The sequence below is a fragment of the Salmo salar genome, chromosome 26 (genome assembly GCF_965601325.2).
Source record: "Salmo salar chromosome 26, fSalSal1, whole genome shotgun sequence".
Classification (NCBI taxonomy): Eukaryota; Metazoa; Chordata; class Actinopteri; order Salmoniformes; family Salmonidae; genus Salmo; species Salmo salar.
The window spans coordinates 30999297-31143475 of NC_138316.1; the positions used below are offsets into that span (position 1 = coordinate 30999297).

General features: G+C 42.3%; 7 protein-coding genes across 16 annotated transcripts in view; 4 read left to right on the forward strand and 3 right to left on the reverse strand.

Moving 5' to 3' along the window:
- Nucleotides 1-19944: 19944 nt before the first annotated feature.
- Nucleotides 19945-61357, forward strand: LOC106587604 (solute carrier family 12 member 4). 4 transcript variants are annotated; one of them, XM_045708224.2, is made up of 24 exons: nucleotides 19993-20556; nucleotides 34465-34559; nucleotides 35095-35226; nucleotides 35900-36070; nucleotides 37236-37290; nucleotides 37476-37606; nucleotides 38045-38286; nucleotides 38642-38856; nucleotides 44304-44468; nucleotides 44620-44718; nucleotides 44936-44993; nucleotides 45200-45374; nucleotides 46995-47113; nucleotides 47606-47704; nucleotides 53470-53589; nucleotides 53704-53808; nucleotides 54003-54171; nucleotides 54430-54625; nucleotides 54902-55071; nucleotides 55374-55505; nucleotides 56271-56378; nucleotides 57831-58018; nucleotides 59421-59554; nucleotides 59931-61357. In XM_045708224.2, exons 1-24 carry the CDS (start codon nucleotides 20418-20420, stop codon nucleotides 60020-60022), a joined length of 3309 nt encoding a protein of 1102 aa, XP_045564180.1. In that variant the 5' UTR covers nucleotides 19993-20417; the 3' UTR covers nucleotides 60023-61357. The 4 variants fall into 4 exon arrangements, 3 of the variants coding, with proteins under 3 accessions (XP_045564180.1, XP_045564181.1, XP_014031639.2); XM_045708225.2 differs by having other exon boundaries at nucleotides 19996-20556; nucleotides 35900-36046; XM_014176164.3 differs by lacking the exon at nucleotides 19993-20556 and adding an exon at nucleotides 33125-33266.
- On the reverse strand, nucleotides 61068-82317 carry LOC106587610 (dipeptidase 2). Of its 2 annotated transcripts, XM_082969606.1 has the most exons (12): nucleotides 82151-82282; nucleotides 79684-79867; nucleotides 76386-76531; nucleotides 75864-75990; nucleotides 75516-75645; nucleotides 73567-73708; nucleotides 67958-68027; nucleotides 66970-67146; nucleotides 63492-63576; nucleotides 63238-63313; nucleotides 62908-63043; nucleotides 61068-62579 (listed from the first exon to the last, which is right to left on the reverse strand). In XM_082969606.1, exons 3-12 carry the CDS (start codon nucleotides 76526-76528, stop codon nucleotides 62355-62357), a joined length of 1311 nt encoding a protein of 436 aa, XP_082825732.1. In that variant the 5' UTR covers nucleotides 76529-76531; nucleotides 79684-79867; nucleotides 82151-82282; the 3' UTR covers nucleotides 61068-62354. The 2 variants fall into 2 exon arrangements, with proteins under 2 accessions (XP_082825732.1, XP_014031645.1); XM_014176170.3 differs by lacking the exon at nucleotides 79684-79867 and having other exon boundaries at nucleotides 82151-82317.
- A 2657-nt stretch (nucleotides 82318-84974) lies between these two features.
- LOC106587607 (E3 ubiquitin-protein ligase AMFR) lies at nucleotides 84975-97165 on the reverse strand. 2 transcript variants are annotated; one of them, XM_045708162.2, is made up of 14 exons: nucleotides 97029-97165; nucleotides 96062-96449; nucleotides 95861-95953; nucleotides 95349-95513; nucleotides 94333-94485; nucleotides 93293-93333; nucleotides 88943-89075; nucleotides 87965-88098; nucleotides 87605-87715; nucleotides 87225-87427; nucleotides 86932-87038; nucleotides 86552-86686; nucleotides 86140-86327; nucleotides 84975-85626 (listed from the first exon to the last, which is right to left on the reverse strand). In XM_045708162.2, the coding sequence occupies exons 2-14, from the start codon at nucleotides 96347-96349 to the stop codon at nucleotides 85476-85478; spliced, it is 1902 nt and encodes a 633-aa protein (XP_045564118.1). In that variant the 5' UTR covers nucleotides 96350-96449; nucleotides 97029-97165; the 3' UTR covers nucleotides 84975-85475. The 2 variants fall into 2 exon arrangements, with proteins under 2 accessions (XP_045564118.1, XP_045564117.1); XM_045708161.2 differs by having other exon boundaries at nucleotides 96880-97141.
- Nucleotides 97166-98929: 1764 nt separating this feature from the next.
- On the forward strand, nucleotides 98930-100475 carry LOC106587608 (leukotriene B4 receptor 1-like). Its single transcript, XM_014176168.2, has one exon. The coding sequence runs from the start codon at nucleotides 98950-98952 to the stop codon at nucleotides 100021-100023; it is 1074 nt and encodes a 357-aa protein (XP_014031643.1). The 5' UTR covers nucleotides 98930-98949; the 3' UTR covers nucleotides 100024-100475.
- Nucleotides 100476-100710: 235 nt separating this feature from the next.
- Nucleotides 100711-101928, forward strand: lt4r1 (Leukotriene B4 receptor 1). Its single transcript, NM_001140748.1, has one exon. The coding sequence runs from the start codon at nucleotides 100816-100818 to the stop codon at nucleotides 101872-101874; it is 1059 nt and encodes a 352-aa protein (NP_001134220.1). The 5' UTR covers nucleotides 100711-100815; the 3' UTR covers nucleotides 101875-101928.
- Nucleotides 101929-110914: 8986 nt separating this feature from the next.
- On the forward strand, nucleotides 110915-133052 carry LOC106597484 (epithelial splicing regulatory protein 2). 3 transcript variants are annotated; one of them, XM_082969608.1, is made up of 17 exons: nucleotides 110915-111122; nucleotides 111291-111443; nucleotides 111934-112062; nucleotides 118617-118730; nucleotides 120135-120249; nucleotides 120348-120449; nucleotides 120822-120876; nucleotides 121432-121542; nucleotides 121706-121838; nucleotides 122051-122093; nucleotides 122666-122967; nucleotides 123643-123873; nucleotides 124059-124257; nucleotides 125466-125670; nucleotides 126499-126694; nucleotides 130668-130767; nucleotides 131280-133052. In XM_082969608.1, the coding sequence occupies exons 2-16, from the start codon at nucleotides 111312-111314 to the stop codon at nucleotides 130755-130757; spliced, it is 2157 nt and encodes a 718-aa protein (XP_082825734.1). In that variant the 5' UTR covers nucleotides 110915-111122; nucleotides 111291-111311; the 3' UTR covers nucleotides 130758-130767; nucleotides 131280-133052. The 3 variants fall into 3 exon arrangements, with proteins under 3 accessions (XP_082825734.1, XP_082825735.1, XP_082825733.1); XM_082969607.1 differs by having other exon boundaries at nucleotides 110939-111443; XM_082969609.1 differs by lacking the exon at nucleotides 130668-130767 and having other exon boundaries at nucleotides 110938-111443.
- A 1593-nt stretch (nucleotides 133053-134645) lies between these two features.
- LOC106587624 (nuclear factor of activated T-cells, cytoplasmic 3) overlaps nucleotides 134646-144179 on the reverse strand; it is an 83826-nt gene continuing 74292 nt past the window's right edge. For all 3 annotated transcript variants that reach the window (XM_045708155.2, XM_045708154.2, XM_045708156.2), the window contains exon 10: nucleotides 134646-140850. In XM_045708155.2, coding sequence (XP_045564111.2) covers nucleotides 140792-140850 — 59 coding nt within the window. In that variant the 3' untranslated portion in view covers nucleotides 134646-140791. The remainder of the gene's footprint in view (nucleotides 140851-144179) is intronic.

Genomic DNA, 144179 nt, shown 5'->3' on the forward strand with positions numbered 1-144179 from the left:
TTAATGATGTAGAAGTCCTATTGTTGACCTCTAGGCTTACTGTTAATGATGTAGATATCCTATTGTTGACCTCTAGGATTACTGTTACTGATGTAGAAGTCCTAGTGTTGACCTCTAGGATTACTGTTAATGATGTAGAAGTCCTATTGTTGACCTCTAGGCTTACTGTTAATGATGTAGAAGTCCTATTGTTGACCTCTCGGCTTACTGTTTCTGATGTAGAAGTCCTATTGTTGACCTCTAGGCTTACTGTTAATGATGTAGAAGTCCTAGTGTTGAACTCTAGGCTTACTGTTATAAATGTAGAAGTCCTATTGTTGACCTCTAGGCTTACTGTTAATGATGTAGAAGTCGTAGTGTTGACCTCTAGGCTTACTGTTAAAATGTAGAAGTCCTATTGTTGACCTCTAGGCTTACTGTTAATGATGTAGAAGTCCTATTGTTGACCTCTAGGCTTACTGTTAATGATGTAGAAGTCCTATTGTTGACCTCTATGCTTACTGTTAATGATGTAGAAGTCCTAGTGTTGACCTCTAGGCTTACTGTTAATGATGTAGAAGTCCTATTGTTGACCTCTAGGTTTACTGTTAATGATGTAGAAGTCCTTTTGTTGACCTCTAGGCTTACTGTTAATGATGTAGAAGTCCTATTGTTGACCTCTAGGTTTACTGTTAATGATGTAGAAGTCCTATTGTTGACCTCTAGGCTTACTGTTAATGATGTAGAAGTCCTATTGTTGACCTCTAGGCTTACTGTTAATGATGTAGAAGTCCTAGTGTTGACCTCTAGGCTTACTGTTAATGATGTAGAAGTCCTATTGTTGACCTCTAGGCTTACTGTTACTGATGTAGAAGTCCTAGTGTTGACCTCTAGGATTACTGTTTCTGATGTAGAAGTCCTATTGTTGACCTCTTGGCTTACTGTTAATGATGTAGATATCCTATTGTTGACCTCTAGGCTTACTGTTAATGATGTAGAAGTCCTAGTGTTGACCTCTAGGCTTACTGTTAATGATGTAGAAGTCCTAGTGTTGACCTCTAGGCTTACTGTTAATGATGTAGAAGTCCTATTGTTGACCTCTAGGCTTACTGTTAATGATGTAGAAGTCCTATTGTTGACCTCTAGGCTTACTGTTAATGATGTAGAAGTCCTATTGTTGACCTCTAGGCTTACTGTTAATGATGTAGAAGTCCTATTGTTGACCTCTAGGTTTACTGTTAATGATGTAGAAGTCCTATTGTTGACCTCTAGGCTTACTGTTACTGATGTAGAAGTCCTATTGTTGACCTCTAGGCTTACTGTTAATGATGTAGAAGTCCTATTGTTGACCTCTAGGCTTACTGTTAATGATGTAGATATCCTATTGTTGACCTCTAGGATTACTGTTACTGATGTAGAAGTCCTAGTGTTGACCTCTAGGATTACTGTTAATGATGTAGAAGTCCTATTGTTGACCTCTAGGCTTACTGTTAATGATGTAGAAGTCCTATTGTTGACCTCTCGGCTTACTGTTTCTGATGTAGAAGTCCTATTGTTGACCTCTAGGCTTACTGTTAATGATGTAGATATCCTATTATTGACCTCTAGGCTTACTGTTAATGATGTAGAAGTCCTAGTGTTGACCTCTAGGCTTACTGTTAATGATGTAGAAGTCCTAGTGTTGACCTCTAGGCTTACTGTTAATGATGTAGAAGTCCTATTGTTGACCTCTAGGCTTACTGTTTCTGATGTAGAAGTCCTATTGTTGACCTCTAGGCTTACTGTTAATGATGTAGAAGTCCTAGTGTTGACCTCTAGGCTTACTGTTAATGATGTAGAAGTCCTAGTGTTGACCTCTAGGCTTACTGTTAATGATGTAGAAGTCCTAGTGTTGACCTCTAGGCTTACTGTTAATGATGTAGAAGTCCTAGTGTTGACCTCTAGGCTTACTGTTAATGATGTAGAAGTCCTAGTGTTGACCTCTAGGCTTACTGATAATGATGTAGAAGTCCTATTGTTGACCTCTAGGCTTACTGTTTCTGATGTAGAAGTCCTATTGTTGACCTCTAGGCTTACTGTTAATGATGTAGAAGTCCTAGTGTTGACCTCTAGGCTTACTGTTAATGATGTAGAAGTCCTAGTGTTGACCTCTAGGCTTACTGTTAATGATGTAGAAGTCCTAGTGTTGAACTCTAGGCTTACTGTTATAAATGTAGAAGTCCTATTGTTGACCTCTAGGCTTACTGTTAATGATGTAGAAGTCATAGTGTTGACCTCTAGGCTTACTGTTAATGATGTAGAAGTCCTATTGTTGACCTCTAGGCTTACTGTTAATGATGTAGAAGTCCTATTGTTGACCTCTAGGCTTACTGTTAATGATGTAGAAGTCCTATTTTTGACCTCTATGCTTACTGTTAATGATGTAGAAGTCCTATTGTTGACCTCTAGGCTTACTGTTAATGATGTAGAAGTCCTATTGTTGACCTCTAGGTTTACTGTTAATGATGTAGAAGTCCTATTGTTGTCCTCTAGGCTTACTGTTAATGATGTAGAAGTCCTAGTGTTGACCTCTAGGCTTACTGTTAATGATGTAGAAGTCCTAGTGTTGACCTCTAGGCTTACTGTTAATGATGTAGAAGTCCTAGTGTTGAACTCTAGGCTTACTGTTATAAATGTAGAAGTCCTATTGTTGACCTCTAGGCTTACTGTTAATGATGTAGAAGTCATAGTGTTGACCTCTAGGCTTACTGTTAATGATGTAGAAGTCCTATTGTTGACCTCTAGGTTTACTGTTAATGATGTAGAAGTCCTATTGTTGACCTCTAGGCTTACTGTTACTGATGTAGAAGTCCTATTGTTGACCTCTAGGCTTACTGTTAATGATGTAGAAGTCCTATTGTTGACCTCTAGGCTTACTGTTAATGATGTAGAAGTCCTATTGTTGACCTCTAGGCTTACTGTTAATGATGTAGAAGTCCTATTGTTGACCTCTAGGCTTACTGTTAATGATGTAGAAGTCCTATTGTTGACCTCTAGGCTTACTGTTAATGATGTAGAAGTCCTATTGTTGACCTCTAGGCTTACCGTTAATGATGTAGAAGTCCTAGTGTTGACCTCTAGGCTTACCGTTAATGATGTAGAAGTCCTATTGTTGACCTCTAGGCTTACTGTTAATGATGTAGATATCCTATTGTTGACCTCTAGGATTACTGTTACTGATGTAGAAGTCCTAGTGTTGACCTCTAGGATTACTGTTAATGATGTAGAAGTCCTATTGTTGACCTCTAGGCTTACTGTTAATGATGTAGAAGTCCTATTGTTGACCTCTCGGCTTACTGTTTCTGATGTAGAAGTCCTATTGTTGACCTCTAGGCTTACTGTTAATGATGTAGAAGTCCTAGTGTTGAACTCTAGGCTTACTGTTATAAATGTAGAAGTCCTATTGTTGACCTCTAGGCTTACTGTTAATGATGTAGAAGTCGTAGTGTTGACCTCTAGGCTTACTGTTAAAATGTAGAAGTCCTATTGTTGACCTCTAGGCTTACTGTTAATGATGTAGAAGTCCTATTGTTGACCTCTAGGCTTACTGTTAATGATGTAGAAGTCCTATTGTTGACCTCTATGCTTACTGTTAATGATGTAGAAGTCCTAGTGTTGACCTCTAGGCTTACTGTTAATGATGTAGAAGTCCTATTGTTGACCTCTAGGTTTACTGTTAATGATGTAGAAGTCCTTTTGTTGACCTCTAGGCTTACTGTTAATGATGTAGAAGTCCTATTGTTGACCTCTAGGTTTACTGTTAATGATGTAGAAGTCCTATTGTTGACCTCTAGGCTTACTGTTAATGATGTAGAAGTCCTATTGTTGACCTCTAGGCTTACTGTTAATGATGTAGAAGTCCTAGTGTTGACCTCTAGGCTTACTGTTAATGATGTAGAAGTCCTATTGTTGACCTCTAGGCTTACTGTTACTGATGTAGAAGTCCTAGTGTTGACCTCTAGGATTACTGTTTCTGATGTAGAAGTCCTATTGTTGACCTCTTGGCTTACTGTTAATGATGTAGATATCCTATTGTTGACCTCTAGGCTTACTGTTAATGATGTAGAAGTCCTAGTGTTGACCTCTAGGCTTACTGTTAATGATGTAGAAGTCCTAGTGTTGACCTCTAGGCTTACTGTTAATGATGTAGAAGTCCTATTGTTGACCTCTAGGCTTACTGTTAATGATGTAGAAGTCCTATTGTTGACCTCTAGGCTTACTGTTAATGATGTAGAAGTCCTATTGTTGACCTCTAGGCTTACTGTTAATGATGTAGAAGTCCTATTGTTGACCTCTAGGTTTACTGTTAATGATGTAGAAGTCCTATTGTTGACCTCTAGGCTTACTGTTACTGATGTAGAAGTCCTATTGTTGACCTCTAGGCTTACTGTTAATGATGTAGAAGTCCTATTGTTGACCTCTAGGCTTACTGTTAATGATGTAGATATCCTATTGTTGACCTCTAGGATTACTGTTACTGATGTAGAAGTCCTAGTGTTGACCTCTAGGATTACTGTTAATGATGTAGAAGTCCTATTGTTGACCTCTAGGCTTACTGTTAATGATGTAGAAGTCCTATTGTTGACCTCTCGGCTTACTGTTTCTGATGTAGAAGTCCTATTGTTGACCTCTAGGCTTACTGTTAATGATGTAGATATCCTATTATTGACCTCTAGGCTTACTGTTAATGATGTAGAAGTCCTAGTGTTGACCTCTAGGCTTACTGTTAATGATGTAGAAGTCCTAGTGTTGACCTCTAGGCTTACTGTTAATGATGTAGAAGTCCTATTGTTGACCTCTAGGCTTACTGTTACTGATGTAGAAGTCCTATTGTTGACCTCTAGGCTTACTGTTAATGATGTAGAAGTCCTAGTGTTGACCTCTAGGCTTACTGTTAATGATGTAGAAGTCCTAGTGTTGACCTCTAGGCTTACTGTTAATGATGTAGAAGTCCTAGTGTTGAACTCTAGGCTTACTGTTATAAATGTAGAAGTCCTATTGTTGACCTCTAGGCTTACTGTTAATGATGTAGAAGTCCTATTGTTGACCTCTAGGCTTACTGTTAATGATGTAGATATCCTATTGTTGACCTCTAGGCTTACTGTTAATGATGTAGAAGTCCTAGTGTTGACCTCTAGGCTTACTGTTAATGATGTAGAAGTCCTATTGTTGACCTCTAGGCTTACTGTTAATGATGTAGAAGTCCTATTGTTGACCTCTAGGCTTACTGTTAATGATGTAGAAGTCCTATTGTTGACCTCTAGGCTTACTGTTAATGATGTAGAAGTCCTATTGTTGACCTCTAGGCTTACTGTTAATGATGTAGAAGTCCTAGTGTTGACCTCTAGGCTTACTGTTAATGATGTAGAAGTCCTAGTGTTGACCTCTAGGCTTACTGTTAATGATGTAGAAGTCCTATTGTTGACCTCTAGGCTTACTGTTACTGATGTAGAAGTCCTATTGTTGACCTCTAGGCTTACTGTTAATGATGTAGAAGTCCTAGTGTTGACCTCTAGGCTTACTGTTAATGATGTAGAAGTCCTATTGTTGACCTCTAGGCTTACTGTTAATGATGTAGAAGTCCTATTGTTGACCTCTAGGCTTACTGTTAATGATGTAGAAGTCCTATTGTTGACCTCTAGGCTTACTGTTAATGATGTAGAAGTCCTAGTGTTGACCTCTAGGCTTACTGTTAATGATGTAGAAGTCCTATTGTTGACCTCTAGGCTTACTGTTACTGATGTAGAAGTCCTATTGTTGACCTCTAGGCTTACTGTTAATGATGTAGAAGTCCTAGTGTTGACCTCTAGGCTTACTGTTAATGATGTAGAAGTCCTAGTGTTGACCTCTAGGCTTACTGTTAATGATGTAGAAGTCCTAGTGTTGACCTCTAGGCTTACTGTTAATGATGTAGAAGTCCTATTGTTGACCTCTAGGCTTACTGTTAATGATGTAGAAGTCCTAGTGTTGACCTCTAGGCTTACTGTTAATGATGTAGAAGTCCTATTGTTGACCTCTAGGCTTACTGTTAATGATGTAGAAGTCCTATTGTTGACCTCTAGGCTTACTGTTAATGATGTAGAAGTCCTATTGTTGACCTCTAGGCTTACTGTTAATGATGTAGAAGTCCTAGTGTTGACCTCTAGGCTTACTGTTAATGATGTAGAAGTCCTATTGTTGACCTCTAGGCTTACTGTTAATGATGTAGAAGTCCTATTGTTGACCTCTAGGCTTACTGTTAATGATGTAGAAGTCCTAGTGTTGACCTCTAGGCTTACTGTTAATGATGTAGAAGTCCTAGTGTTGACCTCTAGGCTTACTGTTAATGATGTAGAAGTCCTAGTGTTGACCTCTAGGCTTACTGTTAATGATGTAGAAGTCCTATTGTTGACCTCTAGGCTTACTGTTAATGATGTAGAAGTCCTATTGTTGACCTCTAGGCTTACTGTTAATGATGTAGAAGTCCTATTGTTGACCTCTAGGTTTACTGTTAATGATGTAGAAGTCCTATTGTTGACCTCTAGGCTTACTGTTACTGATGTAGAAGTCCTATTGTTGACCTCTAGGCTTACTGTTAATGATGTAGAAGTCCTATTGTTGACCTCTAGGCTTACTGTTAATGATGTAGAAGTCCTATTGTTGACCTCTAGGCTTACTGTTAATGATGTAGAAGTCCTATTGTTGACCTCTAGGCTTACTGTTAATGATGTAGAAGTCCTATTGTTGACCTCTAGGCTTACTGTTAATGATGTAGAAGTCCTATTGTTGACCTCTAGGCTTACCGTTAATGATGTAGAAGTCCTAGTGTTGACCTCTAGGCTTACCGTTAATGATGTAGAAGTCCTATTGTTGACCTCTAGGCTTACTGTTAATGATGTAGATATCCTATTGTTGACCTCTAGGATTACTGTTACTGATGTAGAAGTCCTAGTGTTGACCTCTAGGATTACTGTTAATGATGTAGAAGTCCTATTGTTGACCTCTAGGCTTACTGTTAATGATGTAGAAGTCCTATTGTTGACCTCTCGGCTTACTGTTTCTGATGTAGAAGTCCTATTGTTGACCTCTAGGCTTACTGTTAATGATGTAGAAGTCCTAGTGTTGAACTCTAGGCTTACTGTTATAAATGTAGAAGTCCTATTGTTGACCTCTAGGCTTACTGTTAATGATGTAGAAGTCGTAGTGTTGACCTCTAGGCTTACTGTTAAAATGTAGAAGTCCTATTGTTGACCTCTAGGCTTACTGTTAATGATGTAGAAGTCCTATTGTTGACCTCTAGGCTTACTGTTAATGATGTAGAAGTCCTATTGTTGACCTCTAGGCTTACTGTTAATGATGTAGAAGTCCTAGTGTTGACCTCTAGGCTTACTGTTAATGATGTAGAAGTCCTATTGTTGACCTCTAGGTTTACTGTTAATGATGTAGAAGTCCTATTGTTGACCTCTAGGCTTACTGTTAATGATGTAGAAGTCCTATTGTTGACCTCTAGGCTTACTGTTAATGATGTAGAAGTCCTATTGTTGACCTCTAGGCTTACTGTTAATGATGTAGAAGTCCTATTGTTGACCTCTAGGCTTACTGTTAATGATGTAGAAGTCCTAGTGTTGACCTCTAGGCTTACTGTTAATGATGTAGAAGTCCTATTGTTGACCTCTAGGCTTACTGTTACTGATGTAGAAGTCCTAGTGTTGACCTCTAGGATTACTGTTTCTGATGTAGAAGTCCTATTGTTGACCTCTTGGCTTACTGTTAATGATGTAGATATCCTATTGTTGACCTCTAGGCTTACTGTTAATGATGTAGAAGTCCTAGTGTTGACCTCTAGGCTTACTGTTAATGATGTAGAAGTCCTAGTGTTGACCTCTAGGCTTACTGTTAATGATGTAGAAGTCCTATTGTTGACCTCTAGGCTTACTGTTAATGATGTAGAAGTCCTATTGTTGACCTCTAGGCTTACTGTTAATGATGTAGAAGTCCTATTGTTGACCTCTAGGCTTACTGTTAATGATGTAGAAGTCCTATTGTTGACCTCTAGGTTTACTGTTAATGATGTAGAAGTCCTATTGTTGACCTCTAGGCTTACTGTTAATGATGTAGAAGTCCTATTGTTGACCTCTAGGCTTACTGTTAATGATGTAGAAGTCCTATTGTTGACCTCTAGGCTTACTGTTAATGATGTAGATATCCTATTGTTGACCTCTAGGATTACTGTTACTGATGTAGAAGTCCTAGTGTTGACCTCTAGGATTACTGTTAATGATGTAGAAGTCCTATTGTTGACCTCTAGGCTTACTGTTAATGATGTAGAAGTCCTATTGTTGACCTCTCGGCTTACTGTTTCTGATGTAGAAGTCCTATTGTTGACCTCTAGGCTTACTGTTAATGATGTAGATATCCTATTGTTGACCTCTAGGCTTACTGTTAATGATGTAGAAGTCCTAGTGTTGACCTCTAGGCTTACTGTTAATGATGTAGAAGTCCTAGTGTTGACCTCTAGGCTTACTGTTAATGATGTAGAAGTCCTATTGTTGACCTCTAGGCTTACTGTTTCTGATGTAGAAGTCCTATTGTTGACCTCTAGGCTTACTGTTAATGATGTAGAAGTCCTAGTGTTGACCTCTAGGCTTACTGTTAATGATGTAGAAGTCCTAGTGTTGACCTCTAGGCTTACTGTTAATGATGTAGAAGTCCTAGTGTTGAACTCTAGGCTTACTGTTATAAATGTAGAAGTCCTATTGTTGACCTCTAGGCTTACTGTTAATGATGTAGAAGTCATAGTGTTGACCTCTAGGCTTACTGTTAATGATGTAGAAGTCCTATTGTTGACCTCTAGGCTTACTGTTAATGATGTAGAAGTCCTATTGTTGACCTCTAGGCTTACTGTTAATGATGTAGAAGTCCTATTTTTGACCTCTATGCTTACTGTTAATGATGTAGAAGTCCTAGTGTTGACCTCTAGGCTTACTGTTAATGATGTAGAAGTCCTATTGTTGACCTCTAGGTTTACTGTTAATGATGTAGAAGTCCTATTGTTGTCCTCTAGGCTTACTGTTAATGATGTAGAAGTCCTAGTGTTGACCTCTAGGCTTACTGTTAATGATGTAGAAGTCCTAGTGTTGACCTCTAGGCTTACTGTTAATGATGTAGAAGTCCTAGTGTTGAACTCTAGGCTTACTGTTATAAATGTAGAAGTCCTATTGTTGACCTCTAGGCTTACTGTTAATGATGTAGAAGTCATAGTGTTGACCTCTAGGCTTACTGTTAATGATGTAGAAGTCCTATTGTTGACCTCTAGGCTTACTGTTAATGATGTAGAAGTCCTATTGTTGACCTCTAGGCTTACTGTTAATGATGTAGAAGTCCTATTGTTGACCTCTAGGCTTACTGTTAATGATGTAGAAGTCCTATTGTTGACCTCTAGGCTTACTGTTAATGATGTAGAAGTCCTATTGTTGACCTCTAGGTTTACTGTTAATGATGTAGAAGTCCTATTGTTGACCTCTAGGCTTACTGTTAATGATGTAGAAGTCCTATTGTTGACCTCTAGGCTTACTGTTAATGATGTAGAAGTCCTAGTGTTGACCTCTAGGCTTACTGTTAATGATGTAGAAGTCCTATTGTTGACCTCTAGGCTTACTGTTACTGATGTAGAAGTCCTAGTGTTGACCTCTAGGCTTACTGTTACTGATGTAGAAGTCCTAGTGTTGACCTCTAGGATTACTGTTTCTGATGTAGAAGTCCTATTGTTGACCTCTTGGCTTACTGTTAATGATGTAGATATCCTATTGTTGACCTCTAGGCTTACTGTTAATTATGTAGAAGTCCTAGTGTTGACCTCTAGGCTTACTGTTAATGATGTAGAAGTCCTAGTGTTGACCTCTAGGCTTACTGTTAATGATGTAGAAGTCCTATTGTTGACCTCTAGGCTTACTGTTAATGATGTAGAAGTCCTATTGTTGACCTCTAGGCTTACTGTTAATGATGTAGAAGTCCTAGTGTTGACCTCTAGGCTTACTGTTAATGATGTAGAAGTCCTATTGTTGACCTCTAGGCTTACTGTTAATGATGTAGAAGTCCTAGTGTTGACCTCTAGGCTTACTGTTAATGATGTAGAAGTCCTATTGTTGACCTCTAGGCTTACTGTTAATGATGTAGAAGTCCTATTGTTGACCTCTAGGCTTACTGTTAATGATGTAGAAGTCCTATTGTTGACCTCTAGGTTTACTGTTAATGATGTAGAAGTCCTATTGTTGACCTCTAGGCTTACTGTTACTGATGTAGAAGTCCTATTGTTGACCTCTAGGCTTACTGTTAATGATGTAGAAGTCCTATTGTTGACCTCTAGGCTTACTGTTAATGATGTAGAAGTCCTATTGTTGACCTCTAGGCTTACTGTTAATGATGTAGAAGTCCTATTGTTGACCTCTAGGCTTACTGTTAATGATGTAGAAGTCCTATTGTTGACCTCTAGGCTTACTGTTAATGATGTAGAAGTCCTATTGTTGACCTCTAGGCTTACCGTTAATGATGTAGAAGTCCTAGTGTTGACCTCTAGGCTTACCGTTAATGATGTAGAAGTCCTATTGTTGACCTCTAGGCTTACTGTTAATGATGTAGATATCCTATTGTTGACCTCTAGGATTACTGTTACTGATGTAGAAGTCCTATTGTTGACCTCTAGGCTTACTGTTAATGATGTAGAAGTCCTATTGTTGACCTCTCGGCTTACTGTTTCTAATGTAGAAGTCCTATTGTTGACCTCTAGGCTTACTGTTAATGATGTAGATATCCTATTGTTGACCTCTAGGCTTACTGTTAATGATGTAGAAGTCCTAGTGTTGACCTCTAGGCTTACTGTTAATGATGTAAAAGTCCTAGTGTTGACCTCTAGGCTTACTGTTAATGATGTAGAAGTCCTAGTGTTGACCTCTAGGCTTACTGTTAATGATGTAGAAGTCCTAGTGTTGACCTCTAGGCTTACTGTTAATGATGTAGAAGTCCTAGTGTTGACCTCTAGGCTTACTGTTAATGATGTAGAAGTCCTATTGTTGACCTCTAGGTTTACTGTTAATGATGTAGAAGTCCTAGTGTTGACCTCTAGGCTTACTGTTAATGATGTAGAAGTCCTAGTGTTGACCCCTAGGCTCACTGTTAATGATGTAGAAGTCCTATTGTTGACCTCTAGGCTTACTGTTAATGATGTAGAAGTCCTATTGTTGACCTCTAGGTTTACTGTTAATGATGTAGAAGTCCTATTGTTGACCTCTAGGCTTACTGTTACTGATGTAGAAGTCCTATTGTTGACCTCTAGGCTTATTGTTAATGATGTAGAAGTACTATTGTTGACCTCTAGGCTTACTGTTAATGATGTAGAAGTCCTATTGTTGACCTCTAGGCTTACTGTTAATGATGTAGAAGTCCTATTGTTGACCTCTAGGCTTACTGTTAATGATGTAGAAGTCCAAGTGTTGACCTCTAGGATTACTGTTAATGATGTAGAAGTCCTATTGTTGACCTCTAGGCTTACTGTTAATGATGTAGAAGTCCTATTGTTGACCTCTAGGCTTACTGTTACTGATGTAGAAGTCCTAGTGTTGACCTCTAGGATTACTGTTTCTGATGTAGAAGTCCTATTGTTGACCTCTAGGCTTACTGTTAATGATGTAGATATCCTATTGTTGACCTCTAGGCTTACTGTTAATGATGTAGAAGTCCTAGTGTTGACCTCTAGGCTTACTGTTAATTATGTAGAAGTCCTAGTGTTGACCTCTAGGCTTACTGTTAATGATGTAGAAGTCCTAGTGTTGACCTCTAGGCTTACTGTTAATGATTTAGAAGTCCTATTGTTGACCTCTAGGCTTACTGTTAATGATGTAGATATCCTATTGTTGACCTCTAGGATTACTGTAACTGATGTAGAAGTCCTAGTGTTGACCTCTAGGATTACTGTTAATGATGTAGAAGTCCTATTGTTGACCTCTAGGCTTACTGTTAATGATGTAGAAGTCCTATTGTTGACCTCTAGGCTTACTGTTACTGATGTAGAATTCCTAGTGTTGACCTCTAGGATTATGTTTCTGATGTAGAAGTCCTGTTGTTGACCTCTAGGCTTACTGTTAATGATGTAGATATCCTATTGTTGACCTCTAGGCTTACTGTTAATGATGTAGAAGTCCTAGTGTTGACCTCTAGGCTTACTGTTAATGATGTAGAAGTCCTATTGTTGACCTCTAGGCTTACTGTTAATGATGTAGAAGTCCTATTGTTGACCTCTAGGCTTACTGTTAATGATGTAGAAGTCCTATTGTTGACCTCTAGGTTTACTGTTAATGATGTAGAAGTCCTATTGTTGACCTCTAGGCTTACTGTTACTGATGTAGAAGTCCTATTGTTGACCTCTAGGCTTACTGTTAATGATGTAGAAGTCCTATTGTTGACCTCTAGGCTTACTGTTAATGATGTAGAAGTCCTATTGTTGACCTCTAGGCTTACTGTTAATGATGTAGAAGTCCTATTGTTGACCTCTAGGCTTACTGTTAATGATGTAGAAGTCCTATTGTTGACCTCTAGGCTTACTGTTAATGATGTAGAAGTCCTATTGTTGACCTCTAGGCTTACCGTTAATGATGTAGAAGTCCTAGTGTTGACCTCTAGGCTTACCGTTAATGATGTAGAAGTCCTATTGTTGACCTCTAGGCTTACTGTTAATGATGTAGATATCCTATTGTTGACCTCTAGGATTACTGTTACTGATGTAGAAGTCCTATTGTTGACCTCTAGGCTTACTGTTAATGATGTAGAAGTCCTATTGTTGACCTCTCGGCTTACTGTTTCTAATGTAGAAGTCCTATTGTTGACCTCTAGGCTTACTGTTAATGATGTAGATATCCTATTGTTGACCTCTAGGCTTACTGTTAATGATGTAGAAGTCCTAGTGTTGACCTCTAGGCTTACTGTTAATGATGTAAAAGTCCTAGTGTTGACCTCTAGGCTTACTGTTAATGATGTAGAAGTCCTAGTGTTGACCTCTAGGCTTACTGTTAATGATGTAGAAGTCCTAGTGTTGACCTCTAGGCTTACTGTTAATGATGTAGAAGTCCTAGTGTTGACCTCTAGGCTTACTGTTAATGATGTAGAAGTCCTATTGTTGACCTCTAGGTTTACTGTTAATGATGTAGAAGTCCTAGTGTTGACCTCTAGGCTTACTGTTAATGATGTAGAAGTCCTAGTGTTGACCCCTAGGCTCACTGTTAATGATGTAGAAGTCCTATTGTTGACCTCTAGGCTTACTGTTAATGATGTAGAAGTCCTATTGTTGACCTCTAGGTTTACTGTTAATGATGTAGAAGTCCTATTGTTGACCTCTAGGCTTACTGTTACTGATGTAGAAGTCCTATTGTTGACCTCTAGGCTTATTGTTAATGATGTAGAAGTACTATTGTTGACCTCTAGGCTTACTGTTAATGATGTAGAAGTCCTATTGTTGACCTCTAGGCTTACTGTTAATGATGTAGAAGTCCTATTGTTGACCTCTAGGCTTACTGTTAATGATGTAGAAGTCCAAGTGTTGACCTCTAGGATTACTGTTAATGATGTAGAAGTCCTATTGTTGACCTCTAGGCTTACTGTTAATGATGTAGAAGTCCTATTGTTGACCTCTAGGCTTACTGTTACTGATGTAGAAGTCCTAGTGTTGACCTCTAGGATTACTGTTTCTGATGTAGAAGTCCTATTGTTGACCTCTAGGCTTACTGTTAATGATGTAGATATCCTATTGTTGACCTCTAGGCTTACTGTTAATGATGTAGAAGTCCTAGTGTTGACCTCTAGGCTTACTGTTAATTATGTAGAAGTCCTAGTGTTGACCTCTAGGCTTACTGTTAATGATGTAGAAGTCCTAGTGTTGACCTCTAGGCTTACTGTTAATGATTTAGAAGTCCTATTGTTGACCTCTAGGCTTACTGTTAATGATGTAGATATCCTATTGTTGACCTCTAGGATTACTGTAACTGATGTAGAAGTCCTAGTGTTGACCTCTAGGATTACTGTTAATGATGTAGAAGTCCTATTGTTGACCTCTAGGCTTACTGTTAATGATGTAGAAGTCCTATTGTTGACCTCTAGGCTTACTGTTAATGATGTAGAAGTCCTAGTGTTGACCTCTAGGCTTACTGTTTCTGATGTAGAAGTCCTATTGTTGACCTCTAGGCTTACTGTTAATGATGTAGATATCCTATTGTTGACCTCTAGGCTTACTGTTAATGATGTAGAAGTCCTAGTGTTGACCTCTAGGCTTACTGTTAATGATGTAGAAGTCCTATTGTTGACCTCTAGGCTTACTGTTAATGATGTAGAAGTCCTATTGTTGACCTCTAGGCTTACTGTTAATGATGTAGAAGTCCTATTGTTGACCTCTAGGTTTACTGTTAATGATGTAGAAGTCCTATTGTTGACCTCTAGGCTTACTGTTACTGATGTAGAAGTCCTATTGTTGACCTCTAGGCTTACTGTTAATGATGTAGAAGTCCTATTGTTGACCTCTAGGCTTACTGTTAATGATGTAGAAGTCCTATTGTTGACCTCTAGGCTTACTGTTAATGATGTAGAAGTCCTATTGTTGACCTCTAGGCTTACTGTTAATGATGTAGAAGTCCTAGTGTTGACCTCTAGGCTTACTGTTAATGATGTAAAAGTCCTAGTGTTGACCTCTAGGCTTACTGTTAATGATGTAGAAGTCCTAGTGTTGACCTCTAGGCTTACTGTTAATGATGTAGAAGTCCTAGTGTTGACCTCTAGGCTTACTGTTAATGATGTAGAAGTCCTAGTGTTGACCTCTAGGCTTACTGTTAATGATGTAGAAGTCCTATTGTTGACCTCTAGGTTTACTGTTAATGATGTAGAAGTCCTAGTGTTGACCTCTAGGCTTACTGTTAATGATGTAGAAGTCCTAGTGTTGACCCCTAGGCTCACTGTTAATGATGTAGAAGTCCTATTGTTGACCTCTAGGCTTACTGTTAATGATGTAGAAGTCCTATTGTTGACCTCTAGGTTTACTGTTAATGATGTAGAAGTCCTATTGTTGACCTCTAGGCTTACTGTTACTGATGTAGAAGTCCTATTGTTGACCTCTAGGCTTATTGTTAATGATGTAGAAGTACTATTGTTGACCTCTAGGCTTACTGTTAATGATGTAGAAGTCCTATTGTTGACCTCTAGGCTTACTGTTAATGATGTAGAAGTCCTATTGTTGACCTCTAGGCTTACTGTTAATGATGTAGAAGTCCAAGTGTTGACCTCTAGGATTACTGTTAATGATGTAGAAGTCCTATTGTTGACCTCTAGGCTTACTGTTAATGATGTAGAAGTCCTATTGTTGACCTCTAGGCTTACTGTTACTGATGTAGAAGTCCTAGTGTTGACCTCTAGGATTACTGTTTCTGATGTAGAAGTCCTATTGTTGACCTCTAGGCTTACTGTTAATGATGTAGATATCCTATTGTTGACCTCTAGGCTTACTGTTAATGATGTAGAAGTCCTAGTGTTGACCTCTAGGCTTACTGTTAATTATGTAGAAGTCCTAGTGTTGACCTCTAGGCTTACTGTTAATGATGTAGAAGTCCTAGTGTTGACCTCTAGGCTTACTGTTAATGATTTAGAAGTCCTATTGTTGACCTCTAGGCTTACTGTTAATGATGTAGATATCCTATTGTTGACCTCTAGGATTACTGTAACTGATGTAGAAGTCCTAGTGTTGACCTCTAGGATTACTGTTAATGATGTAGAAGTCCTATTGTTGACCTCTAGGCTTACTGTTAATGATGTAGAAGTCCTATTGTTGACCTCTAGGCTTACTGTTACTGATGTAGAATTCCTAGTGTTGACCTCTAGGATTATGTTTCTGATGTAGAAGTCCTGTTGTTGACCTCTAGGCTTACTGTTAATGATGTAGATATCCTATTGTTGACCTCTAGGCTTACTGTTAATGATGTAGAAGTCCTAGTGTTGACCTCTAGGCTTACTGTTAATGATGTAGAAGTCCTAGTGTTGACCTCTAGGCTTACTGTTAATGATGTAGAAGTCCTATTGTTGACCTCTAGGCTTACTGTTAATGATTTAGAAGTCCTATTGTTGACCTCTAGGTTTACTGTTAATGATGTAGAAGTCCTATTGTTGACCTCTAGGCTTACTGTTAATGATGTAGAAGTCTTATTGGGGGGAATTTCTCTTGACCACTTTGAATAGATCTGCCCACTGGCTCGTAGACTTGTGTGTTCAGAACAGTTGTTTTTTAGTCTCACCTCATGGTAAACGTTGCTTGAAGTTTACTTCTCAGTTGGTAGTGTCAGTTGTATGACATAATTCCCAGAGTTTGTTTAATCTTGTTAAAGATAAAACAAGCCTTTGTTGTCTAAAAGCAATAGTTTGTTTTAGTATGGGCCTTTCTTTAGACATATCTGTCAAGCACAGAATTCATTCATGATTGTCAAGGTACTGTACTTTGTTATTTATCAAAAAGAGGGTGCTAGAAGATGACACAGACAACTAATCAAGAGCTTTTGGGTTTGCCAAATCAAATGTAGAAAGGTGAAGAGTAAATTGTGTCGAGAGTATGCTTTTGTGTGTGATCAATTATCTCCCACACATGGCTTTGCTGCTTGTTCAAAGCTTCTGTTTGCACTCTAACCATAAGTTTACAGTGGCCTTTATCTAACCCCCTGATCTGCACCACATCACACAGCACACTTTCATAGCTCTGCTCTACCCTGAGGAAATGCCACACTAGGTCTATACAAGAGATAGTGTAGTGGAGAACTATGTCTAGCAGATCCTTTAGTCAAGTCACTTCCTGCTGTGAATGTCTGTACACAAGCTGACCCCTGTTTACAGGAATTCTTTCCCCATGACTGGGTCACTGTGAGTGGGAGAGCTGAGTGTGTCTGTCCCTGGCTGCTTTGCTGCCTAGTGTTCACTTACGCTGTGCCGTACACAGTGTTAACTTCAGCCCACTGTTCACTGTGCCGTACACAGTGAACAGTGGGCTGAAGCTGGGGTTGTGCCTAGGAGCTGGGGCTGGGGCTGGAGCAGAGGCTGGGACTGGGGCTGGAGCAGGGACTGGGGCTGGAGCAGGGGCTGGGGCTGGAGCTGGGGCTGGGACTGGGGCTGGAGCAGGGACTGGGGCTGGAGCAGGGGCTGGGACTGGGGCTGGAGCAGGGACTGGGGCTGGGACTGGGGCTGGAGAAGGGGCTGGGACTGGGGCTGGGGCTTGGGTTAGGGCTTGGCAGGCTGAGGCTGGGCAGTCTGGGGCAAAGCCTTATATGGCCTTTCACTGACATCCCGGTGGCAATTACACTCCAGGACAGGCATGGTAAATGCAACGTAGGCGAGTAGTTAGGAAAAACCTCTCCTCTACTACGTCAAAGGCTTCTGTCAGTGGAGACTGGAGAGAGAGTGAGAGTGTGTGAAGAACTGGGAAATGTTTGATGGGGAGCTGGGGAGACACAGAGGTGACAATTAGTTTAGAGGGCTGGGTAATACTACTGAATGAATTAATTGTGAGTAACTAACTTGTTACCATACTGTTCCATGTAATCACTTTATTCCATGCTGTAAAGTAAAGTGCTACCGAATGTTCTACAAAGGACCACCGCTTTCATTTTTTGTCATTTTTTGTCAATGTATATTTGCAGACCTGGGTTCAAATACATATGTATTTGAGTATCTGGTATTTAAAATATGTTCAAATACACAGCCCAAAACAAGTACTTTTATTTGAGTATTTTAATGGTTACTTGTAAAAACCAAAAAGTCTGCCAAATTGTATTTGACAGGATTTTCAAATACCTGCATGGGAGTATATTTGAATCAGTGTATTTGAGTATTTCAAAAACTTTCCAAGTGTCTTTCCAAGTACATAAACATGTTCAACTTCTTGTCTTTTCAAATAAAATATATCTGAATACTTACTTCAAATGTATGTGAAAGTAATTGAGATATTTGAAATAGTATTTGGACCCAGGTCTGATATTTTGACCCAAAAAGGTCTATTGAAACAGATTCTGTATTACTGAATTGAACTTAAAGACATGATGTACTGTATATTGAACTGTTCTGCTTATTATTGTTACTGTTACAAGGCAGGCCAAAGTACAATATGTGACATTGCCAGCATTGCCTGGATTACACAAGAAAGTCAGACTGTTTCATTTCCAAACACAGTCCATAAACTGTGAACCATAAAGTGAAAACAGTCTGTCAGTTTTGGCTGTTGTGCAATAAGATAAACGGGGGTAAATATGTAAACCCATGACACCCACTACATAGTATAATAATATGTGCCGTTTAGCAGATGTTTTTATTCAAAGTGACTTACAGTATTGAGTGAGCACAAACATTTCCGTACAGGTGAGTCTTGAGTGACCCCAATGAGAATTGAACCCATAACCCTGGTATTGCAACTTGTAAGTGCCATGCTCTACCAACTTTGACACTGTTTTCTACAGAGGCCCCAGAAGTCCAAAGAGAGCAGAAGAGTAGAGCTCAAATGACTTAAAATAGGACGTTTAATGGGCCTCTGTAATTACAGGCCGCTGTAGGCCCTGTGATCTGTCTTCCTGGGGACTTTTCAGCGAAAGAGGGAAGGAAAGAGATTAGGTTATTTAAGGTTAGTTCCCCTTATATCTTAAATAGAAGCCATGAAACTCACAACTAAAATGGCCTCTTCCGGATTATGGGTAAAAATGTATTAGTAGGCTATTTATATTTACAGGAGGCCAACATTCTCTTGCCTATAATTTACATTGATACTTTAATGTCACAGTACCCTACATTTCATTTTAAATGTATGTCAAACAAAAAACAATGATTGCAAAGTTTAACAAACCATACAACTTTATGCACAAGGATGACTTTTAACAATTTCCCAAGAATATTTTACAAAAACACATGTATTTGAAGAACAGTGCAGATGCGAAGTTTAGTAATCATCATTGTTTTTTGTTTGACATACATTTTAAAGTGAAAAATTGGACTCTCAGCATCATTACCGTGGAATTGCCTGTAGGGTAAAGCTTACTACATTCAAGGTAGATTTGGAAAATAAAAGAGGACCTTAGAGAGGAGTGCCAAAGACATAAAAGCACATGAGGTTTTTCTTCAAGCTGCAGTCTATTACTGATGCTTTGAGTTGGGTCGTTGTGGTAAAGACGCTGTAAAGATTCTGTTGTAAAGATTCCGTTCATGTTTATTTTACTGTATACAGTAATTGTACTGTATAATTTTACAGTATTGTATTACAGCTATAATGCCTAAAAGGCCTATACCGTTTAAGAATACAGAGTATGTTGCTGTCTGTTCCTCAGGTCAAAGGCTGATATGACATCAGCATTATGTTGTTTGTAGGAATAGGAGGGGGAGAGTTGGGTAGTTCACTGTGTCATATTTTCCTCTGCTTATGCCAAACACAGGGGCTGTGTTACACACTTTCTCTCTCTCACTCCCTCTCTCTCTCTTGTCTCTCTTTTTCTCTCTCGCTCTCTCTCTCTCTTTCTGTCGTCTCTTCTCTCTCTCTCTCTCTCTCTCTCTCTCGCTCTTTCTCTCTCTTTCTGTCGTCTCTTTCTCTCTCGCTCTCTCTCTCTCTTTCTGTCGTCTCTTTCTCTCTCTCTCTCTCTCTCTCGCTCTTTCTCTCTCTTTCTGTCGTCTCTTTCTCTCTCTCTCTCTCTCTCTCTCTCTCTCTCTCTCTCTCAAACACGTGGTTTATTTGATTATTTTCCAAACTGCCACGTCTCAGAGTTGTGTGTGTGTTTTGGTAAAGACCCACATACACAGAGGACTGTTTGTCTGTCTGACGGTGTGTGTGTGTGTGTGTGTGTGTGTGTGTGTGTGTGTGTGTGTGTGTGTGTGTGTGCGAGAGACAGAGAGACAGAGAGACAGTGTTCAGTGTGGAGAGAGTAAATGAACAACATGGCCATGGAATGGGTCTCCCTGCTGTCTCCCTCTCTCCCCCTCTCTCAGTATATGACCACTGAGTATATGATATGAGTCAGTGGTGCTGACGACAGTGGGACACTGACTGTGTCTCAGAGTCCTCTCCTCCCCTGCCGGACTGAGTATCCCAGGCTACATGACAGGCAGCACCTCTTTTATTCACACAAGCAGCCCAGGAGGCCGGCCTGGTCGGGGCCGGGGCTGGTAGAGGGGGCAGGGCTATGGTATGGTAATGTGCTCAGAGGAAGTGAGCGCAGGGTAGTGGAATGCTGCTGAGATTAGTAGGACTGACTGACTGCCTGGGAGTTGAGCTGGCTGATCAAGGCTGGCAGGACAGCGCTAACCGCTAGCTGCTGAAAGCCTTTCCGGAGATACTGGGGATTATTAGCATCAGGGCCTAACCAGCGGATGAAAACATGCCCCATTTCACAGTGGTACCGGTGGAGGACAGCGCTACGTCCAACTATGACAGTTTGGAAGGAATTAACTGGGTGGACTACAGAGACACAGGACAGGGGGGACACCCTGGACATCTAGACACTGTCAGCTCTGATGGTGAGTCTCTCTCTCTCTCTCTCTCTCGCTCTTTCTCAGACAACAGACAACTGTTCCTCTCAACTCTTTACAAAGTAGTTCAACATAGTTGTCTTGTTAACTAAGAACTGCTTGGAAGAACAGACAGACAACTGAGATGTTTTCTATAGTGTGTTGTTATGAGTGTGACCTGAGGAGAAGTTGTGGGAATGCTTTACATTGTCCTGGGGGCTGGCTGGGACAGAACAGCTGGTTGTATATTTACCATGGCAATCCTCCAACCTACCTGGCAGATTTCCTTTCCCAGGCAGACAGTTTTCCAGCCTATTTTTGACAGCTCAGGGAATTTTCTGTGGGGTGTTATCGTGGGATTTCAGAGATTCAGGACAGACTCAGGGAGATTACCCCATCATGAGCCCCTCATGCCAAATATGTCTGTGGTGACAAAGGGAAAATAATTGGAGGGCGGGGTGGGGGGTGAGGAGGAGGGGGTAGAGGGGGTGGAGAGGCAGGGGGACCAGCCCTGCTTAGGCCTCAAGTGTTCCATCTGACAAAAGATGGAGCACTCTCTGTGCAAAGCGTTTATTTCTTTTCACACACAGGGGTTGAGCAGGCTGTTAAACCAGTGAGAAACAGCTTTTGTCTATCTCGGCTGTATATCTAGCTCTAGTCCCTCTTTCAGTTTCTCAATTCGCTTCTGTATCAAGTACAAGAAAGTGGATAAACCACTCCTAGGCGGAGAGGAGAGGAGTTTGTAGCCGGGGGGCAGGATTATATGAGACTGCTGATTTGCAAGGCTGATATGGGAACCGACCAGGCGTGAGTCTGCTGTATGAGGGAGAGAAAGGAGAGCTTTAATAAAAGGGAGCTGCCTCGTAATGAAGCACCCACACACAACCACAGGCTGGCCGGCCGGGCACACAGACCTACCCCTGCCTGGCCTTCCATCCATTACTGTCAGGGTAATGAATACACCACCATCACAGGCTGGCCGGCCAGGCACACAGACCTACCCCTGCCTGGCCTTCCATCCATTACTGCCAGGGTAATGAATACACCACCATCACAGGCTGGCCAGCCGGGCACACAGACCTACCCCTGCCTGGCCTTCCATCCATTACTGCCAGGGTAATGAATACACCACCATCACAGGCTGGCCAGCCGGGCACACAGACCTACCCCTGCCTGGCCTTCCATCCATTACTGCCAGGGTAATGAATACACCACCATCACATGGTGTGTACACAGTACTGAGTTATAGAGGAAGTGGGTGCTCAATGTTCTGGCCTGGGATTAATTACTATTGTTTCCAAGATAGTTACTATTGGCTGAGCAGTTTTATCTCTCCTGCGGAGAATGCGTGGGCAGGGAGAATGCGTGGGCAGGGAGAATGCGTGGGCAGGGAGAATGCGTGGGCAGGGAGAATGCGTGGGCAGGGAGAATGCGTGGCAGGGAGAATGCGTGGCAGGGAGAATGCGTGGCAGGGAGAATGCCTGGCAGGGAGAATGCGTGGCAGGGAGAATGCGTGGCAGGGAGAATGCGTGTGTGTACGTTCGTGGTACACGTCTTTGTGACTGTGTCCCTGCATGTGGCGGGAAACTGTGCAGTAGAGATATTCTCCACTAGACCACAGGACTGATATCATCATCATAATCTCAAACACCCTGGAATTATGGGACATCTTTGCCTAAAGTCTCCTCTATATTCCTGGAATGTATGGAATTCATTCACGGCTTGTTTTGTTGGATTTTGGCCTGGGAACAAACTGAAATACAAAGTGAAACAAAGCAAATCTACTGTTCACAATCTAGTGTTCACAATCTAGTGTTCACAATCTAGTGTTCACAATCTAGTGTTCACAATCTAGTGTTCACAGGCAACCTCAATTTAACCCAGTTTGCAAAAACACAGCTGTTATGTGTTATCACTGGCAGTTCATGTTTTGCCCATAAGAGGGGCTCCTGAATGAATAAAACAGCTGATGGCATGAAATGACCTGGAATGGTTCTCCAAGCCTGTTGAGCTCTCTCTGCACATGCTTGTTTTGAGATGACTGTGAACTCTCACCTTCTTCTTCCTCTTAATCTCTCTCTCTGTCTTTCTCTCTCAGGCAGTGGGGGTTTCCAGAGAGAGAGATAGAGAGAGAGAGCTATGTCACCATTTCCTACTGACAGGAAGAATAACATCTAGGAAGTGAGATGGAAACAGATGACTAGGAAGGAGTAAAAATGTATATTATTATCTTGGGTGGAGTGTTGCGTATGTGTTTGTAGGAAAAGGAGGAGTGGGAGGTGAGGTGAAGTGAGGGAGGAGATTGTTGAAGTAAAGGAGGCTATCATAGATGGTGTGATGGAGGGAAGAGGTGTGTGGGTCTGGTATGGTTGGTTAGAGAGGGTGGAGGAGAGGAGGGAGACAGCCACAGTCACAGTGCTAACTCTGTTCCAGGCTGATCGCCCTGCTCTCTCCAGAGCTGGTCTGGACTACACACTGTGGCCATTGTACCAGAGAAGCCTTCAACTAGAGTGGTAGCTAGCTAGGAGTCAGTCAGTTCTAGTCAGTCAGCCAGTCAGTTTATCCACTGTACAATATCTGGCAAGGCCGCATTTGCGCATGACCAAATTAGTTGTGAGAATTTGTGTGTGTGAAATAGTGTGTTTGAGTGAATGTGTGTGAGAGAGTGTGTCTGAGTGAATGTCTGCATCAGCATTATCACCATGTCCTACAGTCTTGCTGTAATCTAATCCACTATTGAAGGAATCTTTAGTTTTGTCTTCTATACAGAAAACAGTTGGCCTCATACTGAACTATACAGTACAGAACAGAACAGTAGATTACATAAGGGGAGTATCATTGTTTTCCTTCCTGGGTCTTCCCAGCCTGTCTTCAGGAGAACAGTGTCCATTCCTGTCATTCTGTTCCACATGCTTCATAGATAGGCTTAACCTCATAGAGATAAACACCCACCCTGCAGACAGCTGATTCTGTGTGTGTTGACTGAGTGATGACCGATGGGCTCTAGACAGCTGGACTGCTAATTTGAACCCTGAGACCAGCGACAGAAAAAGAGTCAGTCAGAAGAATTTATCATGAAGGGAAGCTGAAGTGTAAAGGATGGCTTGCAGACCGGTGTCTGTTACTGATTTGTAGTAGAATAAGGATAGCTAGTTGGCTGTGTTGATGAGGGGACTTACCACTGTACATTTTTTCTATACATTCATGCTACATGACAATATTTTCTCACAACCGTTTCTTTCTGTAAATCTGTAGGCAATTTTTTACTTCCTATCACATCAATGCTTCCTTTGATAGAAGTGGTGACTAAGCTCCTTTTATTTAGAACTGTTAAACATATGATTTTAGACTGAGAAAACGACATACACATAATGGGTGTACTCTGCTCTGCTGTCCCAAGTGGCTTACACATTACCCTATGTTCCCCATAGGGCTCTGGTCAAAAGTAGTGTACTATTATAGGGATAGGGTACCATTTTAGGACAGAACCCCACTAGCTACAGCTACAGTTGTCTCCCTGAGAGGCTATAGCATAACACGGCTGGTAGGGTAGGGTTAGCTGTATTATTGTACTAGAGCCCCTGGGGTTAGAGCTATGAGAGACATGTAACAACAACACTGGGTTATTTTAAAGTGGGAGTTGGCAGTCCTTTATGTAGGGAATGACTGTGTGTTTTCCACAGCCTCTAGCTTGCCCGGTAACAATGAATCCCCTCTCTCCTGATTGGGCTACTACAGTGTATTAGATTCTGTTGAAAGACAAACAGTCCTCAAAGACTGTGTCCCAAATGGCACCTTATCCCCTATATAATGAACCCTTTGGGCCCTGATCAAAAGTAGTGCACTATACAGGAAATATGATGCAATTTGGGACTAAGCCTAAGTCTCCAGGAGAGTGTCACTGTATTGTATAATAGCTTGACTTGAGGAATTAACAGCATGTCCAAAAACAACACACGTTCCTAACACAACTCTCTGAAGAAAGTCATGACCCAATGTGCAATTATGTTGTATCTATTTGTCACTTTGCCTTGTTATACCTGTATCCAAAGAATGTTCACTTGTTTCTGTTTCTGTCTGCCCTATTTCTGAATCCACCATTTGTGCCAATTTTGTGTGAATTTGATTTTCCAATTGGTGGCCCCCCTCCTCTGTACAGATGTAGGATCTTAATTTGATCACTCTTTTGTTGCTGAGAATTTTCCTGCACAGCAGGAAATACAAACTTGTAGTGTTTTTTAGTTTTAAAAAGGCTTCTAAAGTTTGTAATTTCCACTTTGAAATTTGCCCTAAAGAAAAATGTATCAACGCCTACAAGAATGTTCACGAATTATAATCCACGTAATAATTCACATTTCCTGTTGCTGCGGGATTATTTTTCTGCTGTAACTGGTGAAAATGAAGATCCTACATCTGTACTGTACAGTGCTCCTCTGCCTCGCACTGTTGTGCTGTAATCACCCTCTACTAACCCTAACCATAACCTACTGTAATCCTAACCACCCACCTTCTACGCCGTTCTCCATCGTTAGCGCACATCAAAGCTAGCACACAGCGCCTCAGCACAGCGGGCTAGCATTCCTCTGCTCTACTGGGCAGCTGCTGTTGTTCATGAAAAACACCACTATAGTTAATGACGGCCTATTGTTGTGGCAGAAAACACTGTTTTTTTTCCAGGAAAAAATAAGATGAGGGTAGATAATTACAACAAAATGGAACAGTCCGTTTAAAGAACTTTCTCCTAGGTAGCTCAAGATGTTTTGAAAAACTTGAAGAAATATAAACTGCGATGAAAAATACTTCAGTCATTCAGAATTCTGAAGAATATTACTAGTGAATTTGGATATAGTTGTCTTTATTTTTTAGATGACAGTAATTGAACAATTTATGTACATATCAAAAATATCCACAATCTCACTTCAGTCCTCTCAATCAGCATATATCTTCATCTTCATAGCAGATTACAAAGGGAAATCCAGATGCGAGCTGCTCAGTGACACGAGCCTACCAGACGAGCTAAATGCCTTTTATACTCACTTCGAGGCAAGGAACACTGAAGCATGCACGAGAGCACCAGCTGTTCTGGATGACTGTGTGATAATGCTCTCAGTAGCCGATGTGAACAAAACCTTTAAACAGGTCAACATTCACAAAGCCGCTGGGCCAGACGGATTACCAGGACGTGTACTCAAAGCATGTGCGGAGCAACTGTCAAGTGTCTTCACTGACATTTTCAACCTCTCCCTGACTGAGTCTGTAATACCACCATGTTTCAAGCAGACCACCATAGTCCCTGTGCCCAAGGAAGCGAAGATAACCTGCCTAAATGATTACCGCCCCGTGGCACTCACGTCAGTAACCATGAAGTGCTTTGAAAGGCTGGTCATGGCTCACATCAACAGCATCCTCCCGGACACCCTAGACCCACTGCAATTCGCATACCGCCCCAACAGATCCACAGTTGACGCAATCTCAATCGCACTCCACACTGCCCTTTCTCACCTGGACAAAAGGAACACCTATGTGAGAATGCTGTTCATTGACTACAGCTCAGCGTTCAACACCATAGTGCCCACGAAGCACATCACTAAGCTAAGGACTCTGGGACTAAACACCTCCCTCTGCAACTGGATCCTGGACTTCCTGATGGGCTGCCCCCAGGTGGTAAGAGTAGGCAACAACACGTCTGCCACGATGATCCTTAACACTGGGGCCTCTCAGGGGTGTGTACTTAGTCCCCTCCTGTATTCCTTGTTCACCCACGACTACGTGGCCAAACACGACTCCAACACCATCATTAAGTTTGCTGACAACACAACAGTGGTAGGCCTGATCACCGACAACGATGAGACGGCCTATAGGGAGGAGGTCAGAAAACTGGCAGTGTGGTGCCAGGACAACAACCTCAACCGCAATGTGAGCAAGACAAAGGAGTTGGTCGTGGACTACAGGAAAAGGCGGCCGAACAGGCCCCCATTAACATTAACGGGGCTGTAGTGGAGCGGGTCGATAGTTTCAAGTTCCTTGGTGTCCACATCAACAACGAACTATCATGGTCCAAACATACCAAGACACTCGTGAAGAGGGCACGACAAAACCTTTTCCCCCTCAGGAGACTGAAAAGATTTGGCATGGGTCCCCAGATCCTCAAAAGGTTCTACAGCTACACCATCGAGAGCATCCAGACCCTTTGCATCACCACCTGCTATGGCAACCGCTCGGCATCTGACCGTAAGGCGCTACAGAGGGTAGTGCGAACGACCCAGTACATCACTGGGGCCAAGCTTCCTGCCATCCAGGACCTATATACTAGGCGGTGTCAGAGGAAAGCCCATAAAATCATCAGAGACTCCAGTCACCCAAGTGAAAGACTGTTGTCTCTGCTACCGCACGGCAAGCAGTACCGGAGCGCCAAGTCTAGGACCAAAAGGCTCCTCAACAGCTTCTACCCCCAAACTATAAGACTGCTGAACAATTAATCAAATCGCCACGGGACAATTTACATTGATCCCCCACCCGCCCTTTTGTACAGTGCTGCTACTCACTGTTTATTATCTATGCATAGTCACTTCACCCCCAGCTACATGTACAAATTACCTCAACTAACCTGTACCCCCGCACACTAACTCGGTACTGGTGCCCCCTGTATATAACCTCATTATTGTTATTCTTATTGTGTTACTTTTTATTATTACTTTTTATTTTAGTCTACTTGGTAAATATTTTCTTAACTCTTCTTGAACTGCACTGTTGGTTAAGGGTTTGTCAGTTAGCATTTCATGGTAAAGTCTACACTTGTTGTATTCGGCGCATGTGACAAATAAAGTTTGATTTGATGTGATTTGAGTGAAAGAGTGGCCAATAGCGTACTTGAAAGACCTACAGAGACTGTATGGCTGTGCTTTGAAATGTATAACCAACCCACTAATAAGCATGTGCAACTTTTAGTTTTAAATTGAATCTCAACTTAATTTCCCCATTAGTGGTAAGGAAGCATTTCATCGTATTGAGTTCATCTGATAAACAATATATCAAACAGAACTGGATCCACAAATTCTTCTTCCTCTTCTTTTCCCCAGTGTCATTAAACACAATCTAACATCTTATCAGTCAGTCATTGTTGTTTGTATGATTATTAACACTGTCCAGACAGTGACTAAGTAGACACATTTCTAACTATGAAATATGAGGTATATATTCACAATGACTTAGTTGAGCACTTTACCATCCTTTATAAATGTGTAAGGACAAGTAAAATCAAAGTTTATTGGTCACATGCGCCTAATACAGCTGGTGTAGACTACAGGAAAATGCTTACTTACGAGGCCATTCCCAACAATACAGAGTTAAAAAGTAAGACAAATATTTGCTAAATAGAAAAGGAAATAGTAACACAATAAAAACAATAACGAGGTTATATACAAGCAGATCATGGATCAGTTCAAATGAGCTAGACAAACTAACACCAAGTTATTATACAATACACAGTATTACAGTATCAAATGTAACTTAACTGCCTAAGGCTCTGGTATAGCTGTGTACCCACCTTAGTGTTGGTTGGTACAGTAGCAGGCTAGCAGCATCTCTGTTGTGGACCCTGGTGTCCGTTGAGAGTCTAACTAGTGTTGACAGCTACTGTAGCTAACTGACTAGTGTTCTTACACACACCCAAATGCTCACTCACATACACACACTCACATTTAGGCATCCTATTTCACGTGCGTTTGAATCTGTGCTTGCATGCACGCGCACACAGTCTTGTTTTTGTGAATTTTCAGGGACTATTTTATTCCCATTCAAAATCCTACTAACTCTTACCCTTAACCTAAACCAAACGCTAACCTTAACCCCTAAACCTAACCCTAACCTTAACCCTAACCTTAACCCTAAACCTAACCCTTAAGCCTAAAATAGCATTTGAACAATACATTTTTTTATCTTGTTTTCCTACCTTGTCAGAACATTCTGGTGAGTTGTCAGGACATTGTGATCCTGATAATGTAGGAAAACATGTACACTTTCTCTCTCTCACACACACACACACATTGCCTTTGAACAGCACTAATCAGAATAGCATCTCTGCCAGCTAACCACACGAGGTAGAGCCATAGAGAGGTCTAAGCTGCATGACTTCTCCGCTGCTTAATAAAGTCTTAAATGTTCATTTAAGGAGAAGTTTAGCAAAGAGGCTTTCATACCGAATGAGCTAATAAGGTGACAAAGTGTTTTTCATGGATAAGCAGCTTTGGTGATTGCTGACATGTTGAAGTTTTCTTGCTTTCTTTTGCATTATTGGTTATATAAATGGTTAGCCACTGAAAAGTCACAACTCCGGAGTCTAGAGCCCAGATTCACAAAACCTTATTAAGAAGAAATGTATTCTTAACTGCAATTTTTTCCTTAAGTTATACTTAATGTGTATTCCTCAATAAAGTTATTGGAAATGTTCTCAAGTTTCTTCCTAAGAAAAAAGTTGCGAAGAAATTTGATTCTTGAAAATAATGTTCTTGGATTTCTTCTTGGAAACATTTTTAATTCCAAGATACCTAAACCCTTGTCTTAAACTCAGGGCAGTGAGAGATTAAGCTAATGAAAGCAATTGAGCATGTTTAATTAATTCACAAACTTCATATGAAACTTTCAGTATTGGTAGTTTTCAACCGAAGAACATGTTTTAGAACAGTAATCTCAGTATGAAATATGCTAGGATGATTGTCATTACTAGCTAGATTGGTTGCCTAGTGGCAATCATCTTAAGAAGATTGTTAAGAAGTTCGCAAGAAGATATTTGAGAAGTCCGTAAGAAAAAAATGAAATCTTAAGATATTGTTAAGGAATTGCACTTACGAACTGTCTTATGAACTTTCTTTCTTTATTAAGAAGCTTCTTAAGTTTTTGTGTTAGAAGTGTTCTGTGAATCTAGGTCCAGAACATCTATTGGATTCTTTTGATGTTGATGCTCACTGTGCCTTTCTTAGAGATGAGAAGATTCTGACTGTTGTCCGGGACCAGCAAGGTCGCAAGTCACCAACTGTGTTGGGTGTGGACACTGGTTCTATGTCAGTCAGTCTCTAGTCTAGGGTATAGTTCTGTGTCAGTCAGTCTCTAGTCTAGGGTATAGTTCTGTGTCAGTCAGACTCTAGTCTAGGGTATAGTTCTGTGTCAGTCAGACTCTAGTCTAGGGTATAGTTCTGTGTCAGTTAGACTAGTCTAGGGTATAGTTCTGTGTCAGTCATACTCTAGTCTAGGGTATACTTCTGTGTCAGTCAGACTCTAGTCTAGGGTATAGTTCTGTCAGTCAGACTCTAGTCTAGGGTATAGTTCTGTGTCAGTCAGACTCTAGTCTAGGATATAGTTCTGTGTCAGTCAGACTCTAGTCTAGGGTATAGTTCTGTGTCAGTCAGACTCTAGTCTAGGGTATAGTTCTGTGTCAGTCAGACTAGTCTAGGGTATAGTTCTGTGTCAGTCAGACTCTAGTCTAGGGTATAGTTCTGTGTCAGTCAGACTCTAGTCTAGGGTATAGTTCTGTGTCAGTCAGACTCTAGTCTAGGGTATAGTTCTGTGTCAGTCAGACTAGTCTAGGGTATAGTTCTGTGTCAGTCAGACTAGTCTAGGGTATAGTTCTGTGTCAGTCAGACTCTAGTCTAAGGTATAGTTCTGTGTCAGTCAGACTCTAGTCTAGGGTATACTTCTGTGTCAGTCAGACTCTAGTCTAGGGTATAGTTCTGTGTCAGTCAGACTCTAGTCTAGGGTATAGTTCTGTGTCAGTCAGACTAGTCTAGGGTATAGTTCTGTGTCAGTCAGTCTCTAGTCTAGGGTATAGTTCTGTGTCAGTCAGACTCTAGTCTAGGGTATACTTCTGTGTCAGTCAGACTCTAGTCTAGGGTATAGTTCTGTGTCAGTCAGACTAGTCTAGGGTATAGTTCTGTGTCAGTCAGACTCTAGTCTAAGGTATAGTTCTGTGTCAGTCAGACTCTAGTCTAGGGTATAGTTCTGTGTCAGTCAGACTCTAGTCTAGGGTATAGTTCTGTGTCAGTCAGACTCTAGTCTAGGGTATAGTTCTGTGTCAGTCAGACTCTAGTCTAGGGTATAGTTCTGTGTCAGTCAGACTCTAGTCTAGGGTATAGTTCTGTGTCAGTCAGTCTCTAGTCTAGGGTATAGTTCTGTGTCAGTCATACTCTAGTCTAGGGTATAGTTCTGTGTCAGTCAGACTAGTCTAGGGTATAGTTCTGTGTCAGTCAGACTCTAGTCTAGGGTATAGTTCTGTGTCAGTCAGACTCTAGTCTAGGATATAGTTCTGTGTCAGTCATACTCTAGTCTAGGGTATAGTTCTGTGTCAGTCAGACTCTAGTCTAGGGTATAGTTCTGTGTCAGTCAGACTCTAGTCTAGGGTATAGTTCTGTGTCAGTCAGACTCTAGTCTAGGGTATAGTTCTGTGTCAGTCAGACTCTAGTCTAGGATATAGTTCTGTGTCAGTCAGACTCTAGTCTAGGATATAGTTCTGTGTCAGTCAGACTCTAGTCTAGGGTATAGTTCTGTGTCAGTCATACTCTAGTCTAGGGTATAGTTCTGTGTCAGTCAGACTCTAGTCTAGGGTATAGTTCTGTGTCAGTCAGACTCTAGTCTAGGATATAGTTCTGTGTCAGTCAGACTCTAGTCTAGGGTATAGTTCTGTGTCAGTCATACTCTAGTCTAGGGTATAGTTCTGTGTCAGTCAGACTAGTCTAGGGTATTGGTTCATTGTATATTTAAATCCAGGAGGAAGAGTGTATTTTAGAGAGCTCCATATCTATCAGGGAGAAGATAATCAAGCAGATACAGCCTGTGTTTACATGAGGTGGACTTCACCGCTCTTTTATTGATTGTTTATTGATTGACAGGTAAGTAACAGGTCAGGAACACTTTGGTCTTAGTGGTTGTTTTTACGGTGGCACACAGCAGCACTGATCATAGGCCTATACACAAAAAGACACAACCTCAATTGGTGCCCCACCCTAGTGCTTACTAGACCATTTGGACTTGCCTTTTCCTGTTTCCTTTGTTTGAATGGGACCACATTGAAAATATGGCAACCAAATGTGTGGTAGTTTTACTGGTGTGTTTGAAGCTTAAAATGAATCTGCAAATATGTTATTTGTTAATATCTTGGCTAATAGTCTCTGCTTTGTATTAATTGTACAAAGACAAAGAAAGAAGCTGATGAAACTAGTAAAGAGAGTAAAGAATGATATGATCTTCCAAAATCCATTCTGCAAATGTAAGTTGGACTGTAACTTCACTACACCAGTGATATTTTGACACTTCCAGTAATAGGCCTAGTTCAAAGACCTCTTCAGTCAAACACATATGAAACAATTTCATTATATGTCTGGATAGCTTTGGAAACTTGGGAAGTCATTTTATTTCTCTCTGTAAAAAGCAAAAGTGAGTGGTGCCAGTAATGTGCTGACTTGTCTAACAGTAACAAGGCTTCAGACTGAGGTGACTGCTCAGTACAGTGGGAGGAGGCGGGAAGCTCGGCAGGGTTGGCAGTCTGTCTCACTTTGTTGGCAGTCGTTTGATCTTGTGGCTCAGAGGCATTTTTGTGGAGGCACCGTTTGTTCGTTGACTTGTTGGGACCTGTCGTTGTAATCCCTGTGTGCTGTTCTTTTCAGCGCAGTGGAACTCAGTGGGGCTCTCTGTGAGTCGTTCATAACAGTTCTGTTAATCTTTAATCTGTTTTAATTAGACATCAAACGTCAGGTCAGGAGAACCCCCTCCGGACCATTCAGCTTTACAAACGGCACCCCGTTCCCATACCCTCCATCCTTTTAATAAGACCGACATGAGGAGGGTGTTGTGGTAGAGAGAGAGACATTTGGAAACATATAAGCGAACAGTACAGACAGAGATAAAGGATTATATGTTGTTTTACAAGTTCAGCATCCTTCGGTCATTGTTTAGAACTGATGCTATGATGGCACGCACTTTGCAATGTAAACACAAACACAGTGACATTCTTCCTGTCTTACAATGTTCTCACATGGCACTAACAGCAAACTGACACTAGAGGGCAGTATTTGAATTGATTTGATCTTGTCTCTTTCCCTGCCCATTTTCAATGACATCATACTAGTGAGTGTTAGGTCTTTACACACGTATTCCTATCTAATCTCAGAAATGGTACGAGGAGTTGACTCTCATCATTAGTGATTAAGTGGGCCATCATTTTGAGTTGCCATTATGCGTTGTTAGCATCCATTGACAATCCATCATGGCCCATAGTAATATCAATGTGCTGTACGTAGTTGTGAAATACTTTAAGATCTTCATATGCTTACTGTGTGTTTGCTCTGGCCTCTGCTCTACAACCCACAGTGTATATGTATTTGTGCATGCTTGTGTGTACTCACTCCTGTGTGTGCACTCCCCCTCCTGTGTGTGTGTGTGTGTGTGTGTGTGTGTGTGTGTGTGTGTGTGTGTGTGTGTGTGTGTGTGTGTGTGTGTGTGTGTGTGTGTGTGTGTGTGTGTGTGTGTGTGTGTGTATGCAGCCTCACGCTGTGTGTTCTGGCCCAAGCCCCTCAGTGAGTGACAGTTTGCCCTGTGTGACAGTGTGTTCTGAATGGCGCCTGACTATGTCCCGAGCCAGAGATCACAGTACACTGCTCTCTGCACACACTGTGGCAGCATGGTCACCCTCAGCAGCACTGAGGTACGGAACACTGTGGTACCGGAGTCAGGTGAGTAGAGAAGCTTGGCACCACAGAACCAGCATGGGTCTAGTTTTAGAATAGATGCCAGAGAGAACTTAGCATTTTTTGTCTGGTGTTCAGCCCTACTTATAGGGTACTGCAGTTGGGTAATTCTCTGGTGTTCAGAATGTTAGTAATGTAACCGGTTGGATTTGGGCTGCAAGCAAATATTGTTTGAAGAGACTCGACGACTTGTCATGCTCTCTGATGATCCAAAGGTCAGGATCCTAATTTCTAGAAATAGATTGGTTTGTGTGTCGTGTATTATCATATTCACACAGATGCTTTGTGTGCACTGCCAGTAGCCCCAGGCTCATGTCCTGCCTCAGCTTGATGTATCAAGAGAAACAGAGAACAGAGTTTAAACCAGAGAGAAATTACTAAGCAACTTTTTTGTCGTCTCTGCTCTATTTAACATTGATTGATTTTAGTTTTGGCCTGGATGATGTTTGGATATGAATTTATCTTTGGGTGAATGCTTTGCTTACTGGTGATGCAAGAGAAGTCACTCAATTGCTCAATCTTGTTTAATGACATCACATTAATCTTGATCAGCAATGCTGGGTTGAAACATTTTGCAATAGAGGGTTTGAGTGAATTCCTTCCTATTTTCTCTGTGCCTGATATGCTAAAGACATTAAAAGCAGTATAATAGTGTAGGACGCAGGTCTCTGGTTACAGTATACCTCACATAGCAGCTGCCGGGGTTGATGACTTTGAACGTGGGAGTGGGACACTGAGACAGACAGTGATGTCATACTGTAGGTTGTAGGCAGACTGTGGGAACTAACTTGGAGATTCATCACAGCTAGCACCATAGACCGTATATACTGTGGTTGACAGGGTTGCATCGTTGCATGGTTTTGATGGCTATTGTACTGTAGTTATTATTAGTCGTCCCTTTTCCTGTAACCTCTACAGATATCGCTAAAGTTTATTTGTCTCAAATGTCATTTTTCGTGTTTTTATATTGCAACGTGTTGGTTGAGATGGAAACAAACAGACTGCTGTTTTACAATAGAGTACCAGCATGCATGAATGGGAACCGATCACAAACTGGCTCTCTCATTATCACACTTCATACTTTCTAATAACCCCTGTTTATCTTACCAAGGTACTGGTTGAAAATGTTATCCTTGCCTACTTTATAAATGTTTTATTTCTCTTCTTCTATCTCTTTTTTCAGGCCATGGAAATCACATGGAGGATAGTCCTTTCCTCAGCAGTGGAGATGCTGACAGGAAGACTGATTTCTATGACAGGAACCTGGCCTTATTTGAGGTCTGTCTTTAAAGTAACAGTCCAGTGTTTCCAGATTTCTAGGAAATATGACCTATAATTAATTACAATTTGAGTGAAATAGTTTTCCTTCCAAAAAAAATGTAATTAAATATGTTAACTGCTTTTTTGTGTTGGAATGGTGGTAGGTGTTTGTTCTCCAAATTATGATTTGGCCACAAATAGGAGCATAAGATGAGTTAACAACATTATTTGGGTGTGAGTTAACAGAATATGGACTTTTAAAAGTGAGACTTTCACTGGACAGTTATTTTAAGAGTGGCTCTCAGTGACACTGATACTAATACATGACATGATTATACACAACATATCACCTTTTAACATCAATATTTGCTAATCTCAACTGCCTAGATTGATCGATCACTAGATAGACCACCACTCCTCCTTCAACCTATACAAATTCAGTTCCTTACACGGCACTATAATACCCTTTTACTGTAGGCTATTACACCCCACAGACACCTCAGGTACCCATCCACCTCTAACTGTTCCCTGTTCTGCTGTCCCTGTCCTGCAGGAGGAGTTGGACATCCGTCCCAAGGTGTCATCCCTCCTCAGCCGGCTGGTCAACTACACCAACATTACCCAGGGGGCCAGGGAGCACGAGGAGGCCGAGAACACAGAGACGTCACGCAGGAAGGCCCCAAAGGTCAGAAGTCACAAAAACTACCTCTCTCTTCTTTTGAGATTCAAACAGGCTTTAGTCTCTCTCTCTCTCTACCCCTCTGTCTCTGCGCATGTTTGGATCTGAGCTTGCATGCGTGTGCTTTGGGTTGTGTTGGTGCCTGTTTGTTACAGGCACTGCCCTGTGGGCTCCCTGATGAGAGTTGATCAATATCTTACCTGATCAATAATTCTGATCAATTAGCTATTTCCTGTGGGTCTATCTGTGCTACATACCATATTCAGAAACACACACAAAAACATAGACACTGAAACACACTACTCACACAAATATTGGAAACTACAGAAGTACTATCATAGTTATCTTGACAACCAAATCACTCACATCTGTTTCCTGTCTTCTTTCTGTCACAATATATGTTTGGTCCTTTTCCCTTCCTGATTGATATTAGATTAAGACTGTAATGATATAAATTATAATTCATGTGAATTTTGTTTTCCTCTCTCCCTCTCTCTGTTCTCTTTTATCTCTCTCTCTCTCTCTCTCTCTCTCTCTCTCTCTCTCTCTCTCTCTCTCTTTCTCTCTTTCATTATTGTAACCCATCTTTCTCTCTCTCTGTTCTGTTTGTTCTCTCTCTCTCCCTCTCTCTCTCTCTCTCTCACTCGCGTTGTCTCACTTCATCTCTCTCTCTCTGCAGTCCCCCAACATGGGTACCCTGATGGGAGTCTACCTGCCCTGTCTACAGAACATCTTTGGTGTCATCCTGTTCCTTCGTCTAACGTGGATCGTGGGCACAGCCGGCATCGTCCAGTCATTCCTCATCGTCCTCATGTGCTGCTCATGTGTTAGTACACAGTGCTGTGAAAAAGTATTTGCCCCCTTCCTGATTTCTTATGTTTTTGCACATTTGTCACACTTAAATGTTTCAGATCATCAAACAAATTTCAATATTTCACAAAGATAACCCAAGTAAACACAAAATACAGTTTTTAAGTGATGATTTTATTTATTAAGGGAAAAAAGCTATCCGAACCTTCAACCCTTTCCAGACTGATAGATGTTAATTACTTTGTTTCTCATCTGTTCCTGGATTTCTTTGGATCGCGGCATGATGTCTTGCTTTTTGAGATCTTTTGGCCTACTTCACTTTGTCAGACAGGTTCTATTTAAGTGATTTCTTGATTCAACAGGTCTGGCAGTAATCAGGCCTGGGTGTGGCTAGTGAAATTGAACTCAGCTTTCCAAAAAATGTGATTAACCACAGTAAATTCATGATTTAACAAGGGGGGCAATTACTTTGTCACATAGGGCCATGAAGGTTCAGATAGCTTTTTTCCCTTAATAAATAAAATTATCACTTAAAAACAGCATTTTGTGTTTACTTGGGTTATCTTTGTGTAATATTTAAATTTGTTTGACGATCTGAAACGTTTAAATGTGACAAATGTGCAAAAAAATAAGAACTCAGGAAAGGGGCAAATAATTTTTCACAGCACTGTACACACATTGTGGATGCACATACAGGCACACTCACATGCATGCACACACACACACACACACACACACACACACACACACACACACACACACACACACACACACACACACACACACACACACACACACACACACACACACACACACACACACACACACTGTCTGGCAATGTTAGAAGACCATTGACACGCTGTTCATGTCCACTTGCCAAACCCCCTGTTAAAACTGGGTCACCAGCCAGTCAGCCAGTTAACATTACCAGGCTGAATAGAACCCACAGCAGTTTCCACATCCTGCTGTTTACTCCAAAGGACATATAATATATTTGTGGTTTATGTCTCAACCTTTCCAATATGATGGATGAATTATGTTCAGTTGTCCAATGACAAGTGATCCCTCTATTGCTAAGTGTGTTTATTATGTGGATAAAGAGCACAGTGTATTGGTTGATGGGCACAACATAAAACATCCAGAACTCTCTCATAAAGACTGACTGGCCTTATTTGATGGTGTTCATATTCTCTCCTGTTTGACAGACAATGCTCACTGCCATATCCATGAGTGCCATAGCTACAAATGGTGTTGTCCCAGGTGAGGGTACAGTACTTTGAAGCTTTGAAGACTGAGAATCCAAACTTACATTTTACACTTAAAACACTTGACATGGCATTAACAAGATAATATCATTTTTTATGACATGACTAACAAATGATCACACCGTCAGTCTATTCTGACCAGTTTCATCCATATTAAGTCTGTTCTGCTCTCTGTTGTAGCCGGAGGGGCGTACTTCATGATCTCTCGTTCCCTGGGTGCTGAGTTTGGGGGGGCTGTAGGAATCTGTTTCTACCTGGGAACAACCTTCGCTGCTGCCATGTACATACTGGGAGCTATAGAGATCTTCCTGGTGAGTTATCATCTGCTCCCAAATGGCACCCTATTCCCTATTTAGTGCACTACTTTTGATCAGGGCCTATAGTAGTGCAATATGTAGGGAATAGGGTGCAATTCGGGGCGCAGCCAATATACCACAGTAAAATAGTTCAATGTACTCAATCATATTGAGATGGAGTAACTTACATGTAAAAATGGGATCCAATAATATTAGCTGAACATACATTTGATCCACATAATGTTGCTGTTGTAGACTAGTATATGACTGATATTCGTATATTCGGAGTACTCAAAATACTTTTAAAGTGAAAGGCTTCTGTTCTGCTCTTACTGTATAGTGAGTTGTAGAAGCCATTATAAGTGCATTATGAATGCACATATAAGGTATTAAATGTGTGTGTCTCACAGAAAGTGTACCTTAATTACTTCTGTTGTCATTGTCCTTTCCCAGAAATACCTGGTTCCCCAGGCAGCCATCTTCCACGCCAGCGACCACCACGGGGGCGACAGTGCCATCCTCAACAACATGAGGGTGTACGGCACCATCTGTCTCAGCCTCATGGCCGTGGTGGTCTTTGTGGGGGTGAAATACGTCAACAAGCTGGCCTCTCTCTTCCTGGCCTGTGTCATCATCTCTATCGTCTCCATCTACGCCGGGGCCATTAAGTCCGTTTTCCAACCGCCCGACTTCTCGTAAGGCACTGGGGATTTTTTTACTTCTTTGTATAAACAGGAAATGGGATAATGGTATAATTGATGTGGATTTAATTTGGTGTTAATGATCAGTTTGTCCCTGACGGAAGCCAAAACACTTTCTGTTCCGCTGGCTGGAATGGTCAAGGGAGATATAATTGAATTTCCATTGTTGAACTTTGTCCTAAAGATCTAGCTACTGTACGCATACTGTAAATGTTTTTCATTGTAGCTATAATATAGCTAATATCTGATCTAAAGTAGAGTGAAAACACAGATATTATCATCACATTATCATGACATGTTATCATCACTCTGTTGATAATCAGAACCATTAATATTCCTCTTTCTCCAGGATCTGTATGTTGGGTAACAGGACATTGGTGAGAGATCAGTTTGACGTGTGTGGTAAGACGGTTCTAGAGGGCAATGTGACTGTACCTAGTCAGCTGTGGAGGAACTTCTGTAGCTCTGGCAACATGAGTAGTCCTCAATGTGACGACTACTTCAACCAGAACAACGTTACAGAGATACAGGGAATACCAGGACTGGCCAGCGGCATCATCAGAGGTAAAGACCAAAGTCAGAGGATGGACCATATTTGTAATGATATGGCTATTACCACACTCCTGGGTCTAGGATACAGATCTAAGATCAGCTTCCCCCTCCCACAGTCCTAACCTAAACCATTAGTGGGGGGAAATGTATAACTGACCCAAGATCAGCGTCTGGGGGCAACTTCACCCTATTACTATAGCCAATGGGGGCCAGCCAGGTAGGGGGCAGCAGAGCCACATCCACTTTTATTTATTTTTATTTATTTCACCTTTATTTAACCAGGTAGGCTTGTTGAGAACAAGTTCTCATTTACAACTGCGACCTGACCAAGATCAAGCAAAGCAGTGCGACACAAACAACAACACAGAGTTACACATGGAATTAACAAACATGCAGTCAATAATACAATAGAAAAGGTCTATATACAGTGTGTGCAAATGAGGTAGGATAAGGGAGGTAAGGCAATAAATAGGCCATAGTGGCGAAATAATTACAATATAGCAATTAAACACTGGAGTGATAGATGTGCAGAAGATGAGTGTGCAAGTAGAGATACTGGGGTGCAAAGGAGCAAAATAATGTCAAAAAATAACAGTATGGGGGATGAGGTAGTTGGATGGGCCATTTACAGATGGGCTATGTACAGGTGAGGTGATCTGTGAACTGCTCTGACAGCTGGTGCTTAAAGTTAGTGAGGGAGATATGAGTTTCCAGCTTCAGTGATTTTTGCAGTTCGTTCCAGTCATTGGCAGCAGAGGACTGGAAGGAAAGGCGGCCAAAGGAGGAATTGGCTTTGGGGGTGACCAGTGAGATATACCTGCTGGAGTGCGTGCTACGTGTGGGTGCTGCTATGGTGACCAGTGAGCTGAGATAAGGCGAGGCTTTACCTAGCAAAGACTTATAGATGACCTGGAGCCAGTAGGTTTGGCAACGAATATGAAGCGAGGGCCAGCCAACGAGAGCATACAGGTCGCAGTGGTGGGTAGTATATGGGGCTTTGGTGACAAAACGGATGGCACTGTGATAGACTGCATCCAATTTGCTGAGTGGAGTGTTGGAGGCTATTTTGTAAATTACATCGCCGAAGACAAGGATCAGTAGGATAGTCCGTTTTACGAGGGTATGTTTGGCAGCATGAGTGAAGGTGTCACGATTCTCTAAAGCTGAACCCAGAAGCGGACCAGGACAAGGTGAGTAAAATGAAGGTGAGTATTTATTTACAGACTCGTGGTGAAAATAGAATAATCCAGGAGACGGAGCAGCAGCGGAGGTGAGTTGATGAGAGTGAATAGGCAGATCCAATGATGTCACTGAAAACACCGACGACCGGGCAAGGGGGTTGAATATTCCGGGAGGATGATGTTCATTGCTAACGATCCGGCAGGGAATGGATGTCAGGTCAGAGCTTATGAAGAGAAGAGGTGATGATCAGGACCAGGTGTGCAGATGGCTGATGAGATGCAGGTGTGGTTAATCAAGAGATCTCCCGCCTAGCTTCGTCACCTGGCAACCAGACAGGGTGTGTTCAGAACCCTCAGGAAACCACTCCAAAACAGAAAACAGGCAGCTCAGGTAGAAAACAGACTCAGGAAGCGGGATTCATGACAGAAGGATGCTTTGTTGCGAAATAGGAAGCCGATTCTACATTTCATTTTGGATTGGAGATGTTTAATGTGAGTCTGGAAGGAGAGTTTACAGTCTAACCAGACACCTAGGTATTTGTAGTTGTCCACATATTCTAAGTCAAAACCGACCAGAGTAGTGATGCTGGACGGGCAGGCAGGTGTGGGCAGCGATCGGTTGAAGAGCATGCATTTAGTTTTACTTGCATTTAAGAGTAGTTGGAGGCCACGGAACGAGAGTTGTATTGCAATGAAGCTTGTCTGTAGGTTAGTTAACACAGAGTCCAAAGAAGGGCCTGAAGTATCCAAAATGGTGTCGCCTGCGTAGAGGTGGATCAGAGAATCACCAGCAGCAAGAGCGAGGTCATTAATGTATACAGAGAAGAGAGTTGGCCCGAGAATTGAACCCTGTTGCACCCCCATAGAGACTGCCAGAGGTCCAGACAACAGGCCCTCCGATTTGACACACTGAACTCTGTCTGAGAAGTAGTTTTAGAAACCAAGGGTGTTGAGTCTGCCGATAAGAATGTGGTGATTGACAGAGTCGAAAGCCTTGGCCAGGTTGATGAATACAGCTGCACAATATTGTCTCTTATTGATGGCGGTTATGATATCGTTTAGGACCTTGAGCGTGGCAGAGGTGCACCCATGACCAGCTCGGAAACCAGATTGCATAGCAGAGAAGGTACGGTGGTATTCGAAATGGTCGGTGATCTTTTTGTTAACTTGGCTTTCGAAGACCTTAGAAAGGCAGGGTAGGATAGATATAGGTCTGTAGCAATTTGGGTCTAAAGCTTTCCAATCTTTGGGGATCTCAGACGATACGAAAGAGAGGTTGAACAGGCTAGTAATAGGGGTAGCAACAATTTCGGCAGATAATTTTAGAAAGAGAGGGTCCAGATTGTCTAGCCCGGCTGATTTGCAGGGGTTCAGATTTTGCAGCTCTTTCAGAACATCAGCTATCTGGATTTGGGTGAAAGAGAAATGGGGGAGGCTTGGGCAAGTTGCTGTGGGGGGTGCAGGGCTGTTGACCGGGGTAGGGGTAGCCAGGTGGAAAACAAGGCCAGCCGTAGAAAAATGCTTATTGAAATGTTCAATTATCATGGATTTATCGGTGGTGACAGTGTTTCCTAGCCTCAGTGCAGTTGGGAGGTGGTGCTCTTATTCTCTAGTGTCCCAGAACTTTTTGGAGTTAGTGCTACAGGATGCAAATTTCTGTTTGATAAAGCTAGCCTTTGCTTTCCTAACTGCCTGTGTATATTGGTTCCTAACTTCCCTGAAAAGTTGCATATCGCGGGGGCTATTCGATGCTAATGCAATACGGCACATGATGTTTTTGTGCTGGTCAAGGGCAGTCAGGTCTGGAGTGAACCAAGGGCTATATCTGTTCCTGGTTCTAACATTTTTGAATGGGGCATGCTTATTTAAGATGGTGAGGAAAGCACTTTTAAAGAATAACCAGGCATCCTCTACTGTCGGAATGAGGTCAATATCCTTCCAGGATCCCCGGGCCAGGTTGATTAGAAAGGCCTGCGCGCTGAAGTGTTTTAGGGAGCGTTTGACAGTGATGAGGGGTGGTCGTTTGACCGCAGACCCATTACGGACGCAGGCAATGAGGCAATGATCGCTGAGATCCAGCAGAGGACAGCAGAGGTGTATTTGGAGGGCAGGTTGGTTAGGATGATATTTATGAGGGTTCCCATGTTTACGAATTTGGGGTTGTACCTGGTAGGTTCATTGATAATTTGTGTGAGATTGAGGGTATCAAGCTTAGATTGTAGGATGGCCGGGGTGTTAAGCATGTCCCAGTTTAGGTCACCTAACAGCACGAGCTCTGAAGATAGATGGGGCAATCAATTCACATATGGTGTCCAGGGCACAGCTGGGGGCAGAAGGTGGTCTATAGCAAGTGGCAATGGTGAGACTTGTTTCTGGAAAGGTGGATTTTTAAAAGTAGAAGCTCAAATTGTTTGGGCACAGACCTGGATAGTAAAACAGATCTCTGCAGGTTATCTCTGCGGTAGATTGCAACTCCTCCCCCTTTGGCAGTGCTATCTTGTTGGAAAATGTTATAGTTAGGGATGGAAATTTCAGGGTTTTTGGTGGTCTTCCTAAGCCAGGATTCAGACACGGCAGAGTGTGCTAAAGCAGTGAATAAAACAAACTTAGGGAGGAGGCTTCTAATGTTAACCATGCATGAAACCAGGGCTTTTACGGTTACAGAAGTCAACAAATGAGAGCGCCTGGGGAATGGGAGTGGAGCTAGGCACTGCAGGGCCTGTGTTAACCTCTACATCACCAGAGGAGGAGTAGGATAAGGGTACGGCTATAAGAACTGGTCGTCTAGTACATTCGGAACAGAGAGTAAATGGAGAAGGTTTCTGGGCACGGTAGAATAGATTGTACAGACAAAGGTATGGTAGGATGTGAATACAGTGGATGTAAACCTATGCATTGAGTGACGATGAGAGAGATATTGTCTCTAGAAACATAATTTAAACCAGGTGAGGTCACTGCATGTGTGGGAGGTGGAACTAAAGGGCTAGCTAAGGCGTATTGAGCAGGGCTTGAGGCTCTACACTGAAATAAGGCAATAATTACTAACCAAAACAGCAATGGACAAGGCATATTGACATTAAGGAGAGGCATGCGTAGCCGAGTGATCATTGGGTCCAGTGAGTAGCTGGGTGGGCTGGAAACATGGCGATTCAGACAGCTAGCGGGCCGGGGCTAGCAGGCTAGCAGAAAGGCCTTAGAGGGACGTTGTGACGGAAGAAGTCAGTTGTTGCTCCTTCTTGTGGTTACGTCGGCAGATCAGTCGTGATGGATCAGCAGGGCTCCGTGTAGAAAAGGGTCCAGGTCAATTGGCATAGTAGCCCAAAAAAAATTGGCTGATGGACTTCTTCAGCTAACAGTCCGGTGTGCTCTAGACAGCTAGCAGGCCGCAGCTAGCAGGCTAGCAGATGGGCATTCAGGGGACGTCGCGACGGGGGAGCCAGTTGAAAAAACCCCTCGGCAGATTGCGTCAGTAGTCCTGTCGTGAAGGATCGGCGGGGATCCGTATCGACAATAAAAGGAGTCCAGGCCAACTGGCAAAATAGGTATTGTAGCCCAAGGAGTGACTGATGGACCTCTTCTGCTAGCCGGGAGATGGGCCTAGCATAGGCTATCTCCAGGCTAATTGGGGCTTGCTTCGGGACAGAGACGTTAGCCAGGAGAAGCCAATCGGATAGCCGCAAGCTAGCTGCGATGATCCAGGTGAAGAGGTTCAGAGCTTGCGGTAGGAATCTGGGGATATGGAGAATAAGAAGTCTAATACGCTCTGTGTTGAATCACGTTGTGCAGACTGGCAGGAGTTGTCCGGGCTAAAGGTTAGCTGATGACCGCTAGCAGTGGCTAGCTGACTACTAGCTAGTAGCTAGTTAGCTGGCTAGCTTCTGTTGGGGGTTCCGGTTCTGAAGTAAAGAAAATAGCAGATCCTTACCACATTGGGTGAGGCGGGTTGCAGGAGAGTATGTTGAAGTTGGGGTTAAGAAAAATATAAAAAATATATGCGAAGAAAAAAGATATAAAAAGACTGACAAGACACGGCAAGACGAAGACAAAAGACGCCTGACTGCTATGCCATTTTACAATAGTGATGACATGTAATTACAGTACAACATGTTTGTAGTGATTTAGCTATCTAAAAAGTGAATATATATACTTTGTAAAACATTTTCTGTTATTATAACAATAATTTGTGATGCTGTAGAGCTTTGGTAGGTGTTGTCGTGCCGTTAGGTGGATGCCATTACGTTGCATTTCTATAAACTTGGTTCCTGATGTATGTTTTAGATAACATGTGGGGAGACTACCTGGAGAAGGGTCAGATCTTGGAGAAGGCAGGTCTGCCCTCAGTAGACGTCCACGGGGCTGTGGAGAGCTTCGGCCTGTACGTCTCAGCTGACATCGCTACCTCCTTCACCCTCCTGGTGGGAATCTTCTTTCCCTCCGCCACAGGTGAGACCTGGCAACCCAGACCATGAACTGTCAACACCAGACCAATAAACCAGCTGGCAACCCAGAGACATTTTTGTTCACTGATTGGTTGAGTCAACATTCTGAGAGTTGTCAGTAACTGATGTGTGTCCTTCATGTCCCTGTACTGTAGGTATCATGGCAGGCTCCAACAGATCAGGAGATCTGAAGGATGCTCAGAAGTCCATCCCTATTGGAACCATCTTGGCTATAACCACTACTACCCTTGTCTGTATCCTTTCATGGAGTCAATAGTAAAATCAAATCAACATTTATTTGTCACGTGCACAGGATACAGCAGATGTAAACGCTACAGTGAAATGCCGACTTGCAAGCTCTTCCTCATCCATATCAATAGGCAGTGTTCTCCCCAAGTTGTTCAATGTCTAGATACATCTGTCTTCCATACTGCATGTGTTTCTGTGTGTTCCTTAACATCCTGCCGTCAGATTTCAGCTCTGTGGTTCTGTTTGGGGCCTGTATTGAAGGAGCGGTCCTAAGGGACAAGTAAGTGAACTTGTCTGTAGCATTAGGCCACATCTTTGACATCACAAGATACATTCAAGTTCAGACAATGGCCTGTCTACTTCTCAACAACATACAGTACAAGCTTGTAATTATATTTGTTGATATGTCAAAGGACTTCAGATGCTGTGTTTGTTGGTATTGATAATGGCCCCGCTAACAGGTCCATGTCCTCTCCTGTCCTGTAGGTTTGGGGATGCAGTCAGTAAGAACCTGGTTGTGGGGACTCTGTCCTGGCCCTCCCCCTGGGTCATCGTGATTGGCTCCTTCTTCTCCACCGTGGGGGCGGGACTACAGTCCCTGACCGGCGCCCCTCGTCTCCTACAGGCCATCGCCAAGGACAACATCATCCCCTTCCTCAGGGTAGGACTAGCCACCTTGTCAGGTAGCCTAGCGGTTAAGAGCATTGGGACAGTAACCAAAAGGTTGCTGGTTCAAATCCCAGAGCTGACTAGGTAAGAAATATGCTCATGTGCTCTTGAGCAAGGCACTTTCTCTAATTGCTCCTGTAAGTTGCTCTGGATAAGAGTGTCTGCTCAAATGTAAAACAAAATCATACACTGGCTATCAGTGCCCTTCCTTATGTCTTTGTGGGTGGAGCTGTATTGTACATACACACTGTGCAATTTCTATACAATGTAAAGCATCTCGTGGCCTGAAAAACACAGCCATAATTCAAGGTTTCTCTAGCTGCCACCACTGTTTGTACACATTGCTTGATACTTTGCTCAGCTCTATGCCCATGTGTGCTCACAGTGGCCCTACTATTAGATACATTATAATACACAACTAAAGACTACAGTGAACAAGAGAAGAGTTGTGGTTGTCTTTGCTTACTCATTTGAATGAAGCTGAACATATGAGTTCATTTGCATTCCCACATGTAAATTATTGTTGGTAGAAGAGGATTAGCTATATAAAAGAAGGGCATTATGTAACCCTGTTCTAGGATCAGCTTAAGCGACCATCAAAATTCTGGTAAAGAAACTGGCCTAGGACCAGTACTTAGAGGCACAATGCACCCGTTTTTCAATCAATAACAAATCATTTCTCGGTAACAGTTAAGTACCTTACAATAATAGTTTTCCATTAAAATCAACAAAAATTGATTTTTTTAGCTAAAACATTTTTCTCAAGCAAGAATTTAGCCAGGACTGTCTGGGAGTGGTCCAAGTGGGGAGGGGAAAACTGAAAACTAGCTGTTATTGGCAGAGAGGTTGGAACTCTATTTGTTATTGGACTATTAAAGTTGCACTATGCAGAAATCGCTCCGCCATTTCCTCGTTGCAAAAATTCAAATAGTTCACCTAATTTCAGTTTATGTGATAAAACAAGCACACGTATAGTGTAGAGAATCATTGTACCATCTAAACCATTGTGAAATATATTTTCCATAACCAAACATATATTGTATTTTCAGCTGTTTGAAGCTGGTGTACAAAACTGAAAGTAAAAGATGCAAAAACAAAGCTCAAGAAGTGGAAGCATAGAAATAGCGCACATAGAACACATTTACCGCTTGTTAGATTTGCTTTCAATGTGAATGACGGATCTATAACTCACATTTCTATGTGAATTTGGTCAGGTCACCCAAAAAGTTACATATTACAGCTTTAACCAATTTACTGCCTGGTGATGTCACCAGACAAGCCGAAACTCCCGCCCATGCAAACCTGCTGAATAGGAGGTCCTGTGTAGATTGTATTTTCAACCAGTAACTATCAGGAAATAACACTGATCAAATGTTTTCACATACCACCTTTACAGTGTTAGTTTCATCAGCTGTTGTACAATCTGATATGAAACACAGGTAAGAAACAGAATTTTGACTGCACTGGGCCTTTAAGGCCACTCAAACTATAAATGATCGGTCCCCTTAGCTACAATACAACAATCAACCTGAAACAAGACAAATAAAAAACAAACCATCACAAAAAAAAGAATGTATTTATAAAGTGTATATTTTTTTATTTTCTGGTGCAGGTGTTTGGTCATGGCAAGGCCAATGGGGAGCCAACCTGGGCACTGTTACTGACAGGGCTCATCGCTGAGCTGGGCATCCTCATAGCCTCTTTGGACATGGTGGCCCCCATTCTCTCCATGTGAGTCACACACACACACACACACACACATGCACGAAACAGACAAAACACACACATATGCACGCAGACATGTTCGAGTCACACAAATATCACATGAATACACGTTAGACATGGCATAATGTATAGGACTGAAGGAAATAAGCTTTAAACCTGAAAAATATTCTCTACGCCAACAAGAGGGGTGTGAACAGTTTGTGTCATGAACAGTGCTCGTGCCCATAGAAATAGACGTTGCACGCGAGCGGGATGTTCCTCAATGCTGGAAGGGGGGCCTGAGTGAAAAAGTTTGGGAACCCCTGACCTAGTGCACTTTCTAGTGCTTCTGTGTTTTGCCATCAGTTGAGATGTATTTTAGCAGACTACCAGGCCTATACATCCTGCAACAAGTACATAACTGCAAAATTAATATATTGGAATTCCAAATCAATATTTAAATGACTAAATCGGTTTGGACTGAATTACATTTTTTGGTGTGTGATTTTTTTTCTACAGGTTCTTCTTGATGTGCTATCTGTTTGTGAACTTAGCCTGTGCTGTGCAGACTTTACTACGGACACCCAATTGGAGGCCTAGGTTTAAATATTACCACTGGTAAGTACAGTACAGGTGTATGTGCGTGGCTGTGTATCCGTGCATACTGTATGTGAGCAATGTAACACTCATTTGTATATGCGTGGGTGTTGGGTACACTTTCACTCCATTTGAATAATCTACATTGCTTTCTCAGGTGACATATTGGGAAGCTTATCAAAATATTCTGTTGACTGACTGGAGGACTTTATGCAGACTCCAGCTAGAGAGGCATTTTGTTCTCTGGTGTTCTGATGGTAACCTAGAAAGAAGGAACTTCACTGTAATAAGCTTCAGTAGCTGAACAAGTATACCACCTGTCGTGGAAATTCACCACTCAAACTCAATGTAAAGGAATCAATCTTTATTATCACGACCAGAGAGGTTCACATTCTCAATCCAAGTTTGATGAAAACTCTGAAAAGGGCTTTCCCTCTCAGTCCTTTTATAGTGCTATACAAACAAGTCATATAAGCATGATTTACATTATTCATTATTAACATTGGTTCCTGCATGTGACTGACGAGGCTTCTTCTCTCAAAGCTGGGACCTTGAAACTGAGATACTCATTTTGGATCCCAGAACAAGGTTCTGGGCGTTCTGCCAATTGGTCTGAGGAGGAGGTCACAGTTACCTGCACGAACCAAGATGGAGTGAGAGGAGATGCTGTTTACAATTCAATGCTAGCTCTTCAGACAACAACATTTTCCCTCACATTCCCTCCTTTTATCACTTTGTGATAATTATTGTTACATTATAAGGTAAGCATTAGATTATGGCTTAAACTATCAAAGGAGGTTCTATCAAAAAACGTCTATTAAAGTAAGCGGAATCAACACATAAAACCAGACACTAGATCCTTTAAAACCCCTTCACTCTGGGTTGTAAAATCTAAAACACACACACATACACAAGGGATCTGTAGACCCAGAGGTAAATAAATCTCTAAAGGTTTAATCATTGTTTCCATAGCTCTTACCACAATCGGGTTGCATTGACCTGTTCTGTACAAACTGTCCCTGGGACATCAACTACTAAAAATATAAAACCTGTTGTTTAACAAATCTCCTAGGGCCTTCAAAAAGTTGGTGCTGACTTATCAGCTCAATATTCGGTACTTAAACATTTACTTGGATCTACTCCAATTCCAGTGTTCCTCGTAATGGAAAAAGTGTGTTTTAGATGACATTACCTTCTTATTTAAATCACTGGTATATTCAAACTATCAAATTGAGTAATAATAATTAAAAATGGTCAAAAACGTATCTTATTCAATTATTCATACCTCTGCCCCAAATTTTCCCACTGTGTTAGGGTTAGGGTCTGTTTGAGTTTAGTGAGTACCACTCACTGTTACTGCCGGCTTATCTATTGGTTCACAGGAAGCTTATCTTTAACCTAAACACCAGACGGCAGCCTCTAATATAATATCAGTCCCAATGCTCAATCCCCCTGTCAGTCATGTGACCTTGTATTGAAACATTTATTTCTTCAAATTACTAAGATATTGCATTATTAGAGTGCTATTTGAAAGCCACAAATATTACCATTCACATACTGTCAACACTCATTAAATGTGACATCGACTGACAGACCATGAGTACCATGAATCTTTCCATTTTACTATCTTTATGACTGTCTTTATTTACCTATGCTAGTCTCCATATCGGTTTCCTTCAACTAGGACCCCTCTACTCTTCCCAATAGGGAAAACCCTCTCAATCACTACTGCTAATACACACGGATCACTCTCAAACAATTCTCTGCTTTTACCCCTATTGTAAGGTTTAAAACAAACAAAACAAACATGATAACTTTCTCCTTATTGGAAGGCATTGTTTGCATTTTAGTCTACCCTAACAATGTTACTCTATATTTATTACCCATTTCTGTTGGATATTCACTCTCTGCTTCACGCTCATTAAATGTCTATTATTTTGAGAGGAATATGTAATGCGCCGAAATTATAAAATACATCGGCCAATTCAGAAGGGGAGAGACACTTTGGACGGAGCTTCCTTTTTAAGATAGCTCTCGAGACTAGAGTTTATTTCTAGGATCAACAGTTATTATAACTGGGCTAGCACTGCCTATCAGTCCACTGTCATTGGAATGTTCTGACCATAAGGTTTCTGGTACCTGAAACAGAATAGACTGGGAGGCAGTGTCAGATTCCGGGGAGTGGTTCAATTTGCCTGCTTACTCATTGGTTTAATATCTCATCATTTGGGATATCAACAAAAACTCCATTGGGAGTACAATAAATTGTAGCCTTAAGTTTAGTTAACAAGTCTCTACCTAGCAAGTTAAACGGTTGAGTGGGTGAATACAGAAAATCATGTTCAACATTCATTGGTCCTATTGAACAGTGCATGGATTTTGTTTCAGAATGTATTACCGGGGTGGAGGAAATCCCATAAGCATTTATAGTTTTATTGGTTAGGGATAAGTCAAGTCCCGTACCTTTACCAAAAGTGGAGGTAGTAGCACCCGTATCCACCAACATAGGAATTTCTTTCCCTTGTATTTTTACCATAATGTTGCTATACTAAATTGGTATACTTTTCCCTGTGGATATTGCTGTAGATGTTGTTTCCCTGAGGTGGGTCCCTATTGTGGCTGTTTCATTTAAATTAATTCTTAACGAAGCCTTTGATTTAACGTGGCATGATATTTTGCATTGGAAGCTGTTTTAAAAGCATAGAAAATGGACCAGTCTTTGAGGCTTTATTTCCCAGACCCTTAAGACAGTCATACTCATCAGAACACTGAGGCTTTATTTCCCAGACCCTTAAGACAGTCATACTCAACAGAACACTGAGGCTTTATTTCCCAGACCCTTAAGACAGTCATACTCATCAGAACACTGAGGCTTTATTTCCCAGACCCTTAAGACAGTCATACTCATCAGAACACTGAGGCTTTATTTCCCAGACCCTTTAGACAGTCATACTCATCAGAACACTGAGGCTTTATTTCCCAGACCCTTAAGACAGTCATACTCATCAGGCTTTATTTCCCAAACCCTTTAGACAGGCATACTCATCACAACACTGAGGCTTTATTTCCCAGACCCTTAAGACAGTCATACTCATCAGAACACTGAGGCTTTATTTCCCAGACCCTTAAGACAGTCATACTCATCAGAACACTGAGGCTTTATTTTCCAGACCCTTTAGACAGTCATACTCATCAGAACACTGAGGCTTTATTTCCCAGACCCTTAAGACAGTCATACTCAACAGAACACTGAGGCTTTATTTCCCAGACCCTTAAGACAGTCATACTCAACAGAACACTGAGGCTTTATTTCCCAGACCCTTAAGACAGTCATACTCATCAGAACACTGAGGCTTTATTTCCCAGACCCTTTAGATAGTCATACTCATCAGAACACTTGATAGTGGCCATTCCATCAGTCCTCTTGGTTATGAGGGCCCAGAAGGATTCTCCTTCTCCAATGACCATCTACTTCTGGGCCACTACTCCGGGCCTGCATTGGTCCCTTTGGCTCAGGACTCATCTCACCCTCTTCTGCACTACTCCAGGCCTGTGTTGGTCATTTTGGCTCAGGACTCATCTCACCCACTGTCAGGTTTCCACAGTGGAGGTGGTCAGAAGAACTTGGTACGGCACTCTCCAACAGAGGTCCTTCCAACTCTCTCTCCTGAAGTCTTTGACCACCACGAAGTCACCTGCGTTGAAATAGTGCTCAGCTCCACCTGCCAAGTTCGGTAAAGACACCTTCACCCGGGGGAAAAGTCTTTTAAGAAACACTGTTAAGGGTGACACAATTCTAAACCATGTCTTCCTCCATTCCTTGCAGGGACACCCTGTTCTTGGGAAAAGGTGCATTAGTCATCCTCATGGGATGGCCAGTCAGCACCTCGTGTGGAGAGAGACCAGTGACTGTGTGGGATCTGGCTCTCATACTCAGTGCCACTGGAAGCACCTTTACCCATGTCAGGCTTGTTTCACCAATTAGTTTAAACAATTTTGTTTTCAGAGTTTGGTTCAACATTGTTAGTCATGCAAATCAAACATTGTACAACCCCACCACCAGAGAAATGTCCTGCAAGCACAGTAAAACCTACTGTACACCAATATCAGCCCCCCGCACCTCTCTGATTCAGAGGGGTTGGGTTAAATGCAGAAAATACATTTCAGTTGAATGCATTCAGTTGTACAACTGACTAGGTACCCCCCTTTCCCTTATTTATTCATTCATTTACAAGATCCACCATCCCTCTTTTGGCAAGGAATTGGAAAGTACAACGGGGCTTGGCTGGTCTGCTCCACTCATCCAGCCATACACCCAAGGTGTCCTTCTCTGATGCATCAGCCGTTGCCTGCAGAGTCATTAACAGAGAAAGGGTTAGTGGAAGCGGGAACTGCTGCCATGTGAAGGAGCGGGAAACAGAAGAGGAATCGGCAAATTTAGCAGTGCGGTCAGCCTTAGTGTTTCCCAGAGGAATGTTGTCATTAGAGGAAGAATGCGCCTGACACTTGGTTACAGAAACAGAGTGCAGCTGGACTGCCTCTAAGAGAGACGAGCACTTTCCACAGTTTCTAAAACAATCACAACAGCATAACCAACTAACTGATTCCCTTTTTCGTTTCTCTGGGCAGACCCATCTACAAAAAAACTAAAAGTCTGGATTGTCTAATGGGGTGTCTCTCAAGTTCAACCTAGGGCTACAGTCAGCTTCAATAGCTAAATCACAGTCATGGTCTTCACTGGTATCTGCTGCAGGGAGAAGAGTTGAAGGGTTAAGAATGTTCTGATAGTCTAGCAGTCTCGCAGGCATCAAATGAGCCATTTTTGCCTGTTTAATAATTGCCTCCACCACATGGGGCACATGTACGGTTAGAGGAGACATTGCCACAATATCAGAACATCTCACCAGTCCAGACCACAGCTTCACTCGCCTCCATCTTTCTCCCATAAATATAATCCTGCAGCGGTTTAACTTATTAATTGCCTCTGATCTACCAGTGGAGAGGACATAACAGGTTCAGGCAAAGCTTTAATTGCCTCTAATCTATCTTTGGAGAGGGTGCGACCCTCAGAAGTAATGTCATGACCCAAATATTTAACCGGCATAATTGCATCTTACTGGGGGAAACTTTATGACCATTTTCTGCCAAAGAAAATCAACAATGCCTGAGTGTCCTCGTGACACATCTCCTCTGATTGTGAGCAAACCAACAAATGGTCAACATACTGAACCAAAACACTCCCTCCAGGATCAACAAAAGAAGAGAGGAGAAGAGAAGAGAAAAGAAAGAAAGAAAGAAAGAAAGAAAGAAAGAAAGAAAGAAAGAAAGAAAGAAAGAAAGAAAGAAAGAAAGAAAGAAAGAAAGAAAGAAAGAAAGAAAGAAAGAAAGAAAGAAAGAAAGAAAGCATGAGCTAAATCAATTACTAAAAAACAAACTACCTGGAGGCACCTGGGATAAAATGGTAACAGTGTTAGGCACCAGGGGTGCTCTAGCATGTACAGCATCGTTTACTATTCTGTCTGGCACAAAACGATATTCACCAGATGGTTTCCTAACAGGTCAAATTGGTGTGTTACAGGGCAAATTCGGGCAGAGAACCAGAGCGCCTCTTTCAACTAATGCACTATGGGAATGATACCCTTTTTGTCTTCTTTGCTAAGAGGGCACTGAGCTTTGTAAGGTCTGTGGGTGCTTTTTGGAACGACCACAACTGGTGCAGCTCCTTTCATGCGTCCAATAGTATAGTATAAAGAGTACTACAGTATATCTGTGTGTTTCCCCAACAGGGCTCTGTCTTTTCTGGGTATGAGTATGTGTCTGGCTCTGATGTTCATCTCCTCCTGGTATTATGCCATCGTGGCCATGTGCATCGCTGGCATGATCTACAAGTACATTGAGTACCAGGGGTATGTCTGGACTCTTACCGTCTCATATCATAATTGTATATCATTGGGTCACTATATGAGTTAGCTATTTAGGCCAGAGTATATATTCTGATGCTGTCACTCTGTCTCTCTCAGAGCGGAGAAGGAGTGGGGAGATGGGATACGAGGTTTGTCCCTCAGTGCTGCGCGCTACTCTCTGCTACGGCTGGAGCATGGACCACCTCACACTAAAAACTGGAGGTAAACATCCTTCCTCGTCCATAGTCTTAGATATCCGCTATCTCCAACTTCAGATATGCATAGCTACCTCTTCCTCTTCATACATTCTGTACTTTCTCTCACTCTACAGTTTTTACTGTTGTTTTTTTGTTGTTTATTAGTACTTCCAGGTAGATTCTCATGTTCTTTGTCTCTCTTGCCCATCCACTCTCCAGGCCCCAGGTCCTGGTGCTGTTGAAGCTGGATGAGGACCTCCATGTGAAGTATCCCCGTCTGTTGACCTTTGTCTCCCAGCTGAAGGCAGGGAAGGGCCTGACCATAGTGGGCTCTGTCATCCAGGGACAGTTCCTGGACAGCTACGGAGAAACACAGGCCTCTGAACAGGTAGGGATAGAGCTGTAACTTGTTTCTCCGATAGCCTACTGTGTGTACAAGGAAAATACATTTTGCCGTACTGTAGCTATATTGAATCAGTTCAGGATTGTTTGAAGGCTGTTACCTTCATCGCTAGGTCATACAGTCCACTTTATAAAGCTATAAGAAAGAGATCGAATTTCTGTTGTCTCCTCTGTGCCAATAAGAATAAGTGAGTTTATTGCCAGCTTTATGACTACCTGCATTGTCTGCTCTCAACCTCGTCAGGCCGTAAAGAACATGATGGAGATCGAGCGGGTGAAGGGATTCTGCCAGGTGGTTGTGGCGTCCAAGGTGAGGGAGGGCATTGCCCACCTGATCCAGTCATGTGGCCTGGGGGGCATGAAGCACAACACAGTGGTGATGGGATGGCCCTACGGATGGAGGCAAAGTGAAGACCCTCGCGCATGGAAGACATTCATTAGTAAGACTCTGATTTACTGTAAACTAGCCTGGTCCTACACATGGATCTGACCCGTTCCCATAATAATATTCCAAACCATAACCTCATCCCAGTTTCTCCATGAGAGCATTGACCATCTCTATGATTCTGTGGGTTTGGTGCTGTCCTTCAGCCTGTATAGTATTTGAAACATTACGTGCTGACTCTTTAGTTAACTGATAGCATCAGCATTGAACTGTATTACATTACATATTAAACAAAGTAAACATATTTACCTCTCTGTGCCCCTCCCCACAGATACAGTCCGCTGTACCACAGCAGCCCACCTGGCTCTGATGGTGCCCAAGAACGTTTCCTTCTACCCCAGCAACCACGAACGCTTCACAGACGGCACCATCGATGTGTGGTGGATCGTCCATGACGGAGGAATGCTCATGCTGCTACCTTTCCTGCTCAAACAGCACAAGGTAAAGTCCCGCGCACATCAATGCAGAAACTCTGGGAGCATTTACTGTTGGCCACCATGACTTGAGAGAGACTAAAGAAGAATGGATTTGTTGGTCAGAAAAGGATCTACATTTACATTTTAGCAGACGCTCTTATCCAGAGTGACTTATAGGAGCAATTAGGGTTAAGTGCCTTGCTCAAGGGCACATGGGCAGAATTTTCACCTAGTCGGCTCAGGGATTGGAACCAGAGACCTTTCAGTTACTAGCCCAATGCTCTTAACTGCTAGACTACTCCATTCTTACCATGGTGTGTGTTTCAGGTTTGGAGGAAGTGTAAGATGCGTATCTTCACTGTGGCCCAGATGGATGACAACAGTATTCAGATGAAGAAGGACCTGGCTACGTTCCTGTACCAGCTGAGAATAGAGGCAGAGGTGGAGGTGGTGGAAATGGTGTGAGATGTTCCTCCTTAAAGCTAATTATGTAATGATGGTGGAGACGGTGAGAGATGAACCTCCTTAAATCTAATTATGTAATGATGGTGGAGACGGTGAGAGATGAACCTCCTTAAATCTAATTATGTAATGATGGTGGAGACAGTGAGAGATGAACCTCCTTAAATCTAATTATGTAATGATGGTGGAGACAGTGAGAGATGAACCTCCTTAAATCTAATTATGTAATGATGGTGGAGATGGTGAGAGATGAACCTCCTTAAATCTAATTATGTAATGATGGTGGAGACGGTGAGAGATGAACCTCCTTAAATCTAATTATGTAATGATGGTGGAGACGGTGAGAGATGAACCTCCTTAAATCTAATTATGTAATGATGGTGGAGACGGTGAGAGATGAACCTCCTTAAATCTAATTATGTAATGATGGTGGAGACGGTGAGAGATGAACCTCCTTAAATCTAATTAAGTAATGATGGTGGAGATGGTGAGAGATGAACCTCCTTAAATCTAATTAAGTAATGATGGTGGAGATGGTGAGAGATAAACCTCCTTAAATCTAATTATGTAATGATGGTGGAGACGGTGAGAGATGAACCTCCTTAAATCTAATTATGTCATTAAGGTGAGATGGGGAGTAGAGTCCCTCATACCAGGAGTCAAACATGCAATCCAACTAAGAGTTTCCATTTTTAAATCACTTCTCTCCTCTTAGTGTATTCAAAGGTCAGGTATTTACATACACCATGTTAATAATTTCAGCATGACAGCGACATCTCGGCCTACACGTATGAGAGGACTCTGATGATGGAGCAGAGGTCTCAGATGCTCAGACAGATGAGGCTGTCCAGCGCAGAGAGAGAAAGAGAGGTACATATTACACATCAACAAACATCCACAGAATTACACCTGTCAGACCAAACATACATAACAATAGTTGTGGACCACAGTGAAGGACATATTGAGCTGGTTTCCCAGACCCAGATGTCTTCTTCTGTATTTAAGCATGCTCAGTTGTAGAATCTCCATTGAAAGTGTGATTTATCCCAGTAGTAGGTTTAATCTGGGGCTGGGAACCAATACACTACATGACCAAAAGTATGTGGACACCTGCTCGTCAAACATCTCATTGCAAAACCATGGGCGTTAATATGGAGTTGGTCCCCCCTTTGCTACTGTAACAGCCTCCACTCTTCTGGCAAGGCTTTCCACTAGATGATGGAACATTGCTGCAGGGACTTGCTTCCATTCAGCCACGAGCATTAGTTAGGTCGGGCACTGATGTTGGGCGATTAGGCCTGGCTCACAGTCAGCGTTCCAATTCATCCCAAAGGTGTTCGATGGGTTTGAGGTCAGGGCTCTATACAGGCCAGTCAAGTTCTTCCACACCGATCTCAACAAACCATTTCTGTAAGGACCTTGCTTTGTCATGCTGAAACAGGAAAGTGCCTTCCCCAAACTGTTTCCACGAAGTTGGAAGCACAGAATCGTCTAGAATGTCATTGTATGCTGTAGGGCCTTCCCTTCACTGGAACTAAGGGGCCCAGCCCAAACCATGAAAAACAACCCCAGACCATTATTCACCAAACTTTACAGTTGGGGCAGGTAGCATTCTCATTGGCATCCGCCAAACCAAGATTCGTTTGTTGGACTGCCAGATGGTGAAGAGTGATTCATCACTCCAGAGAACGCATTTCCACTGCTCCAGAGTCCAATGGCGGTGAGCTTTACACCACTCCAGCCGATGCTCGACATTGCGCATGGTGATCTTAGGCTTGTGTGCTGCTGCTCGGCCATGGAAACCCATTTCATGAAGCTCCCGACAAATAGTAATTGTGCTGTTGCTTCCAGAAGCAGTTTGGAACTTGGTAGTGAGAGTTGCAACCGAGGACGGCGGTCCCATTCTGTGAGCTTGTGTGACCTACCACTTCGCAGCTGAGTCGTTGTTTCTTCTAGACGTTTCCACTTCACAATAACACCACTTACAGTTGACCGGGGCAGCTCTAGCAGGGCGGATTGACTTGTTGGAAAGGTGGCATCCTATGACGGTGCCACGTTGAAGTCACTGAGCTCTTCAGTAAGGTCATTCTACTGCCAATGTTTGTCTATGGAGATTGCATGTCTGTGTGCTCGATTATACAACTGTCCACAACGGGTGTGGGTGAAATAGCCAAATCCACTAATTTGAAGGGGTGTCCACATACTTGTGTATATTTAGTGTATCTACACTAGCATTAAATGAAGCAATGTATGGCCATGCATTTCAAGTCACTCTAGTATGGACATGAGGACATTGTATCCCCTGCACTCTGCCCCCTATAGGCCCAGCTGGTAAAGGACAGACACTCTCTGATCCGTATGGGCAGCCTGTACTCAGACGAGGAGGATGAGGTGGTGGAGCCTGTAGCTGATAAGATCCAGATGACCTGGACCAAGGAGAAGTACGAGGCAGAGAGGAGGAACAGGAACAACGCACCAGAGAACTTCAGAGAACTCATGAGCCTCAAACCGTGAGTCACTTGTTGTTGGTCTATTGGAAGGCCAGGAGTTTTTCTTGAGACACGTGATCTGACGAGGAAAACCCCCAGGCCTTTCACGTGGTTAGGAAAATCTCCATCCGGCCCCACCTGAGGTATTCCATTCTCGCTAGTCTTCCTTCTTCACTCTCTCCTCCTCATCTCCTCTCTCTCTCTTTTCTGCCTCTGTCATCTTGCCTGTAAATTCCTGTGAGTAATATGTTATTCTGATCACTCTGTCTGTAAATTCCTGTGAGTAATATGTTATTCTGATCACTCTGTCTGTAAATTCCTGTAAATAATATGTTAATCTGATCACTCTGTCTGTAAATTATTTTTAATTATATGTTATTCTGATCACTCTGTCTGTAGATTCCTGGGAGTAATATGTTAATCTGATCACTCTGTCTGCTAATTCCTTTTAATGATATGTTATTCTGATCACTCGGAGTCTGTAAATTCCTGTAAGTAATATGTTAATCTGATCACTCAGTCTGTAAATTCCTGTGAGTAATATGTTAATCTGATCACTCTGTCTGTATATTCCTGTGAGTAATATGTTAATCTGATCACTCTGTAAATTCCTGTGAGTAATATGTTATTCTGATCACTCTGTCTGTAAATTCCTGTAAGTAATATGTTAATCTGATCACTCTGTCTGTAAATTATTTTTAATAATATGTTATTCTGATCACTCTGTCTGTAGATTCCTGTGAGTAATATGTTAATCTGATCACTCTGTCTGTAAATTATTTTTAATGATATGTTATTCTGATCACTCAGAGTCTGTAAATTCCATGCAATGGATTGGATGGAGGGGGGAGTGTGCTTTGTTATGTGGACTGCACTTGATGTCTTTCTGCTTTATGACTGAGTTGGTTCATACTGTCCACTGTTGGATATCTGAACATTATTCCACGGCATTGTTAAAGGGATAGTTCACCCAAATTACAAAATGACATATTGGATTTCTTACCCTGTAAGCAGTCTATGTACAAGGTATGACAGCAATCCATGCTTTGGTATAGTTTCCTTGACACCTTTTCCACATACTAACGTTTTAGCATTTGTGGCACAAATCCCATTAAAATCATGGGACCAATATTCACATTTTTTGCGCAACATGTTCAAAACTTCTATAAGGTACTTTTTTGAGGTTCAAAATCAATTGTAGATACTTTCGGATGATTTGGACACGATGAGTGAAAAATTATAATATCGGTCCCATGACGTGAGCATGTGGAAACAGAGCCAGGGAAACTGGATTGCTGTCATACGTTGTCCATAGACTGCACATGGGGTAAGGAAACCAATGTGTAATTTGGGTGAACTATCCCTTTAAATAATTGAATGTTCTGGATTGCATTTGTAACATCTGTTTGTGGTTGTGTCCCAGGGACCAGTCCAATGTGCGGCGGATGCACACGGCAGTGAAGCTGAACGAGGTGATCGTCAACAAGTCCCATGATGCTCGTCTGGTGCTGCTCAACATGCCGGGGCCGCCACGCAACACAGACGGAGACGAGAACTGTATCCTTCACTAACAGCCGCTCTCATTGTACTGGACAACACTGGTCTTAGAGGTCTGTGTGGTACAATATTTCATTTTTTAGGACAATGTTTTAGGGCTCATTATTTTTTTATTTATCCGTTATTTCCCCTCATTATGGGGTTAGGGAGTGTAATTTGGGGTTGAGTGTAGCATGAGTTGTGTAAAAGGTGAAAGAATGAGTAGGAGTAGATGGCCAGCCAGCATACACGAAAGATTTGGCAATGTGACCCGAGATGAAAGACTACTGGCTTTTAAGCTGAACATCAAATCTGCTGCGTACACATATTTGCAGATGTAATCGCAGGTGCAGTGATGCAGAGTTGCTGGTTATAACAGTGCTTAACTCTGGCCCAGATATGGAGTTTCTGGAGGTGCTGACGGAAGGTCTGGAGAGAGTGCTGCTGGTGAGAGGAGGAGGCCGAGAGGTTATCACTATCTACTCCTGACCTATCAGAAACCACTCGGCTCACAGGTCACGACACTGCCTCGACAGGAGACATTCCACCCCGACCACCGGGGGCACTGCAGCACCGGTAGCAGCATCCAGCCGATCCTCAACATACAGTACATACAAACTGAGCCAATTAATGATGGAATTAAGAGGACTTTTATTGTGGAATTTGAGGACCACAGAAAGCAATAATAATTTGCCTGGCATTTCTGCGGAATGTATTGCCTTCCATGAGGACAGTAACCTTTAAAGATGACATGCTATAATTCCCTCATGAATCCCTTATTGCCAAGGCAACTAAAGCTTGGGTCATTCACAAACCTATTTCTGCAATAGGAGACCATTAACAACTGCTACTTTTACACATACATCCATGGAACATGAATTTTCTATGTCGACTGAGTCAGTATTTTTGTATTGTTTGCAGCAAAGAAATGATGGTGGGCTTTCCCTCATCAAGGATTAGCTTTCCAGATAGCACAGTCTTGGGTGGTCCGTATGAAGGCCTCTGTGTTGAGTGCCAATTTGAGTTATTTTTTCACAACCTTTTTATGGTTGGTGGAATAATAACTTTTGTATTTATTTTCTTATTTATTTTCAGAACCTTCCCCCGATGAGGATAAGATTTTTCGGATTGTAGATAATGAAATGCTAGTTGGGGTATTTCAACAGATGGCGCAGAGAGTGCTTGTACATGTGGATGCCAGAGATTGTATTGAAACATTATTTTACTGGATTATGATTTGTAATTGTTGAAAGAGAAGAGGTTTTAAATCATTGACAATTATACATTACATGTAATCTGCTCTTTCTGTACAAAAGTCATTATTATAGGCATGAAGACTACTTTCAGGGCCACCTGAACAGAGTAGCATATGCACGCATTTCCTTTTCTTTAATGTAGACTGCAAGAGCTTTAAAGGCGAAGAGTATTTTTCTGAACTTAGCAATAAAATCATGATTAATTTCCCTATTCAACCAGAATTGAACTATCTTGACTTCAGATATATCAATGTGTTCATAAAATAAGATGGTAGAAATACAGAAACCTCAAAGCATTATTTACTTAAGAGAAAGGCAAAATAAAAACGATATAACCTATGAATACAGAATACAACATTCCTGAGATGACTGTAGGAGGCATTACAGTATATTAACATGTTACATACTGTTTCACTGTATACACTTGTGAGGAAATGTTACATTAATGTTAATTTTAAGATGAAATCGTCACTTTCTATGAAATAGTTTCATTGTGAAACTCAAGTTTGTGTGATGGACATCAAGGTCTGTGTCCTCAGAAAAATAAAGATAGTTTGTAAATGCCTCAGTATGACCTTGATTGTATCATTAAACAAACATAACACAGAGATATTTTTATAATGAGATATGTGAAAAGAGTTAAAAGTGATTGTTATGTTAAACTCAATGTAATATAGTATAAAGTGCGTGCAGAGCATTGTGTAATATACAACTCCTTCAAGGTCAAAATGACCAAAACTAAAAATTAGGTAAAGTTCTTTGTAGGGAAGATCACATGTAAGCAAGTGACACAGTAAACACGTTAAAGCTAGGCTTGTCACTGTCGGAGAAACATTTTTGTAGTGGATAGTTTATTGTAATACAACACTAGTAGTACTACTAAATAGGTTCCGGTACTCATTTTGGGTGCAAGTACTGTTTATATTTAGGTGCAGGAGCTCCACTATACTTTTGAGCTAATATTCTATAAGAGTAAAAAGAGCTCAAGCAGTAGAGAATTTGAGGTGCCGGTACTCAGCTCCAGTGGGCTCCTGTGCAAGTCAAGCACTGCTAGTTTAGTAACACTAAGGGTTAAATTCTTATCAGATCCCTGCTAGTCGACATCTGGTTGTTTTGGCAGTGTTGAAGGTGGAAGTGCGTTAGAGCTGCTCCTTACGGTACATTATCGCGGACACTGTCATTGGATGCAATGAAACCACACCGACTTCTAACGCGGCTGCATGGGATTTGTCTGATGTAGCCACATTACAAGTTCAAACACTCTAATGCGTAATGGTCTATTGTCTACATAGACTGATAAATCCCCCCATCCAAATTCAAATGAAAACATGCATTTCATAATATCTATTGTCGATAGAGCCTGCACTTTCTTTTGTCGTTTTGAACATCTAATGCGTAGGGATAATAAGGAAGGGAGTGGTTGGTGACACAAAAGAGCAGCCACACACTTATTTGTCAGCTCACACTACAGCGACACCTCCAATACTGCCAAAACATCCACTATGCAGATATCAGTCAACGCAGGTTAACGCTGGATCTGATTGAATCGAGGCCATATTAAACTCTTAATGGTCCATCAGGACACAGAGGCAGGAGATTAGTATAACCATGGTCCAGACCAGACTCCTGGGGACCACCAGTTCACTGTGGCCCTTGGAGTACATCTGTTCCATCTTTGTCGTCTGGTGGTCAGGTCGCCTGAGTACCAGTCTGCAGGGGTTCTGAACCTCAGCCAAGTCTATCTGCACTTCACTGGGGAGAGTTCCTTTTGCTTTCTGCCTGTCACGCTCCTGGGGAAGGGATAGAGGGGAGGGAGGGAGAGAGAGAGAAGTTTACACTGTGTTATGATGCTGTGACAGTGACTCTACTGAACAAGAAAAAACAAGTGGGATTTTCCATGCACTATACAAGGCTATTTTTCCAGTTCTCAGTTCCCTTCATACCACAAAGTACTCAGATGGACATTCAGTCCCAGACAGAGATGCCTTTCATTCCTGTCATTCCTTTGATGTTACTACTGCAGGTGTTTGTGATGGGCTTTGATTGCATTACTCATACTGCAGCATTGAGTCTTTATAATAGGCAAAAACACAGCGCTTTTGTTCCTTTAGCACTCACTTTCTCGACCTCCTTGAATACACGTAGGAAGTTGTGTCTGAGGACCCCGGACAACTCGTTCTCTGTCCAGTGTCTCTTCAGCAGCTCCTGAATCAGAGCGGGATACTTGGACACATCCTCTAATCCAAGAGGGAACCTTCAGACAGTAGAACATAACAGGCTATGTATTACTCAAACCCTCAGGACACTTAAAATGCAGCTGCTATCTGTTACCAGCCTGCTTACAAAAAAGTGAGTAATTCTGATAGCATTCAAGCTGGAGCATAATGTGGCTGTATTAATGAACTAACGCTGAATGTGCTGCTGTTACTCTGAGGTAAAAGGTCTTACTTAGAAGCTCCATCAAAGTCCCCTCCTATTCCTATTGACTCAGATCCAACCACCTTCCTAATGTGGGTAAAATGGTCTGCAAAAAGTAAGAGGAATATCAGAAGATAAGATAATGATAAGATAAATCATGTGTACACATGTTATTGATGTTCTTGATACTGGTCTTCTAAACAGGTCTTGATTGATAACAAGGCAGTCAATTTTGCGCTTAATTGTTTGATGCCAATAAACACTAATCAAAGGCAACTGCTCACCAGCCACGATGGAGACATTGGCTTGGCCATGGCAAGCCACAAACCCACTGTGCAGATTAACCATGATGAGTCCTCCGTTCTCCTTCTGAAACAACAACACACCCAGAATAGAACATAAAAAAACATTCCACACTTCCAGTGACCTTCCAGCCATGTAGATACAGTGCCTTCCGAACGTATTCACACCCCTTGACTGTTTCCGCATTGTTGTGTTACAGCCCAAATTTAAAATTGATTAAATTGAGATTTTGTTTCACTGGCCTACACACAATACCCCATAATGTCAAAGTGGAATTATGTTTTTAGACATTTTTACAAATTAATAAAAAATTACAAGCTGAAATGTCTTGAGTCAATAAGTATTCAACCCTTTTATTATGGCAAGCCTAAATAATTTCAGGAGTAAAAATGTGCTTAATAAGTCACATTATGAGTTGCATGGACTCACTCGGATTTGCAAAAATTGTGTTTAGCATTATTTTTGAATGACTATTTCATCTCTGTACAACACATACAATTATCTGTAAGGTCCCTCAGCCGAGCGGTGAATTTCGAACACAGATTCAACCACAAAGCCTCGCAAAGAAGAGCATCTATTGGTAGATAGGTTTTTTAAAAAGGCAGACATTAAATAGCCCTTTGAGCATGCTGAAGTTATTAATTACACGTTGGATGGTGTATCAATACACACAGTCACTACAAAGATACAGGCGTCCTTCCTAACTCAGTTGCCGGAGAGGAAGGAAACCACTCAGGGATTTCACCATGAGGCCAATGGTCACTTTAAAACAGTTACAGAGCTGAATGGTTGTGATAGGAGAAAACTGAGGATGGATCAACAACATTGTAGTTACTCCACAATACTAACCTATGTGACAGAGTGAAAAGAAGGAAGCATGTACCGAATAAAAATATTCCAAAACATGCATCCTGTTTGCAATAAGGCACTAAAGTAAAACAGAAAAAAATGTGGCAAAGAATACAAAGCATTTTGTTTGGGGCAAATCCAAATCAACACATCACTTAGTACCACTCTTCACATTTTCAAGCATGGTGGTAGCTGCATCATGTTATGGGTATGCTTGTCATCGGCAAGGACTAGGGAGTTTTTTTTAATAAAAAGAAACGGAATAGAGCTAAGCACAGGCAAAGTCCTAGAGGAAACCTCGGTTCAGTCGGCTTTCCAACAGACATTGGGAGACAAATTCACCTTTCAGCAGGACAATAACCTAAAACACAAGGCCAAAATATACACTGGAGTTTCTTACCAAGACGACATTGAGTGTTCCTGAGTAGCCTGGTTACAGTGTTGACTTAAATCGGCTTGAAAATCTATGGCAAGACTTGAAAAGGGCTGTCTAGCAATGATCAACAACCAACTTGACAGAGTTGGAAGAATTTTTAAAAATAATAATGTGCAAATATTTTACAATCCAGGTGTGCAAAGCTCTTACCGAGAAAGACTTGCTTCTCTAATCGCTGCCAAAGGTGATTCAAAAATATATTGATTCAGGAGTGTAAATACTTTTGTAAATTAGATATTTCTGGATTTCAGTTTCAATAAATTAGCAAACATTTCTAAAAACATGTTTTTCACTTTGTCGTTATGGGGTATCGTGTGTAGATGGAAAAAATATACAGTACCAGTCAAGAGTTTTGACACCTACTCATTCAAGGGTTTTTCTTTATTTTTACTATTTTCTACATTGTGGAATAATAGTTAAGACATCAAAACTATGAAAAAATCATGTAGTAACCAAAAAAGTGTTAAACAAATCCACCCTTTGCCTTGATGACAGCTTTGCACACTCTTGGCATTCTCTCAACCAGCTTCATCTGGAATGCTTTTCCAACCGTCTTGAAGGAGTTCCCACATATGCTGAACACTTGTTGGCTGCTTTTCCTTCCCTTTGCGGTCCAACTCATCCCATACCATCTCAATTGGGTTGAGGTCGGATGATTGTGGAGGCCAGGTCATCTGATGCTGCATTCCATCACTCTCCTTACACAGCCAGGAGGTGTGTTGGGTCGTTGTCCTGTTGAAAAACAAATTATAGTCCCACTAAGAGCAAACCAGATGGGATAGCGTGTCGCTGCAGAATGTTGTGGTAGCCATGCTGGTTAAGTGTGCCTTGAATTCTAAATAAATCACTGACAGTGTCACCAGCAAAGCACCCCTACACCATCACACCTCCTCCTCCATGCTTCACGGGGGGAACCACACATGTAGAGATTATCCGTTCACCTACTCTGCGTCTCACAACGACACGGCAGTTGGAACCAAAAATCTCAAATTTGGACTCATCAGACCAAAGGACAGATTTCCACCGGTCTAAAGTCCATTGATCGTGTTTCTTGGCCTAAGCAAGTCTCTTCTTCTTATTGGTGTCCTTTATTAGTGGTTTCTTTGCAGAAATTTGACCATGAAGGCCTGATTCACGCAGTCTCCTCTGAACAGTTGATGTTGAGATGTGTATGTTACTTGAACTCTGTGAAGAATTTATTTGGGCTGCAATTTCTGAGGCTGGTAACTCTAATGAACTTATCCTCTGCAGCAGAGGTAACTCTGGGTCTTCCTTTCCTGTGGCAGTCCTCATGAGAGCCAGTTTCATCATAGCCCTTGATGGATTTTGCGATTGCACTTGAAGAAACTTTCGAAGTTTTTGACATTTTCCGTATTGACTGACCTTCATGTTTTAAATTAATGATGGGCTGTTGTTTCTCTTTGCTTATTTGAGCTGTTTTTGCCATAATACGGACTTGTTCTTTTACCAAATAGGCCTATCTTTCTTAAACCACCCCTACCTTGTCACAACACAACTGATTTGCTCAAATGCATTAAGAATGAAGAAATTCCAGAAATGTACTTTCAACAAGGCACACCAGTTAATTTAAATGCATTCCAGGTGACTACCTCATGAAGCTGGTTGAGAGAATGCCAAGAGTGTGCAAAGCTGTCATCAAGGCAAAGGTTGGCTTCTTTGAAGAATCTCAAATATTAAATATATTTTGATTTGTTTAACACTTTTTTGGTTACTACATGATTCCATATGTGTTATTTCATAGTTTTGATGTAATCACTATTATTCTACAATGTAGAAAATAGTAAAAATAAAGAAAACCCCTGGAATGAGTAGGTGTGTGCAAACTTTTGACTGGTACTGTATATTTAATCCATTTGAATTCAGGCTGTAACACAACAAAATGTGGAATAATTCAAGGGGTAGGAATACTTTCTGAAGGCACTGTAAAACAGGAAATGCACATAAAGGACAAGTGGATTAAAGAAACATTGCAGAAAGGAGACATCGTAAAAATATAATTCCAAAAGACTCTCCTGATAAGGAGTAAACACAGGCCACCCACAATGAGTGACCGTGCCGATGGTGGTTGAAAGGGAGGAGGGATGGAGGAGTGTTAGAGAGAGAAAGAGAGAGAGAGACAGACAGAGAGAGAGAGTTCTTGCCAGGGGTCTCACCAGTTCGCGGAGCAGGTCATCAGGAACATTGCGGCTGTGGTTACAAATGGCATGGGCTGAGGAGTGGCTGAAAATAACTGGAGCCTTAGAGATCTGCAGTACTGCCCTGGCTGTGGCCCAGGAACTATGGGACAGGTCTACTATCATCCCCAATCTGTTCATCTCCTTCACCACATCCTGAGAGAAAGACAGAGAGAGAGGGAGAGAGAAAGACAGAGTGAGAGAGAGAGAGAGAGAGAGAGAGAGAGAACAGGAAAAGCATGTTACCACTTGCTGTGAGGTTTCCCAGTAATTATATATTATGTGCTCTATGTACGTCATTGTACATATCTGCTGACAGTAAACAACATACAACACTTTGCGCCACTTATCTACAAACAGTAAACACTTCAAACAGTAAAACGCTCAGTTGCGACTGGGGATCACATCAGTCTTACACAATCGTCAAGGATCAAGAATGTTTGTGTACAACTCCTAGAGACTGTGAAGGAAAATGTTATGTTTGTGGATCAAATAAATGCTGCTTTTCTAATAACCATTTGGATGGGTCCATGCAGGTGACTGGCTGATCCTCTCTATCACTGATAAGCAACTTGGCAGTACGCCCAGAACATTGCTCTGGGTGTTTCAGTTATTTCAGGTATTTCAGTTTCAAGGTCTCAACTTGGTGAGAGGAAGCCTCATGAGGTATTGGTCCATCACATGCAGGAGCCAATGATGAATAATAAATCATGTAAATCATGCAAATATAACTCATCTGTGTAGCAGTATATAAGAGGACTGAAGGGACTGCCCCGGCGGAGCTTCTGATCAACCTGCACTGACTGTACAAAGTTTGTTGTAACCTCTCCAGCTTGTAGACTTCAGGTGTCCCTGAAGACGTAAGTGTGCCGAAATGTCATTACGCTCCAGTATGACGCCTGAAGTGACCAGCGTAGGCTACAAGTATTGGCTTGAACGCAGACTTAGTGTTAAAGGTTCACCTTACCTTACCGAAGTCTGTTAGGCTGTCATTTTCTCTTTGATAGACATCATAAATTGTTGAGGAGGACTCAGCCCTGAAGTAATAAAAAAACTACTGTGTTATAGCCCAGTAGCAAGAACCTAAGATGTCAAACCAAAATATAACAAATATTGTGCATGAGTCTGTAAGTTTTAATATCACATGCACAAGTACAGTGAAATGCCTTTCTTGCAAACTCAAAACCCAACTATGAAATAATCAATAACAATGTATTACAACAACAATAAAACACAAGAAATAAGAATAAGAAATACGAAACACACTATAAAGTAAATAAGTAAGCATACTACATACTGTACAAAAAAATACTTAAAAAGTCATATCCAATACCATATTTCCATGTGCAGGGATACTGGAGTGATGGAGGTAGATATGTATAGGGGTAAGGGAGCTAGGCAACAGGATATAAGATAAACAGAGAAGCAGCTGCATTCATGTGAGTGAGTGTGCAGGTGTGTAGAGTCAGTATATACAGTTGAAGTTGGAAGTTTACATACACCTTAGCCAAATACATTTAAACTCAGTTTTCCACAATTCCTGACATTTAATCCTAGTAAAAATTCCCTGTCTTAGGTATGTTAGGATCACCACTTTATTTTAAGAATGTGAAATGTCAGAATAATAGCAGAGAGAATGTTTTATTTCAGCTTTTATTTATTTCATCACATTCCCAGTGGGTCAGAAGTTTACATACACTCAATTAGTATTTGGTAGCGTTGCCTTTAAATTGTTTAACTTGGGTCAAACGTTTTGGGTAGCCTTCCACAAGCTTCCCACAATAAGTTGGGTGAATTTTGGCCCATTCCTCCTGACAGAGCTGGTGTAACGGAGTCACGTTTGTAGGCCTCCTTGCTCACACACTTTTTCAGTTCTGCCCACAAATGTTCTATGGGACTGAGTTCAGGACTTTGTGATGGCCACTCCAATACCTTGACTTTGTTGTCCTTAAGCTATTTTGCCACAACTTTGGAAGTATGCTTGGGGTCACTGTCCATTTTGATGACCCATTTGCGACCAAGCTTTAACTTCCTGACTGATGTCTTGAGATGTTGCTTCAATATATCCACATCATTTTCCTCCCTCGTGATGCCATGTATTTTGTGAAGTGCACCAGTCCCTCCTGCAGCAAAGCACCCCCACAACATGATGCTGCCATCCCCGTGCTTCACGGTTGGGATGGTGTTCTTCGGCTTGCAAGCCTCCCCCTTTTTCCTCCAAACATAACCATGGTCATTATGGCCAAACAGTTCTATTTTTGTTTCATCAGACCAGAGGACATTTTTCCAAAAAGTACAATCTTTTGCCCATGTGCAGTTGTAAACCGTAGTCTTGCTTTTTTATGGCAGTTTTAGAGCAGTGGCTTTTTCCTTGGTGAGCGGCCTTTCAGGTTACGTCGATATAGGACTATTTTACTGTGGATATAGATACTTTTGTACCTGTTTTCTCCAGCATCTTCACAAGGTCCTTTGCTGTTGTTCTGGGACTGATTTGCACTTTTCGCACCAAAGTACGTTCATCTCTAGAAGACAGAACGTGTCTACTTCCTGAGTGGTATGACGTCTTCGTGGTCCCATGGTGTTTATACTTGCATACTATTGTTTGTACAGATGGACGTGGTACTTTCAGGCATTGGGAAATTGCTCCCAAGGATGAACCAGACTTGTGGAGGGCTAAAAAAAAAATTCTGAGGTCTTGAATGATTTCTTTAGATTTTCCCATGATGTCAAGCAAAGAGGCACTGAGTTTGAAGGTAGGCCTTAAAATATATCCACAGGTACACCTCCAATTGACTCAAATGATGTCAATTAGCCTATCAGAAGCTTCTAAAGCCATGACATCATTTTCTGGAATTTTCCAAGCTGTTTAAAGGCACACTCAACTTAGTGTATGTAAACTTCTGACCCACAGGAATTGTGATACAGTGAAATAATCTGTCTGTAAACAATTGTTGGAAAACTGACTTGTGTCATGCACAAAGTAGATGTCCTAACCGACTTGCCAAAACTATTGTTTGTTAACAAGAAATTTGTGGAGTGGTTGAAAAACCAATAATGACTCTAACCTAAGTGTATGTAAACTTCCGACTTCAACTGTATGTATGTGTTAGTGAGCAAATTATGGAGTGAGTGTTTGTGTGTGTGTTGGAGTGACAGTGTGTGTGAGTGTGTAGGGCTCTGTGAGTGGGAAAATATTGAAATTAAAGGTAAATACAGATACAAGGTAAACTCAGTGCGTGTAGCTATTTATCAGTTGTATCGCTTGGGGATAGAAGCTGTACAAGAGCCTGTTGGTGTCAGACTTTATGCACCGGTACCTCTTGCCATGCGGCAGCAGAGAAAATAGCCTGGGTGGTTGGGGTCTTAGACGATTTTCTGGGTCTTCTTTTCATACTGCCTGAAATAGAGGTCCTGGATGGCAGGGAGCTCGGCCCCAGTGATGTACTGGGCTTTCCGCATAAACCCTCTGTAGCGCCATGCAATCGAGGGCGGTGCTATTGCCACACCAAGCAGTGATGCAGCTAGTCAATATGCTCTCAATGGTAGAGCTGTAGAACCTTTCAGGATTTGAGAGCCCATGCCAAACCTTTTCAACCTCCTGAGGGGGAAAAGGCAATGTCGCACCTTCTTCACGACTGTGTGTGTGTGTTTGGACCATTTTAAGACTTTAGTGATCTGGACACTGTCATGACGTTGCCCTCTTTGGACACAGCGAGCACCATCCCCCTACCTCTGCACCATCTCTCTCTGTCTCCTACACCCAGGCTGCTGTGGTCAGAGAGGCCGTAAATTCCTGGAGGAGACTATCTCCTCATGGCCACAGTATAGAGAGAGAGTGAGTTTTCATAGAAAGAACAAAGGAATTTCTTCCACCTCACAGAACTGGAGGCCTGAACAATATTTATGTTCTGGAGAATGTATGAAAGATCGGTGAAGAATCCAGCTACGAACTGGTCCGTTTGGTACAATTTTGTGAAACTCATGAGAGACAATACGGCCACATTACCATAACGCTGTTTATACAACAGCCTCAGTTATGAGGCTTACATCTAATTGTTGTACAAAATGAATGAGTAAAGATGATACTATTTGTGAAATGGCAGATGCTATGTAATGATGTTAATGTGAGAGAATTGTATTTCTGTTTAAAGTTTCACTAAGTCATTGGCACGCCCCCAGAGGTACAGACAGGACCTGGCGCCATGAGACAGCCCTTTTCCATGTTCCGAATAAAACCCCCACCTGGGTTTTCTATCACCAGACCGACCTTACCTCAATTACGAGATGGCTAAAGGTGGCAGACCAGCTTACCACGAGAAGGCCAAGGTTTGAGTAGAGACCATAAACCTGAGTATAAGCTAAGGTTTGAGTAGATGGCTGAATCTTTTAACCATACCACGTGGTTAAACTCTTAGACTATCGATACCGACAGAATAAGAACAAGTCTTTGATATTAATTACTAGTCTGCAGCTTGGAATTCGGTATCATTGAATGCGAAGACCGACAACCGCCGAAACATCTATTCTATAACGACATGAATGAATGTCACTCTGAACTATCCATTCTAACCACGAGAGAGAGAGAGAGAGAGAGAGAGAGAGAGAGAGAGAGAGAGAGAGAGAGAGAGAGAGAGAGAGGAGAGAGAGAGAGAGAGAGAGAGAGAGAGAGAGAGAGAGAGAGAGAGAGAGAGCGGACAAACTCTCCAACAGAAACAAACTTTTCAACAGAGATCCCGACGACACACTGAGCGTAAATATATATATATTGATTGCAATTATTCCTGAATGAGTGAGCGTTCAGGTGCAAAGGATTAGCATTTCAATTGTTATAATTATCAACTCTGTAGAGCCTTCTCAGCTGACCCCCACTCCCCTTTTGTCTAACAAGCCGCCATACCGGTTTAGCCCACTAGGGCACATTCTCCTATCATTTCTTTGTAACCATATCTACTATGCATTTCTGTGAGTACTTAGTTAGTAAATAAATTATTTTAAGACAATTGATGTATGGATGACTCATAGTGAAGACTGGGTTCGTGCAGATAACCAACAATTTACGATGTTTGGAATGAGACTAACGTGAGGTAAAGAATAATTCATTAATCAGAAGACTAAGTCATAAGATATTCAAATATCTGAAACTTATATTAGGAAAATTATAACTTTTGTAATCTGAATATTTTCCTTGGTGCCCCAACTTCCTAGTTAATTACAGTTACATGATTAAGTAGTTTAATCACGTAATAATAATTACAAAGACTTTTTGATAAAGATTCATCTTCAGTTTAATGATGCCAAAGACACGACAACACTAAGGAACTTCAAGCTGTCTACCTGCTCCACTGCCGGAACGTTGATGTGGATGGCGGCGTGCTCACCCCCGGTTTCCTGCAGTCCACAATCAGCTCCTTAGTCTTGCTGGCGTTGAGGGAGAGGTTGTTGCTCTGGCACCACACTGCCAGGTCACTGACCTCCTCCCTGTAGGCTGACTCATCATCGCCGGTGATCAGGTCTACTACCGTTGTGTTGGAGTCGTGTGTAGCCACACAGTTGTGGGTGAACAGGAAGCAAAGGAGGGGACTAAGCACACACCCCTGTGGGGCCCCTGTGTTGAGGGTCAGCGTGGTGGAAGTGATGTTGTCTACCCTCACCAACTGGGGTCGGCCCGTCAGGAAGTCCAGGCTCCAGTTGCAAAAGGAGGTTTTCAGACCCAGAGTCCTATGTTTGGTGGCGAGATTGGAGGGGATAATGGTGTTGAACGCTGAGCTGTAGTCAATGAACAGCATTCTCACATAGGTATTCCTCTTATCTAGGTAGGTGAGGGCAGTGTGGAGAGCAATAGAAATTGCGTCGTCTATGGATTTGTTTGGGCGGTATGCAAATTGGAGTGGGTCTAGGGTGGCTGGGATGGTAGAGATAATGTGTGCCATAAACAGTCTCTCAAAGCACTTCATGGTTACAGAAGTGAGTGCTACAAGGCGGTAATCATTGTGGCATGAAGCCTTAGAGTTCTTAGGTACAGGAATGATTGTGGTCATCTTAAAACGTGGGGATTACAGACTGGGACAAGGAGAGTTTGGAAATTACTATGAATATGCCTGCCAGCTGGTCTGCACATGCTCTGAGAACGCGCCCTGGAATACCATCGAGGTGCGTGGCCTTGTGGGTGTTGACCTGATTAAAGACTCTTCTCACGTCGGCCTAGGAGAGTGAGATCACCCAGTCCTCTGGGTCGGTGACGGCCCTCACACCCGGCTCGATGTTGTTGCTGACAAAGCGCGCATAAAATGCATTGAGTTTGTCTGGTAGAAAGGCATCGTTGGGCAGATCACGGTTGGTCTTCCTTTGTAATCCGTAATGGACTGTAGCCCCTGCCACATGCGGCAGGCTTCGGAGCCTGTTTAATAAGATTCCACCATAGTCCTATATTGTCCTTTGGCTCGTTTGATGACTGTGAGGAGGTCATAAGTGTGTGTGTGTGTGTGTGTGTGTGTGTGTGTGTGTGTGTGTGTGTGTGTGTGTGTGTGTGTGTGTGTGTGTGCGTGCGTGCGTGCGTGCGTGCGTGCGTGCGCTCACCAAGGCGTGTTGCAGGTGTGTGTGAGGGCCATGGAGCGAACCCCCAGCTGGTAAAACATACGCAGGGTTGGCAGGCTGCTGTCTATAGAATGACCTCCCTCAATGCTGATCAGACATGCTATCCTCTTAGTGTCATTTAGTCCTGTTGAATACACACACATGATACACACACACACATCATCATCATCATTATCATCATACTACTGTAAATTGGGCAGAAATATGTTTTTACTAGGCATCAACCCACTTAGACACCCACGCATTTCCATATATTGGTGGAAAGATCAATTTGGAAAACCCATCAAATTACTTCAGAGAGCGTAAATTACAGGCCAGAAGACCAGCTGGCAAGTGTCTCCTTGCCCAGTCTGTAAGTCCAACATGTTTGAAGCTGCCCACCATTGTTCCTGTTCCTAAGAACTCCACGGTAACCTGCCTAAATGACTATCGTCCATTAGCACTCGCATCTGTAATTATGAAGTGCATTGAAAGGCCATAACACACATCAACACCATCGTCCCAGACATCCTGGACCCACTCCAACAGATGATGCAATTTCAATTAAACTTCACACTGCTCTCTCCCACCTGGACAAGAGGGGAAATAACTATGAGAGAATACTATTCATAGACTACAGCTCAGCGTTCAACACCATAGTCCCCTCCAAGCTCATCACAAAGCCCGGGACCCTGGGACTGAACACATCCCTCTGCAACTGGATCCTGGACTTCCTGACAGGCCGCCCCCCAGGTGGTGAGGGTAGGAAACAACACCTCCGCCATGCTGACCCTCAACACAGGGGCCCCTCAGGGTTGTGTGATTAGTCCCCTCCTGTACTACCTGTTCACTCACGACTGCGTGGCTACACACGACTCTAAAACCATCATCAAGTTTGCTGACAACGCGACGGTGGTAGGCCTGATTACCAACGGAAATGAGACAGCCTACTGGGAGGAGATCAGAGACAACAGCCTCTCCCTCAATGTCAGTAAGGAACTGATCGTGGACTACAGGAAAAAGGGGGAGAGCACGCCCCCATCCACATCGATGGGGCTGTAGTGGAGCAGGTCGGGAGCTTCAAGTTCCTTGGCATCCACATCACTATGAACTTAACATGGTCCACAAACTCACACACCTCTTCCCCCTCAGGAGGCTGAAAAGATTTGACATGTGCCCTCGGATCCTCAAAAAGTTCTACAGCTGCACCATTGAGAGCATCTTGACTGGCTGAATCATCACTTGGTATGGCAAAGGCAAAGCGCCACAGAGGGTGGTGCGGACGGCCCAGTACATCACTTGGCCCGAGCTGACTGCCATCCAGGACCTCTATATCAGGCGGTGTCAGAGGAAGGCCCAAGAAATTGCCAAAGACTTTAGCCACCCAAGCCATAGACTGTTTTCTCTACCACCGCCCCGCAAACGGTACCGGAGCATCTGCTCTCAGAACAACAGGCTACAGAACAGCTTCTACCCCCATAAGGCTGCTAAATAGTTAATTAAATGGTTACCCCGGACTATCTGTATTGACCCTATCTTGCACTGACTCTATACACACTCGCTAGACTATATACTGTATACACTATGGACAGCATACACTCACACACACTACACTGACATTCGCACACGAAACCACACACATTCACATACACTTTTAGTTTTTTAGGGGGAACAAATACTAAAATCACCAGGAATTCAGAAAAAATATATATAATAACTTAAGAAATCTGTTCCCAAGTATTCCCACAAGTAAAAAAAGAAACATGATCATGTCTCAATGTAATCAAAGTATGAAACTATTGTTATTTTCAAATGCTATCTCTTATTGGGCTTATTTGTGGTCAATTTGCAGTGTACAAATTATTATAATTATGTTACGGCCAACGACCATTCTCACCGAAAAAAAATCGGCCCGCGGCTGAATCTACTTGCCTACCCCTGGTATATTGTACCTTTGGCAGATGTAACTAGCTCCAGTCCCGGGTTCTCTGTACACATACGGTTGATCACGTCTATCTGTTCCAGTGTGAGCCTCACAGCATCCTTCGCCTGGGCGCCACACAACACGTAGGCTGCAAACACCTGATCAGAGCATGGGATGGGGCAGAGACAAAGCAGGGGGTCAGAGAGCAACACTTGAGTTAGAAGGGTATTATGGCTTTAGTACAACTCAGTGTGCACATGCACGGACACACATACACACTCACACACTCACACAAACATGCACACGCATACACACGCACACACAAACACACACACACACACACACACAGGCTACTATTAACCATATATTAACCTACCTGAGCGCCGACATGTCCCGTTGTGAGTCTGTTGATGTCCGTGGCCACTTTGCTGATGTTGTGCAGGTCAACCTGACTTAGTCTGTTGTCGTGGAGAATCCTCAGCATCAAAGCTAGGTCATTATGTCTAGGAGAGAAAGGGATGAGGCAGTCAGATGTAATAGAGGCGAGGGACTCAAGGTGTAGCAGGAGAGAGACATTTTTATATATCAAATTTCAAAAGCGTAAGCTCCATACAGTACCACGTGTGTGTGGGCGAGAATTACTCAGTATGGGATGGTAATTATTTGTATTTGGAACCACACTTGTTGTGGATACTTGGTGGTGAAGTTCCAAAAGTTTACTGTTGAAAATCCATGAGCTATTAATATTTTAGGCTGCATATGGTATGGCAAAAAATGTCTATGTATCTCTGCACAGACAAATATATCATCAACCAATAATAAGGGATACTGTAGGATAAACTTGGCTCTATTTTAGGAAAACCAAAATAACTAAGACAACTTTCCTCTGTTTACTTACCCATCAATCAAAGGATATTTTGTCATCAAGCCAAATGCACTTCCTGTTGTAGGATCTCCCGATGTCATCCCACAGAGAAAACACAGCATCAAGTTCGTCCCCAGGTTAAGAAAATCACCTCTATGGAGTATCCGCGATATCATATTCTATAAATAAAATAATTTTAAGACGTGGTAACTTCAATTAGTCCAGTACTTTTAAGTTTTGGTACCACTTTAAACAAACTACAATGTATAAACGCGTTATCAAATCAAATCAAATCAAATTGTATTAGTCACATGTGCCGAATACAACAGGTACTGCACATTTTGACTGGTACTGCACATGTAGGTAAACAATGTCGCTTTATATGTTTCATACCCTACATTACTCATCTCATATGTACATACTGTACCCTTACCATCTACTGCATCTTGCCTATGCCGTTCGGCCATCACTCATTTATATATTTTTATGTACATATTCGTATTCATTCCTTTACACTTGTGTGTATAAGGTAGTTGTTGTGGAATTGTTAGGTTATATTACTTGTTAGATATTACTGCATGGTCGTAACTAGAAGCACAAGCATTTCGCTACACTTGCATTAACATCTGCTAACCATGTGTATGTGACAAATAAATTTGATTTGAAAGTGACTATGTATAAATAACAAACAGAGAGTAGCAGCAGCGTAAAAATGCAAATAGTCCGGGTAGCCATTTGATTAGCTGTTCAGGAGTCTTATGGCTTGGGGGTGGAAGCTGTTAAGAAGTCTTTTGGACCTAGACTTGGTGCTCCTGTACTGCTTGTCGTGCGGTTGCAGAGAGAAGAGTCTATGACTTGGGTGGCTGGAGTCTTTGGCAATTTTTAGGGCCTTACTCTGACACTACCTGGTATAGAGGTCATGGATGGCAGAAAGCTTGGCCCCAGTGATGTACTGGGCCGTACCCACTACCCTCTGTAGTGCCTTGCAGTCGGAGGCAGAGCAGTTGCCATACCAGGCAGTGATGTAACCAGTCAGGATGCTCTCGATGGTGCAGCTGTAGAATCTTTTGAGGATATTTTCATTCTCCTGAGGGGGAATAGGCGTTGTCGTGCCCTCTTCACGACTGTCTTGGTGTGTTTGGACCATGATGTGGACACCAAGGAACTTGAATCTCTCAACCTGCTCCACTACAACCCCGTCAATGAGAATGGGGGTGTGCTCAGCCCTCCTTTTCCTGTAGTCCACAACCATCTCCTTTGTCTTGATCACGTTGAGGGAGAGGTTGTTATCCTGGCACCACACTCCCAGGTCTCTGACCTCCTCCCTATAAGATGTCTCATCATTGTTGGTGATCAGGCCCACCACTGTTGTGTCGTTGGCAAACTTAATGATGGTGTTGGAGTCGTGCTTGGCCATGCAGTCATGCGTGAACAGGGAGAGGAGGAGGGGACTGAGCAAACACCCTTGTGGGGCCCAGTGTTGAGGATCAGCGTGGTAGATGTGTTGTTACCTACCCTTACCACCTGAGGGCGGCCCATCAGGAAGTCCAGGATCCAGTTGCAGAGGAAGGTGTTTAGTCCCAGGGTCCTTAGCTTAGTGATGAGCTTTGAGGGCACTATGGTGTTGAATGCTGAGCTGTAGTCAATTAATAGCATTCTCACGTAGGTGTTCCTTTTGTCCAGGTGGGAAAGGGCAGTGTGGAGAGCAATAGAGATTGCGTCATCTGTGGATCTGTTGGGGTGGTAGGCAAATTGGAGTGGGTCTAGGGATTCTGGGATAGTGGTGTTCATGTGATCCATGACCAGCCTTTCAAAGCACTTCATGGCTACAGACTTGAGTGCTACGGGTCGGTGGTCATTTAAGTAGGTTACCTTTGTGTTCTTGGGCACAGGGACTATGGGGGTCTCCTTGAAACATGTTGGTTTTACAGACTCGGTCACGGAAAGGTTGAAAATGTCAGTGAAGACACTTGCCAGTTCGTCAGTGCATGCTCTGAGTACACGTCCGGGTAATCTGTCTGGCCCTGCGGCCTTGTGAATGTTGACCTGTTTAAAGGTCTTACTCACATCGGCTCCCGAGAGCGTGATCCCACAGTCGTCCGGAACAGCTGGTGCTCTCATGCATGATTCAGTGTTGCTTGCCTCGAAGCAAGCATAGAAGTCATTTAGCTCATCTGGTAGGCTTGTGTCACTGGGAAGCTCGCGGCTGTGCTTCCCTTTGTAGTCCGTAATAGTTTGCAAGCCCTGCCACATTCGACGAGTGACGGAGACGGTGTAGTACAATTCAATCTTAGTCCTGAATTGACGCTTTGCTTGTTTGATGGTTCGTCAGAGAGCATAGCGGGATTTCATATAAGTCCCGCTAGAGTCCCGTTAGAGTCCCGCTCCTTGAAAGCGGCAGCTCAGTGCGGATGTTCCTGTAATCCATGGCTTCTGGTTGGGGTATGTACAAATGGTCACTGTTGGGACGACATCATCGATGCACTTATTGATGAATCCAGTGACTGATGTTGTGTACTCCTCAATGCCATCGGAAGAATCCCGGAACATATTTCATTCTGTCCTAGCAAAACAGTCCTGTAGCTTAGCATCTACGTCATCTGACAACTTCCGTATTGAGTGAGTCACTGGTAGTTCCTGCTTTCATTTTTGCTTGTAAGCAGGAATCAGGAGGATAGAGTTATGGTCAGATTTGCCAAATGGAAGGTGAGGGAGAGCTATGTACGCATCCTTGTGTGTGGAGTAAAGGTGGTCTAGAGTTTTTTTTCCTGTGGTTGCACATGTAACATGCTGTTAGAAATGTTGTAAAAACGGATTTAAGTTTCCCTGCATTAAAGTCCCTGACCACTAGGAGCGCCACCTCTGGATGAGAATTGTCTTGTTTTATTTTGGCCTTATACAGCTCGTTGAGTGTGGTCTTAGTGTCAGCATCAGTTTGTGGTGGTAGATAGACAGCTACGAAAAATATAGATGAAAACTCTCTTGGTAAATAGTGTGGTCTACAGCTTATCATGAGATACTCTACCTCAGGCGAGCAAAATCTCAAGACTTCCTTAATATTAGATTTCGTGCACCAGCTGTTATTTACATATTGACACAGACCGTCACCCCTTGTCTTACCGGAGGCAGCTGTTCTATCTTGCCGATGCATGGAAAACCCAGCCAGCTGTATGTTATCCATGTCATCATTCAGCCACAACTCGATGAAACATAAGATATTACAGTTTTTAACGTCCCATTGGTAGGTTAGTCTTGATCGGAGCTCATCCATTTTATTATCTTATGATTGCACGTTGGCTAATATGACTGATGGTAGAGGCGGATTACCCACTTGCAGTCGAATCCTTACAAGGCACCACGACCTACGTCACCGATATCTCTGTCTCTTCTTCATGCGAATGATGGGGATTTGGGCCTTGTCCGGTGTCTGAAGTAAATCACTGGCGTCCGACTCCTTAAAGAAAAAATCTTCGTCCAGTCGAGGTGAGTAATCGCTGTCCTGATATCCAGAAGCTCTTTTCGGGGGTCATAAAAGACAGTGGCAGAAATATTATGTACAAAATAAGTTACAAATAACGCAAAAAAACACACACAATAGCGCAATTGGTTAGAAGCCCATAAAATAGCAACCATCTCCTCTGGCGCAATTCTGCTTATATGGCATCCATAAAGCCTTAATAAGCCTTAATAAGCACGACATCATTTATAAACAAAGTAATACTGTATAACGTGTGATATGAAAGGTCTCGGCCTATATATATATCCAGGGCTTTGGCAAATGTGATCCTTTGCCACTAATTATAAAGTATGAAATTTGCTTAAAGGGGCAATCAGCAGATGCTACATACATTTTATTTTTACAAATTAAGGATATCTGTAAAAAGGCCGTCCTGCTCCTCTCCTCTCTACCTAACTTCACCGCACAGTCCCTTCAGCTTCCCTTCAGTCCCGTTAGTTTGGCTGCTCAGCCTACCTTTGTTATCCCTCACTCATCACAGCCCTGCCATTCCCAACCAATCAGAGAGCTTGGAAATGCGCATCTGGACTCTGAACACCGTACCACCCAATCAGGTCAGAATGTTATCATCATCCGAAGGGAGAAGACGCATGTTTCTGAGAACTTTGTATTGTCGACGGCAACAGGAATGTCTGAATGTTGTGCCAAGTAATTGGTTTCTCTCTCTCTCCAAGAGGTGAATGTTTAAGTTTATGTTTATATTGATGCTGTGTTTATAGCCCTTTATAGACATGTTGTAAGTGTAATGCCATTTCCATTTATTTATGTACATATAGGTATATTGTATAGTTATAACCCTTAACTAATACTGTTTACATGTGTGGAAATCTTTGTCTTATAGAACCACAACAATAAGATTCCACATCAATCAGATGACCAAAACCATATAAACCTCTTCAAATGGAAACAGCTGTGTCTGCGTGTGTGTGTATGGTGGTGACTGTCAAGAGTACTGTGATGGGCTTCAACATCAGGTTCTAACTGGACAGCACTATAGAGGACAGAACCAAACCAATCTGTTGGGTGAGGGCATTCACAGCCGACCGCTCAGACGGGTGAGGGCATACCAGTCAACCGTTTTTACTTGGTCCTTCGAGACAGATTTTTATTTTTTTATGTAACCTTTATTCAACTAGGCAAGTCAGTTAAGAACAAATTCTTATTTACAATGATGGCCTACACCGGCCAAACCCGAACGACGCTTGGCCAATTGTGTGCCGCTCCCTATGGGACTCCCAATCACGGCCGGTTGTGATACGGCCTGGAATCAAACCAGGGTCTGTAGTGACGCCTCTAGCACTGAGATGCAGTGCCTTAGACCGCTACTCGGGAGCCCATTATGGATTTAGTGACCAACAGTTTTTTACATGGTCTGTAATTTCTCCGGATTTAGCGAACAATAGATTTTACAATATGTACACATTGATTCTTGAAGAATATAATCTATAGAATGCCTCATGAGTTTAGTTCAACTGTCGTACCCCATCAGAATCCAAAATATAAGCCTGTTTTACTCCAATGTTTGTAAATAGAGTAAATGTAAACAAACACTATATAGCCTCAAAACATGATTAAAACTACATGATAAACTGGGTGGTTCGAGCCCTGAATGCTGATTGGCTGACAGCCGTGCTATATCAGACATGGGTATGACAAAACACTTATTTTTACTGCTCTAATTACGGTGATAACCAGTTTATAATATCAATAAGGCACCTCAGGGTTTGTGGTATATGGCCAATACACCACGGCACTCTGCATTATCCAGGCACTCTGCATTGCCTTGTGCTTAAAAACAGCCCTTCCCCTCGTGCCTTATTGTTTAAGCATAATGTTGATATCATGGATGGTCAGTCCTTGCATACATAGCTCTGTCTATGAATAAGAGAGTGGCTACATTTCTCCAGCTGTATCCCTCAGCTTTTTACTGCAACATAGGCGGGATGACGGTTTAGTAAATTATTTATTCTGCTGACTTTCGCTTTAGGAATGGTTTCTTAAGCATCTATAGGCCTATTGGCTTTATAAAGGGTTTATGAAGGCTTCATTAATCCTTAAAAATTGTAGTTCGTTTAAAGTTTAACATAACATTTAAAGTAACTTTTACAGTTAATGAATGGTTCAACAGTTTTAACGAGTGAACCAAAACATTACGCAACTATAAATATTATGCAAATAGGCCTACAAATAACGGAAATTCTATTAAAAAAAACATAATTCAGTAAATCTAGGCAACATAATTATTTAAACAGTAAAGTATTTTTAGCAAAACAAAGCTCACTGTGCAAGTTGTCCGATCAGCTGGTGGGTTTTTTTTTACAACGAAATCCGAACGTCACAATTCAATAATGCGAACTTTCTAGCTCCCTCCGCCCAGATGTAGGCTACGTGAGTAACTGAAATACATTGTACTGTAACGCATAGAACAGATCGTGTACATTGCGCAGTGTGGTCATAGAGATGGGATTACTGCCATCTACTGTCCAATCTAACTAATAACACTATGGGCCAGTTTCCCAGAGACAGATTAGCCTAAACCTAGAAATAAAAATGATTTAAATGGAAATCCCCATTGGTCATGTTTTTTAGTCCAGCTGTGTCCAGGAAGCCAGCCCTTTAAAGGGGCAATCTGCAGTTGCCACATACATTTTTGGATATATAAATGAATATGTACCCATTGACTTTTTAAATAATATATAATTTATGCTTCATTTATGCTTAATTCAACTGTCATATCCCATCAGAACCCCAAATATAAGCTTGCTTTACTCCAATGTTTGTAAACATTGTAAATGTAAACAAACACTGTATAGCCTCAAAACATGATTAAAACTATAATTTTCATATATTGCATCCACAGCTCTGTCTATGCATTTGAGAGTGGTTACATTTATCTAGGCCCATCCTTGAGCTTTTTACCGGAACAGTGGGGCGACCGCTTTGTTATTGTTTCAACTAAGGATTGCCCCCTTAAGTATTGTACTCATAGCCTAATCTCAGAAATCCCAAACCTAGCTGTGTATGCTGGAACACTGAGGGTATTTGATTAATGCCCTGGGACTGCGCCGGGTAAACCGGGTTAGCGTTGATTGCATTTGTTTTGGAACTGGCTGCCTCCCGGGCGTGAGCCAGGTACTCCATTTTGGCCGACGGTAGAGTCAGCTCAAAACAAAAGTGGCCATAGGTTAAGCATGTGGAGTAAATTTTAGGACTCTGTTTTCACATGCTAAAAGTATTGCTTTTGATAAAAACACTATCTGCATTCCCAATGAAAAAGTTAGAAAATGCAAAAAAAATTGGTTAAAGAGGATGTAGGTTTCTGAACGATGCATCATCCTGCCTTGTTGACAACATGACCGAGGGGTGCAGCTTACTGTTCCATTTGAGAAGGGTGCTCCTCCCTCCCTACATAGCCCGGTGCACTGCGGTTCAGCTGAATCAAACTCCCTCAGTGGTAACATTGTGGGAGGAAACCCATCTGTCTAGAAAGAGATTACTCAATGTCTATAGCAGTGGTTCCCAACCTGGGATATTAGGACCCCTAGGGGTACTTGGCCTATCGACAGGAGGAAAAGAAAAGCTAGTTTGTTAAAAGGCTGTAGAGAAGCTCTGTTTATTATTGATATTTTGTTCATGTTACTTGAGCAGTTCTTACAAAAACTACATTATTTACACAATCAAACCATATAACTATTCTTGATTTAGGCACAAAATATGAGGAAAGCTCAGTCCAAAAGATTAATTAATGTTTTTGATTAGATCGAATATACAATGGTTACAAAAATAACCCCTTATGAATATGAAAATATGACATGGATATGAAAATATGAGTTGATCAATAGCTTGAGTCAATGAAAAACTGACGAGTGTATTTTGTTTTTGACAAAAGGTGCATCTCTGAAACACAGTTAGTAGGAACTTCTTACAATCCCACAGATGAAACAAGCTGAAAGAGAGAAATCTTTTGCATCAACCAAACACACAAAAATATGCACATCTCAAAGAAAGACATCTGCATCATGTGGAAGTTCATGGGATCAATGTTCTTTGGGGTAAATGTAAACTAAAGCATTCCATTGTGATTCACGCACAACACCCACTCAACATTAAAAAGCCTTTAGAGTTATCAAAGACATCCAACACATAGGCCTACATACCGTCTGCAAGAATCCAACACATAGGCCTACATATCATCTGCAAGAATCCAACACATAGGCCTACATACCGTCTGCAAGAATCCAACACATAGGCCTACATACCGTCTGCAAGAATCCAACACATAGGCCTACATATCGTCTGCAAGAATCCAACACATAGGCCTACATATCGTCTGCAAGAATCCAACACATAGGCCTACATATCGTCTGCAAGAATCCAACACATAGGCCTACATATCGTCTGCAAGAATAAGCCTACCAGTACATGGAGTGTAGGAATGGAGTGTGAGTGAGTGAATCAGATAGGTTCATCAGTATTCAAACCTCAACCCAACTCCTCTGAGCCCATACAGTCTTCTGTACATGTATCAATGGATGTTTAATACAGTGTAGGTATGCTTTGGGAAGTTTTCGAGGTATACACACCGCAGATAGAAACCACTGGCTGACCTAGAGGTCAGGGAGCCAGTCTTCTATAACTCTGTACTGGTGAGAGTTTAACTGTCTGGAGACAAAACTATTCCGTCTTCCTATTTAGATAGTGTTCTTTCTCAGGTGGATATGTGACATTTAACACATTATTAACAACCAGGTCTCCACAACGGCCAGAATTTAAACTCTTCTACTCTCTCTGCAGCATTATGTGGATAAAGTACATTCATATTTCAAAGAGGCTGTAATACTAAAGTGACATTCTCTTAAATAAAATTAAAAAAAAGCTTCAATGTTTTAATCTATTAAACCTACTCTTAATTCACAGTTTTCACTCCATTTTTATAAAATAACATCAGTATGTTATCAACCCAACAAATGATATCAATATCAATCTCAGCCCATTACAACACAAATATTTTTGTTGTTGAATAAAACCAATACAAACTATGTCCCACTCCATTACACTATGAGCTGTATGTAGCAACAGCACCTTAACAAACCCTAACTAACCTCAGCAGAATCCTCAGACTATGACGCCATGCTCTTTCCTTCCCCATCATGGCCAGTAAAGAGAATGACAGGTAAGTCTAGTGAAGCTGGGGGCTAGAGCTATGTGATGACAGGTGTGCGAGGTGGCGTTTTACTGTGCATTTCAGAAACTCGACAGACACCCACCACTTCTTTAAAACACTGGTGATCCATGTCCAATTAAGCCTCTGGTGCCTGGTGAAAGTTCAAGGAAGGCTGGTACCATTCCCAAGGCCCAGTTCTCATATCTCACTAGGGCAGCCTAAAACAGCAGAGCCCCTGCGCAGCCAAAGCCCAGGCTTCGTATAACACTTTGTAATGTAATGAATTTATTTAGGTAATTCCATTGATCATATAACGTAAAGAGCTCTTTCGGTGGTAGTGCCTCTTAGGTGGGACGTGAGGAGTTTGGTGGACACTCCAAGGGCATTCGGTGTGGGTTCGAGGTGAGACTGTCCAGGTGGGAGTTTACAGTCCAGTATAGTCTCAGGGAGCAGGGTCTGGTTGGCTCTGCATGCGTCTCTCTGCAGCTGCTGCCATGGTCCTGCGTCTCAGCATGGTCACGTCTGAGACAGGGGCGTCTTCCTCCAGAGTGGGCAGGTCCTCCTCGTCCTCTGGGCTCTTTCTCAAGTATCTCCTGTGGGGAAATGAATGGAAGTCAATGTGGGTTGTGTTCAGCAGACACGAAACGGAAGGAAATGCTCAGAAACAGAGAGTAGCAGGGAGAAAGTGTCTGAACCAGTCCAATAAGAAACTTTCATTTTGCTAAACTTTTGCTATGGTGTGTCCTTATAAACATGACGGTGATCTCAGTCATTTAGTTACAATAGATCTATTTTGCTACTGTAGTTACTCAGTAAAAGAGCCAGTGACTGAACCCTGACCGAACAGACAAGAAACTACCACCAAGACAGCAACAGGAGTTTGCTCTTATCTAAGTAGACTGTCAGCTGAGGCCTGTTCAGGATGCCTGGTCACGTTGCAAAACATTCAGACAGAAATTGATTGCGTAATAAGATATGATTGTCTGCCAAGTTGAATAGGGTTAGCTATATTTCTATCTGCAAAGCTGGGAAGGTTTCCCCTAACTGAATACACCCGTTTCGTTTGACAGACAGGTCTAGTATTGCCGGTGGTGACAGTACAGTACCTGCGTGCCTGTTGCAGCAGCTCATCCTTCCTCTGCAGCAGCATCTTCTGTCTCTCCTCTGCAGACTTGGAGAAACGGCTCCCTCTGACCTCCATGTTGTTCAGCTCGCTGGGAGCAGTCTCCACCCCCCCACTGGCTCCTGCCCCCTCTGGGCCTGGGTTCACCTGCACGGGGGAACGCTCAGCCGCCTGGAGGGGGAGAGGCAAGACATCTTTAATCAACACCAGTTAACACCACAGTATACACCTTTAAACACATTTGACTAGATCCTGAACTCAATCGCTCTCTTTTTCTACCTAACCCTCAGAAAGAGGCAGTACAATCACACACAAGGGGAAAGTGTAGGCCTTCTGGGGTCTATATGTGGATCACCATGGTCAAAATAACCAATGAACTGAACTGGAGGACCTACCAGAGCAGGGAAGGGCACCACGATGCGTCCCTCCAGGATGTTGTCGGTGGTGACCTCCACTGAGCGAGTCAACTGCAGGTCCTGCAGCACCAAGTGGTAGGGAACCTGAGGAAACATCTCCTGGATCTGATGGGCCTGTGGGGAGTAGAACACTATGTCACCCAGCAGCCACCTCCATTCTAGTCAAGTCATATTGCTGCAATGAATACATTGAAAACAAAGCTGTTGATGAAAAGCAGGTGTAAAAACAATCTTCAAAGCTCAGATGATGCTTGCGAGACCTCTTGGAAGGATTAAACCTAGTCCAGGACTAAAGAAACATGCTGAAAGGAGAATCCCCTGGTGTCCAGGGAGGGGATTAGAGTAAGGCTGTGACTCACCATGGTGTTGAGCTGAGAGTTGTTGGCCTGCTGAGCGATAGCCAGGATGTTAGTGGTGTGCATCACCTCTACTGAGAAACTAGGCAGCCAGCTGGCGATGCGGGAGCCTGGGAGGAGACATTACAATAATCACTACCTGAAATGTGCACTATAAGAAATGTCTCTAACAGTGTGATGTCTGTCGATGTGACTATCAACATGTTATATGCCAGAACTCATAATCATCAACCATACTCAATATAGTCCATTCAGTGAGATCACCTGTGTTGTAAAACAAGTCTGTATGGCCTTACCATCAAAGTGGAAGAAGTGATTGTGTTGGTTGAGGTGTTGTCTGGCGTCTGCAGCGGGGCCCCCAGGGCCCAGGTTGTTCTCCAGTGGGAGGCCAGCCCCCTGCTGCTGGCCTCTGGCCGGGCCTCCATCACCACTGATGTTCAGGGACATCCTGCATGTTGGACATGACGTGTCCTGCTCCAGCCACGACCGCAGGCATGAACTGAAGAATAGCAAACAGGAACGTTAATGTACACAGATACGCAGCAAACACAGGTACAGACACAACACTTAGTGTCAATCAAAACATCACCCACATAATGCCACATTCAATCAAGTGTGAGGAAATAATGACTCATGGGATTTTAGAGGTGCCAAGGTGGCTGGGTCAGTCTCTTACTTGTGGAAGAGGTGTCCGCAGGGCAGTTTACGTGCTGTCTGCATGGTGTCCCAGCAGATGGCACAGTCATCGCTGTTGGCTACCAGCTCCTCGGCTGTGGCCACTGCAAACCTGAGAGGCACAGAGCATAACAAATCTAGATCAACAACTGCACTAGTCTCATGAATAGCTAAATAGCTAACAGCGAGATAGCCCGTCATAAGAAAGCAGAGAGACTAGATTCACACACACTGCTACAGCTTCATACACTGAGTCTCAGCTAAGAGTGAAAGAACACCACCCATCACCTAATAAGTAACAGTAGGGATGTAGTATATACAAGACAGTGAGAGCCATCAGCAGGCTGGTCAGTAGACAGACCTGGCCTCCATGTTGTTGATGACACGGAGGTAGTTCTTGTGGCGTCGGATGCGGCGCTGCACCTCATGGAACAGATACCTCAGCTGCATGAAGATCACCAGACTGGCCATGGACAGCCAGATATTACCAAAGAGCTGAAGGGAGACATGAGTCAAACATTAAACCCAGCTCTAAGATATTACTAAAGAGCTGAGGGGAGACTGGGAAGTCAAACATTAAACCCAGCTCTAAGATATTACTAAAGAGCTGAGGGGAGACTGGGAAGTCAAACATTAAACCCAGTTCTAAGAGATTACTAAAGAGCTGAGGGGAGACTGGGAAGTCAAACATTAAACCCAGCTCTAAGATATTACTAAAGAGCTGAGGGGAGACTGGGAAGTCAAACATTAAACCCAGCTCTAAGATATTACTAAAGAGCTGAGGGGAGACTGGGAAGTCAAACATTAAACCCAGCTCTAAGATATTACTAAAGAGCTGAGGGGAGACTGGGAAGTCAAACATTAAACCCAGTTCTAAGAGATTACTAAAGAGCTGAGGGGAGACTGGGAAGTCAAACATTAAACCCAGCTCTAAGATATTACTAAAGAGCTGAGGGGAGACTGGGAAGTCAAACATTAAACCCAGCTCTAAGAGATTACTAAAGAGCTGAGGGGAGACGGGAGTGAAACGTTAAACACAGCTCTAAGGTCAAACTCAACTCTCATCTAACTGAATACTGTGGTTCTCTCTCAATTCATCTTTCCTCGATTACTCTCATCATCTGAGAGGAGACACCATGGACCTTCTCCACCAATACAGTTGAGGTGGCGAGGAGATAGAATGCAAGGAATTGAAGAAAGACAAATTGAGATAGAGCCCTTATTTTAAATTCAGGCTAGTTCAGTCAGCCATCTTGTGGGCCTCTCGGTGGTTCTCTTACCCATTCAGTTAGTTCCCTTACTAATACCAGCCCGTAGTGCTCCCGGCTCTGTCACTCACCAGCATGTGGATGTGGTGCATAAGGTCCAGGGACAGCATAGACAGCTCCATGATGAAGTCAGTGTAATAGACATAGGAACCCTTACTCTCCCAGGTGCCTGGGTGGTTCAGATCCCACAGGTGGATGGTGTACCTGCAGAGAAACAGACTTAGTCAGAACCCTGCCCTGGTCCCAATAATGCCTTTTTATTTGAACATTTTAGCACTTATGCTTTTGAATTGTACACACCACAAATCAATCAAATGTATTTATAAAGGCCTTTTTACATAAGTAGCTGTCACTAAGTGCTTATACAGAAACCCAGCCTAAAACCCCAAAGAGCAAGCAATGCCGATACAGAAGCACAGTGGCTAGAAAAAACTCCCTAGAAAGGCAGGAACCTAGGAAAAAACCTACAGGTGGCAAGAAAAAGTATTTGAACCCTTTGGAAATACCTGGATTTCCACATAAATTGGTAATAGAATTTGATCTGATCTTCATCTAGGTCACAACAATAGACAAACACAGTCTGCCTAAACTAATAGCACACAAACAATTACACGTTTTCATGTCTTTATTGAACACACTGTGTAAACATTCACAGTACAGGGTGGAAAAGTATGTGAACCCTTGGATTTAATAACTGGTTGACCCGCCTTTGGCAGCAATAACCTCAACCAAATGTTTTCTGCAGCTGCGGATCAGACCTGCACAACGGTCAGGAGGAATTTTGTTCAGCAATATTGTTGGGATGTCTGGTAGAGGTCGACCGATTATGATTTTTCAACGCCAAAACCGATTATTGGAGGACCAAAAAAATCCGGTGCCGATTAATCGGCCGATTTATTTATTTATATACATATAATGACAATTACAACAATACTGAATGAACAATGAACACTTATTTTAACTTAATATAATACATCAATAAAATCAATTTAGTCTCAAATAATGAAACATGTTCAATTTGGTTAAAATAATGCAAAAACAAAGTTTTGGAGAAGAAAGTAAAAGTGCAATATGTGCCATGTATAAAAGCTAACGTTTAAGTTCCTTGCTCAGAACATGAGAACATAAGAAAGCTGGTGGTTCCTTTTAACATGAGTCTTCAATATTCCCAAGTAATGAGTTTTAGGTTGTAGTTATTATAGGACTATTTCTCTCTATACCATTTGTATTTCATATACCTTTGACTATTGGATGTTCTAATAGGTACTTTAGTATTGCCAGACTAATCTCGGGAGTTGACAGGCTTGAAGTCATAAACAGCGCAATGCTTGAAGCATTGCGAAGAGCTGCTGGCAAACGCAGTAAAGTGCTGTTTGAATGAATGCTTACGAGCCTGCTGCTGCCTACCACAGCTGTCAGACTGCTCTATCAAATATCAAATCAGACATAATTATAACATAATAACACACAGAAACACGAGCCTTAGATCATTAATATGGTCAAATCCGGAAACTATCATTTCGAAAATAAAACGTTTATTCTTTCAGTAAAATACGGAACAGTTCCTTATTTTATCTAACGGGTGGCATCAATAAGTCTAAATATTCCTGTTACATTGCACAACGTTCAATGTTATGTCATAATTACGTAAAATTCTGGCAAATTAGTTCGCAACGAGCCAGGCGGCCCAAACTGTTGCATATACCCAACTCTGCGTGCAATGAACGCAAGAGAAGTGACACAATTTCCCTAGTTTAATATTGCCTGCTAACATGAATTTCTTTTAACTAAATACGCAGGTTTAAAAATATACCTCTGTGTATTGATTTTAAGAAAGGCATTGATGTTTATGGTTAGGTACAGTCGTGCAGCGATTGTGCTTTTTTCGCAAATGCGCTTTTGTTAAATCATCCCCCGTTTGTTAGGAAGAAATAGTCTTCACAGTTCGCAACGAGCCAGGCGGCCCAAACTACTGGATATACCCTGACTCTGTTGCACGGAACACAAGAGAAGTGACAATTTCCCTAGTTAAATGAAATTCATCTTAGCAGGCAATATTAAGTAAATATGCAGGTTTAAAAATATATACTTGTGTATTGATTTTAAGAAAGACGTTGATGTTTATGGTTAGGTACACATTGGTGCAACAAGTGCTTTTTTCGCGAATGCGCTTGTTAAATCACCTGTTTGGCAAAGTAGGCTATGATTCAATGATAAATTAACAGGCACCGACCGCATCGATTATATGCAACGCAGGACAAGCTAGATTAACTAGTAATATCAACCATGTGTAGTTAACTAGTGATTATGTTAAGATTGATTGTTTTTTATAAGATACGTTTAATGCTAGCTAGCACCTTACCTTGGCTCCTTGCTGCACTCGCGTAACAGGTAGTCAGCCTGCCACGCAGTCTCCTCGTGGAGTGCAATGTAATAGGCCATGATCGGTGTCCAAAAATGCAGATTACCGATTGTTATGAAAACTTTCAAAATCGGCCCTAATTAAATCGGCCATTCCGATTAATCGGTCAACCTCAAATGTCTGGTGTGAACTGCTCTCGAGGTCATGCCACAGCATCTCAATGGGGTTGAGGTCAGGACTGACTGGGCCACTCCAGAAGGCCTATTTTCTTCTGTTGAAGCCATTCCATTGTTGATTTACTTCTGTGTTTTTGGTCGTTGTCCTGTTGCATCACCCAACTTCTGTTGAGCTTCAATTGGCAGACAGATAGCCTAACATTCTCCTGCAAAATGTCTTGATAAACTTGGGAATTCATTTTTCCGTCGATGATAGAAAGCTGTCCAGGCCCTGAGGCAGCCCCAAACCATGATGCTCCTTCCAACATACTTTACAGTTTGGATGAGGTTGATGTGCCCTTTTTTTTTGTGTGTGTTTTTTTTTTAAAAACACACACATAGTGTTCCTTCCAAACAACTCAACTGTAGTTTCATCTGTCCACAGAATATTCTGCCAGTAGCGCTGTGGAACATCCAGGTGCACTTTTGCAAACTTCAGACGTGCAGCAATGTTTTTTTTTAACAGCAGTGGCTTCTTCCGTGGTGTCCTCCCATGAACACCATTTTTGTTAATTGTTTTACGTATCGTAGACTCGTCAACAGAGATGTTAGCATGATCCAGAGATTTCTGTAAGTCTTTAGCTGACACTCTATGATTCTTCTTTACCTCACTGAGCATTATGCGCTGTGCTTTTGCAGTCATCTTTGCAGGACGGCCACTCCTCGGGAGAGTAGCAACAGTGCTGAACTTTCTCCATTTCTAGACAATTTGTCTTACCGTGCTGATGAACATCAAGGCTTCTAGAAATACTTTTGTAACCCTTCCCAGCTTTATGCAAGTCAACAATTCTTAATCTTAGGTCTTCTGAGATCTCTTTTGTTAGAGGCATGGTTCACATCAGGCAATGGTTCTTGTGAATAGCAAACTCAAATTTTGTGTTTTTTTAATAGGTCAAGGAAGTTCTAACCAACATCTCCAATCTCGTCTCATTGATTGGACTCCAGGTTAGCTGACTCCTGACTCCAATTAGCTTTTGGAGAAGTCATTAGCCTTGGGGTTCACATACTTTTTCCAACCTACACTGTGAATGTTTAAATGATGTATTCAATATAGACAAGAAAAATACAAAAATGTGTATGTTATTAGTTTAAGCACACGATGTTTGTCTATTGTTGTGACTTGTATGATGACTATTGTTGTGACTTATATGATGACCAATTTATGCAGAAATCCAGGTAATTCCAAAGAGTTCACATACATTCTTGCCACTGTCGAGAGGAACCAGACTCTGTAGGGTGACCAGTCCTCTTCTGACTGGAGATAAGAGTACATAGTCTTTAAGGCCAGACCAGCATCAACTTATTTTTGCTTGCGCTAATCAATAGTTGTAGATCATCACTTAGCTTAACTCTCACTGGGCCAGGCCGAACGCGCACCTCCCCAAAATTCCCAACCAACTCAGCTCTGCGCACGCGTTCCTCTATTCATTTTAATGTGTTGACAGTTGGAGAAATTGTTTGAGCCGTGCTGAGAATTCAAAAAGTACGAAAGCCAACGGTCCAACATTCTAGAACACTGTGCGTACACGTTTTGGACTCTGATAGGCGCTTAATGCTATGGGTGTCCAGACAACTCAAAGCAATGCAACAACTCATACACTTGGCTACTGTTGACAGGGTTTTTGTATAATGTTTTAGCATAACTAATTAATGAACCACTCCAATAAATACAGCTGCCTGCAAGTCATCATGATCACCCTCTGTAGCACAAAGCAGTCTTTCAACGGGTGCTCATGGTAACACATCTAATAGTATGCTAATATTAGAACTGGTTCATTCTAGATCTGCTATGTCATCTGTGTTGCAGTGCAAGAGGTTCTGCATTCTGCAAGGAAGGGTCTTACCTCATGATGACATGTCCAGTCCGCACAGTGACCAGCAGACACTGAAAGACAGAGAAAGACATATGAATTATACATAAGTATTTTATACATCCTTTTTTTTGTGGGAAACAAATGTTTATTTTTTTATTTCACATTTATTTAACCAGGTAGGCAAGTTGAGAACAAGTTCTCATTTACAATTGCGACCTGGCCAAGATAAAGCAAAGCAGCTCGACACATCAACAACATAGAGTTACACATGGAGTAAAACAAACATACAGTCAATAATACAGTAGAAAAATAAGTCTATATACAATGTGAGCAAATGAGGTGAGATAAGGGAGGTTAAGGCAATAAAGGCCATGGTGGCAAAGTAAATACAATATAGCAAGTAAAACACTGGAATGGTAGATTTGCAGTGGAAGAAAGTGCATCAATAAATGTAACTGATGACAATGACGTAATACTAATTTGTGACTGATAAAACCTCCTTGTTACTGTAATTTACAATAAAACAGCTAGAACAAACTCCTGCAGGATGGTAGTCCCAACTCCCCAGGAGGTTTAGCCAGCCCTGCTCTAGTCTACACCAATGGGTGTGCCTATAGAAATACTCTCCGCCCAATAGAGAGCAATAGTAAGGGGGTCTTTTTGTAGGCACTAACTCTGCCATGGTTCGTTGGACAAAGTCTATGGAGAAATTAACCGTTTTTGTAGGGTTTTTAGATAAACGGCGAAAATAAGGTCTGTGGTAAACACAGGCTTAGGAGATCTGAAACGTTTTGTTCTATAAGAATCTTCATCAGCTAACGTCACTTTTTGTGAATTTTGAAACATTTATGTAATCTGAAAGGCTTCATAAATCATAAAGGTGATGTTAACTGACTGATATTCTCTCATAGAACAAAACGTATAACATATCCTAAGTCTGTGTTAACCTCAGACCTTATTTTCGGTGTCCATTCCAAAACCCTATTCTTTCCCCATAGGAATTGCTGAATGAACTCATTTCTGTTTATTAGGACTACAAGCTGGTGAACTCTTTAGGGTCAGGTCCTCACCTCGGCAGCCATGAAGGAGAGGGTGTGCATGCCATGGGCAGCGCCCAGCAGACCACAGACCACAGCCAGACCACAGCAGCCCAGCAGCAGGGACACCAGTAGGGTAAGGACACGCACATGGCTGTTCATAGAAGTAGTGGGGGAGAAGGACAGCTGCAAGGGGGAACAGGTACACATTAACCTACTGTATACATTCATTCAGAAAGAGAGATTACTAAACACACACACAGATGTAGACGGACATGCTTACATATACATATAACTTGTACTTTCATAAAAAGAGCGACCGACACACAGAATAACAATTTAGGAGTGGTTGCAGACTTCATGGCTACTCTTTCAATAGACTGGTGTGATGTTCTGTTTTCCTATAGCTACAGCACACTACCTAAATGTTCATCTTAGTTTTTTTTGTACTCCCCCCACTCTGTAGTTGGAGTCTATGAAGCGACTGAAACATTAGCTAAACCTAAGACCCTGGCCTACATACATACAGCAAGAACTAGGCTTATTAATAGGTCTGGCCTGGACCTGAAAGAGACCCGGTCTATGGCATTCACTGTGACTGAATGTATCGCCAACAGCGTCATATCACTGGCATCTAACATAGGTATATATGTTTACAGTGTAAACAAGTCAATAAGGTCACTCTCCCTACAGGACAGTGGGTGGGCCCATCTACATTTTGTAATTTCCTTATTTCAGTTTTTTATTCAGTACTCTAATAAGTTGTCATGCATACTGTGTAATAGCACTTGTTACCCAATATAACTAGTTTTATAACATAAAAAAAAATGGAATTGAACCTTTATATCATGCCGTTATTCATAATTATTTAAAACTACTTATGACAAATGTTGTTATATAGCTGTTATAAAGGTTAATGAATGCATTCATAAAGACACCAACAGTAAAGTGTTAAGCTATCTTAAGATGAATGCACCAATGTAAGTCGCTCTGGATAAGAGCGTCTGCTAAATGACTAAAATGTACTGTTAGAGGTTGATGAGACGTACATATTCAAAGCGGTCCTTGCACAGCTGGACCATGAGGTGGAGGAAGACCAGGGCAGAGAACCACAGACACCACATGACCACCTCCTCCACCATCTGAACGTTCAGCACCCCGAAGATAAAGATGAACTTATAGAAGATGAAGTTCCAGAACTTGTCCTTAAGGTGCTGAGGAGAGAGAGGAGTGGAGTAGAGAGGAGATGGGAAGAGAGAGGGGTGGAGAGAGGAGAGGTCAAGACATTAGAACATGGATGGAGTGGTCAGAGTACACTAATAGACTCAAACCACCAGTGTGGATTTCAATGATAAGATCTTGTTTTGCAGACTATTTGTGGAGGACATTTGTACTATAGTTTACATAAACACAGATGCCTAACCTTCAATAAGGTGACATGCCAAAAAGCAAACACTTGAGAAAACATGCAAGTACCATGTTGACATGTGAGTACACACAGGGCTTATCAAATTATCCCAAATATCAGTTATTAGGTTACCACCAGAACTCCAAGCCTCACCTGCTTCTCACTGACTCGGAGGGGCCCAAAAACCATGCACTGGATCATCTTAGCAATTAACATCAGAGAACAGCAAGCTGTATTCACCAACACCTGAGTAGAAGAGAAGAGCAGACCACTTAGCAACCATGTAACAACTAAGTAACGTAACAACAATATTGGCTGCTTGGCTGAGTTGAGCCTAACTTGAATAAGACTTACCCATACAAAGAGACTGTCAGTGACCAGGTACCACATAACAGTGGTCGCCAATTCTGTATCTGCACCAACAACATCATCGCTAGTCACATGTTCTAGGCCTAGGCCGCCTCTATTATCCCCTTCTAAGGGTGCAGGTGGAGGAGGCTCGTCCATGTCTGGAACCCCAAACCCCTGTTCTGTCACAGTAGTGTAGGCACTGAAGATGCTTCCAGCCAGCAGAACCACACTCAGCGCTGTGTAGGTCTGCAGACTGGGCCAGGGAAACCTCTCCAGGAATAGCAGAGGCATTGGAATGTTAATGTTGGAGGTCTCTCACACACAAGACTTGTGAAGTTAGGCCTAATAGGCTTGACGCTGATTTCCACCACACCTTAGCTCTGTCAACAACCTGCAGGGAAGGAAAACAAATCAGTAAAGCTACTGTAGGTAATGGTAATGCATGGAACTAGCTAGCTAGTGTAACGGTAGTAAGCCTGAGCAACAAGCCCTCTCTGTCTAGTAATAGTTTCTAGTGTTGTTTCACTGGCCAGAGAGTTGTAGAGGGCTAGCTGAGCAGCTAAACTTGCTAGTTAAGTTCATATTGTTATTAGCTAACTAACTAGCTACCGCTATCAAAACAACGCCCATTTTGGTCCAGCTAGCTAGTGAGTGCTAGACTAATGTTAGCATGGAAGCTAACTAGCTGTTAGCTACAAGTTTGTATAGTTCAAATAAAACAATAAACTCCTATAGAGGACCTGATATTGCTTATAAATTAGCACTTTAGCTTGCTAGCTGTTGAGTTAAATAGTCCAAACTCTCTAGCTAGCTAACGTTACCTGTCCCAGAGTCTATCTGATGTTTCCGTACTCGGCAGAGGTTGCTAACTAGCTAGCATTAGCAACTAGCTAGTTAGCTAGCTGGTGATTATGAAATACACCGAACCAGTCTGGTTAAAATTTGAGCAAAGACATTTCACTCAACTTACAAATTAATCAATTTGACATTAACTAGCTAACTTCATATCCAATTTCCTCTTGTTGAGGTTGACAGTAGACTACGTTAAAATTCCCCGATCCGTGGTTTTTGCTGCGTTCACACACTAGTCGGAACTAGGAAACTCGGAAATTTCCATTTTTGATAAGTCGTTGAACGCGACACGTGATTAACTTCAACCAGTTAGCAAGTCGGACATTTCCGAGTTTCCTAGTTCCGTCTAGTGTATGAACGCGGCATGTGTTGACGACATCTTGTTTATTTCTCTCTGGCTGGAGATATACAATCTATGCTGGAGACCCAGGACATGAAATTCTGAGCGTCATCACAACAACTTTCAAAATAAACGTCTATCAAGCGCAATGTTGTCCAGTAAAATCAGGGTTGGGGTGTAACTGACTACACGTAATCAACTACATGTCTAATTAGGAAAAACAATTACCTGTAATCACTTACTTTACCAGCTACAAATATTGCAATCAGATTACAGATACTTTTGAAAAACTAGATGATTACTTCTTGGATTACTTTTTTATCCAGAAAGGATGTTTGCAAAAAATAAATTCTGAAATCTCTGTTTTCTCAATGACTTTCAATTCAACATTAAAAAAAAGGTGCACGTTTTAGTTTGTTCAAGTCAGAAACTTGTATGAAGACACACCAAATGAGTTTGATGGATCCTTTTTATCTTTTTTCTAATGACTCTTAAGGAAAAAGTAATCCAAAAGTAATGTAACTAGGATTACAGTTTTGGACAGTTTTGGACAGGTAACTGTGAAAGTAATCAGATTATGTTACTGAGTTTGTGTTATCCTAGTTATATTACTGATGACAAGTTTGTAATAGGTTACATTTAGAACGTAACCTACCCATCCAAAAAATCGAATACATTTGTTTAATTAATTCATGACAAACCCTGTTTACAGCAGGTATAAAAGGTGCAGTCAAATGCTTATGCACTAGCTTCCTCAACAATGCAGTAGAGTAATCAATAATAACAATGAAAAGAGTCAACCCTATGTCAAATAAAATGCTATTTTTCACATGCGCCAAATACAACAGGTGTAGACTTTACCGTGAAATGCTTACTTGCAACAATGCAGTAAAAAAGTAAGAAAAAAAATGTGCTAAAGAAAAATAGTAACACAATAAATTAACAATAACGAGGCTACAGTATATACAAGGAGTACCGGTACCGAGTCAATGTGCAGGGGTACAAGGTTGTTGAGGTAATATGTACATGTAAGTAGGGGTAAAAATGACTAGGCAATCAGGATCAATAATAAACAGAGTAGCAACAGTGCATGTGAAGAGAGTGAAAAAGTGTGAAAGTGTGTCTATGTGTGAGTGTGTGGTGTCAATATGCATGTGTGTGTTTGTGTGTTTTGTGTGTGTGAGCGTATGTAGTGTGTGTGTGTGTGTGTGTGTGTGTGTGTGTGTGTGTGTGTGTGTGTGTGTGTGTGTGTGTGTGTGTGTGTGTGTGTGTGTGTGTGTTGGAGTGTCAGTGTAGTATGTGTGGGTAGAGTCTACTGAGTGTGCGTAGAGCCAGTGCAAGAGAGTCAGTGGGAAAAAAGGGGGGGTGGAGGGGGGTTAATGTAAAATGCACCCAACACAATGCATTCACACACTAAAAATAATTATTGTAAAAACTGTAATGGGGAAGGCATACATAATCTACTGTAAAAAATAAATACAATAAAAAATACATCAAATATTTAACAACCTGTTCATTTTTCTTTGTCACATCTAGCTAACCACATTACTTTCCTGTCACACTCAGACAGAAACCCTTGTTTGTTTTATTACAGAAGTAAAGTGACCGTTACTGCTTTTGAGGCCAAGGGTGATATAAGGAAGTACTCCCCAGACAAAATCATTATTTCTTAGGAAACATCAGTTGACTGCAGTGCAAAATGAAGAGCTCGGGCTCCTCCATCTCAGACGATGATGATGCATTGTTTAATGAAATGTCAACCGTAGGGCGATCAGTAGTCTGTGTGATCCTGGGCCTGTCGTTCCTGGTGGGGGTCCCGGGGAACCTGCTGGTGATCTGGACCATCCTGAGGCACGTCCAGCAGCGCTCCCACACCGTGGTGCTCATCCTCCACCTGGCTGCTGCAGACCTGCTGGTGCTCATCACCCTGCCCCTGTGGATCTACTCCCTGACCCGCTCCTGGGTGTTCGGGGGGGCATCCTGTAAGGCCATGGTGTACGTCATCAACACCTGCATGTACAGCAGCGTCTTCCTCATCACCCTCATGAGCGTCGAGCGCTTCCTTGTCATCCGGTACCCATTCAAGATGTTGCGCTGGAAGACCAAGGCCATTATGGACAATGCTCTAGTGGCTATCTGGGCTCTGGCTTTCCTTTTTGGGATCCCATCCATTCTTACCCGCTCAATCGATGAGATCAATAGGACTAAGCAGTGTTTTTTCAGCGAGTACAGCTCAGTGGCCCAAGAGGTGGTGTTCTTATGCCTGGAGACCTTGGTGGGCTTCGTGGTCCCCTTCTCCACTCTGGCTGTCTGTTACTGTCTAGTAGCAACACACCTGAGGACAATGCATTTCGGCAGCAGCAAACAGAAGTCGACAGTTCTGATCAGTAGTGTGGTGGTAGCCTTCGTTCTCTGCTGGCTTCCTCACCATGTCCTCAACACTGTAGACCTAGTCAGCATCCTGACAGAGGATCCAGATGATGCTGTGCCTGTTTCAGTGGCCCAGACTGCAATAGTGTTTATCTCTGGAGCGCTGGCCTTCATTAGTAGCTCTGTGAACCCTGTGTTCTATTCCTTCGCTGCAAGGAACTTCCAGAGCAGTCTCCAGGAGTCCCGCATGGTCAGGCTGTTCCAGGAACTCTCCTCACACACCTCCTCCAAGCTAAGGGGATCTGGCAACACAATAGGATCTGGCAACACAATAGGACCGGAAAACACAATGTCCTCAGTAAGGCCAGACTGCAACAATACCACAGACATAACTACCGTGTAGGACTACAGAGATGGTCGCGCTGGATGAGAGCATTCTGGATAAGAGCGCCTGCTAAATGACTAAAATGTCAAATGAAAACTGTGACCTGATCATTGATTCAGATGTCAGCATTGATGAGAAATAAATATGGATGGAATCTAGAAGTTTGATTATAAGTTGTATTTTTATGATCATGGTACAAAATGTAGATATTGTTGTGGCGCTTGTGATATACGGTGAGAAAAGCTTACACAAGTAATTCAATTGTGACCATTTCAACACAATAAAGCTATTGCATTTGCTCATAAAGTGGTATAATTTAAATAACATTTATTCATGATCATGTTACAATTCCTTGAATATTATTTTATTTATTTTATTTAACCTTCATTTTCTCTTGAAATTCATGTTACATAAAATATCACACTGCCTTACTCTATTTGATCACAATAAAAAAAAAGATCTGATCTCAAGTTCATATCACTTCAATAAAAGTTATTTGTGGTCAATACAATTGTTTGAACTCTTAAAATATCTCAGAAGATATATTTTTCCAGACAGTGCCATAATAAGGACCCACTGGATGACTCAGTGCTATGTCTCTCACAGAATGATGGCTCTGTGAAAAACCAACCTCTTTCCTGTTCTCCTCCGCAAAGTTAAAGGGAAGTGAAAGCTTGCTGGTGCAGCACTTTTTTTCTGTCTGAGTATGTACACCAGATAGAAGGCACGTAAAGCGAGGTGAGGCAAGGCGATCGGCAGCATCAACCAGAACCGTTCGATCATCAGCTGTCTTCAGCTTCAGAGTCCACCATGGCTCTTGATGAGTTTGCTGGCGGGACAGTGGTGGCGTGTGTGATCCTGGGCCTGTCGTTCCTGGTGGGGGTCCCGGGGAACCTGCTGGTGATCTGGACCATCCTGAGGCACGTCCAGCAGCGCTCCCACACCATGGTGCTCATCCTCCACCTGGCTGCTGCAGACCTGCTGGTGCTCATCACCCTGCCCCTGTGGATCTACTCCCTGGCCCACTCCTGGGTGTTCGGGGAGGCATCCTGTAAGGCCATGGTGTACGTCATCAACACCTGCATGTACAGCAGCGTCTTCCTCATCACCCTCATGAGCGTCGAGCGCTTTGTCGCTGTGCGACACCCCTTTGCCTCAGCCGGCTGGAGGAGGAAGAAGGCCTTGAATAAAGTTCTTCTTGTTCTGTGGGCTGCTGCGTTCCTATTCAGCACCCCGGTCTTTCCCACCCAGGTGGTGGAGGGGGACCCTGGGGAGGAGCATTGCCTGTACAGGGACTACACCTCAGACGGCCAGGAGGCAGTCTGTGTTCTACTGGAGACGCTGGTGGGCTTTGCTGTCCCCTTTTGCATTCTTGTGGTCTGCTACAGCTGTCTCTACAGCCGCATCGCACAGATTACCTTTAAGTCCAAGCGTAAGTCCATGGGGTTGATTGCAAGCATGGTAGTGGTGTTCGCATTATGCTGGACCCCTCACCACGTCGGCAACGTGCTCTCCCTCGTCATCCTCACCATCAAGGGTTCCCACCGCGAGGCCGCAGCGCGTATAGAGAGCGTCAGAACCACCATGACTTTCATCGCTGGAGCGCTCGTGTTCATCAGTAGTTCGGTCAACCCTTTGCTCTATGTGTTTGTGGCGCGTACGTTCCGGAGTTCCCTGAGGGAGACAGGCATTCAGAAATTGTTCCGGCACATCTCAAGCACGGCTCCCGGAGAGGGGACTAAAGAACTGTCCTTTGTGACCAAGAGACCAAGCATCTCTCAGACACAGAGCCACAGCTCCCAGTGTGTCACAGAGACTAAGGAACAAATGGATGTAATTATAAATATATGTGAAAATGTTTCTTCCTGAGACTGAAAACGATGTTTATCATATGTTTTTGATAAAGATTTTTGTGTGTAAATTACAAAGTTTGATTTGTCACATTGTTTCTAAATGTTAATTAACTTAAAATGTAGAAGAGCAATTGTTAGTAATGTTTATGTCAAACATAATGCATATAAAAACATTAAAATAGGTTCTGTATATCATTTTACCTGTAGTGAATTTGAATTAACATTTGAAATACTTTTTAACATATACACATTTTTCTATGTAGGCCCCACTGTGTTAGACACATTTTTCAGTTGTGGTATAATGCTCATTTCATGCTCAAATGTTTTTATATTCCACGTGCCACAGAAGAAAGAGCTTCATAGAAAAAAAGAACATAGTGTCACTGTATATGTTTGTCTGAAGCTATATGATATGAGTATAATGACTGAGTGTACTGTATGTATTCAGCTGCTTATCTTGAGGCCTTGCCTCACTACATTTATTTTAGACCCTCCTGATCTGGATAGAATATATTTCACCCACAGCTTTAGCCTTCATGATAATGGCAACCACAGATAATATCCTCTTCCTGTCATACTGAGTTTTCCAACTGTCTTCATACTGATCATTTCATTGTTATAGATGAAGTCAATGAACATGTGTATGTACCCCATGCCATATTTATTTATATTTTTTATTTAACCTTTATTTAACTAGGTAAGTCAGTTAAGAACAAATTCTTGTTTACAATGACGGCCTACCCCGGCCAAACCCGGACGACGCTGGGCCAATTGTGCACCGCCCTATGGGACTCCCAATCAATGCCCGGATGTGATACAGCCTGGATTCGAACCAGGGACTCTAGTGATGCCTCTTGCACTGAGATGCAGTGCCTTAGACCGCTGCACCACTCGGGAGCCATTTATGCGTTTATTAAATAAAATAATACTTATTTAAAAAGAAATATCACTTAAAGAAATGTGTTCAAAGTGTTTCAAAGACCATTATAAACTGTGTGGTTCAAGCCCTGATTGCTGATTGGCTGACAGCCATGGTATATCAGATCGTATACCACGGGTATGAAAAAACATCTATTTTTACTGCTCTAATTACGTTGGTTACCAGTTTATAATAACAATACGACACCTCGGGGATTTGTGATACATGGCCAATATACCACGCTTAAGGGCTGTGTCCAGGCACTCCGCAAAGCGTTGTGCTTATATATTCGCCATATACTACACCTCCTCGTGCATTATTGCTTAATTAAAAGTGTTACAAAAATGTTTTTGCAGTCAGAAAGTATAAATCTGCTAGTTCTGTTTTTCCGGTCTACACGAAACATCTGTTCTGCGACAGCACGAGTCATGCTTTCAACTTCCCTCTCATCTACGGAGATTGCAACATGAAAATCTGCCTTGTGTCCCCTTTGACCATTGACGAAATGAGGAATTGTGTACTACTCTTTGGCACAGTCATATTGGAGAGAAAACCATATTGTTTTTGTTGGGCTAGGAGGTTTCCTATGTCAGCTAAATCTAGTTAAACATTTTATTCAAATAGGATACATTTTATTTTCATCAATATCATACTATTGATTGTAAGTGATGATCCATCAGTCCTTATAGTCCAATTGGTGGTAGTGTACCTATTTTCCAATGACTGTGGAATTCTGACACATTCAAAAGTCATTGCCCTCTCTCTCCATTTAATAGCACAGTTTCTATATAACTTTTATATCAACTGTAAATGAACCCGCCTAAAAGACGTACGCTAAGGTGTAATTTCACTATATATTAGGTAAGATGTGAGTAGCTTTATTACTGTGTTGACCATCAAGAGGCTCCACAGTGTCTCCGTATGTATTCATCTGAAGGAGTGAGTCACACAGCGTTTGGCTGGGAGTCAGACGGGGCTCTGTCTCATCCTGCTCCAGTAAGCTTGGCTCTATTCAATGTGTCACGCTGTCACTCAGACACACGTACACACACACACACACACACACTGAATGGAATAATTACTGCAGGAGACTACTCCAGGGCTGGGCAGGGCAGCTTGTGTCAACACAACCCAATTACAGGACAACACTGCCTAAATTGTTTTTCACCTGCTCCTGTAGTGTGTACAATATTAATGTAAGGGGTGATCTCCTTTACCCTCTGTATATTTGTGAAAATGTATACTGTGACATTGTCTCCAGTAATCACAGCTGTGTGTGTGGTGGTGCTGGCTGCAGCCCTAGCAGGTGCTCCTGTCTTGTCTGAACCTAAGCCTAACCAATAAATGTGAATGTTTCAGCCAGCCTGGTCAGTCTATGTGAGGATGAGCCTGTGGTTCCTGTGGAGTTCACAGTTTCACTTCTGGTCTTCATCACTGCTCTGGGACCTGGGCTGCTGACTAAAATCCACTGGTGTCACACTGACAGAGGCCGAAACAGCCTGAGGCTTACCTACATCATATGACTGTCAACTAACCAATGGCCTTGGGTCATGTCTTGCTTCACTGATGTTGCTTGCATGTGGTGTAATAGGCTACACTCAACTGCACACTGAAAAGGTTTGACACTGAAAAAGGTTTGACACTGATTATCATCTCCTCTTTGACTTTCTGTGAGTCACAGTTATCAGTGGGACAATGTAATTATGGAAAATTACAGTGGGTAAATGGTGTGAGGTGAGTTATATGTGCTGAGCACATCAGCCAAGCTCTGAACGTGTGGTGCAAAATGAGGAAACAACCGTCAGTGTGTGAGAAAAAGTTAGCAGGGTGTCAAACACATGTAAACCATTGGTCACAGATTGTCAGAGTAGGATTGTCTCTCTAGTCTTGAGAGAAAGGATAAGTTCATTCAGAATTGAATTTTTTTTTTTTTTAATTTTATTTCACCTTTATTTAACCAGGTAGGCAAGTTGAGAACAAGTTCTCATTTACAATTGCGACCTGGCAAAGATAAAGCAAAGCAGTTTGACACATACAACAACACAGAGTTACACATGGAGTAAAACAAACATACAGTCAATAATACAGTAGAAAAATAAGTCTATATATAATGTGAGCAAATGAGGTGAGATAAGGGAGGTAAAGACAAAAAAGGCCATGGTGGCAAAGTAAATACAATAATAGCAAGTAAAACACTGGAATGGTAGATTTGCAGTGGAAGAAAGTGCAAAGTAGAAATAGAAATAATGGGGTGCAAAGGAGCAAAATAAATAAATACAGTAGGGGAAGAGGTAGTTGTTTGGGCTAAATTATAGATGGGCTATGTACAGGTGCAGTGATCTGTGAGCTGCTCTGACAGCTGGTGCTTAAAGCTAGTGAGGGAGATAAGTGTTTCCAGTTTCAGAGATTTTTGTAGTTCGTTCCAGAACTGGAAGGAGAGACGGCCAAAGGAGGAATTGGCTTTGGGGGTGACCAGAGAGATATACCTACTGGAGCGCGTGCTACAGGTGGGTGCTGCTATGGTGACCAGTGAGCAGAGATAAGGGGGGACTTTACCTAGCAGGGTCTTGTAGATGACCTGGAGCCAGTGGGTTTGGCGACGAGTATGAAGCGAGGGCCAGCCAACAAGAGTGTACAGGTCGCAGTGGTGGGTAGTATATGGGGCTTTGGTGACAAAACGGATGGCACTGTGATAGACTGCATCCAGTTTATTGAGTAGGGTATTGGAGGCTATTTTGTAAATGATATCGCCGAAGTCGAGGATTGGTAGTATGGTCAGTTTTACGAGGGTATGTTTGGCAGCATGAGTGAAGTTTCTCACCATTAACACTCACTGAAGGAAACACAAAACATAGAGACCGACTACTTTATGGCAATTCCCTTTATGTGTAGATAGAAACACGTGGGAAATACATGCCAGTCCCATCATACATCACAGTCCCATCATACATCACAGTCCATCATACATGACAGTCCCATCATACATCACAGTCCATCATACATCACAGTCCCATCATACATCACAGTCCCATCATACATCACAGTCCCATCATACATCACAGTCCATCATACATCACAGTCCATCATACATCACAGTCCCATCATACATCACAGTCCCATCATACATCACAGTCCCATCATACATCACAGTCCCATCATACATCACAGTCCCATCATACATCACAGTCCCATCATACATCACAGTCCATCATACATCACAGTCCCAGCATACATCACAGTCCCAGCATACATCACAGTCCCATCATACATCACAGTCCCATCATACATCACAGTCCCATCATACATCACAGTCCCATCATACATCACAGTCCATCATACATCACAGTCCCATCATACATCACAGTCCCATCATACATCACAGTCCATCATACATCACAGTCCCATCATACATCACAGTCCCATCATACATCACAGTCCATCATACATCACAGTCCCATCATACATCACAGTCCCATCATACATCACAGTCCCATCATACATGACAGTCCCATCATGCATCACAGTCCCAGCATACATCACAGTCCCATCATACATCACAGTCCATCATACATCACAGTCCCATCATACATCACAGTCCCATCATACATCACAGTCCCATCATACATCACAGTCCAGCATACATCACAGTCCCATCATACATCACAGTCCATCATACATCACAGTCCCATCATACATCACAGTCCCATCATACATCACAGTCCATCATACATCACAGTCCCATCATACATCACAGTCCCATCATACATCACAGTCCTATCATACATCACAGTCCCATCATACATCACAGTCCCATCATACATCACAGTCCCATCATACATCACAGACCCATCATACATCACAGTCCCATCATACATCACAGTCCCATCATCCACCACTGGTTTGTTGTATGTATAGGCCTTAGGAAAAATAATGCATTTTATGAGACATCATACATCACAGTCCCATCATACATCATAGTCCCTGTAATATAGGAAACCACCAACAATATAATGTCTTAAACACACTTTCTCTGACACAGCAGGACTTAAAAGCTTTCATCTGAGTTTCATACACTCAGTGGGAGTGAGGCTGAGAGAGAGAGAGAGTGAGAGAAAGAGAGAGAGAGAGAGCGAGAGTGAGAGAAAGACCTTCACCAGAAGAATTTCAATGTGAAGGGATCCACCACTCCAGAGGCTTGGGGAAACAATAGGGTGAAAAGAGGTGATGAGACAAAAGTCCTTTCCTTTGTATTGTCTACAGCCCATAGTTACCTAAAGTACAGAAGGAATGGGCCTAGAGAGCAACAAAACACACTATCCTGGGAACCAGGCCATGGATTAACAATTCACAGGGCTCCCGAGAGGCAGCAGACGTGTGCCATGTGCCTGGACAAGTACCTGCAGGAATGTACAGATGTTTTTTTCTTGTAGCCTAGCTATGAGATATGTATAGGCCTTAGGAAAAATAATGCATGCAACACCTCATACTGTATGTTGCAGTGGTGTAAAGTACTTAAGTAAACATACTTGAAAGTACTATTTAAGTAGTTTTTGGGGGTAACTGTACTTTACTATTTTTATTTTCTGACAACTTTTAATTTTACTTCACTACATTCCTAAAGAAAATAATGTTATTTTTACTCCATACATTTTCTATAATGAAGTATATTTTAGCAATTACATTTACTTTTGATACTTACATATATTTAAAACCAAATACTTTTAGACATTTACTCAAGTAGTATTTTACTGGGTCACTTTCTCTTTTACTTGAGTAATTTTCTATTAAGGTATGTTTATTTTTACTAAAGTATGACAATTGGGTACTTTTTCCACCACTGGTATGTTGTATGTATAAGCAATAGGAAATATAACGCATTTTATGAGACATTTTCCCAAGACTTACCATTGAGTTATTTTATGTCCTTCCACACAGGTGTGCTGTCACTCACACAACCAGTTTCTCTGAACAGCTTCGACCCCCAAGCCATAAGACTGTTGAACAGTTAATCAAATGGCTACCCTGACTATTTGCATTGACATCCTTTTTATTTGCACTGACTCTGTGCACACTCACTGGAATCTACCCACACACTTACACATACTACACTGACACACATAGACTACCGTACATACGACAACATGCACACACACACACACACACACACACACACACACACACACACACACACACACACACACACACACACACACACACACACACACACACACACACACACACACACACACACACACACACTGCTGTTACTCTGTTTATTATCTATCCTGATTGCCTAGTCACTTTTACCCCTACCTACATGTACAGTTGAAGTCGAAAGTTTACATACAGTTAGGTTGGAGTCATTAAAACTCGTTTTTCAACCACTCCACAAATTTCTTGTTAACAAACTATAGATTTGGCAAGTCGGTTAGGACATCTACTTTGTGCATGACACAAGTATTTTTTCCAACAATTATTTACAGACAGATTATTTAACTTCGAATTCACTGTATCACAATTCCAGTGGGTCAGAAGTTTACATGCACTAAGTTGACTGTGCCTTTAAACAGCTTGGAAAATTCCAGAAAATGATGTCATGGATTTAGAAGCTTCTGATAGGCTAATTGACATCATTTGAGTCATTTGGAGGTGTACCTGTGGATGTATTTCAAGGCCTACTTTCAAACTCAGTGCCTCTTTGCTTGACATCATGGGAAACTCAAAAGAAATCAGCCAAGACCTCAGAAAAATAATTGTAGACCTCCACAAGTCTGGTTCATCCTTGGGAGCAATTTCCCAACGCCTGAAGGTACCACATTCATCTGTACAAACAATAGTACGCAAGTACTATTGGTGTGAAAAGTGCAAATTAGTCCCAGAACAACAACAAAGGACCTTGTGAAGATGCTGGAGGAAATGGGTATAAAAGTATCTATATCCACAGTAAAACGAGTCCTATATCGACATAACCTGAAAGGCTACTCAGCAAGGAAGAAGCCACTGCTCCAAAACCACCATAAAAAAGCCAGACTACGGTTTGCACCTGCACATGGGGACAAAGATCGTACTTTTGGAGAAATGTCCTCTGGTCTGATGAAACAAAAATAGAACTGTTTGGCCATAATGACCATCGTTATGTTTGGAGGAAAAAGGGGGAGGCTTGCAAGCCGAAGAACACCATCCCAACCGTGAAGCAAAGGGGTGGCAGCATCATGTTGTGGGGGTGCTTTGCTGCAGGAGGGACTGGTGCACTTCACAAAATAGATGGCATCATGAGGGAGGAAAATTATGTGTATATATTGAAGCAACATCTCAAGACATCAGTCAGGAAGTTAAAGCTTGGTCGCAAATGGGTCTTCCAAATGGACAATGACACCAAGCATACTTCCAAAGTTGTAGCAAAATGGCTTAAGGACAACAAAGTCAAGGTATTGGAGTGGCCATCACAAAGTCCTGAACTCAACCCCATAGAACATTTGTGGGCAGAACTGAAAAAGTGTGTGAGCAAGGAGGCCTACAAACGTGACTCTGTTACACTAGCTCTGTCAGGAGGAATGGGCCAAAATTCACCCAACTTATTGTGGGAAGATTGTGGAAGGCTACCTGAAATGTTTGACCCAAGTTAAACAATTGAAAGGCAATGCTACCAAATACTAATTGAGCGTATGTAAACTTCTGACCCACTGGGAATGTGACGAAAGAAATAAAAGCTGAAATCATTCTCTCTACTATTATTCTGACATTTCACATTCTTAAAATAAAGTTGTGATCTTAACTGACCTAAGAAGGGAATTCTTACTAGGATTAAATGTCAGGAATTGTGAAAAACTAAGTTTAAATGTATTTGGCTAAGGTGTATGTAAACTTCCGACTTCAACTGTACATATTACCTCAACTACCTCGTACCCCTGCACATTGACTCGGTACTGGTACTCCTTGTATTCAGTCTCATTATTGCTATTTTATCTTGTTACTATTTCCTTAAAAAAAACTTTGTCTTACTTTTTTTTTTAAAAGGGCTCGTAAGTAAGGATTTCACAGTAAAGTCTACACCTGTTGTATTCGGCGCATGTGACAAATACAATGTTATTTGATTCTGTAGCAAATAAATAGGAGCTTGACAAACCTGGCGATGGTTAGTCATTACCAGCCAGGGACATACATGTATTTTCTGTATTAGGTGGTGCAACAGAGTTTCACTTTCAAACTTGGCACAAGAGAAGCTAAAATTCCTATATTCTTTGAAAAACATGGACTGACACCATCATTGCATCAATGCTGGGTAATACATTCTGCAGTTAAACTTGTTCATTATGTAATCCATAATTTTTACTGGATATGTGTTTAACAAAATTTAAACATTGCCATTTTGCTACTATTTCTGTTAAGTCTACACATACAATTTGATGCATACCTTGGATATATCACACTTATGCACCACACAGAATGCATTGCAACTGCCTGTGCAAAGCAATGCTGCAAGGCAAACACAGTGTTCTCTCATCTACCCTACTGCAAGTGGTACTGATGCACAAAGTCTGGAACCAACAGGACCCTGAACAGCTTCTACCCCAATACCATAAGACTGCTAAATAGTAACCAAATAACTACCCAGGCTATCTGCATTGACCCCCTTTGAGAGACTGCATTTGACTCATCACATATGCTGCTGCTATTGTTTATTCTATTTTTCTAGTCACTTTATCCCTACCTATAAGCACATATCTATCTCAATTACCTCGTGCCCCTGCACATCGACTCGGAACTGGTACCCCATGTATATAGACAAGTTATCATTACTCATTGTTTATGTATTCCTCCTGTTATTATTTTTGTTTTTCTCTACATTGTTGGGAAGGGAGCGTAAGTAAGCATTTCAATGTTAGTCTACAGCTGTTGTTTGCCAAGCATGTGACAAATAACGTTTGATTTGATCTTGATTTGAATGTAGCCTTACTTCTGGTGTGCCAAGTCGCAAGAACACTGTCGGTGTGATCGAGGCGTTAGATGCTGTGCTACTTCAAAGGTGTGTGAACAGCCGGATTCTTATTTGCTACTACTTCCGCCAAACATGCTAAACCAATCAGGTTAGGTTACATAGGTATTGATGCGCTATGTCCCGCCCTCACCTTTGCCAAGCGGCCAATAGGCCAACTTCCCTGGGAGCTTGACTGAAAGTAAGCGGCTGAATCTTACACAGGTAACTCAGGAAAATAGCGAGACAGAAAAAAAATAATTCTGGGTTTATGGAGTTCGCGTGAAAGAAAACAGGGATTTTTTTCTCCAATTTTCTTTACCAGTTAAACCAGTATCTCTGGATAGAACACGCTCAAGTACTTGATCAGGTAGAGTCTTTGGTCGAAATCTATTTCGTGTCCTCTTGAAAATAATCTTTCCCCCTATTCGTTTACTTGACTTCAATTGCATTTCCAGACCTTTTGTTTGTTTCTCTTATCACTGGAAAAAGGTGGACCCTCGTGTTATTTTTATTTCATCTTTGCTTTTAATTGTAGTTTTTACCCTTGTGGTCCCTGATGGCTTCGCACAGTGATACTCTGGTGGTGTTCTTTGGGGCAACAGCTGGTGCAAATGGGGGTAAACTGGGTTCGGATGAGAGGGAAATAATTCTCTTGGTGTGGCAAATTGTGGATCTACATAAGAAAAAGGTACGGACTTTCTCACCCGTTGTAAAGGTTTCTTCTGGACTTTTTAGTGTTTTGTGTCTAAGTAGTGGATTCATGTTTTAATTTGACAGCAGACATATTAATCAACAAAGGTACGCGTTCTGTAATTATTTGTGGGTCACAGTTTTAAAAGAAAAGTGCGCATGGGCCTCAACTAATCCAACCGATATGCTCATGGGTGTGTAGTCTAGACCTGTCAGATTTAACTTCAGTGAAATGCTTTAAATAGAGGATGAAAGAAAGCATACCTTTTAGTTATATGTCAACGCCTTGACATTGGCAACTGTGCGTTGACAATTAACTGCTTTGTTTGACAATTGACTGCTTGTTTGATGGTCTGAGTTCATAAAATTGGCCTGTCATGTTTAGTGCTGACTTGGGAAATTAGTTGCGTTTTCACCAAGCTGTACTCTGCAGTTTATAACTAGGATGGGTGGCACATGCCGTGGTGAAACACCGATTCCGTTCACAGGTTGGGAAACTTCAGAGACGTCTTGTGAAGCCCGACTCTTTGGAGTTGACAGACCAGAGTAAAGAGGAGACTGGGCTGTCTGTGGACGAACTCTACAAGGCTGAACCTCTGGACAAAGTTCTGCAACAGGTGAGACTGATTAGGCTACTGGTGAAGATTCCTGTTCAGGCCCTAAAACATTTTAGGACTCAAATCTGGAGTCTTGTCCTTTGCTTTCCTGCATTCTCAGACTTAAATATTTTAAAACTGACTCCAAAGAGAAGCTTAAGATGCTGAACAAAGCATTTAACCTCTATGATAATGGCTTAACTTTAACTGGCAAAAACATCCATTCATGGTAAGACTGACAGCATTCAAATGGTCTTTGTCGCCATCCACCTGGAGGGACATAACAGGACATAACAAGCTTGATGATGAAGCTTTAGGTAAATGTCAAGGTGTGTCGATTTTTCTCAACAAATAGAACCCCCTGAAAGGTATCTGACTTTTATAAATTCTTCCACTTGGTTTGGCTGCTGTTAGGCCTATTAAACTCTTTGACAGGCAGTGAGTAGTTGCATCCAAAATGTACCCTATTCCCTATAGTGCACTACTTTTGACCAGAGCACTATGAGAATAGGGTGCCATTTGGGACCGGCTCAGTGTAGTTGCTGGTTTGAGTAGGCTTGCTTGGCTAAGCAGCGACTGCCGTGGGGTTGAGGGAGGGACGGGGAGGCAAGCAGGTCTAGTCTTGTCCCAGACTGATGCAAGCTGCTGACATCTGGAAGACAATGTTTAGCTGGGAATGCAAAGAAATACCCGTCCTGGGTAGAGGGGACAGAGAGAGAGAAGTGGGGGAGTGACAGAGACCCCTGGCCATAGCCCAGCACCGGTTTTCTCAGGCCAGGTAGTTGGGTAGAGAGGACGGAGAGAGAGAAAGTGGCCATAGCCCAGCACCTGTTTTCTCAGGCCAGGTAGTTGGGTAGAGAGGACGGAGAGAGAGAAAGTGGCCATAGCCCAGCACCTGTTTTCTCAGGCCAGGTAGTTGGGTAGAGAGGACGGAGAGAGAGAAAGTGGCCATAGCCCAGCACCTGTTTTCTCAGGCCAGGTAGTTGGGTAGAGAGGACAGAGAGAGAGAAAGTGGCCATAGCCCAGCACCTGTTTTCTCAGGCCAGGTAGTTGGGTAGAGAGGACGGAGAGAGAGAAAGTGGCCATAGCCCAGCACCTGTTTTCTCAGGCCAGGTAGTTGGGTAGAGAGGACGGAGAGAGAGAAAGTGGCCATAGCCCAGCACCTGTTTTCTCAGGCCAGGTAGTTGTGAGATAAGGCAATCTGTTCATGATGATCAGGATGTAAGTGTTTTCAGGTTCCACCTCCCCTGACAAAAGAAGGGCTTATGTTGCCAAACGTGTTTCACAAGCGCTCTGTCTGCCTGCAGTGTTGAGAGTATTTGTATGCACTCTGTAGGTAGGTAGTTACACCAAATCCCATCCCCGCCCCCAGCAGTATTTCAATAATTAAAAATCCTATATTACCAGGCTCTACGTGTGATTTAGGCTTATGATTAGAGACGCTGTCTGACTCACTGCTGTGGTCCTCTCCCATGCAACAAGCAGCTTTGTTGAAGTGACCAGTCCTTCCTCAACAACAACGTTTTGCAATAAGGCCCCTGAGGTTGACAGTGCTCTTGCTGTTGTGACACTATATAGATTTAGAGTAGATCCGTACTGCAGGATGCTCTCTCACTGCTGATTTCTGATTGCTGAAATCATCTGTAGTTTGAGTTTCTATACCAGCAAGCCGTCCCAATTCATTTGTTTTGTGAGTCTGCGGACCCTTTAAAGATTAACTAGAACAATCCATTTTTTACTGGCTTACCTCTGTCTGCTAGGTCACTTTCTCTTGCCATTGGTCAGGTTTAGTTTATTTGTCTCTATTGATTTAAGCCAGGCAGTCAGTGGAGGAATGGAGATAAAGCTACATTCAGCTAATGTGAGTCATAGGAGAGACTGCCTTTGGGGTTGTAGGTAGGAATAGCTAACTAACCTAGCAGAGACCATATCTCAGTGGACCTGTCAATGTCATAAGGCCAGAGTAGCCAAGCCAAGGACGCAGATTTGTTTTCTTTGGTGAAAGATTTATTCAGTCTGAGAAAAATGGCGATAGAGATTAGAACTGGGCTGTACCCTTTCCATGGGGGGGGGGGGGGGGGAGTAGAGACTTACTGTTCCTTGTGTGCTTGTAGCCTGCCTTCCATTCATATCAACAAGTTTCTTTCCCTAAGATTGAGTTTATAAAAATAAAAAGTCAGAATCCTGTTGTAGTTTCTCTAACTGTTCTCAGATCAATGGGTTTGTCTGGAAGACATTTGGGGTTTGGACTCATTGCACCCCAGTCAGTCTTAGGCCCTCGCTTATTAGGGCCAGTATTGAGTGTGAAGAGCCTCAGATCAGTGCAGTGATAGTACACAGGCTCTGACTTGCTCTGTGCCAGGGACCCCGGAGCAAAGCGTGTTCTGCTCTCTGTGCTGCTAAGTCTCTCTCATAGGTGGGGCAGCGTCACCCTGTTCCAGGTTGTGAAGGCACTGGGGCAGGTGCACAGCAGAAGCAGATAATGAAAGATAAAGTGCCAGCAGCAATAAAACACTCCCTCGGTCTTCTCCATTCCTGCTCTCCAACAGTATTGTGCCTTGTAGAGAACAAGCCAGAGGATCCTGTACAGAGCCAGGATTGTCAACATCTAATCTCCACAGTCCAGTCATAAAGTGACTAAAGTTTGGGACAGTGGTGTGACTGTAACACTGGTACTCTCTACTCCCTTATCGTGAGCCTCATCACCACCCCTGCTCTACTCCTCTCCATGGGTCCAGCCTCAACACCATGCAAACACACCAGCTATAGCTTATACCACAGAGCAAACACAGATGGGGCCAGGTTTAAGGGTAAACTCCTACCTCATACTCACCCATGGCACAGTGCAGCAGAGAACCACCCACCCTCCCAATGGGGAAAATGAAACCAATGGTAATCAATAAATGGTTTGGCTGGCCAGGTTAGTTATATTACAGTGACCGTCTATGCACGTTCTCATTTGTTGCATGTTGACATTTCCTATTCTGACAGCCTTGCTGCTAGTGTTGGCATATTTATCAATACCTGTTTCCTTTGTTAGGCCTGTCCTGTTGGACATGTTTGCTCTAATAGTATGCTGGTTTGGCAGAGAGGATAGAGTAAAGGGTGGGTCGCTTAGTTCCTTGAAACCATTTGTTTCTATTCCTAATCCTGCTGGTTGTACAAGGTGAGGCTGCATAGATGTGAAAACAGCCGTGAGCTAACAAACACCACACCTCACCCACCATGCATTAGTCTGAACACAACTACCTTCACATCCTGGTCTGTTCCTGCTTGTACATGTGTGTGGAGAGGGTTCTTGGTAACTAAACGCATGTGATAGATATTTGCATGTCAGTGTCTGAGGTGACAGAAGAATGTTTAATATCCGATGGCTTCTGAGAATGATGCTCTACCCACCGAAACAGAGGAATAATTTTCAATTCCACAACCTGTTTGGTCTGTTTTGTTCCTCTCTTTGTCACATACTCAACTGTGTCGGTCGAGACTTTCCTTGACTAATATTTGTTCTATTATCTATGGGGCTACTTAAATGAATGAAATTACTATAAATACCAGAGATGTTACCAGATACATTACAGTATCTGTTGATACTATGACATACACTTAAATGACTATAAATACCATAGATGTTACCAGATACATATGTTGATACTATGACATACACTGTGTATCATCTGTCATGGCTCCCAGATGATGACTCTTGACCTCTGGATCCTTGGCAGCCAGTCTTTTCAGAGAAAGCCTGTCAGTAGTCTTAGGGGCCTATCTGACTGGCCCACCTCAGCCAATGAGCTTCCTGTGTGTATCAGTCCTTCCCTAACCCAGATGTTATCACACTATGGGGAAATGTAGCGTACCAGGCCCTGAAGTGGCATGGGATCCCACAGCTCCACGTGGCAAGACAGACCTGTCCAACAATAACCCAGCATCCTGGTCCCGGTCACCACGAGGACTCAAACATCTCATCCCTTTTAGGGTGTGATAGGTTCAGGATAGCTGTAGACAATAGATGCAATGAAGGGTTCAACAAAACTCTCTTTTGAAGTCTCAATACAATGCATATGATCATGGTATGGGGTCTAGTGTTGTTTTGCCCTGTGTGATGGTGTTTGTGGGTAACGGCAAGTGTGTTGAAATAAGAGCCCGTCATTAACATAATTATTTCCCTCAAGTTGAACTCCCAAGTGGCGCAGTGGTCTAAGTCACTCCATCTCAGTGCAAGAGGTGTCACTACAGTCCCTGGTTCGAATCCAGGCTGTATCACATTCGGCCATGATTGGCAGTCCCATAGGGCGGCGCATAATTGGCCCAGCGTCGTCCGGGTTTGGCCGGGATAGGCCGCCATTGTAAAAAAATTATTTTGTTCTTAACTGACTTGCCTAGTTAAATAAATCTCCTCGTGTAGATTAGTGAGAGCCAGGCGGGTGGTCATGTTTAGTAGGGCGAAGACATTTTGAAACTGGGAGGTACTGCTTGAACTTGGCCAATAGGGACACAGATTTAAGCTTTCCGTTGCAAATCATTTTCCTACGGTGTGCCCTACTGAACAGCACCCATGGCTCCTCTCTCAGGCAGTTGAGTCGCCAGCTGTTGAGAGGTCATGTATATATCTCCTGGCTCTCTGTGTGAAGAATGCTCTAACACGCACCAGCAGCAACACACACTCTTACTGTCTGGAGGCTGGATGTCGTATGTGGCCATGTGAAATTAGCTTCACTGACTGACAATTAGTCACTAACGACCATTAGATCTTCTGGAGAGATAACATGATAAGTAGTAGCTAAACAAACCACGAATTGGTGAATAGTTTATTAGAAATGGAAAGAGTATTCGAGAGAGGTGTTGCCTATTTGATGTGGGTTAAATTGAGCCATTTCTTACTTTCACTATCAGTCCATCAAGGGAAATCTAGTTTTCTTTCTAACAAAGATATCTACATATATTTCAGAATGTTGTGTATCAGAATTCATAAAAACATTAGTTTTGAGAACACAACTTGTCCAAAAAGTGGTTTCTTGGCACAACTTAAATTGAGCCACAGAACAGGGTATGTTAAGCCACCTACACATTTTTGTACTGAATTAATTATTACCGCTACCTTTTAAAAACCATGCCCATCTTTATTTCCAAAACACAATTCAACACAATCAAAATAGCTTTTTTGTCTTTTAACACAGGCTTAGCACCTAACAAACACTTGAGCTCATAGACTGGAGCTCTCTGTTGAGGGTGTCAGTTATTTATTTTACTGTCGCAGCCGACATATATACTGTTGCGTCGTCAGTGTACATAGACACACATGCTTTATTAAAGGTCACTGGAATATCATTAGTGGAAACAATAATGGCCTAAGCCAGCTGCCTTGTGGTACACCACACTCAACCAAATGTGTTAGAGGCTTCCATGCCAGGTTTAGGAGCTCATATTGAAGCTTATAGAGACCCCAACTGATGTATAGAACAATCTTATAATGACCTACTGTGGTTTAGACACATGCATAATGAAACCTCTTAACACAATACATTAATTTGACTTGGTGAAAATATATATTTTTTGGACATAACTTGCTTATCACTTTTTCCATGTGGTTTCTTCCTTCAGACTCCATATAATGATGAACTCTTCCTCAAAATTTGGTCACGTGATACATTTTGTGTATGGTTTCCTAGAAACAAGGGTGGCTCAACTTACCCCACTCTCCCCTAATAGACAGGATACCAAAACTATATCCTCAAAGAAGGAAGCCAGCCTAGCTAGAAATACAATTGGCAGCACTAACTGGCAAATTGGAGAGGTCAGTTTGTTGGTTGAGGTGATGGTGAGATGTTATGTCTGACTGTTAAAAGACACCAGTAAAGTTTACACAACACTGGTAATGGGCCACATTAAATGTGATGATTATTACTAAACACAGACCTATTTGGGAGTCCCTGCTGTGGGGCTTGGTAAGTGTTTATAGGGGCTAGTGATTGGCGAACATTGTTTTATAGGAAGCGAAGCAGCAGCTGGTTTCTCTGGCTGGGGTTGGTTGTTTTCACCTTTCCTGTCTGGTTGTGACTGTTGGTCTAACTGCTAAGTGAAATCCTCCTTGTTCCAGGTGCTGATTAGCACCACAATCCCTCTTGTCTGCTTCCTTGCTATGCAAACACCTGAAAAAACCTAGTCACATCTTTCAATCTCAGGACGCCTCCCTACCTGTTATTCCCCCAGAAAACACAAACCTACCTGTTCAGGGAACTTGTTCGTACCAGTAGGCTTAAAGACTTGGCCTATTTAAAGTGTTAACGGTTAGAAACACTGCCAATTCTTATGGGAGAGAACTCCCTGAGCACTATTATTTTAAAACAAACCAAGCATAAAAACCTTTGTAGTTAGCAGTTTGCTGCAGCAGAGCATAATTAATCAGTACTGTGTTACTCTGGTTTTTCAGAGGTGACATTGGCACCCCCATGTTTGTCTGCTGGGCACAAGTGGTTTACACTGAATACTTTAGTTTTGTTGTGTGTGTGTGACTCATTGTATGTTCTCACAATAACTCTCCTCTTGTATCTTTCTTCATTCTCTCCCTACAGTTCCAGCAGTCCGTCTCAGCGGAGTTGAAGGCTCTGGGCAGAAGCTCCTACACACTGTGTGTTGATGGGCCCCTCATCATACGACAGGCCCTTCACCCTGAGGCCTCCAAGAAGGTATTGAGTGGCCCTTGGTCTTCTAACCTACCATTTAGGGGAAATGTAGCCATTTTGATAGAAAATATAATTGCCCTTATTTACTGACCTAGTTAGGGGAATTTCCACTAATAAAAAATAAAAAAATGTATGCACACTACTGTTCAAAAGTTTGGGGTCACTTAAATTTTGTTTTTGAATGAAAAGCACCTTTTTTTTGTCTAATTAAAATAACATCAAATTGATCAGAAATACAGTGTAGATATTTTTTATGTTGTAAATGACTTGTAGCTGGAAACGGCTGATTTAAAAATAAAATAATAAAATGGAATATCTTCTTAGGCGTACAGAGGCCCATTATCAGCAACCATCACTCCTGTGTTCCAATGGCACGTTGTGTTAGCTAATCCAAGTTTTATAATTTTAAAAGGCTAATTCGATCATTAGAAAACCGTTTTGCAATTACGTTAGCACAGCTGAAAACTGTTCTGATTTAAAGAAGCAATAAAACTGGCCTTTAGACTAGTAGAGTATCTGGCGCATCAGCATTTGTGGGTTCGATGACAGGCTCAAATGGCCAGAAACAAAGAACTTTCTTCTGAAACTCATCAGTTTCTTGGCAATTTCTCGCATGGAATAGCCTTCCTTTCTCAGAACAAGAATATACTGAAGATCTCTTACAACGCTGTGTACTACTCCCTTCACAGAATAGCACAAACTGGCTCTAACCAGAATAGAAAGAGTGGGAGGCCCCGGTGCACAACTGAGCAAGAGGACAAGTACGTTAGTGTCTAGTTTGAGAAACAGCCATTTCCCGCTACAATAGTCATTTACAACAATGTCTACACTGTAAAATTTTGCTTTCAAAAACAAGGACATTTCTAAGTGACCCCAAACTTTTGAACGTGTGTGTGTGTGTGTGTGTGTGTGTGTCGTGTGTGTGTGTGTGTGTGTACACACACACACACACACACACACACACACACACACACACACACACACACACACGGAAAATGTATTATGTTTATCAGTCTCTTGGACTTTGTTCAGGTGAAGTAGGCACAATGCTATAATTCAGTCCAGATAATGAGTCTTTGGTATTTGTTTGTATATCTTCTTTACATTTGACCTTTTAGCTATGTGTGTAAGTTGTAATTCCTGGGTCACAGTTAGCAGTATTTCTCCTGTGCTTGTGTTGAGCAGTAACGTCATAATCTGCACAGGAATGCTAGCTATCCACACAATCATCCCGCTTTCTCTTCCCCTCTTTGTTCACCTCTTTATGCCACCTATTCCTGGCTCCCTCCTTCATTGCATCACTCCTATTATCCCTTCTTTTCATGAGGTCTGTCTACAGAGTACGCTACTATTCAGTGAATGTTGAATGGACTAATGACTGACCTACCTGTTGTGTGTCTGTTTCAGAACCTGGTCCTGCCAGAGTGTTTCTACACCTTTGTGGATGTAAGGAAAGAGTTTCACAAATGTTGTCCCAATGCTGGACAGGTCCAGGACCTAACACTGCCCTATATCCTAGAATGTAAGTCTGAGTCAGATCAAATTGTAATTTCAGTCAACACTTTTGATGTTCCTAGTACTTCTATAAATGACTGATAAAACATCCTTACATGTGTGTAGATGTGTGCATCCCAGAACTTCCCCTGTCAGAGCAGGTGATGGGGCTGAAGGAGGTGAGATGTATGGTCCAGCTCTGCCTGCACATCCTGGCTGAGCCATACAGTAAGTCTATACATCTCTCTCCTCTTTTGCTGTCGCATTTCCCCCCGCTCTCTGTCTGTGCCAGTCCCACCTGGCCACCCCACAGCCCAGTCAATCGCTCTACGCTAGGTGGCTAACAGGAATGCTGCTGAAGTTGCAGGCTGGCAGGCCAGACCTGTTGAGCATGAAACAACCTGGCAGCGTGGAGCAACACTTAAAAACAACATTTGTTATATTGTTCAGTCTCAATATAAGTGAAGTTGATTGGCTTCTGTTGGCGGGTCCAATGTCAAGCCTAATATGAAGTTATTTTTGATCAGTATGGTCCTTTTGAATGTAAATGTGGATAGAAGTTTGATCCATATTGTAAATTAGTGTTTGAATCTCTTGCAGACCACAAATTCTCATGCTTTGAAGCTGTGAAGTACAAGCTTGAATCGGGAGCATGGTATGTATATTCTCAGTGCATCGACTCCATGTTACCTCACTCAACCATGAGGTTGTGTGGCCACGTCTCTATACTAAACCTGTTGTTTAGTGTTTTACTGTAGTTGAAGCCTAACCAACCGTCCCTCCCATGTTCAGAGCCAGGCTCGCAGCATTGATTACAGCAACAAGGGAAACCACAAGCGTGTCATTAAACCACTCCAACTTTGCCATTAAGTACTTAACTGGCTATCCAATAGCACCACACAAATCCCACTACGGTGTCCAATAGCCATTGCCCTGACAACCCCTAGCATGTGTGTTTCCGTGTTAGAGTAGTGTGAAGTAGACTGTTAAACTGCATCAGTCCCAGTTTTTACCATGTCTCTCTCTGACGAAGACAACTTACTGAAACACTTTGGTTTTTAACAATATAGAAGTACTATTCAAGTCCATTTACATTGTCTTCAAGAGTTTCTGAACACTACTTTCTGTCTCATGCAGCATTGAGTTTAGTGTGTAACCGTTAAACACCATTCTCCATGTTGACTGTGCCCCCCTGGTTTGTCCCCTGCAGCAGTAAGACTGAACCAGTGGACAGTGAGACAGTGATCAGAGCCAGGGGGTTGCCATGGCAATCCTCTGATCAGGACATCGCCCGCTTCTTCAAGGGCCTCAACATCGCCAAGTATGTTACCAAAACATGACTGTGTGTGTGTCATGTGATTTAAGCCACGGTTCCACTGAGAATTGGCGACTAATACCCACAGGAAGTTGTACCTGCAGCTTCGTCTCCATAGAGGGTCAAATTGTTCTGACCTTTCCTCCAACCTCTCCCTGTGTATTTCTAGGGGTGGTGTGGCCCTCTGTCTGAATGCCCAGGGCAGGAGGAACGGCGAAGCCCTGGTTCGGTTCATCAACCAGGAGCACAGAGACCTGGCCCTGGAGAGACACAAACACCACATGGGTAGCAGATACATTGAGGTCAGCATCCGTGTAACACAGCAGCCCCTACATCTAACACAGCCATACTAATGCTGTTGCATCACTTCAATACCGTTACAGCATCAGCTATGCAGCCAATACTGTTTAAGAGGAAAAAACAGTAATGTTTTCCAACTGTAGCACAATGCATGTTGCATTGGTCAGATGAAAGGTCGTTTAGAGTTGCTAAAAGTCTCCTCTCATCCTCACAGGTATACAAAGCCACAGGAGAGGAATTCCTCAAGATTGCTGGAGGTCAGATTTCAGACTTTTTTTTTCTCTTCCCTTGACTAGAGGGACTCTCCCTGTTCCTCTGCCCTGTACTGCTCCGGTTCTCTGGCTTATCCTGGGGGAATGAAAGGTGCTTTGTGAGCCTCACCCTCACCCCTCAGAGGCTAGTTGGAGGAAGGTAACTTTACCCCTGGCCGACAGTGTCTCACCTCATCCTCCCGGCGGCCAGTGAAAGGCCCAGCTCAGCGCCATACAAAGGTGGTGTGAAGAGACAAAGAGCAGAGCTGATACAGGAGAGCGTGCAGGGGGGGAGACTAGTGTCTGTCTGGACTCTAGCCAGACGATTGGAGATCAATAATATAATATCTGTCAAGACATTGGACTTTCAGAAGATACTGTGTGCCCTAGACTGACAAACTGCTCTTGTTTTAATGTCTACTCTTGTATTTTAAAGTGATGTAATGCGTTTTATCATTTTATTTATTAGTGACAATAAGCAACAATCATTTGCATATTAAAGGGACCAAGTAAATCGCTAAAGGTCTTATTTCTCACTTATAGTTAACTCTGTTTCCTCTCCCTCTGTGTGACTGTAGGCACGTCCAACGAAGTGTCCCAGTTCCTGTCCAAGGAGAACCAGGTGATCATCAGGATGAGGGGTCTTCCCTTCACCGCCTCTCCCCAGGACGTGTTGACCTTCCTGGGGGCCGACAGCCCCGCGACGGACGCCAGCGACGGCCTACTCTTCGTAAAGTACCCTGACGGGCGGCCCACAGGCGACGCCTTCGTCCTGTTCTCCTGTGAGGAGTACGCTCTGAACGCCCTGAAGAAACACAAGCAGATCCTGGGCAAGAGATACATTGAGCTGTTCAGAAGCACTGCAGCGGAGGTCCAACAGGTAAAACACAGCACAGTCACTGTTTTTAGGTGTAGTAGACAGTCACTGAGGTAGAGCTGTTCAGACGCACTGCTGAGGTCCAACAGGTACAGTGTAGTAGAATGTAGAGCTGTTCATAAGGACTGCAGGTGAGGTGCAACAGGAATGGCATCTAGGAACTCAATGGGGTTTCTTTACTACTTAACCTACTATCAGATGCATCAAGCTATTCCCTTGTACTGCAGCCAAGGTGCAACAGTTACATTATAGTAGACAGTCACAGTGAGGTAGATGCATAGAGTGTTTTAAAGTACAGGTCCAACAGGTACAGTGTTCTAGGCACTGCCTGTCACTTGAGGTCATTTCTTTAGAAAGGAGGACTACTGGAGATGAACCTCTTTCTCCATATTTAACCAATTCTCTTATTTTAATTTGTTGTGCAATGGCTATTGCCTTTATAGCGTAAGACATGACTAAAGTTGAAGGACTATACGTGACCCAGCATAGAATGTGGTCCCCATGAGTCAGTTGGCTGGAGGATGGTGCTCGTGTCGTGACACCAGAGTTGTTTGTTTGACTATTAGATCAAAGCCTCTTGTAAATGACCGTCAACATGACAACACAGAGAAACACAGCAATATAATGAAGTCAGTGCCGACTTTGTCGTCTGACCTTTTGACCTCTGCCCTCTGTTAGGTCCTGAACCGTTACATGTCCACCCCTCTGATCTCCACGCTGCCCTCCTCTTCCATGGTCCCCATGCCGGTCTTGGCCACGCCCCCCTACCTGGCGACTGGCAGCACACGGGACTGTGTCCGTCTGCGAGGTCTACCCTACACCGCTGCTATAGAGGATATACTGGAGTTCATGGGAGAATACACTATTGATATTAAACCACATGGAGTTCATATGGTGCTCAACCAACAGGTACTGGTACACACACGCCATGGTACTTTCAGCCGTCTTCTATTAAATACTTAGTGTAGATGAAGTGATGGGTACAAGCCAAGGATTCGGAAGCAGCTCTACACTATTGAGATGCGACCAAAGTTCCCACCCTAACCCTTCCATCAGAGCATCATTCTGATCTCTAACCTCCTTCTCCTCTCCAGGGTCGTCCCTCAGGTGACGCCTTCATTCAGATGAGGTCAGCTGACAGGGCGTTCATGGTGGCCCAGAAGTGCCACAAGAAGATGATGAAGGACCGCTATGTGGAGGTGTTCCAGTGTTCTACTGAGGAGATGAGCTTCGTCCTGATGGGAGGAACACTCAACCGCAGCGGCCTGTCCCCTCCACCCTGCAAACTACCCTGTAAGTCCATAATAGACCTAGCTCAATCGCTGCGTGTCCCATTGATGTTTCAGAACATATCACATAAACAGGAGAATATGTAGTAAGGACAACAGGACAGTGGAAGTAGCTTTCAGAAATGCTTGTTTATTATTAAAACAGACATGTTTCAGTCAGGGTTATGCATTTTTTAATGGTTCAGGGAACATATTACACAGGCAGGGTTAGCTGTAGTAATAATGCCCTCCATATTAGTTGTATAATGTAGGTGGATGTAACACACCCATTAACTCTGAAGGGTTTGTTTGCATACACATGGTTAAAGTGGGTGTGTCTATCTATCCCAGTGTACTTTGTTCTATTAGTGCCCTGTTGCTATAGAGATTAGATTCCTGCTTATCATATCACTAGAAGGCAGTGCACACTCTTGGTGTGGCTATTGGCTGTTGTGAATTCTGATGGCCACACTTTGAGAGCAGTTGCTCAAATGGCTGTTGCTGTTTGCTTTTGACTTTTTTCCCCCCCATTTATTCAACCTCATGTTTGACAACTGTAATCTCACTGGCTTGACCTGGAGTTATGGCAGCCACTCACTTGGGTTGCCAGGTTGGTAGCAGAGTGTATCTGGGAACGGTCATCCCCACAAGGTGACTCGGCGCCTTCAGCCCAACAAGGTCACTTGAGTTGCCAGATTGGTTTGGGGAGTGTACCTGCAAACCCACCCTCAGCCCACAAGGTCATCTGACTGTGTCAATGTGGGAACAGACCCATACAGCCTGTGTGTGTGTAAATACACTACCTCCCTCCGTCCCTCACTGTGTTTATGTTGTAGGGTTAGGGTAACACCAAGGACAGACTGGAGCAACTTTGAGTAGAATACTACATTGAGGCTTTTATGTGACTAACATATACAGTCGTATCAATCATATGAAAAACTAGAGTATTTCCTAGCCACCATGCTTCTGCATAGCTTGCTCTTTGGGGTTTTAGGCTGGCTTTCTGTATAAGCACTTAGTGACAGCTACTTATGTAAAAAGGCCTTTATACATACATTTGATTGATGTTGTATGCTGCTGGGAGCTGTGTGATGGTTCAGCGTGATGTTTGATGTGCAGGCTTAGGCATGATGGTGTAATAATATTGAGGTTATGATAAGGATCCAATGTTCTCGTGTAGTTGTATGTTACTGTATCTGAGATTCTGAACTTCGCTCTCTGTCCTCTCCCCAGGTCTGGCTCCTCCAGCCTATGCTGCGTTCCCTTCTCCTGCCATGCTCTCTGAGGCTGCTCTGTACCAGCCCCCCCTACTGGCCACCCCCAGAACACCCCAGCCCCCACTCAGCCCCCACCCCACCCTGGCCTACTACCCCCCACAGCACCACCCTGCACAGCTCTACATGAACATGAACATGAACTACACTGCATACTACCCCAGGTTAGTGTGAACTACACTGCATACTACCCCAGGTTGGTGTGAACTACACTGCATACTACCCCAGGTTGGTGTGAACTACACTGCATACTACCCCAGGTTAGTGTAAACTACACTGCATACTACACTGCATACTACCCCAGGTTGGTGTGAACTACACTGCATACTACCCCAGGTTAGTGTAAACTACACTGCATACTACACTGCATACTACCAGGTTAGTGTGAACTACACTGCATACAACCCCAGGTTGGTGTGAACTACACTGCATACAACCCCAGGTTAGTGTGAACTACACTGCATACTACCCCAGGTTAGTGTGAACTACACTGCATACTACCCCAGGTTGGTGTGAACTACACTGCATACTACCCCAGGTTAGTGTGAACTACACTGCATACTACCCCAGGTTAGTGTGAACTACACTGCATACTACCCCAGGTTGGTGTGAACTACACTGCATACTACCCCAGGTTGGTGTGAACTACACTGCATACTACCCCAGGTTAGTGTGAACTACACTGCATACTACCCCAGGTTAGTGTGAACTACACTGCATACTACCCCAGGTTAGTGTGAACTACACTGCATACTACCCCAGGTTAGTGTGAACTACACTGCATACTACCCCAGGTTGGTGTACAAACCACACAACCATCTCCCTCTAGGGTTTTGTCAATATGAACTGTACATCCTCTTTTATCATGTGTGTTTCATGTATGTATGCAGTTCACAGTGCCATGTTGGGTATTGATTTTAACACTGGAACATCTTCTGAATAATGTACACTTCCAAAGAAAGAAAAATGAATGTGTTTCTCTCTCGCTCTAGCCCCCCAGTCTCTCCCTCCACGATGAGCTACTTTGCGTCTCCTCCAGGGTCAGTAGCGTTAGCAGCCCAGCAGCCCCATGCCCAAGGCCACGTTGCCTCTCCCATGATGCCACAGCACGGCGCTCTAGTTAGGATGCAGGGTCTGCCCTACAACGCCGGGGTCAAAGACATCCTCAGCTTCTTCCAGGGATACCAGGTCAGAACCTCCAATATGACCCCCACTACTAACCTCTCCTTTTCCCTCCATAGTCCCCTAAAACAGTCCCTCCCTCCCTCTACCCCAGTCTCCTTAGTTCCAGTCTCCCCAGTCCCGCTCCTCAAACTCCATTGCCGTTTAATGTGTCTTGGTTGATTTCTTTGCCACTCTTTTTTTTGTGTATTGTCCCTTTCATATACAAAGATCCCAGAATTTTACCATGCCAGCTTTTTTATAGGGGGTAAAACATGGCAAATTAAAAGCCACCTAAGACCTAGTCATGATTCCTGCATGTTCAGACGCTGTAACCAAAATACAGGTTTTGGGTCTCTGATTGGTTCACTGCTTTTTTTCAGGTAAATTCATGAACACTTCCATTTGTTTTAACACCTCCCTAATTTGAAATGCAAACAGCCCCCATGGTTTAACAACATCCCTCCCAATTTGCCAGTTACCCACTGACATGTATAAAAGGAGTATACCTGCAAATGAGTTGGAAATAAGGGGCTCATATAAACATTGCCTTGTATTTTTACAGGTAACATACCACATCTTCTGTCTGATGTGGGTATATGTTTGTGCCTGTGTGACCGACGGTAGCAAAGCAGGATGTTCTGCTAGTTTTACAGGGTTTAGGAGCTGTCGGTTAGAGTCCTGCATCTGGTCAGCTCCCAGCGGTTGACCTGCAAAATAAGTCAGCTAGCGGGTGCAATGAAAAAGTTATTTCAACCCACGAGTCGGCTCGCGGTTCAGAACAATTATATTGCGGGTCGGAAGCATTTTAAATCAAGATAATATATTTTTTTACAAACCCTGGAGCTTATTGTGTTGTGAATTCCATTCTGTGAGCGGTGAGGCAGACATGTAGGCGACCAGCCATGCACGCAGTGGATCAGGGAGCTGTCCATTGTGTGGTGCTGAAACGTATGTTTTATCCCCCCACGTGAATACGTTGCCAAGTGTACTTTCCCTGGCCAGCCTAGCTCACGTGAAAATGGCTAACGTAGGCCTAACCGGAGAAATAAAAAGAACTGTTATGAAGTACACCATAGTGGAAACAGGTGCTGCACGAGTCATTGTTGACAAGGATAACAACCCGGTAGATGGAGTGGCTACACAGCCAGCAAAACTTTAAAGCAGGTATTTGTTTAAGGTGGGCCAATTCAGTTAATTATAACGTTAATTCAGGCTTTCGTTAAGTTGGACCATACGCAGGCCATATCAAGTTTAAACCGGTGCGCTGGTTAAAGTTTGAGTAGGCTATAGCCTATAAATGTATTATTGCAGCCTATATTTGATTCTTGGAATTGTTTGTTTAACTATTTGATTATCTAAACAATATTGAATGTAAAGGTTTTGTCAGCTATAGGCAATTCTATGCAGGTGGATCAGGTTGAGGAGAAAAATCTATGTCAGATGGGCCTCTGAATTGGTTTGGGGCGGGTGTGGCTCCAGAACTGACCCGTGTAGGACTCTCCTGTCTGTACAGTGTATGACTTGTGTTACATAAAATGCTGTTGGTCGCGTACACAATTTGCAGATGTTATCACGGGTGCAGTGAAATGCTTATGTTTCTAGCTCCAACAGTGCAGTAATACAAAACAATACACACAAATTAAGAAATACCTGGACAAACTGTCCAAATCCTTCTTATTCATTAATAGCATATTTGTATAATTCCCCCACCTCATGACAAAACCAGCTTTATGTTTAACTACAAGCCTGTAGGCAAACCCATCATTCGGAATTGAACAGTCAGTGTGCTCATATATTAGCTACCAGAATGCTTTACTGCAACACAAACCATGGTTCATCACTGCAGCATATTCAATAAGGGACTTGTGCTCTCCCCTTCTCTTGCTTCTCCCTCATTGGCTGAGTCGGTGGAGTGAGTCTACAGAGGAGGTATGAACTCTCACAGTACTGTGACTGACTGGGCTGGTTGGGCAGGTGTATTAGGTGTTCTAGCCTGAGGATACAGGGATGGGACTGAGGTGTTTTGGTTAAAGGTTTGGGTCTCTTTGTGCTCTTGAAGGTTTGTTTAGAAAAGTTTCTGCTGGTTTTTAATGTCATATGTGTGTGTTTTCCTTGGGGGTAACTCTACGCTCCCAGCATGTGAGAACACCTGACCAGTTACTGTAGGGCGTTACAGTCCTACACACCGTGTGTGTGTATATGCTAAAGAGAGAGTGTTGCTGAGTTCAGTCCTGACTCTTGGCTAAACACTGTAATCTTATCCTGACTGGTTATCCCCTGGTTTCTGGATCAGTTAGAAATGTGTTGTGCTGTCTCTGACTGAGCACTCAGTTTGGGTGAGAAACTGTTCAGAGTGGTGGATTGGTGTCTTACATTACACTTGTAGTGTATGCATGTATAGTTGAAGTCACAAGTTTACATACACTTAGGTTGGAGTCATTAAAACTTGTTTTTCAACCACTCCACAAATTCCTTGTTAACAAACTATAGTTTTGGCAAGACGGTTAGGACATCTACTTTGTGCATGACACAAGTAATTTTTCCAACAATTGTTTACAGATTATTTCACTTATAATTCACTGTATCACAATTCCTGTGGGTCAGAAGTTTACATACACTAAGTTGACTGTGCCTTTAAACAGATGTCATGGATTTAGAAGTTTCTGATAGGCTAATTGACATTATTTGAGTCAATTGGAGGTGTACCTGTGGATGTATTTCAAGGTACCTTCAAACTCAATGCCTCTTTGCTTGACATCATGGGAAAATCAAAAGAAATCAGCCAAGACCTCAGGGAAAAAGAATTGTCGACCTCGACAAGTCTAGTTCATCCTTGGGAGCAATTTCCCAACACCTGGAACGTACCACGTTCATCTGTACAAACGGTAGTACGCAAGTATAAACACCATGGGACCACGCAGCCGTCATACCGCTCAGGAAGGAGACGCGTTCTGTCTCCTAGTGATGAACATAATTTGATGCGAAAATTGCAGAACATACACATGCACATGGGGACAAAGATCGTACTTTTTGGAGAAATGTCTTCTGGTCTGATGAAACAAAAATAGAACTGTTTGGCCATAATGACCATCATTATGTTTGGAGGAAAAAGGGGGAGGCTTGCAAGCCGAAGAACACCATCCCAACTGTGAAGCACGGGGGTGGTAGCATCATGTTGTGGGGGTGCTTTGCTGCAGGAGGGACTGGTGCACTTCACAAAATCGATGGCATCATGAGGGAGGAAAATTATGTGGATATATTGAAGCAACATCACAAGACATCAGTCAGGAAGTTGAAGCTTGGTTGCAAATGGGTCTTCCAAATGGACAATGACCCCAAGCATACTTCCAAAGTTGTGGCAAAATGGCTTAAGGACAACAAAGTCAAGGTATTGGAGTGGCCATCACAAAGCCCTGACCTTAAGAACATTTGTGGGCAGAACTGAAAAAGCGTGTGTGAGAAAGGAGGCCTACAAACCTGCCTCAGTTACACCAGCTCTGTCAGGAGGAATGGGCCAAAATTCACCCAACTTATTGTGGGAAGCTTGTGGAAGGCTACCCAAAACGTTTGACCCAAGTTAAACAATTTTAAAAGCAATGCTACCAAATAATAATTATGTAAACTTCTGACCCATTTGGAATGTGATGAAAAAAATAAAAGCTGAAATAAATCATTCTCTCTCTTATTCTGACATTTCACATTCTTAAAATAAGGTGGTGATCCTAACTGACCTAAAACAGGGATTTTTTACTAGGATTAAATGTCAGTAATTGTGAAACTGAGTTTAAATGGATTTGGCTAAGGTGTATGTAAACTTCCGACTTCAACTGTATGTATGTTCCAATGACAGTTTTTAGGTGGGTTGTTGGGGACTTATGGTGTGTGTGTGTGTGTGGTGTGTATACATTTTAAGTGTGATTGTATTTATGTGGTGTCTGTGCGTATATAATGCTCTACTGAGTCCCCCTGTCTGACTGTGAACCTCATTACACTGTAGTACTCTCCTGAAGACTACAGCAGCATGGTTCAGATGAGTCAGGGACAGACCAGGAGTCTGATCCAGCCCAAAGAGTGGCTCTGTCTGTAGGGAGACTAAGGTAAGTTACCACCCTCAACCAGCCTACCCTGTACCTCACATGGCTCCCGTCTGCCTGTCTGCCTGCCTGCCAGTCCACCTGCCTAATGTCAAATCAACAGTGTGCTCCAAAGTGACTCTTTCTGTTTCTCTCCTCCTCGCTCTCTCCCTTCCTCTCCTCTATCTATCCATCTAGCCCTTGACCTGAGTGTGTTAACCTAGTGGTGTTCTTTCTGAGTTGATTAACACATTGCTAACCTGCTCCCAAAGACTGATCAGAGGATTGCTTTTGGACTGTAGCTCTTCTAAAGGGAAGCATGCAGTACAAGGAATTGCATTGACCTGTGGTTTCTCGTGTGACTCATCCAACTCTACTGGGTTGATCAGTTCAGGATCTCCTCTCTCCTTTGCCAGATTGTGGCCCCCTGGTGTTGGGATGGTGCTAATGACTGAGTGGTGTGGCTTCTATCCCCTCTCTCTCTCTCTCCACAACTCTTCATCTCTCCTCCATCTCCTGTGGTTTGTTGCCTCCAGCTCCAGCCGGACGCCGTCCTCCTGTTGTACAACTTCAGCGGCCAGCGTAGCGGCGAGGCCCTGATCACCTTCCCCAGCGAGGAGTCAGCCAGGCGGGCCGTGGCCGAGCGCGCCAACCACCCCCTGTCTGGTCTCCCCGTCCGTCTGCTGGTGTGCTGCGACTGACCTCGACCAGCTGACAGCGACCATGGAGGGAGGAGTCGAGGACCGCAACTGCTGATTCCTTTTCTCCCTCGTCACTTCCTCTCCCTCCACTACTGATACACACACACACACACACACACAATCTGCCGACTCTCCTCCTCGTCACTTCCTCTCCCTCCACTACTGATACACACACACACACACACACACACACCTCCCCACAAACAATCTGCCGACTCTCCTCCTCGTCACTTCCTCTCCCTCCACTACTGATACACACACACACACACACCTCCCCACAAACAATCTGCCGACTCTCCTCCTCGTCACTTCCTCTCCCTCCACTACTGATACACACACCTCCCCACAAACAATCTGCCGACTCTCCTCCCTCTTAGCCTCTTTCTCAAGCTCCCTCTCAACATTCATACACAGACTGACAGACACCTCTCCCCACAGCACTAGGTTGTACACATATATTTTATATATGATGCACATCCTCCTTCCTGTGTGTCTGGCACGAAGTGCCTTGTGTGAATACTTCCATAACATCCACCGACGATGCCAATGAAATGTACCACTCACCTAAAGCATGAAACCACTTCTCCCCTTGTTTTAGCTAAATGACAACTACAGCCCCACTATATAAGATGTTCATACCTTCAAACAAAATCCCTATTCCCCTGTGTCTGGTTTGTCAGTCTGAAAACACTACTGTATGTAGCCTACCGTGTGCATGTCTGCAAAAACGATGTATGCATGTTAGTTGTAAATGATGTGCCTTCCAATGCTGGGCTGTACAGTGTAATAATAGATAAGAGCCATATAGACTGACTGTAACTGAAACTACTACTGTACTGGATAGAAGGGAAATCAGACGCTCGTTCCACTACTCCCTTTTCTAAAACTAGAAAAGACAAGGCCACTATGTACAGTAGTGAGAGCCAGTAACATGCTGGATGCTGAGCTTAATGACAGCTACTTGTGTAACAGTGTTTGTTTCTGCTGTGAAAGCATTTGTATGGCATGCCATTCTATTTAGAATATGTCCAAGCACTCTTTGTTACAATCAGAGTAGGCTAAGGCTCAAGTACCTGAAGTGTCATTTAGTTCTCTAGTATACTAGCATGACAAATATTGATTCTTTGTTTAATCCAAAAACTCTTCCTAAAATGTAGATTTATTTAAATGTGAAAAGAGTTGGCTGTTGGTCTGCATGATCTTTAACAGTATCCTTTATCCTTTAAAGAGAGTAGATCTCTGTGCCATCTGTTTTCTTCCAGACTATATTTTATAGAAAACCGCGGTCTTCTGTAGCATGCTTTCTATTCTCCCTTGTTTTTGGACCGACAAACTGTGTAAAAAAAAAAAATATATATATATATAAATAAAAAAACGCAGAATTAGTTGTTCCTGTGACTGGGCTGCTGAGAACTCTAGTCTGGTTTCTCATCTTCGCTGTGCCTATATTACCCAGAGTGCAATAGCAGCCCCCTCTGTGGCTTGGCTGACCTCTGGTGGCAGATGGAAAACATTTTTTGTTTCTTTTAAGCAAGTTTGAGACTTGACTTGTATGAATTTAACTACTGTATGTGTGTATAACTGTTTGAATAAATACATGAAACTTTATTGCCCCAGTGTTTAAATTGCCTTAATTTGTTCTGAACTGTATCAATGAAATTCTATTGAAGTCAGACGTTTTTAGATGAGGCCAATATACAGTAGTCTGTGACCTGGTGGATGGTGTGCTTATACACAACTAACTTTTTTTTGCTGTGAAAAGCATTTATGAATGTATGGCATAATGCATCAATGAAACTTATTTTTACACTGGATTGAATTGGACAACTTGTGGCGCAAAAGATGTCTCGGATTGTTAATGGCACATGTTCATAAATAAGGTCTTCTAGTAATCCCTATTAGTAGGCTATTTGAAAGGCTGATCCAGTAAATTCTACATGTATATTCCAGTGTAGGTATGGATGACTCCAATGAAATGAGTCCTGCATAATAAAGTGATTTGTCTATCAGTGATCTCTTCAGGATCATGACCATCATTCCTCCCACACTACCAATTTATTTACACTGAACAAAAATATAAACATGTAAAGTGTTGGTCCAATGTTTCATTATCGGAAATAAAAGATCAGACATTTTCCATATGCACAAAAAAGCTTATTTCTCAAATTTTGTGCATATATGTTTACATCCCCGTTAGTGAGCATTTCTCCTTTGCCAAGATAATCCATCCACCTCACAGGTGTAGCATGTCAAGAAGCTGATTAAAGAGCATGATCCTTACACAGGTGCACCTTGTACTGGGGACAAAAGGCGACTCTAAAATGTCCACGACTCAATGGCATTGATGTCTCAAGTTTTGAGGGAGCGTGCAACTGACATGCTGATTGCAGGAATGTTAATTTCTCTACCATAAGCCACCAACATCATTTTAGAGAATTTGGTAGTACGTCCAATCGGCCTCACAACCACAGATCATGTGTAAACAAGCCAGCCCAGGACCTCCACCCCCGGCTTCTTCACCTACGGGATCTTCTTAGACCAGCCACCTGGACAGCTGATAAACTGGATTTGCACAACTGAAGAATTTCTGCAGAAACTGTCTCAGTGAAACTCATCTGGGTGCTTTTCGTCCTCACCAGGGTCTTGACCTGACTGCAGTTCGGCGTCATAACCAACTTTAGTGGGCAAATGCTCACCATCGATGGCCACTGGCATGCTGGAGAAGTGTGCTCTTCACAGATGAATCCGGGTTCCAACTGTACCGGTCAGATGGTATGTGGTATGCTGATGTCAACGTTGTGAACAGAGTGTCCCATGGGTGACAGTGGGATTATGGTATGGGCATAAGCTACGGACAACGAACACCATTGCACTTTATTGATGGTAATTTGAATGCACAGAGATACCGTGACGAGATCCTGAGGCTCATTGTCGTGCCATTCATCCACCCCATTACCTCACGTTTCAGCATGAGGACCAATGTCGCAAGGATCTGTACACAATTCCTGGAAGCTGAAAATGTCCCAGTTCTGGATGACATATCTGTATTCCCAGTCATGGGAAATACATAGATTAAGGCCTAATTTATTTCAATGTACTGATTTGCTTATATGAACTGTAACTCAGTAAAATCTTAGAAATTGTTCCATTTTGCGTTTATATTTTTGTTCAGTATAGAAAGAGAAAAACACAAAGCCAAAGTTTGACATTTGTATTTTTATTGATACACTACTGTAAAAGCCTAAATGCAAGGTATTCCGTTTGAATAAATTCAAAAAGCACTGCAGTCTTAAATTACAAAATGATTTTAAAATACAAAATTTACATGAAATGACAATACAAGGTTCCTGTAAACATCAGCTAAAACCTGTATTTCCCTTTTCTTTTACAAAACATATATTTATAGATATATGTACGCAACTGTTAGGAATGACATCCATTTCAAAGTATCAAAAATAGAGTTCTAATGTCAGTCTGTGTTGCTTTTTACCAGTATGTAAAATGGGAACATATTGTTCGATCTTTGGTTTTACAGAAGTGGATGGCAGAGAGCGAACGGTTACTGAATTTAATGCTGCTCTTGTTTCTGGACTCATGTGCCTCATTCACACTATAGGGCCAAACTGCGCCAAGCCGAGCTGTACTGGGCTGCCCTGTTTACGCATCTACATAGTGCTGGAACTGTGCTGGAAAGGACCATGTGAAAATGAAACATCCAAGCCAGCACAGTACGCTTCTGATCAGCTCTATACTGTGAATTAGGTAACAGTCTCACAAGCAGCACCAGAGCCAGCCCTTCCTCTTGTAACTAACGTCCTGCTGTCCAAAATGTATATTCTCAAGTCAATTATTAACCCAGAAGAGCATACAGACAACAAACCAGTAATTCATATTCAACACATGAGTTAAGGCCTTCCTATAGTTTAAATAAACAAATAGTGACATTCTCTCCTCACTATTTGAAAAGGTTTTACACATAAAACAAAAGCCATGAGATATTATTATAAACAAACCAGTTATTTTGTACTTGATGCCAAATATCACGTTGTCATGATGCTTTCGTCATGGTTTGCATAGTAGCCTAATGCATCTGTGTGCTTGTATTGTACAGAACTGAAATTCATTATTAAAAAACACTTATCTACAGTTTATTGGGTACAAACGCACACATCCACACACACACACTGAATATAATCTACTAAGACGCTTGCACTGTGTCCTTTACAAGGCAGATTCACTGACTGGCCCTCTGGTATGCAGGACTAATAAGTATTGTGCTGATACTCTAGAAGGCTGCGTTTATATAGGCAGCCCAATTCTGATATTTGTTCCACTAATTGGTTCTTTGACCAATCACATAACTTTATCAGAGCTGATCTGATTAGTGAGAAAAATATCAGAATTGGACTACCTGTGTAAACAGAGCCTTGAAGTAACAGAACCAAGCATCTCTGCTGCATCTACAACTATAGGCATCAAGGTTCTTAAAAAAAAATGTTTTAAATGTTTTTTAAAGGCATCAGGCAGGTTTTTTTGTGTATAGCAGAATTATTTTCTATTTCTGATTGGACTTGGACAGTTGTCATCAGCAACATCCTCTCAGAGAAAAAAAATATACATGCAAGAATATACATATATCATTGTCCAATCACAGAGAACATGTTAAGGCAATAGGAGTTGTTCCTACCCAGACCAATCAACATGTTATATTACAGCATGACTATGTAATGTATGGCATACATACATACATCTATCCAGCATTCAGAATCACATTCTGTAAACATCCTTATGATGATGTTAGACTGGAATATGTTGCTTTTTAACACTCAGCTTTGACATTTTCTTTGGACTTTTTGGTGTTGTAATTCTCAGGCAAACTGAAAATCTTTTTATTATTGCTATCAATATTCCATACATTTGCAGTCTGTATATCTCCCCAAGGAGAAAGATTGACAAATACATATTTTTGTTAAGGTACCATCCTGAAGACAAAATGATCATGTGTCGTGATTGTTGTGATGTGCAACACACAGGGGGCGTGGAAGAACCAACAACATACAAAAATGGAAGTTGTTTTTTAAAACTAACTTAACCTTGTTCGTCAGGGGTGGTGGAGGGGGGGGCTATACATAAATACAGTATATATAAAGGACTATATATAAAATACTTTTATCAACAGTTTAAATCTACAGTTTTCAATGTGTTATATTATTGCCAATAGTATATGGATTGAAGCTGCTTTACCCTCAGAAGGTATGGTTGTTACAAAGTGGAAGGCACACAAGAGTCTCTGGGCCCAGTTTTTCAAAAGTTATCTGATCGGATTTCTGCAATCAGATAAAATGACATGTTAGAATTGGGGTTTTCAAAAGAAAACAAAATTATTCTGATCCTCCAGATTTGGTAATCCAATCTGACCATTAAAATCGGGATTAAATGTCGTTTTTGCATTTTTTTTTTACTCAAAAAAGGTAGTGATGATGATGGTTTTGATGCCTAAAATCTGGATTATTTTGATCCCACTGGAAGGGTGTATTCAGGGTGGATTTAGAAAGTATGGATTATCTTGATCCCACTGGAAGGGTGTATTCAGGGTGGATTTAGAAAGTATAGATTATCTTGATCCCACTGGAAGGGTGTATTCAGGGTGGATTTAGAATGTATGGATTATCTTGATCCCACTGGAAGGGTGTATTCAGGGTGGATTTAGAATGTATGGATTATCTTGATCCCACTGGAAGGGTGTATTCAGGGTGGATTTAGAATGTATGGATTATCTTGATCCCACTGGAAGGGTGTATTCAGGGTAGATTTAGAATGTATGGATTATCTTGATCCCACTGGAAGGGTGTATTCAGGGTGGATTTAGAATGTATGGATTATCTTGATCCCACTGGAAGGGTGTATTCAGGGTGGATTTAGAAAGGTGAAAAGCACCACAACCAATACATTTCAATGTAACTAAAAACATTCTTACATCTGAAAACCAAAGGTTCATTACGTTAAATTGACCGCAGTATTAAGTGTGTGGTCAGTTGTTATATTGAGACGTGTCAAATAAATGCATGTACTTACTTATAAGTGATATGCAGGCTCTATTATTTGTCATAAAGTTACCTTCATCTCTGTTTCCCTATGACAGTGTAGTAGTACCATAACCTGTCCACTAGATGGAAAGGTGTAGGCCTGTTGAAAGCACTGACAATGTGGATTCTGTGATCTTCATGTTGTGGATGAGAATGATCCTATCCGATTATTTTCTGAAAAACTGGCCCCAAAACAGCCAGATCAATCTGATCCTGGATTGCAAAAAAGTATTACAGAATCCAGATCATTCTTATCCAGATTAAAAGTTTTGATAAACTGGGCCCAGGGCATCAAGACAGTTAGTGTGCATCCACAATTACACCCGATTCCCTGGATAGTGCACTACTTTTGACCAGTATGCTGGCCAAAAGTAGTGCACTATACAGGGAATAGGGTGCCATTTCAGACACACTTTAGTTATTGCATGACAGAGCTCAGAGGAACACAGGTCCGTCTTGCTCTGTGGATAATTCAAACACCACCTTTAATTAAACTCCAACGAGTCTACTTACAGTTACAAATATATATATTTACTTGTCTTAACGGGCTACCTCGGTCTGGAGAAAACCAGTGTTCATCTATCCATCGCATAAAACAATATATTCATCGAAAGTCAAGCGTCTCCATATCACAAACTCATAAATCCATCTAATTTCTATAAAAATCAAAGTCATACGCTGCATGAAGAGTCAGCTGTGCAAACAAACAACAAAAGCGTTTACCATCCTATCATTCAAAGCTGCTATTTAACAATGTTTATAAGGCATTTGTTCAACCTGAAGAGAGAGGGGGTTTGGGGAGTCAGGAGGAGAGGGTAGTAATAATATACAGACACAGTGGCTTCAGAAAGTATTCATACCCTTTTGACTTATTCCACCTGTTGTTGTGTTACAGCCTGAATATTAAATTGATTAAATATCTATTTTTAAATCTCAACCATATACACACAATAACCCATAATGACAGTAAAAACATGTTTTTATAAATGTTTGCTAATTTATTGAAAATGAAACACAGAAATCTCCTTTACATAAGTATTCACACCCCTGAGTCAATACTTTGTAGAAGCACCTTAAGCAGTGATTACAGCCGTGAGTCTTTCTGTGTAAATCTCTAAGAGCTTTCCACACCTGGATTGTGCAACATTTGCCCATTAACCTTTTCTAAATTCTTCAAGCTCTGTCAAATTGGTTGTTAATTATAGCTAGACAACCATTTTCAGGTCTTGCCATAGATTTTCAAGCAGATTTAAGTCAAAACTGTAATTTGGCCACTCAGGAACATCCACTGTCTTCTTGGTAAGCAACTTCAGTGTAGATTTGGCCTTGGGTTTTAAGTTATTGTCCTGCTGAAAAGTGAATTCACCTCCCAGTGTCTGGTGGAAAGCAGAATGAACCAGATTTCCCTCTAGAATTTGGCCTGTGCTCCATTCTGCTTATTCTTTTATCCTAAAAAAACTCCCCAGTCCTTATCAATTACAAGCATACCCATAACATGATGCAGCCACCACTATGCTTGAAAATATGGAGAGTGGTACTCAGTAATGTGTTGTATTTGATTTGCCCCAAACATAACACTTTGTACTCAGAACAAAAAGTGAATTGCTTTGCCAATTGTTTTTGTAGTATTACTTTAGTGCCTTGTTGCAAACAGGATGCATGTTTTGGAATATTTGTATTCTGTACAGGCTTCCTTCTTTTCACTCTGTCAATTAGGTTAGTATTGTGGAATAACTACAATGTTGTTGATTCATCCTGTTTTCTCCTATCACAGCCATTAAACTCTGTAACAGTTTTAAAGTCACCATTGGCCTCATGGTGAAATCCCTAAGCCGTTTCCTTCCTTTCCGGCAACTGAGTTAGGAAGGATGCCTGTATCTTTGTATTGATTGGGTGTATTGATACACCATCTAAAGTATAATTAATAACTTCTCCATGCTCAAAGGGATATGCTCAATGTCAGCTTTTTTTTTACCCATCTCCCAATAAGTGCCCTTCTTTACGAGGCATTGGAAAAACTCCCTGGTCTTTGTGGTTGAATCTGTGTTTGAAATTCACCGCTTGACAGATACTTTTATGTGTGTGGTACAGAGATGAGGTAGTCATTCAAAAATCATGTTAAACACTATTATTGCACACAGAGAGTCCATGCAACTTATGTGACTTGTTAAGCTCATTTTTACTCCTGAACTTATTTAGGCTTGTCAAACAAAGGGGTTGAATACTTATTCACTCAAGACATTTCAGCTTTTTATTTTTTATGAATTTATAAACAATTCTGAAAACATAAGTCCACTTTGACATTATCGGGTATTGCGTGTAGGCCAGCGACAAAAACGTCTACATTTAATATATTTGAAATTCAGGCTGTACCACAACAAAACGTTGAAAAAGTCAAGGGGTGTGAATACTTTCTGAACTATATCTACATGGCTGGAAGGTCACTAGAGGTGTGGAATGTTGCATATTACAGATCAGATCCCAGTCCAGCACCAGAGAAGAAGAGAAGGGGCTCCCAGGCACCCAGAGACCTGAGACAAAGAAGGACTAGGGTGATAAGGGGGAGGGGGGGGGGGGGGGGGGGTCGCAGCACTATCTCTACACTCCCAGGGGGTGCTGTTGTGACATCACTCAACCAACTGGGGTGTTCGTACCGTCGAGGTCTATGCTGGTGAGAAAATCATGAGTACAGTATTCAACCCTTCTTTATTCCTACTGAGGGATCCTATTTTTCCTTCACTGAGCACTACACTGTTAGGGGCAACATTGTGACTTCAGAGGGTATATTACATACTCCAACCAGACACCCTGAGCAGAGAGTTTAACTGCATAGAAACCGTTTAGGTGATCACTCTCTAAACCAGTGATACCTCTGGGGATCTGAGCCCAGGCCTGAGTACTAATGCTAAAAATGAACCCGAAGTCAACTGAACAGAGAACATGTTCCTCGTCTTTCTGCCATTCACTGACCCCAATAATCCTACAGTTTGTCACCACCCTGCGGTGTTCTCCTGTTTATAATCTGATGTATACATGTGTAGGTGGGTGAATCTGAGCTCTTTTGCTGTCATGTGGGTATATGAAAGGTTTGTTCATATGTGTCTGGAGGGTCTTTTTGTGGACTGGTAGGTCCATGAAGTGTAAAGGGGAATCTCAGCCCAGTCTGTCCTGCCTAGAGGCAGGTAAAGTCCTGTGGTGTTGGGGCTGGTGAGGACACTGCTATGCCCAGCTGGGTGTGTGGAGGCCTGGCCACGGACAGCGCTACGACTGGGCACCGCCACCAGGGGACTGGGACATGTCTCTGCCGATGATCTCATTCACTGGAAACACAAAGAGAGAGAAGGATACAGGTTCACTACAGCTGAACAACACAGTCCAGAGGGTTTATTATTATAGGCTACTAAACCTTAGCAAGGCTTTCTTCAACTTCAATTGACCCAAAGTTTTTGAGGACACATTAATTGTCATATATTATCAAGAAATCAAATCTAAATTGTGTTCCTGAATGCATTCGGACTGTGAGAAAATACAAATGTTTACCAGCAGAGGGCGATGTTGCCTAGCTCACTTACTGACTACTCTGAACACAGAAAAGTTCAGCTTCAGCAGTGGAGAGATAGAGGGAAAAACTCAATCATACATACACTGGCAAGACCCAGAGGTTCAACTCACGGCTTTGGAATGACAAAACCACTGTCAATAACCAGAAAGCGAGGGGAAACTATTCCATTCACTGCCGTGTGTCATTACCGTCAGACTTGACCTTTGACAGCGTCCAAGATATTTAGTCTTTACCACCACAACATGTCGACTCCTATAAATATCATCCTCCATTTATTGAATGGCCTAGCGAGCACCAGCTCTCTATTGCGTTTCTTCATTTCTTCCACCTCTTAATGGAGCTTGAGTACATTTCCTCTGGCCTATTATTGTGGGGTTGCGAGCGTAGTAAATGGGCATGTATAAAACTAATCCATTGTTACAACACATGTTGTCGACCCCAGAGAGGCACTCAAGCACAGGGCTGTAGGTAATTACTCCGCCAGGCAGAGCTAGCTAGGCCTGATATTAAATAAATCATTTATTTTCGCTCTCGCTCTCTGGCGGTGGGGCATGTTGGAGATGCCTCCAACAGAGGCCTGATTGTTACAGTGGTGCCAAAGCTGTTTTCAGCTCACACCGGGCCCAGCGTGGCTCAGCGGGAGGACCAGCGGGGAGCCTGTAAAAACCACAGCCGTAAAGTAAATCAACTTCTAACCCCCATATCACGCTAAACTGAAGCTGCATCTGGTTTACTACAGTACCTGTGGAAAGAAAAGGAGGGTGAGAAAGAGAGAGGGAGAAAGAGAAGAAATAGAAAAGAGGGAGAGAAGAGAGAGGGGAGAGAGAGAAAAGAGAGAAAGAGGAGAGAAATAGAGAGAAAGAGAAGAGAGAGAAATAGAGAGTGAAAGGAGAGGATACGTAGCCTGGTTTGGTATTTATGGAAAAAGTGAAGATATTTTCCACACAGCAGCGACTGGTAGCTTTGCATTCGTGCAGCAGTGGCGGCATTCATACACCGTTAATTTCCTGATGTGGCACATATGTGTCAAAAGTCATGGCAGGTCAGAGAGACAGAGGGCAAAGAGAGGAGAAGGTTTGACTATCTGGTTTAGAGCGAGGAGACGGTGAGTGAGTCCTCTGAGCTCTGACAGTTTGACACACATTAAGACAGATCGATACGCAGGTATTCAGGCAGACCTGTCCATACACCACAGTAACAGTACCAGCCCTGCTGCTTGGGGATTCCTCTTCTCTTACCTACAACTGGCCACTTGTTGTGCAACTGTCTGTTGTGAAATCATACATTTAATGGCCCACCGTGTCTGATGGACAAGTCAGCATCTGCTTTATATGGGTCATATTATATATGGGTGTTTATATATATGGTATATTATTGGTAGATGGAGTGAGAGGAAAATTAACAGTCAAATCATGTGTAGATTCAATTCAGAGTATTATCGAGACATTAGGGAGTCCGTTCAAATGAATTCATCTTGCTCATCTTAAGATCTTCCCTTTATATTTCTTAACCACATTTTGCTGTGTATGGGGTTAAATAATACATGTATTCATTAACACAAATCAAGAATGATACTTTTTCATCAACTTAATTAAAAGCCTTGATATTCTGTATTCCAGTTGTTACCCCCATCCCTAAGAATCATCAGCTATATATCAACTGTTACCCCATCCCTAAGAATCATCAGCTATATATCAACTGTTACCCCATCCCTAAGAATCATCAGCTATATATCAACTGTTACCCCCATCCCTAAGAATCATCAGCTATATATCAACTGTTACCCCCATCCCTAAGAATCATCAGCTATATATCAACTGTTACCCCCATCCCTAAGAATCATCAGCTATATATCAACTGTTACCCCCATCCCTAAGAATCATCAGCTATATATCAACTGTTACCCCCATCCCTAAGAATCATCAGCTATATATCAACTGTTACCCCCATCCCTAAGAATCATCAGCTATATATCAACTGTTACCCCCATCCCTAAGAATCATCAGCTATATATCAACTGTTACCCCCATCCCTAAGAATCATCAGCTATATATCAACTTTTACCCCCATCCCTAAGAATCATCAGCTATATATCTGAATACAATTACAATGTCTCAAAGTCATTGCACTCCTGTAAAACTGGTACATTCTCAAAAATCCCCCCAAATAAATTTGTCTCAGAAAAAGTAATACAACTATTTCAAACAATTATACAGTATCGACAATGAATACTGTAGCTTCAACTGTACTTGCTAGTTGACTACCATTAAAAAAAACAGTGAAAACCTATTGGTGGTTCCATGATAGAAATAGAGGTGTTTATTTGTGTTTGTTTGTGTGATCTGTGTGCTGCTACTACTGCTGATGTGACAGAGAGAGGGGCAGGCCTTTGTGCCTGGCTGGCTAGCTGCTGTCTCTATCCTGTTGGCGTGGGCGGATGGTTCTTCCTCTCCCATCACACACGGCTATCCATCTTCACACATAGACTGTATTTCTCGGTTAACTGCGACAGACAGCTTTACATAAAACATCAGTCTACAACAATGTATCCACGTTCTAAACACAGCACACCAGCTGAAATGTTCAACTAAAAATGACCCATTATTGTATGTGTTTAATGTAAGTCTCAAGCACAATGTCTATCTGCAGTTGTGTGTCTGTTTAGAAACCTTTCCACAGAACACACATCACACACAAAACGATGCAAACTTTCACACGGGCATTAGATATCCTATTAATTGACTACTGGTAAGGTTTCAAAATGGGCTCTAACAAGACTTACAGTTATATAAAATATTATCAATTAGGCCTATAATCTGAAATAATGTAGATATGGGAAAAATCGTAAAAATTGTGCTTGACTTCGGTAGTTTCATACCTGAACCAATGTCTCAGATTGACTTGTTTTTATGTGATGATTTATCCCAGCTTACTACAGAGAACCCTGGGTCTCTTTAACCCTCTGGAAGGGAGATCCTCTTTATATGACTAGGAGGGGGGGTCCCTATTAAGCCAGAGAACTGCTTCTCATACAGTGAACCGTCATTTCGCTTCTAAGGCATACCTCTCTGGTCCTAGGGCTAGTCC

Coding starts and splice junctions, on each gene's coding strand:
- LOC106587604 (XM_045708224.2), top strand. CDS start 20,418: ATGCCCCATTTCACAGTGGTACCGGTGGAGGACAGCGCTACGTCCAAC. Junction 37,607..38,044: donor GAGCTATAGAGATCTTCCTG/GTGAGTTATCAT, acceptor GTCCTTTCCCAG/AAATACCTGGTTCCCCAGGC. Junction 47,114..47,605: donor GTGGCCCCCATTCTCTCCAT/GTGAGTCACACA, acceptor TTTTTTCTACAG/GTTCTTCTTGATGTGCTATC.
- LOC106587610 (XM_014176170.3), bottom strand. CDS start 76,528: ATGATATCGCGGATACTCCATAGAGGTGATTTTCTTAACCTGGGGACG. Junction 68,028..73,566: donor CACACCTGCAACACGCCTTG/GTGAGCGCACGC, acceptor TTATTACTTCAG/GGCTGAGTCCTCCTCAACAA. Junction 63,314..63,491: donor CAATGTCTCCATCGTGGCTG/GTGAGCAGTTGC, acceptor TACTTTTTGCAG/ACCATTTTACCCACATTAGG.
- LOC106587607 (XM_045708162.2), bottom strand. CDS start 96,349: ATGCCTCTGCTATTCCTGGAGAGGTTTCCCTGGCCCAGTCTGCAGACC. Junction 95,954..96,061: donor CTGACAGTCTCTTTGTATGG/GTAAGTCTTATT, acceptor TCTTCTACTCAG/GTGTTGGTGAATACAGCTTG. Junction 86,687..86,931: donor ACTCTCAGCTCAACACCATG/GTGAGTCACAGC, acceptor TACTCCCCACAG/GCCCATCAGATCCAGGAGAT.
- LOC106587608 (XM_014176168.2), top strand. CDS start 98,950: ATGAAGAGCTCGGGCTCCTCCATCTCAGACGATGATGATGCATTGTTT.
- lt4r1 (NM_001140748.1), top strand. CDS start 100,816: ATGGCTCTTGATGAGTTTGCTGGCGGGACAGTGGTGGCGTGTGTGATC.
- LOC106597484 (XM_082969609.1), top strand. CDS start 111,312: ATGGCTTCGCACAGTGATACTCTGGTGGTGTTCTTTGGGGCAACAGCT. Junction 111,444..111,933: donor TGGATCTACATAAGAAAAAG/GTACGGACTTTC, acceptor TTCCGTTCACAG/GTTGGGAAACTTCAGAGACG. Junction 118,731..120,134: donor ACCCTGAGGCCTCCAAGAAG/GTATTGAGTGGC, acceptor TGTCTGTTTCAG/AACCTGGTCCTGCCAGAGTG.